The sequence below is a fragment of the Gopherus flavomarginatus genome, chromosome 6 (assembly GCF_025201925.1).
Source record: "Gopherus flavomarginatus isolate rGopFla2 chromosome 6, rGopFla2.mat.asm, whole genome shotgun sequence".
NCBI classification, from domain to species: Eukaryota; Metazoa; Chordata; order Testudines; family Testudinidae; genus Gopherus; species Gopherus flavomarginatus.
Genome location: NC_066622.1, coordinates 106,843,330 through 106,987,508, shown reverse-complemented (window position 1 = coordinate 106,987,508; position 144,179 = coordinate 106,843,330). Strand labels below are relative to the sequence as shown.

General features: G+C 43.5%; 2 protein-coding genes across 6 annotated transcripts in view; one reads left to right on the top strand and one right to left on the bottom strand.

The window, feature by feature from the left end:
- Window positions 1–34,141: 34,141 nt before the first annotated feature.
- TNKS2 (tankyrase 2) lies at window positions 34,142–91,068 on the bottom strand. Of its 5 annotated transcripts, none has more exons than XM_050959297.1 (27): window positions 90,701–91,068; window positions 81,600–81,824; window positions 80,652–80,747; window positions 80,287–80,323; window positions 79,470–79,545; window positions 77,922–78,016; window positions 73,254–73,320; window positions 69,265–69,451; window positions 68,392–68,513; window positions 64,620–64,711; window positions 64,456–64,534; window positions 61,217–61,388; window positions 60,414–60,511; window positions 59,773–59,915; window positions 57,188–57,353; window positions 56,582–56,801; window positions 52,135–52,244; window positions 51,284–51,472; window positions 50,184–50,436; window positions 49,157–49,239; window positions 48,334–48,454; window positions 45,373–45,470; window positions 44,035–44,109; window positions 42,208–42,313; window positions 37,376–37,562; window positions 35,138–35,294; window positions 34,142–34,812 (listed from the first exon to the last, which is right to left on the bottom strand). In XM_050959297.1, the coding sequence occupies exons 1-27, from the start codon at window positions 90,900–90,902 to the stop codon at window positions 34,750–34,752; spliced, it is 3,519 nt and encodes a 1,172-aa protein (XP_050815254.1). In that variant the 5' UTR covers window positions 90,903–91,068; the 3' UTR covers window positions 34,142–34,749. The 5 variants fall into 5 exon arrangements, with proteins under 5 accessions (XP_050815254.1, XP_050815253.1, XP_050815255.1 ...); XM_050959296.1 differs by having other exon boundaries at window positions 59,773–59,918; window positions 90,701–91,067; XM_050959298.1 differs by having other exon boundaries at window positions 59,773–59,918; window positions 60,414–60,493; window positions 90,701–91,067.
- Window positions 91,069–142,737: 51,669 nt separating this feature from the next.
- PPP1R3C (protein phosphatase 1 regulatory subunit 3C) overlaps window positions 142,738–144,179 on the top strand; it is a 4,698-nt gene continuing 3,256 nt past the window's right edge. The window contains exon 1 of the mRNA XM_050959665.1: window positions 142,738–142,878. Within this exon, the coding sequence (XP_050815622.1) occupies window positions 142,865–142,878 (14 nt within the window). The 5' untranslated portion in view covers window positions 142,738–142,864. The remainder of the gene's footprint in view (window positions 142,879–144,179) is intronic.

The following is a 144,179-nucleotide window of genomic DNA, read 5'->3' as shown; positions in this document are numbered from 1 at the left end:
TAGAGATTTGAGTCTCAGTTTTTAAATCAATGGGAGTTTTGTAGTTAACACAAAGGAACATTTAAATGGAGAGGAAAATGCTTTTCTCACATCAATAATGCATTATCCAGTCTTTACAACTGGAACTATTTAAGTAGTTTATTTTTATTGGATGGGCTTGATATTTTAGAGATAAACAAGTCAGTCATTTAGGTTCTGGTCCTCCAATCACATTGATGTGGGCAAATTCACGAGCCTCACTGATGTCCTTGTCTCTCCATATGGGGGCCTACTCAGCATGAAGCAGTTTCAGGATCATAGTTCTAAATTCTGCTTTGACTCACTCTCTGCACTTATAAGCAGTTCAGTACATGCCCCATGCCACAAGCTTCTTTGAGACTTCTTTATACACTTGATCATTTCTGGCACTCTTTCTGATTTGCTCACCTCACACCAGAGATTTACCAGAATTCATCTGTGTTCTTCTGGTCTGGTAGCAGCATGTTTGGTGTGGGGCTCCTGTGTACTATGGGCCATAGCTAACATGAGAGACTACTAGATGTATTTCCAGGTATGCAGTCTGCATGGAAAGGAGAAACACTAAGCAGCTGCATTTGAACTATATTTGGACCGGGGTTACTTCTGTTCCCTGGGAATCAAGTGGGAAGTTTTGGGGTCAAAGGACAAACACAGGGCCAGGCAATTTTGGGATTACATTGGTGGAATCTCCAGATGTGAGTCTGGGTACTCAGGCTTGAGCTGCATCCACACTGCAAAATGACAGGGTTTGGACCCAAATCCCATTAAGAGTCAGGCTCAGATGCCATCTCCCTGAGGTGGGTCCTAGGACTTAGGTCTGAGGGTTTGCTGAGCCAGGTCAGAAAGGAGTGTGCATAGATAACAGGGAAGTTTGGTCTCAAACCTGAGCCTGCAGCCAGGTTTACAAAGCAGTACAGACAAACACATAGGGAAAGACACAGTGTCTTTGTGGACAGCATAATGAAAGCCTCTGCCCATTGTGCAGCAGTGGTCATTAAGAATACAGAATGGGATAGAAATTATTGAAAATATTATAATGCTTTCACATAAATGAATAATACTGTATGCTCTTATCTGGAATACTGCATTCAATGTGGAGCATGTTATCTGAAAAGAGACATAGCACAAATAGAAAGGATTCCAAGATGGGATACAAGAATAGTTAGATGCATAGAGCGAGACAGTTATGAAATCAAACTGTAAAAATGGAATTGTTCAGTTTAGAGGAGAAACTATTAAGAGGCACATGACAGAATGATATAATAAATGGAACAGAGAAGGTAAAGTTATGAGAGGGTAAAAAGGAGCACCTAATACAATAATAAGGGGATGGCAGATGAAATTGAAAAGCAAACAGTTTAAAACTAATGAAAGGAAATACTTGAAATAAATAGCATGTGGAACTCATTGCCACAAAATACTTAAGGCCAAAAGTTTAGCAGGATTAAAAAAGAATTGGGTGTTATTTGGATAATGAGAACATTCAGTTACTGTATATGGGGTAATTTATTGTGTCTTGATATAAATCCTCATACTTTCAGGCCATAATCAATGACAAGTGGACAGGGCTCAGTAAACAACTTTCCTTAATGGGCAGGTTAATCCATAATTGCCCCCTGTGTAGTTTCTTGCACTTTCCCCCAAAGCATCTGATACTGGCTACTGTCAATCAGCATATTGGACTATGTGGACCATTGGTTTGATCTGGTATGGAGATTCTTATGTTGAAAGTAGTAAGGGAAAAAATCCTTGTGTGTTCTTGAAACAGTACTCCTGAGTGCAGCAGTTTGACCATCCCACAAAATAGAAGATAAATTAGAATACAACATTAAATATAGCTGAGCAACACAACAGTAAACTGTATTTGGCATGCAATGCTATAAGTTGTAAACATCTCTAATGTTTTCACTGGTGATCTAAACCAGAATTTGAACACTGATTTCCAGCTGCTAAGCCTAGTGAAATATAGTTGCTCTGAAGCCTCCATTAAAATCAGGATGGGGGGAGGGAGATATATGAAGGGAGTGTACTATATAGAATATTCATTCCTTAACGAATTTCCACAGGAGCTAACTGTGGATCCAGATAAAAGATGGTTCAACAGAATGGCTGAATCTCCACCGAATAGGTTTCAAAGATAAAAGATTTAGGCTCCTTAATATTCTGTTGAATACAGTCCTCAATTTGTGCACTTCCTTCCCAAGTCAGACAGCACAGAAATTAAAGAATTTACTTACTGAAAACATGTACCAAAATGTGTAGCTACTTCTTTTTACAAGTCTACTTAAATAACATTTTCTAACAGGCCTATTTTTTCTCTGCCAAACAGACAGTTTTTGCAGGCCAAAAAAAGGCAGAGGCAGCTTTAAAGAGGAGGTATTTTTGGTTCCAAGGAGTGATTTACATTTGCACACAATGAACTTTTAAAATTTTCCAGAAATGAAAGTGTGTAAATCACTCTAGATAAGGACATGAGGAGGGATTGCAAGATTTCCTTAACATTCCTTTTGTCGCAGGATAAAAAAGACTTGAAATAGAAACAGAAGTGATTCTAAAAGGTTCAAATGCTTCTGAAAAGTAGAGGTTACTTACCTTGAATAGCAACAGTTCTTTGAGATGTGTCCCCCTGTGGCTGCTCCATGTCAGTTTGTGCACACCTGTGCACTCTGGATCAGAGAGTTTTCATCAGCAGTGACTTTGGGTCTGCAACTGTGCCCTAGGCACCCTCAAGCTCTGCTACAAGGGCATACGGGGGGGCGGACTCACCACCAACACTCCAGTTCCTTCTCAACTATGAAAGTCCAGTAAGAGACTCCAAGGCAGAGGGGAAGGTGGTTAGGTTGTGGATCACCTACAGGGAAACACATCTCAAAGAACTCCAGTTACCGTACAAGGTGAGTGACTGCTCCTTCTTTGAGTAGTGTTGCTAGGGTGCTCCCCAACAGGAGACTCCTGAGCAGTACCTCCATGATGGAGGAGGGTACTGATGAGGTGGATTCAGCTCTGGAAGAATTCACAAGAGCATAGTGCTGGTAGAACGAGTGTAACGAAGACCTGATGGCTGCTCTGCAGATATCTGGGATAGGTATGTTTCTCAGCAGGGCAAAAGAGGTAGCTTGACCCCTGGTGGAGTAAGCAATAACTCTCAGAGACGGAAACCCCCTGAGGCTTTGTAACAGGTTAAGATGCATCCAGCAGCCCATTTGGACCATCTTTGAGTGGGAATTGCCTGTCCTTTAGTTCATTCTGCAATTGAGATAAAAAAATCTGGGTGAAGCCCTAAAGGACCTAGTCCTGTCTAGGTAAAATGCAAGAGCTCTTCTTATATGCAGTGTATAAAGGCTCATTTCTTCTTTTGAAGAACCCTCTAACATACAAAAATGAACTGTAGAAATTAAATTATCTATTTAATTGTGGGTAGGCAATGGGTTATTTTTGCTACACAGTTTAAGAAGCCACAGTTACAATCATTTTGTCAGATACAGAATTTTATTACATTGTTGTGTGCATACAAATATTTTAAATAATTTACTAGCTAAATTTATGAGTAATTTGCTGGACACTGGCACCCTGAATATCCTTGGGGGCTACAAAGTTTATTGCAGTGTCACATACAAAAGAAACTCACATTCCTAAGGCCACTATATGTTGTTAATAATAACTTGGCAAAATTGGTTTCACTGGACTTTCCCCATCTCCCATCTCTATTACATCTTCCTCCTTCAGAGTTTGAGAAACTTGCCCAAAGTTTCATATCTAACATTGTCTTTTGCTTAAACTAGGCTCACTTCATTCCAATACATTTTAAGATATGTATCTGGATGGAAACAAAGCATTGAAAGGGCATCATGTTTTGATATCTTAATAGAGAAGGACAGAAGATGATGCTTTAAGAAATTAGAACTTTTATGTCAGTGCAAGATTCTATTGCTAGGGACAAGATTCTGTGGAAGTCAACTGGGGGAAAAAAAACTTGATATGGCTAAACTACAGAAAGTTTCCCCAAGAAACTTCAGTGGCCATGAAATGTAAAACAATGTAAATGACTGCTGGAAGCTGTTGCTAGGCAACTAGTGCTCCACATAAATGGTGAAGAAGTTCCAGACCAGCTTGTAGTTTGACAGTTGGAAACAGAGCTGGCTGGTCACATGACAACGTTTGGGCTGCAGACCCCAAATCTTTGATCAGTAGTTTCTTTTGTTTTTGTGTACAAAGACCACAATGGGAATTATTCTTTCCTAGCTCCTGCCCTGGGTACTTAGGCATTTAAATTGCCTAACATCAGAAAAAGGGGGAGGGAAGTGTTGGGGAGGGATGCCTGGGCAAGATGCCACTCTTTATTTGCTGAACAATCTAAAAATGTAGTTCCTATTAAGTGTCTCAGAAACTAAATGTTCACTGAATTGCCATGATGCTTCCTGTGTGTCGTCTTCACTCTGTTCACTGTCAAGTCTGCCTGGGAGATTTGTTTAAGGTTGCCAGAAGAGACCAAATTCTGACTTCATCTACCACATTGTTCATATTCACTGGCACTAAAATATTGTGGATCCATTCTTAGTGAAAAGAACCGGTGTAATGAAGTCTAATGAGCAATCCCTAGACTGCTTGGAAGCGCTCTGCCTGAGAGGGTCACCTAAGCGTTAAGCCTGAATACTCCCTTCAACCTACATTGAAGAGTTTGAATGAAAAACTCACATTAAAATAATGTCACTGACTCCTTAATTGTCAATTACAACTAACAGAAGAGTAGAGCTATGCATTATTATGAAAGAGCAAAAGCCATAGATCAGCCAAATCTCCTCCACATGAAATTGCAGCAATTTAAATCAATACATTTTATACAGTATGTGCCCACTGTTATGTGTAGATTGCTTCAATACATTACAGGTCCTGCCCTATATGTGAACTACTCATGACTTTTATATAAAATAGAAAATAATGATATCTATAAAAACAAGCTCTTTCCAGGACCCTATTCTGCAACTCCCACTGAAACATTTCAGCTGTTCACTCTCTCTCATTTTGAAACTGAAATCTGTTGGTGCAGAGGGTAAACCTGTACTTAACATATGGAGTTGTGCTCAGTTTCTGACCTCCACCTTTAGGTCTCAGTTCCATCATTGTGAAATCCTTATGTATAACCTTAAAGTTCTAGCAGTTGGGCTCCCATTCAGCAAAACGCTTAAGCATGTGTTTAAGTCCCATTGGCTTAAAGTTAAAATTAAATATGCATTTAAATTAAAATTAAATATGCATTTAAATAATTGGTTGAACTGGGGCCTTAATCAGGACAGCAAAGTTCTTTAATTTTCACAGATCTCTGTGAGAAACTGGTTTGAGGAAAGCGAAATCAGATCCATATTTCTCATAAACAGATCTATGTTTAGCTTGTATTGGCTTGAATGAGTTTTTTCTCCTGCAGTATGACTCTATTTGTCCTGATGGAATCCTCAGTAATTTCCTCATCAGACCTAACCTAGCTCAGTGCCTAAACTTCTTACCAGTACTTACCTAGGGAGAAGATTCTAAAGCAGAGGTAGGCAACCTATGGCACAGGGGCCGAAGTGGCACACGAGCTGATTTTCAGTGGCACTCACACTGCCCAGGCCCAGGTCACTGGCTTGGGGGGCTTTGCATTTTAATTTAACTTTAAATTAAGCTTCTTAAACATTTAAAAACCCTTATTTACTTTACATACAACAATAGTTTAGTTATATATTATAGACTTATAGAAAGAGACCTTCTGAAAACATTAGAATGTATTACCGGCACGCGAAACCTTAAATTAGAGTGAATAAAAGAAGACTCGGCACAGCACTTCTGAAAGGTTGCTGACCCCTGATCAACAGTAATATGGTTCAACTGGTGGTCAGTGTCTTCTTGTATGCACATCTAAGCTGAACATCATTCTACAGCTTGGAAAGTGTGTCTGCATGTGGGATACTGAGAGACTAAGGAAGGCTGTGGAGAACAGAGGTTAGTTGTCAGGATTTTGAAAACAGATATAAACTGTGGTTTTAATTGTTTTCCAGCAGCACGGGGGGAGATGAGAGTTCGTTTTGAATTTTAGTCTCATCATTATCTTTACATATCCATTTGCACACTTACTCCTTGGGACAAGTGAGGAGCCAGAGTTTTGTCAAATGATCTCTATTCAGATAGATCCCTATTGACTATATCCCTATACAATACTACATATGTAAATTATTTCACATCTGATTAGTGGTAATTAATGTTTTCTGCATGGGTCCAAGATCCAACTGTTTGAGTGGGTATCCTCAAAAATTTTAACTTTTTTTCATATATCTGCATTGTGGAACAGAGTGCCAGAATCAAGCCCTTAACAAACAGAACAATAAGACAGGGGCACAGGACAGCAACAATTTAAATGAAAGCAAGTTGGATAACTGAACCTTAAGTCTTTAGTGACTTCTCATTAAATAACCGTAAAATAATATTGCCCTACCTTGCACCATGAGCCTTTTACTGAAATTCACAGTAAAATCAAACAATACAACAGACACTTCAGCAGCAGACTTTCCAATTTTCACTACCACCTTAAACAACTTACTCTGCTAATAATTTGGATTTAAGGATTTCATGCCCAATCTATAAACATAATTACATTTGGGAAGCTTTTAAACAGAAGGCATTATAGAGTTGAGATTAATTCTCCCAGTGTTTCATTAAGGGAGGGGATCTATCAAGTACAATCATGTAGAAAATATTATACAGCTTTAGAAATAATTGAGGCTTGTAGGGCTTAACATGGTTTGGTATGTGCCTTGCTTTGTTAGATTTGTACAGTCTCTGTTACCCTCAGTGTAAGGAAAATATTTTGTTCTATTTATTTCAAGTATTCAGAAGGTTAATGATGCATGTGCCTTGGAAGGGGGAAAAGGGCGTGAGAGGGAAGGCTGCACCATCCTTAACTCAGCCCACATTCCAGATTTCTGAATAGAAGAAATGGCCTGATCGCTATGGTGTGATTTTTACTCATCAAAATGCAGCCTTCCCACAGAACAGGTCCCTCCCTCCTTCTCCTGGAATACCACGTGCCTCGCAGTCACATTACATTCCACTTGACTCAAACACAGTCTTGAATGATTACAAAGAGAAACACTGAAAATTCTCATGGTCTTAGAAAATTAAGAAAATGCACAAATACAGCAAAAATAACTTCAGCTTCATAACAACAAGGACAAGGTTACACCCTGTAATCTGGAAGCATTCTTTATTAACCCTTATAATCTGAAACTGTATATAGTTTATGCTTGATATTAATGTGTACCTTATGAAGGAGACTTTGCCTGATGTTGGCTTGCTGTACTTATCTTGCTGTTAGAAAGACAGTATTGGCTTCACTTTAGCAGACGTATATTTCAATTGGCTGTAGTGAAAAACATATGTAACACTGCAAGGCTATTAAATTCATACAATGCGCCTTTTTGAGTGGCATAATTCATGTACATAATATTTTTATTATATACAAACCATAATGAACATTTAAATGTTACTTTTAGAATTTTGTTAGATCACCGATACATGTCCTATGATTAAATCTCAGATGAAATTGAGAACCTTTTAAAATAAAACTCTTCAGGATTAAACCTGATCTTAATTTCAGATTTCTATTTTGGCTATATTTTCTATTTAACATTTCTCAAATCAGAAGACATTTCATGAAATAATTATGAACACAGAATTAAATAACTTTTGTAATATATAAATATAAACACACACAGATTATATTGAATTTATCAAAGGAAACAAGTAAAAGAATATTTGGGTCTATAAAAAAGATCCAAATCTTAAAGTGCAACATTTTACTTAAGATTTATGCAGAATAGTTGATAATTTCCTAGAAAACTCTTAAAGGGTTTGATCCTGCAAATCATACTCATATAAATATTCCTTATTCATAGGAGTATCACAGTGAACTCAGTAGGTTTACTTACATTAGTAAGGATTGGGCCACCAAAGTGTCTGAAGAATATGAGGTCTGAATTACAGAGATCCACAGAATCATGCACAGTTAGGCTTTTCTAGTAGCATTTACTGTGTATGACATTCAGCTTTGGAACTACAATTATATTAAATATATCAAAATCAAACCTCAGCTAATCTAGAGAAACTTTGGAAAGGGAGAGCCAATGCAGGAGTTTTTCAAAGCTTTTTTTTTTATTTTTTTTTTAAGAATTATAAAATTATAGTACGCTTCTCAAAAGACCCACTTTGAACAGCATAATGTTTTGCAATGAAGCAGGCAAGATCTAAAAGAAATGTACGTAGTCTGCAATCAGTGTGCATATTTTATATTTTTCTTTTCAGAGCAAAACCTTTCAAAATTAGACACTTAACATTACTATTCTGTTGACAGGAAAGGATTAAAAAGAAGGCAATACAGTGGAATATCATTTCATGTTAGTGGAGACAAGATGTTAAGGATATACAAGTAATCTTTTGTCTCTACCCAAGGACAAACAGTATTAAATTTATATGCATGCTTCTGTCCTGACAGCAAAGGACTTCCACACAACTCTTACTGAGGGTTAATAGCTCTTTGAGATTCTACTCTCTAATGTACCTTGGCATGAAATGGTCTCTCCTGATTCATCTCCCCTTTTAATAGTAGCTCCAAGACTACAAGCACTTTTTTTTTTAGGTTCTTTTATCCCCAGCTGAAGCAATCTGCATTTTCATTGGATCTGAGACCACATAGCGTGAACATTTTTTTCCTTTCCAGTTCTATTCTCCAGCAGCCCTCGGCAGACAGTTAGGCAATCTGAAGAACCTATTGAATATAGGGCACGATGTCATGCCACCCATAGAGGGGCCAATGAGGACTCTCCTTTGGACCATCACAAGGAGAAATGTACATATTGGACTGTATTTTAACAGCTTCTAGGAGCATTGTAAACCTCTGTGAGTTCACTGTAAATAGTAAGGGAACCTTAAGGGCTTTATTCCGTTGGTTTTTTGTTATTTTTTAAATTTATCTTTGCTAAGTCTTCATGGTGCAGGAGTCACACAGTAACATTAAATATCAGCAAACATCTCTCTCTGCACTTCAGAAGATTTGTTTGGTTCCCATCGATATAAGATAAAAGCCCAAATCCTCGTGTCTGTCTTTGGAGTGGACAGTGCAACTCAGGAGGGCCTGGCTGTGAAGGGAGCCCTAAGGCCCAGGCCAGCTATGTGCCATGCTGGTCTGCAGGAGCAGTCCAAGGCTGACGGCACTTACACTAGCTGCCCACATTCTGAAGGTATGTCTACACTGCAATTAAACACCCATGTGTAATAACCTTAGTCCCAGATTTGGACCTTAGCGTCCAAAATATGGGGGTTAGCATGAAAACCTCCAAGCTTAGTTACCAGCTTGGACCTGGTACCTGCTGCCACCACCCAAAAAATTAGAGTGTTTTGGGGCACTCTGGTCCCTCTGAAAAACCTTCCCTGGGGACCCCAAGACCCAAATCCCTTGAGTCTCACAACAAAGGGAAATAATCCTTTTTCCCTTCCCCCCTCCAGGTGCTCCTGGAGAGATACACAGACACAAGCTCTGTGAATTCAAACAGAGTGAATCTCCCTCTCTGTTCCCAATCCTGGAAACAAAAAGTACTTTCCTATTCCCCCCAGAGGGAATGCAAAAATCAGGCTAGCGATCCAACACACAAATCTCCCCTTGATTTCTTCCTCCCACCAATTCCCTGGTGAGTACAGACTCAATTTCCCTGAAGTAAAGAAAAACTCCAACAGGTCTTAAAAGAAAGCTTTATATAAAAAGAAAGAAAAATAAGTACAAATGTTCTCTCTGTATTGAGATAATACAACACAGGGTCAATTGCTTAAAAGAATATTGAATAAACAGCCTTATTCCAAAAGAATACAAATCAAAGCACTCCAGCACTTATATTCATGCAAATACCAAAGAAAAGAAACCATAGAACTTACTATCTGATCTCTTTGTCCTTACACTTAGAAACAGAAGACTAGAAAGTAGAAAAGACGGTTACTTACCTTTGTAACTGTTGTTCTTCGAGATGTGTTGCTCATATCCATTCCAGTTAGGTGTGCGCGCGCCGCGTGCACGTTCGTCGGGAAAACTTTTACCCTAGCAACCCAGTCGGGTCGGCTGGGCGCCCCCTGGAGTGGCGCCGCCATGGCGCCCAATATATATCCCAGCCGACCCGGCCACCCTTCAGTTCCTTCTTGCCGGCTACTCCGACAGTGGGGAAGGAGGGTGGGTTTGGAATGGATATGAGCAACACATCTCGAAGAACAACAGTTACAAAGGTAAGTAACCGTCTTTTCTTCTTCGAGTGATTGCTCATATGCATTCCAGTTAGGTGATTCCCAAGCCTTACCTAGGCGGTGGGGTCGGAGCGAGATGTGGCGGTATTTAAAACTGCTACGCCAAAGGCCGCATCATCTCTAGATTGTCTGACTAACGCATAGTGATCGGTGAAAGTGTGTACCGATGACCAGGTCGCCGCACGACATATCTCCTGAATAGGCACGTGCGCCAGGAAGGCCGCTGATGTCGCCTGGGCTCTTGTGGAGTGTGCTGTGAGGTGGCCAGATGGGACACGAGCCAAGTCGTAGCATGTGCGGATGCAAGCAGTCACCCAGGAGGAGATCCTCTGAGAGGATATAGGTTGTCCCCTCATGCGTTCTGCAATCGCTACGAAAAGCTGAGGGGACTTCCGAAACCCCTTGGTTCTCTCGATGTAGAAGGCAAGCGCTCTACGTACATCCAAGGAGTGTAGATGTTGCTCCCGCCGAGAAGAGTGTGGTTTCGGAAAGAAGACGGGAAGGAAGATGTCCTGGTTGGTATGAAAGGTGGACACCACCTTAGGGAGGAACGCCGGGTGGGGTCGTAGATGTACCTTGTCCTTATGGAAGACGGTGTAAGGTGGGTCCACTGTGAGAGCTTTCAGCTCTGAGACCCGTCTGGCCGATGTAATGGCCACCAGGAAAGCTGTCTTCCATGATAGGTGTGTGAGCGAGCATGTCGCCAGTGGCTCGAATGGTGGGAGCATGAGCCTGTTCAGGACTAAGTTAAGGTCCCACGTAGGGGCAGGGCGGCGTACAGGCGGGTATAGTCGCTCCAGTCCTTTAAGAAATCTGGCGACTAGCGGATGAGAAAATATGGAGCGGCCACCTTCACCTGGCCGGAAGGCTGAAATGGCCGCTAAGTGCACCTTTAAGGAGGAAGTTGCCAGGTCCTGCTGTTTAAGGTACCATAGGTAGTCGAGGATTGTGGAAACTGGGGACTGCGTGGGGTTCACCCCTTGGGAAGCGCACCAGCAAGAGAAGCGTTTCCATTTGGCCCTGTACGTAGAGCGAGTGGAGGGCTTCCTGCTGTTAAGAAGTATATGTTGGACCGGCGTAGAGCAGCTGAGCTCTGCCGAGCTCAGCCATGTAGGAGCCACGCCGTGAGATGAAGGGCTCGCAGGTCCGGGTGGTGAAGCGTGCCATGATCCTGGGTAATTAGGTCTGGATGGAGAGGAAGGTGAATTGGGGGGTCCACAGATAGGTTCATCAAGGTGGTGAACCAGTGTTGTCTGGGCCACGCAGGTGCGATCAGTATCAGGTGAGCCTTGTCTCTGCGCAACTTCAAGAGGACCTTGTGCACCAGGGGGAACGGAGGGAAGGCATACAGGAGATGGCGGGTCCACGGCAGGAGAAATGCATCCGTGATCGACCCCAGGGAGAGACCTTGAAAGGAGCAAAACTCCTGGCACTTCCTGTTGGACCTGGTTGCAAAGAGGTCTATGCGGGGAAACCCCCACCTCTGGAAGATGGAATGGATGACGTCTGGTCTGATCGACCATTCGTGGCAGAGAAAGGATCGGCTGAGGTTGTCCGCCAGCGTGTTCTCGACCCCTGGGAGAAAGGATGCCACTGGGTCTATCGAGTGGGCTATACAGAAGTCCCAGAGTCGAATGGCCTCTTGGCACAGTGGAGATGACCGGGTTCCCCCCTGTTTGTTGATATAATACATGGCCGTTGTGTTGTCCGTGAGTACGGAAACACAACGGCCTTGGAGGTGACGGAGAAATGCCTGGCAGGCAAGGCGGACTGCCCTTAGCTCCCGGACATTTATGTGGAGTGACAGCTCGAGGGTCGACCACAGGCCCTGGGTGCGCAGGTTTCCTAAGTGAGCTCCCCAACCCAGGGATGACGCATCGGTTGTTAGAGTCACCGATGGCTGTTGCGGATGGAATGGCATCCCCGCGCATACCAACGATGGGGTCAGCCACCAGTCGAGGGAGCGGAGAGGATCGGGGGGCACCGTCACTAACACATCCGGGTGGTCTCTGCTTGGTCGGTATACTGAGTGAAGCCACGTTTGGAGGGGCCTCATTCTGAGTCTGGCATGCTTTGTCACGTACGTGCAAGCGGCCATGTGACCGAGGAGTGTGAGGCATGTCCGAGCCGAGGTGAGAGGGGATGCTTGCAAGCTCCGGATGATCGCCCCGATCGCCTGGAAACGAGGTTGAGGTAAGAAGGCCCTGGCCTGAATAGAATCCAGGGTCGCACCTATGAAGTCCAACCTCTGTGTTGGAACTAGGTTGGACTTCTCGATGTTGACCAGCAGTCCCAGTCGGGAAAAGAGGTCCGTGGCAGCCTCTACATGTCGTCGTACCTGCGACTGGGAGGAACCTTTCAGGAGCCAGTCGTCTAGGTACGGGAAGACGTGGATTTTCCGCCGACGGAGGTAGGCGGCCACGACGGCCATGCACTTGGTGAACACCCTCGGGGCTGTCGAGAGACCGAATGGTAGAACCGTGAACTGGAAGTGTTGATGTGTGACCGTGAAGCGGAGGTACTTCCTGTGCGGTGGGAAGATGGCAATATGGAAGTACGCATCTTTCATGTCGAGGGCGGCGTACCAGTCTCCAGGATCCAGGGATGGGATAATGGTTCCCAGGGAGATCATACGGAACTTCAACTTGAGCATCCACTTGTTGAGGCCCCGAAGGTCTAGGATGGGTCTGAGACCTCCCTTGGATTTGGGGATCAGGAAATAACGGGAGTAGAATCCCTTGCCTCTCTCGGCTAGAGGTACTTCCTCTATGGCCCCCGCCGCCAGGAGGGAGCGAACCTCCTGTAGAAGGGTTTGCTCGTGAGAGGGGTCCCTGAAGAGGGACTGGGAAGGGGGGCGGGAAGGGGGTGAAGAAGCAAATTGTAGATGGTATCCATGCTTCACTGTGCGTAGCACCCAACGGTCTGACGTTAATTGGGACCACGCTGGGAGGAAGCGGGAGAGGCGGTTGTAGAAAGTAGGGAAAGGATCCTGAATTGAGACTGATAAGCCGTCCCCGGGCGCACCTTCAAAAGCCGGACTTGGGGCCCGGTTGCGACTTGGAAGGCCCTTGGTTCTGGCCTCCCTGGGAGCTGGGTTGGCGTCTGCGTCCCCCGCGTCCACGCCGTCTATTGAGGTCTTGCCTCTGACGGGGTGGGAAGTATGGGCGCCGTGTTTGGGGCCTGAAGGGTCTGCGCTGGGTGGATGGGGTATGCATCCCTAATGAGCGAATAATGACCCTATTGTCTTTTAGGTTTTGCAATTTTGAGTCCGTCTTCTCAGAGAACAAGCCTTTCCCGTCAAAGGGTAGGTCTTGGATCGTGTATTGCAGCTCCGGAGGTAGTGTGGACGCTTGAAGCCAAGAGATGCGCCGCATTGTTACTCCGGACGCAATGGTTCTGGCTGCCGAATCAGCTGCATCGAGGGAGGCCTGGAGGGTAGTCCTGGCCACCTTCTTACCTTCCTCCAGGAATGCATTGAATTCTGGGCGTGAGTCGTGGGGGAGCAGTTCCGCGAACTTGCCCACCTCCACCCATATGTTGTGGTTATAACGCCCTAAAAGGGCCTGCTGGTTGGCCACACGGAGTTGCAAGGCCCCTGCTGAGTAGACCTTGCGACCCATGAGGTCCATGCGCTTGGCCTCTTTGGACTTGGGGGCCGGTGCCTGTTGTCCATGACGCTCCCTGTCATTGACCGACTGGGCCACGAGGGATGAGGGGGGAGGGTGTACATAGAGGTATTCGTACCCCCGAGAGGGTACCATGTACTTCCTCTCCACTCCCTTAGCTGTCGGAGGGATGGAGGCCGGTGACTGCCACAGGTTTTCGGTGGTAGATTGAATAGTCCGTATAAACGGCAGAGCTACCCGGGTAGGGGCATCTGCCGATAGTATGCTCACCACCGGGTCCTGAACCTCCGAGACTTCCTCCACGGGGAGGTTGATATTAAGTGCTACCCTACGGAGGAGGTCCTGGTGGGCCCTGAGATCTATTGGTGGAGGTCCCGATGTTGAAGTCCCCGCCACTGCCTCGTCTGGCGAGGAGGAGGAGGAGACACCGGGGATGATGTCCTCCTGTGCGGTGTCTCGCTGTTCCTCTGTTTCCAGCTCGTGACAGCCCGGTGAGTCTGGACGTGGCTGTTTGTCCGACTCAATCGCGGGAGGTCGGGAAACAGTGGCCTCTGGCACCCGATGCTCTGCGGTAGCGGGACGCGGCTGAGGTAGGGGGGCACCCTGGGTCTGTTGGTAAGCCCATGGTGTCCAGAAGCCCCACTGTTGGGCACTCGTGTCCTGTGTATGTGGGTCTTGAAACTCGCCCAGCGGTACTTCAGGTTCGTAATAACTACCCGCATGGGAGGATGCCGACGTGGCTCTTGATGGCCACGGTGGTGCTGCAAAGGTCGGTGCCGCGGTGCCGACCGACCTCACACCTCTGGATACTGGCGACCGGTGCTGGTATTGGTGGGGAGAGCGAGACCGGGACCTGCGACCGGCTCGGTGCCGGGAGGTCGACCGGGATCGCGAGCGCCGTTGTCTGGATCTGCTCCTGTAGGCGCGGTGCTCCCTGCGGTGCCGTGAGCTGGATCGGTGCCGGGAGTACTCAGTTGACGCACGTGACGTCGACCGGTGCCGGGAGCCTGACCGGTGCCGGGAGCCGGAGCGGTGCCTGGAGCCGGAGCGGTGCCGGGAGCGTGAGCGGTACCGAGGTGATCGGTGCCGAGAGCTCGACCGGTGCCTGGGTGATCGCCGACGAGGTGATCGGTGCCGGGAGCCCGATCGGTACCGGGATCGGGATCGAGATCGGGACCGACGCCGTGAGTCTGAACGTCGTCTTGAAGCTGAGCGTCTGCCGGATCGCGACCTAGAGCGGTGCCGGTCTGTTACACTGACCGAAGCTGGTCTGGTCAGGGTTGGCTTGCCCATAGAACACAGGACCCGCACCGGCGGTGCCGGGGGTAAGGGCATGGGTGCCTCCGTAATGGCGATCAGCTCCCTCGCCGCGGCAAATGTCTCCGGGGTAGTAGGTGTAGAGAGCTCTACCACTGCGTGTACCGGGGAGCTACCAGGTGCCGGACTCGACGGACCTCTCGGGGCCGGAGTCGACGGTACCGGTTTGGGCGGTGCCGCGGCTGGTATCGGTGCCGGGCCATCCGCTGTCTTCGCAGGGTCTGGCTGCGGGGCGGCTGATGGCGAGACGATTTGTGCCTTCGCCGCCTTTGGTCTCGGGGAGGTGGAGCGGCTTTGGCTCGGCTTCGGTGCCGCCTTCTTGGAGGAGGTACTCGGTGCCGCGGTGCCCTTGCTCACCGGCTTGCTTGCGCTCTGAGCCGAGGGCGAAGGTGTCAAGGCCGCTTCCATTAGGAGCTGTCTTAATCTAATGTCCCGCTCCTTTTTGGTCCTTGGCTTAAAGGACTTGCAGATTGAGCACTTAGCAGTTAAGTGCGACTCCCCTAGGCATTTTAAGCAGGAGTCATGAGGGTCTCCCACAGGCATAGGTTTATGGCAAGCCGCACAGGGCTTGAAACCTGATGAGCCGGGCATGGGCTCCGGCTCCCCGTGTGGGGGGAGGGGAGGGGGGGGTACCCCGATCCCCTCGTTACCACTAAAAACTAAACTAAAGCACTAAACTACTAACTATTGACAACTATAAACTATCTATATACAATGAGTAACTATATACCACGAAAGCTAAATGAGCTGCTAGGGAGTGTGGAGTTCAGCGAAGCCGCGCTCCACAGTTCCAACGACCGACACGGGCGGTAAGAAGGAACTGAAGGGTGGCCGGGTCGGCTGGGATATATATTGGGCGCCATGGCGGCGCCACTCCAGGGGGCGCCCAGCCGACCCGACTGGGTTGCTAGGGTAAAAGTTTTCCCGACGAACGTGCACGCGGCGCGCGCACACCTAACTGGAATGCATATGAGCAATCACTCGAAGAAGAACTACTTCTCCAAAGCTCAGAGCAAGCAGGCAGCCCGAAAACAAAGACAAAAACACTCAGTTCCCTCCACCCAAAGTTGAAAAAATCCGGTTTCCTGATTGGTCCTCTGGTCAGGTGCTTCAGGTGAAAGAGACATTAACCCTTAGCTATCTGTTTATGACACCATGGCTGGCCTGAACCCAGGCTCCAGCCTGAAGCTGAACATCTACACTGCAATTTTACACCCCAGACCTACAAGCCCGAGTCAGGTGACACAGGCCAGTCATGGATGTTTAACTGCATTGTAGACATACTTTTAGGGCAGAGGTCCCCAAACTGTGGGGCGTGCTCCCCTAGGAGGGTGCAGAGAAACACTCAAGAGGTGCGACTGGGGCCCAGGTCAGCCCACATGGGGGGCAGGGAGGGAGTGCCACCCAGCTCCGCTCTAGCCTCGGCCCCAGCTATTGGCCCTGGCTGCTGGCCCCATGCCCATACCCAGCTATGGCCCCAGCCTTGACCCCTTTATCCCTGTCCATGTCCCTGCTCTTGGTGGGCATGAGGTAAAAAGTTTGGGGACCACTGCTTTAGGGGTTAAGACAACCAAAAATCACCAGGGCACAGAGAAACCCATGCCTCTATGCCAACCTTGAGCTGGGCTTAGGGAGCCAGAGAGGGTTTTTTTAAGAGTGGTTACATCAGCTCTACACCACCAGGGGATCCCCCCATCCTTGCTTTGCGCCACTGGTTCAATACAAAGCAGCCCTAAAGCAGGGGAGGATCTGGGCTAAAGAATGTTCGAGCTTCTTCTTGAAGTAGATGTTGGCATGACAGCTAAAATATTAACACATGGGAGTTACGGCTATAATATATATCCATTACATAAAAGCAGTCAGGTGGTTGTCGTCCTCATAAATATTGATTTGGAATTTGTTTGCAGGTTCAAGCACTGCTAGGGTTGCCAACCCTCCCAGATTGGCCAGGAGTCTACCAGAATAGCCTCAATCTCCCGGTGACTATTAAAAGCAGTCCGGTCGGCGACTCAGCAGGGCTAAGGCAGGCTCCTGGAAGTGGCTGGCATATCCAGCTCCTAGGCGCAGGGGCGGTCAGGGGGTCTCTGTGCACTGCCCCCGCACCCCACCCATTGGGGACCACGGCCAATGGGAGCTGCGGGGGGCAGTGCCTGCAGACAGGGGCAGCGCTGGAGCCACCTGGCCGCCCCTGAGCTTAGGGGCCTCTCTATAATAACAAGCCAAACAATTATTAGAAATCCTAACACCTCTGAACTCTGAAGATGTTCAAAATCTCTTCTACTTCAGACATTTCTAACACACCCCTCAGCACCCCATCTAATTTCTGAAATTGTGGCCCAAATCCAGACATTAGTTTTTCAATTAAGGTGTCTCAGTAGAATGAAAACCCCAACTCCTCTGTGCAATGAAAACCTCAAATCGAAAAGCCCAAAATACTGACAGTTATTTTAAAAGCACTTACAAATAGTATCTTGTGTGTATAGATTGCTATTCTTTCTAGTGGATTAATGCATGCACCCTTACCAATATTCCCCATTGATTTTCCCCCAATAACTCCATAAATTGAAAGCGTGAAACCTTGGCAAGCCCCTTTCTTTGCTGCAGCTACACACTCTTTATGATACATCTTTCTCTCTCTATGAGCTTGTAATTGCTCACTAAGTGATTTATGAAGAGTGAGATGTGTCACAATAAGTGTCACGGGACCACCGCTCTCTTTGTGCTAGCTGGATCACCTGCTTATTTGGAATGGAGCCTCCTCTTGGCTATGATGAGGCTATGAACAGGTAGGCCTTTGGGGAGACTACTCATGCAAAGCTTAACTCATTTTATACAGACCTTGTGTTTTTTGTTTTGTTTTTTTTGGAAAACTGCTTCTACCCCATCAGATGGATACAACTTTTGTATTTTTAAAACACTATTGCAGCAAACAGCCTTTGAGAGGTAACCATGCCTAAACAACTTATTAAGAATCTCTTACCTGCAGTAAAGCTTCTTCTAAGATATCAAGCCTTCATTGAGAACATGAAGAGATAACCTTGTTGCTGCAGCTATAGACCTCAGACTTCTGATGAAGAGGTTTCCTTTGCTTTTATATTGGAACTGAAAAGAGATTGGCTGAAAAGAGAGGGAAGGCTCCACTTAAGTTCCACTCCTAATGGAGGAGAGGCTACAAAAATGGGCCAGAGGGGACTGGAAGGAGAATGTGAGCAAATTTGCCACGTATGGATTACTAGGGGAGAATATCTAATCAATGTTTTTCAGTTCTAAGGCACTTAACTCTAAGAAAATGTTGTATATATCTTTATCGGTAGGTTTTTAACTTTGTTGTTTAACACTTTCCTTTTCACTCATGGTGGAACATCACTATTACCACAGGCTTGTTCTGTTCTATATGTAGGTATTGCAAACTCATTAGACTATCAATGTTGAAGTACATCACAGGATATGACTGCACTGCAAGCATGCAGAGTGACTGTAGCTTGTACAGTCACACCCAAGCTAGCTTTTGGGGAAGTGCTGTGTACTTGTTGAGGGTGGGGGGCATTTTTCTTTAGACTTCTTGAAGTGGTGAAATTAATCTCTTTGAAAACTGGTAGTTACTTGAAATATCATTTTTATGTGATGCAGAGAGATACTTTGCATTTAATCTGCTCCCTCCTCCATTTTTAGGGGAAAAAGTTAATTTAAACTGTCAGCAGCTGTCCCTTCCCAACTCTAGGAAGCATGGTTAATGCAGTTTTACATTAAACCTTTCTGGAGCATGCAGACTTTGAAGAGCATCCATCCCTGCATGAGGATAGAGTTTACAGAGTTTACTAACTATAACTAGTGTTCTCTATTTACATTAATATTTTAATTAGAAAATGTCAGGCTAAAAAATCAATATTTATACTTGAATATTAGGCGAGCTGGGATCTCTGTAAGAATGCAAGGAGTAACTGAGAACAGTCGGATGTACAGAGAGGGGGGGAATACAGAAATCATGTATTAAAATGAGCCATGAAGACACAATACTAATGTGGTAAGTCAGGGCAATATGCAAATAACTGCATGTCCCAGAAACTCTAATCCTATCAAGAATGCCTAGGATGTTAATTTGACCATTTTTCACAGCTCATAAATCTATCCACTGCAAAGCCAAGCTGCCAGATGCCATCAAGTAGCACTTCTTTCAGGCTAGCAGCTTCAGCATAGATGCCTGGATCATGCCTCAGTAAAGACTAATAAAGAGCTTTGTATGTGTGGACTTGAGAGCAGCTTCTCACATTTTGCTACAATAGAGCAAAACAGTGGGAAATGTGAATGACTGATTGTCAGAACTGGTGGTCTCTCTTGTGCTGTCTTTGCCATACTGAGCTATAGATTTCAAACTGTTAATATGCAGATGAATTTATCTTGCTTCCTAACAATTAATAGTATAAACTACTGGAGGATTAGTTTATTTAATCCTCAACTATAAATACAAATTTAGCATAGTTCTTTTTATGTTAAGCAGACAATTCTTTTATATTTAAAACTCAAATATATACCAAACTGTTTCTGTTATGGTGTGATTTAATTATTTTATTTCATTCAGTGTTTAGACTGGAAATTATCCTGTTTTAAAGCAGAGTAATTTACATTTTCCTCTGAAACATGCATCACTTCTACCATTCACAGTGTCATTTTAAACTCTGTGTCTAGCAGTCTAGGCTTTTGAGTTTGAACCAGAAAACATCCATTCTTGAGATCTGTGCCTTTAAAGCATGCTGTTACAGAGTGGCTTTTAAAGAACCCAATTAAAGAGGGTGAAGTGAAACAAAGGTTGTTCTCACCAGGCTTTCACCTTTGCATAACGGGGTTCAAATCTGACTTTGATCTACAGTGAAAGGAGTTTTTGAACAGTTCCTATTGGACATTTGTTCACACCACAAAACCACCACACAGAACTACCACCAAAGTGGTGGTAGTTCACAGGAAGAAACCAAGCCAAAGGGCAGTGTTTGATATTGAAATAGACCTGGCCCTAGAAGAATCATAGGAAAAAACGGTTACTCACCTTTCATAATTATTGTTCTTCGAGATGTGTTGCTCATGTCCATTCCATTGTAGGTGTGTGCTGGCGCTGGTACCTTCTGGAGTAGTGTGCATATGTGCTGGTATAAGGGGAGCCGCCAATCCCCTCCCTCCCTCAGTTTCTTCTTGTTAGAACTCCTTCTGAGGGGAAGGAGGGTGGGTAATGGAACAGACATGAGCAACACATCTTGAAGAACAACAGTTACAAAAAGTGAGTAACCTTTTTTTCTTCTTCAAGTGCTTGCTCATGTCCATTCCATTGTAGGTGACTCCCAAGCAGTACCTCTGGAGGCTGGTAGGAGTTCAAGGACGTGTCGATTGCAACACAGCTCTGCCAAATCCAGCATCAACCCTGGCTTGCTGGGTAATGGCTTAATGCGTTGTGAAGGTGTGTATTGATGACCACGTAACAGCTCTGCAGATGTCCTGGATGGGGACATAAGCCAGGAAAGCGGCCAATGACGCCTGAGCTCTTGTGGAGTGAGCAGTTACTATTGGTGGAGGCGTCATCTGCACCAATTCTTAGCAAGTACGGCTGCAGGTAGAGATCCACGATGAGATCCTTTGGGATGACACTGGGAGGTCCTTCATTCTGTCAGCCACCACAAAAGAGTTGAATCCATCTGTGGAAAGGCGTAGCACATTCCAGGTAGAAAGCAAGGGCATGCCTGATGTTTAGGGTGTGCAGATGTCTATCTGTGTTAGACGCGGCTTTGGACAGAACACTGGGAGGAAGATGTCTTGGTTGATATGGAACTGCAACACCTCCTTAGGCAGGATGGGGATGGAGCTGGATCTAATCCTTGTAGAACACCCTCCGATGTAAGAACTTTAATCTTGGAGACTTTCAAGAAGCTTGAAAGGAGGACCAGTGAGCCTGGAAAACAATAGATTGAGATCCCATTGGGGAACCAGATCCCAAATCAGAGGGGAAAGCCTCTTGAGGCCCTTGAGAAACCTGATTGTCAACTTATGTGAGAATACTGATCTTCCCTGGATGTGCAAATGAAAGGCTGATATTGCTGCCAAGTGCACCTTGATCAATGAAAAGGCAAGGCTTTGGAGCTTTAAATGCAGGAGGCAGTCCAAGATGGATTGTAAAGAGGCACTAAAGTGATTTTGTAAGGAGGCTCAGAAGCAATGCAGAAGCAGCACTTCCACTTTGTGAGGCAGGTAGCTCTAGTGGAGGAATTTCTGCTTTCCAGAAGAACCTGCTGGACCCGAGTGGAGCAAGCCTGTTCCTCGGAGCTCAGCCACACAGCATCCACCCCGTGAGGTAGAGAGAGAGGCAAGGTTCAGGTTCAGCAACCGTCCGTGATCCTGAGATAGCAAGGCCAGATGGCTGGGAAGAGTCCATGGGGCTGCCACTGCCAAGTCCATGAGAGTGCCAAACAATTGCTGGTGAGGCCAGGCTGGGGTGATCATAATGACTCATGCCTTGTCCTTCTTGATCTTGAAAAGGACACTGCTGATCAGCAGGATTGGCAGAAAGGCATATATGAGATCCTCTGATTGTGACAAAAGAAAGGTATCCGACAGTGAGCCGCTGTTGAGGTCTTGTAGCGAGCAGAATTGATGGCATTTTCTGTTCTGTCTGGTGGTGAACCGGTCCACTTGGGGAGCTCCCCACCTTTCGAAGAACATCCAGGCAACCTCCAAGTGGAAGGACCACTTGTGGTGATAGAAGAAGGACCTGCTGAGGCAATCCACCAGCATATTCCGAACTATAGGGAGGTGGGAGGCTTCTAGGTGGATAGCATACTAGATGCAGAAGCCCCAGACAGAAAGAGCTTCCTCACACAGGACTAACGACTGAGTTCCCCCGTCTGTTGATATAGAACATAGAGGCCATGTTGTCCGTCAGTACGTGCACTACCCAACCAGATAGATGGGGAAGGAACACCTCGCAGGCCAGGCGGATGGCCCTGAGCCCTTTGACATTTATGTGATGCGACAGCTCCTTCTGCGACCATAGTCCTTGAGTTTGAGGGCACTAAGGTCGAGGTCGGATGCAACTGACACCAGGGACACTGTGGGCCGTGGAGCTGCAAACGGAACCCCTTCCATCACCGGATTTGGATTGTACTACCATTGGAGGGAGGCGAGTACCCGGGGTGGGACCGTGAGGAGCCTGTCCAACGGGTGCCTTACTGGGGAATAGACTGATGACAACCATATTTGAAGGGGCCTCAGATGCAGCCTTGTGTGCTGGACTACATAGGTGTATGCAGCCATGTGCCCTAGGAGTCAGACAGACCTGAGCTGTGGTGACTTGGGCAATCAGATCTGACATTGCTCTGAATCTGGCTTGTGGTAATTACGCTCTGGCTTGGGTAGAGTCGAGGACTGCTCCGATGAACTCTGTCCTCTGAACAGTGACCAATGGTCATTTATCAATAGGCCCAGGGTGTGACAAGTGACTCACAGCACCTCGATACAGCACTGCACCTGCCCTTTGGAGCAACCCTTGATGAGCCAGTCATCCAGATAGGGATAGATCTGGACACACACACCCTGACGCAAGCTGCGACTACTGCCATGCACTTTGTAAACACTCTTGGCGCTGTCACTAGACTGAATGGGAGCACTGTAAACTAATAATGTGTCTGATAGACCAAAAACCATACAAATCTCTTGTGGCCAGGAAATATTAAGATGTGAAAGTAAGTATCTTTTAGGTTGAGGGCTGCATACCAGTCTCCAGGAAGGGGATGATGGAGGCCAGGGAGACCATATGGAACTTCAACTTCTGGAGATATTTGTTGAGGTCTCGCATGTCGAGGATGGGGTGTAGGCTCCCTTTGCAATGAGAAAGTAATGTCAGTAAAAATCTTTCCCTCTTGGTTCTACAGGAACTTCTTTCACGGCCCTCAGCTGCAGGAGGGCTTGTACCTCCTGGCAAGCAATTGCTTGTGAGAAGGATTCTTGAAGAGGGAAGGGGAAGAGAGGTGAGAAGGGGGGAACAGAACAAAATTGGAGGGTATACCCTGCTACCACCGTATTGAGGGCCCAGCAGTCCATAGTTATGGCGGTCCAAGCAGGAAGGTAAGACAACAAATGGGAAAATAAGAGGTGAGACAGATCATGGTTGTGGGTTGGGAGGGTCAAGTGTCCCTTCAGAATAACTGCCTGTTCTTAGGAGGGGTGCAGCTCTAGCCCAAATGAGCCCCTGCTGCTGACGGCTGACCTTGGCGGTGCCTATAACCCCTGTTCTTTTTGCGGTATGGTTCTGCTCTGGCCTGGTTCATGAACCTCTGAGCATGTTGAGGCTTAAATCACTTCCTAGCGTGGGCCAAGAGATTCAGCGAGCAAATATGGCCCTAGAATCTTTCAGGCCATGTAATCTGCTGTCCTTTTGTTCAGCAAACAGGGCCGAACCTTCGAGTGGGAGGTCCTGGATCAATTTTTGGTCTTCTGCTGAGAGGCCAGACAACTGCAGCCACGATGCCCATCTCATTGACACTGCCAGTGCCATGGCTCTGGCTGTGGAATCTGCTGCGTCTGAGGTGGCCTGGAGGGAGACTCTTGCAATCGCCCTACCCTCATCCAGCATGGCACTGAATTGCTTAACGTCCTGTGGGAGCAAGTCAGCAAACTTGGCTGTGGATTGTCATACATTAAAATGACAACTGCTGAGCAGGGCCTGGTGGTTTGCTATGCAAAGCTGTAGGCTGGCTGTAGAATAAATTTTCCTGCTGTACAGATTGAGTTGCTTAACATCTTCATTCTTGGGGGTTGAGCTGGATTGACCATGCCCGTCATGCTCACTGGTCACTGTGACTACCAGTGACCTGGTGGAGGAGTCTGTATACAGGTACTCGAACCCTTTTGCAGGGACGTAGTACTGACGCTCTGCCCTTTGGGACATAGTTGGCAAGGATGACGGGGTCTGCCACAGGGCCTTTACAATTTTGACCACCCCATCGTGGACTGGTAGGGCCACCTTTGCTGGCACTACTGCAGCCAGCATGTCAAACAGGAAGTCCTCTGGTTTGGACATTTCCTCGGCCTTTAATCCCAAATTTGCTGTGACCCATCTATGCAGCTCCTGGTGGGCTTTGACATCATCCTGGGGCACTGCCTGCGAGGGGCCTGCTACTGTCTCATCAGGCGATGAGGAGGCGGCAGCCAGCCCAGGGGGAAGGGTGGGTTGTGCATCCCCGCTGCCTGGGTAGCCACATGTCCTGGAGGGGGTGGTTCCTGGACCCCTTGGCTTGACCCAACCTCCGAGCCCAGGGCAGGGCTAGACACTAATGCTGAAGGTCCTTTCGACACCCCCAAGACTAATCAGAGAGTCTGAGGTCCGCCAGCTTGGGAACACGCCCGTGGGTTATACCCCTACCAGGTCCATGGCCATGGACCTTGTGGCCACGCACTTGCAGACTGACATGCTGGCTGCGCAGGTGGTGGTAGGTCTCTGGGGGCTGGCAACTCCTCGCTCTCGGAGGAATAATCTTCCTCTAGCGACCATGTCGGAGCCACCAGAGGGTAGGCTTCCCCACTGTATCTGGTGGCCTCACACCTGCCATTCTGGGAGCGGTACTGGGAACCCACATATCCGTCTATCAGCAGCGTTGTGCACAGATCCGCTAATAATCTAGGGAGTGATCCGACCTGCTTTGAGCATAGTGTGCCAGTTCCGATAACTGGGAGCATGGGGACCATCCCTCACGCTGTAGTGATTGGCGACGGGGCTCTGATGATGAGGTTCTGGTGACTGGTGTCACGGGTCTGGCAAGGCTCCGAGGAGCGGTGCTAGGACTTCTGAGTGCCAAGGGGGCTCTGGTGAGCAGCGCTTGGGCACTGAGGAGTGATCTACGGGGCTCAGAGGACTGATGATGTGCCTCTGTGGCTCAGTACCGTGGGTCTGGTGACTGGTGTCGGGATTCCCAAGGATCAGTGCCTGGACTTCAGCGATCCATGTTGGGAACTTGCCACCTGCTTGCAGGCGTGTGCTCTGGGATGCAGCTCCAAAGGTTGTTGGCATGGCTCTGGGGGGTGGGATGAAACCAGGGTATGTTGCCTCAGGGATGGCTTGTGCAGGGGTACCACTGAAGGCTTTCCTCTTGAAACAGGTGGGAGGGAGGGGTCAGTGGGCTGCTCTTCCAGAGTAGGTGGCACCCGAGGGAGAAAATCTCTCTTGCTGCTTGCAAGGCTTCCGGGATGGATTGTACCATGAGGTACCGCATGCCTCTAGCACTCTCAGGAGTGGGAGGCAGCTTGTGCGGCGGAGTAAGTTCCATCAGTGAAGCTGTCGCCTGGCTGGGTTCCAGGGACGGCGAGTCAGTCTGGATTCCACCTGAGCCTTGTCCTTGTGGGTGTCTGCGGAGTGCCCCCTTCCCACTTTTTTTTTTTAATGTCTTTTGGCTGGTACCTAAGATGAAAGGATAGCCTATAGGAGAAAGTACAGAGCTTCTTCCATTGCACTTCATACTTCAGCTGTATCCAACTGCTTTGCACAGGCAGCCCTAACTTGGGCATAAACCATGTCTGAAAATCTTACTAACAAGGTTTTTAAATCTACCATGTGAAAAATTTCTTCTTTATCTCTACGGCATCATCCAGCTATGCTGGAGGAAAATTAAAGAATTACTTAACCTGTGATGGAGGTTAAGGAAAATTAGTCCTTCCTTTCCTCGAGCCACCAAGTGAGGGACTTCAGAAAGTCTTAAAGAGAAAGCAACAGATTTTGAAGAAGAGAAAGGTTGATGGAATCAAGTCAAGAATACAAGATCAATGAATGATTCTAACATAATCCAGAGCCAGGTCTCCTCAGGGGGAATAGGAGAAGAATGATGCATTTTTCTTTGTGATAGATAGTTTCTTCCTCTGCCCAAAAGGTAATGGAAGTGATTTTGTCAGGCTATGATATCAAATTCTAGAGAACCACTCATCCTAGATATTATTCCAACACAATTTCTTCCAATTCTTTTAAATAAGTTATTTCCTACTTACTAGCAATTAGAGCCATAGAATGTATACCTAAAGTGGAGCAATGATAAATCTATTTTACATTCTTCCCAAACTCCAAATGCTCAGCTGGAAATTCTGGATTGAAAACATTGGAACAAAACTGGAAAGAGGATAAAATTCCCAGTAGAGATTCTGCCATCTATGTTAGCAGTAATTTCCAAGAGGGTCTTATTATGTATAGATGTCGGGGAAGCCTGCCTCCAGTGGTGTCACGGAAATTCTTCTTGTTTGCTTGCTCATGTCCATTCCATTCTAGGTGTGTGTGCTCACCATATGCAACAGTGCCAGAAGAGGTTCTTCAGTGGTTTCTGTAGGGGACTAGCTCTGGCGACCTCTAGAGTGGTCCGCATATGGACTGATATAAGGGGTGCTGCCAGCCCCCTCTCCCTCCCTCAGTTCCTTCTTACTGCCAGTAGGACGGTGCTGAAACTCTCCCCTTGCTCTAGCAAGCAGTTCCCATTCAGTGGTTCTTTGAACTTTTTCTTTATAAATAGTTGGATACAGCTAAAGTTTGAAGTGCAGTGGAAGAAGCTCCGTACTTTGTCCTTTCATCTTGGTTCACTCAGGAAAAGTGCCATCCCCGAAGTAAGGTGGCTGTGCCTAAGGTGGATGCTGTACTGCTTCCTTGAGTCATTATTCAGGGAGGCATTACTGCAGGCATCTTAGGCAAACTGGCAGAATCTCCTTTAGTACTAGGAATTGTGTAAAACTTCTGCACTTGACTGGAAAGACTTCCATATTTATTTGGCTATTTCCACTCTTATTTGAAGAAATATTTTAAGTAGTTTCACTTTCTTTCACATCACGACTGTCCTGCACTGGTGAAACCTCATCAGATTTGATATCAAGAGAAATCGTTCTGAGTAGCATTACCAATTCAAAGTGATCTGCTTAGATACTTGTTTCTTCCATGGTCTCAATTCAGGATCTGAGAGCTCTTCATCCTCAGAAGAGAAAGATTAAATCCATATTAGATCTTCAGAAATCACCTCTGGTAAGGGAGGTAAACAGGTATTTTTAAGTAACAATTTTCTTGAGCTTTTGTAGTTTTGATCTGCTGTCTTTGGTCTTTCCTTCTTATGAAGGAGAGATCTAGATGCCAAAGAGTGTGAAGGAAGTGGGCTCTCTCCCACTTCCTCTTCTGTTCGGTCCTGGACAAAGCAGTGGAAAACCTAAGCTTTGCCAAGGACACTCAATTCTGGGGATCCTTTCTGAGAGGATTAACAATCCTTTGGAGGGGCTCATACGTCATGGTAGGAGGGATGGACTGAGTTCAAGGAGGGCATTACTCTTTTGAAGGGAATAATTCCAGAGAGATGGGGAGTGAAGTTCATCTCCTCCTGGAATAGGGTTCAATCTCTTTCTCAGCAGAAAGTAGAAGGGGAGGATGGAGCATTGTAAAGATAAGAATGTCTCCTATGGCTAACATATACTCGTGGGATGGGATCTCAGAAGGTACCATTTTGTTAGAATGAACAGGAAAGCAAAAAGACCAAGGAACTGGTCCAAACACAGGTGGTTGTAACAGGCTCGCTGAGGTCAATAATTGTGGTGAAAGGGCCAGAAAGAAAGAGATGAAGGCTTAAATGGAGATGTCTTCCCCTGAAGTGGATCCAGGCACTACTACTGTAGGATCAGTGCTGTTTAACTCAGTCAGGTACCCCAGAGACAGCTACAACAATGGTGGAGAAACTGCTGTTTGAGGCCACTACAGTTCTTGAGGGGGAAGAGAGCAACCAGAGGTGAGAGGAACAGGATCAGCTACCCTATTGGAGCACCCTCCCTAAGTTAGTCAGGAGGAACAAAAAACAAAAAACACACTCGGGCAAGAAACTACCGGTGAAAGGCATTTAGTGTCCTACTTAAAGTGCCATCTTGACCCTGAGTGAGGGACAGCTGCCAGCTGCAGACCAAACCTGTTAGGGAACACTGAAACTAAATATTCCACTACAGCAAGCAAACACCAAGGATGGGGAAGAAAAACAACAAAACAGGTTTACAAACTAGAGCATATGATCTGTGAATTTGCCTGAGGCAGGCCCTTTCCTTGACTAACAGGTCTGGTCCGGTCTCATAACTAAGGCCCTACCCAATTCATGGTCCATTTTGGTCAATTTCATGGTTATAGGATTGTAAAAATAGTAAATTTCATGATTTCAGCTATTTACATGTGAAATTTCAGTGTCGTAATTGTAGGGATCCTGACCTAAAAAGGAGGGGGGTTTTTTTGGGGGGAGAGAGTGGGGTTTCAGAAGGTTATTGTAAGGAGGGTTGTGGTACTGCTACTCTTACTGCTGCTAGGAGCAGTGCTGCCTTCAGAACCAGGCAGCTGGAGAGCAGTGGCTGCTAGCCAGGAGCCCAGCACTGAAGGCAGACGCACCGCTAGCAGCAGCGCAAAAGTAAGGATGGCATGGTATTGCCACCCTAACTTCTGTGCTGCTGCTGGTGGGGCACTGCCTTCAGACATGGGCACCTGGCCAATAGTAACCGCTCTCTGGCCACCCAGCTCTGAAGGCAATGCCGAAGTACAGCTGGCAATACTGTGACTCTCCTGCAACTCCCTTTGGGTCAGGATCCCCAATTTGAGAAACTCTGGTCTCCTAATGAAATGTGTAGCATAGTAGTTCACAAGACCAGATTTCACAAGGGGAGACCAGATTTCATGGTCTGTGACACGTTTTTCATGGCTGTGAATTTGGTAGGGCCCTAACTCATAGCTGATAGAAGTAGAGACAACCCATTGTCTGAAGCGATAAACCTGCAGATGTTGGAGAACAGTATTTCAGCATTAGTAGTTGGGAGTTTTTCCCATAGAATGAGACAGTGCACTTGGTTGAGAAGTCTACTGGACTGTTCCAATTAACAGCTTAAAAAATACCCTAATTTTATAATACTAGAACACTTAAATGAAGGATTCCAATTCCCCTTTTTAATTTAGTTTTCTATATATAGCAACATATAGAGCCAAACAAGCTTGGGTTAAAAAAATACAGGACCACCCTGCTAAAGGTGATGAGCAAGTGAGCTCAAGGCAGCCCACTGCCTTGACCAAAACTCAGTAAGCTGGAGGTGTTGAACTTCACAAAACTCTGTACCATGAAATGAGACTAGTGAATTAGACATATTGAGCCACTGACTGTGCAATAAATAGTCTTGTCTTGACAGTCGTACAAGCAAGCTAGAGACACTGTGTTAATAGTGTCAAGGACGAGGACTGACATCAGCCCCAGCAGCTACTGGAACTATAAACGTAACCTCAAAAGAGCCTACGTCTGACACTGGCTCAACATCTCTAGCTTGCAGAGGGTCAGTGAGAATATCCAAGCAAGTTAGAGCTAGTGACCTGACAGAGAACTTATCCTTGATATCAACCCAGCAAGCAACTGCTGTTGTGCCAGTAATCTTCAGAAACCTGTGCCCTGACATCAGCCCCAGCTCAAGATTCTGAACGAGAGACTTCAAAGGGACTTGTGCCTTGAAATCAGCTCAACAGAGGCATTGAGCCAGTAACCAATTTGTTGCTCAGCAAGCTTTAGCTGCTGATCCAGGAACTTCAAAGAGGTCCATGTCTTGGCATTATCACAAAAAGGTACTTAGCTAGTAACCTCATGAAAGGTGTTTCCATCAGGCAGCAATATAAAGTTGTTGAGTTAGTAGCTACAGGGGGCAGTGACTTGACATCAGCACAACAATCTGGAGCTCCTGAGCAAGGAACCAAGCTAAGAACTCTATGGAAGCACCCCTCCTCTTGCAGAGGTCATTCCTTGCTCTTTCTGCCTCTTCATGATCTACAGAAATGAAAATTCTGGAGAATTTGAAGTGAGAGCAGCAGAATGGGCTGGTGCCTGTCCCCAAGCTTTCCTCCTACTTTGATTTACTTTAAAAACCACTGTTTTTTCATTTTTCTGGACAGGCAACACTAACCCTATTTGAAATTAGCTCTAATGTACCTAATATTAATGTTCTAATATTAATGATGGTTTGTATGGTTAATCGTAGTCAGGGCTATATACTGCAAAGAACATTTTCCTGAATTGTTCTGATTTAAACTAAGAATTAAACTTGAAATTATTTGTAAAGCTTTCAGAAAAACTTTGCTATATTATTTCATTAACTACAGGTAGGTTGCTATACATCTACCTACAGTAACTCCTCGATTAACATTGCAATTATGTTCCTGAAAAATGCAACTAAGTGAAATGATGTTAAGCGAATCCAATTTCCCCATAAGAATTAATGTAAATGGGGGGGGTTAGGTTCCAGGGAAATGTTTTTCACCAGATAAAAAACTACTTTATATAGCTACACACACAGTATACATTTTAAACAAACAATTTAATATTGTTCACAGATATGATGATTGTAAAGCTTGGTTGAGGTGGTGAAATTAGAGGGTGGAAGAGAGAGGGATATTTCCCAGGGAATGCCTTGCTGCTAAATGATGAACTGGCACTCAGCTGAGCCTTCAAGAGTTAACACATTGTTTTTAATGTAGCCTCTCATCAAGGCAGCACAAACAGGAGGGAGCAGGAGGGAGGGGAGACAGCATAGCAGACAGAGACAGATATACACCTTGTGTGTAGGGGAAAGAGATGCACACTGCCCCTTTAAGTAAGCTGACCCACTCTAAGTGCATTGTCTTTTTTAGTGGATCAGGAAGTTGAGACAGCAGCTGCTGCCCCAAGCGCTCTGTCTCTCTCCGTCCGTGTCCCCTCCCTGCTCTATATGGAGAAGGGATAAGTGGGATGCAGGAGCAGGGGGGAGGGGGACACCCTGACATTAGCCTCCCCCTTTCCTCCCTGCACAGCAAGGAGTTGTCTCTGGGAGCAGCTCCAAGGCAGAGGGCAGGAACAGCATATGGCAGTGGGGGGAGGGACAGCTGAACTGCCGATTGATAGCCTGCTGGGCGGCTGCGGTACAGGGAACTTAGGGGAGTGGGGAGCTGATAGGGGGTTGCCGGTCCACCCTGGTTACAAGCCCCCACCAGCTAGCTGCAACAGGCTGCTCTTCCTGCAAGCAGTGGACAAGGCAGGCGGCTGCCAAAAGATGTCAGAAGGGAGCATTGCACAACTTTAAATGAGCATGTTCCCATATTGATCAGCAACATAACAATGAAACAACGTTAACTGGGACGACGAAGTGAGGAGTTACTGTATTTAAAAAATAATGTTATATGTAAACAGAGTCACAGGTTAGAGTTGTTTTATATCGGGGTAGGCAACCTATGGCACGGGTGCCGAAGGCAGCAAGCGAGCACATTTTCAGTGGCACTCACACTGCCTGGGTCCTGGCCACCAGTCCGGGGGGCTCTGCATTTTAATTTAATTTTAAATGAAGCTTCTTAAACATTTCAAAAGCCTTATTTACTTTACATACAACAATAGTTTAGTTATATATTATAGACTTATAGAAAGAGACCTTCTAAAAACATTAAAATGTATTACTGGCATGCGAAACCTTCAATTAGAGTGAATAAATGAAGATTTGGCACACCACCTCTGAAAGGTTGCTGATCCCTGTTTTATATATTTATTAAATACCTAGACATATATTAGGTGCTTTTGAAAATCTCACCTTAGTTTTTCAAGAGCACAAGTCCCAGTGAAATTCAATGGAACTTGTGCTCTTATGCCGCTTTTGAAAATTCCACATTACAGTCTTAGTAAAGATTCACATTCCTGCCCTCTAGTGGCCATAACTGTTCACCACCACCTGATAAGAATAGCCATCTTTGTGTTTGGAAAGCACCTACCACATTAGTGTCTGCTACTGGAATAAAAATATATTTTCAGTGTTACACTAACTGATCCAAGCAATGCTCTCTGCCTTTACTCATTTAGATAAAATGTCCTCTGAAACACCTGTACAGAAAAGGATAGGCAATGGTTTTGAATTCCTGGATTTGAAGATTATTATAGGTTTTACAAAACTGCCTCAAACAATCAGGTAGATTATTCCTTTTCAACCTTGACCATTTTTTCGACCAGCCGATAGTGTTTTAAGCGCAGAACTCTAAAAGTAAAATCTTAGTTTAATTCTTCTCTCTTGTACCAAAAGATGTTGAGTAGAATTTTCTTTTTCAATACCAAGCTGCAAATTACTCCAATACTCCACTCTTTTCATCTGTTAAGAACTTATCCATATTCCGAACTAAATTATGTTCTACTGCAATCAGTTTATTGTAATGATAATCTGCATTCTTGTACTCAGAAAGGTTGATCAATTTACTTACATTATGCCTTTAATTACTACCATGCTACCAGAAAACCAGCGAATTTAAATTTATTTAGTGTTAAATGGGTATGGAATGTGGTACAGTACATGTAAGACACTTTAAGATGAGTAAAGCAGACCTAATTGCACAAGAGATAAAAATTTCACCTCAAAAGTCAAGACTATCAAACCATTACAATTTCCACCTTCAGAATGCAAGGTATATCATGCAAAAACTAAACCAGACAATAACAAACATTGTGGTGCCATTTAAATGCTATCTTACCACAATATTTTACAAGACATTAAGTAATCATTCATAGAGAATGAAATATTTTAGCAATGAAACTAAAATATCAATGTTTTAATCATATTTACCAGATTTTACATGACCACCAGTTCCAGCATTACACTAAACCAAAGGAGTGGGCAACATTCTGGGAAAAAATACCTTAAATAAAGCACCTTTTATTCACTGTCAATATTGCTTTCTGCAAGAGTTAGCTTTTATGATCTTATTTATTACTTAGATTCCTCACATAATTTTGTACTTTTCAGTACACTTACTCATGTACAGAATAATTACATCATCACCATATCAGCAAGACAATTTAGTAGTCTTGACTAATTATTACATTTAAAACCATGTTAGTCATATGACAGGCAAACAAATTAACTTATGGGGCAGAGTCCTAGATGTAAAAATATAACCAATTAAAATATGCTCTTATTCAGTTTAAAATTAAACCCATAGTATCAACTATATTTTGTCTGCATTATATTTACATTTTTAAATATGTAGGTAAAAATTGCAGATGGAGTAAAAATATAGAATGCAGATGAACTATGATGGGGTGAACACGAGGGCAGTGCATTCATTTATCTGTAAAGTTCCTTGATCAGGTGGTTTATCTCCTTTCCTCCCTTATCCCCCAAGAGATAGTCACGGGGCAACTGTAGCCAATAGCTGCGTAGCTCTTTCTGCTCATGCACAAGTGTTTTATCTATCAAACTAATGCAACAGACTAGGATCCTACAATCCTATCAATTTCATTCAGCACAAAGCACTGCAGCAGCAAACTTCAATTACTGCTGAAGCTACCAGCCCGAGCATAAACAAGGAGGAAGCATAAACAGAAAGAGACAGGAATGGCCGAAAGATGTCCACCCCATAATGTTTGTATTCTGTGAGCACCCACAAGTTACATGGACTAACCATGATGTGCCAGAAAATAAATCAATTTATTCACTCTCACTAGACATTATGCATTCAACTTCCTTGGGTTAATGTAAAGTGTTAGGGACTTAACTAGAAAGACCTCCTTGAAGTAAAGTTTCCGCCTACATTCAAGGAAAATCATTTATTAGCCATAATTCACAGGATCTACTAGCCTTGAAATAAGACTACTGATTAACTACAGATCTAGTCCAATACAAATTCTAGAAGACAATTTCATGACCATGAAATGTGAAATTCTGGTAAACAGGCAGCAAAATACTTCAATAATCAAAGGAGTGTCCTACTTTCATAGGCCATGAATCTCTGGAATGCATATTTTGTAAATAAAACCACAGGAGTATCTTTTGAATAACTGTTCAAGCATTGTATAATTCTAAACTGGTTAATTAAAATCAAATTTATTCTCCCCCTTCCCAAAAGACAAACCCTGGAATCAAAGTCTTCTCCTGTTTATCGTATATGATGAAACATAGATGAACAATGCAACATTTGGAAAAAAATACTTTTTACAAGGTTGCAGTTCTAAAACACTTACATTACAAAGCAATGTAAATAAATATCATGCTAGTACAAAAGCTCTTATTTACAGTTTTACAAATGAAATTGTATTCAGTGTGAATGCAGTGTTTTAAAGAACACAGTATAAGTAAAATGAATTCCTGTGTGGAATATTATAGTTTCTGCTAGATTTCAATGTAGTATTATATAAAAGCATAGTTCAAATTAATTTATGCTTATAATTTAGTACAGACAAACCCAGTTTACCTGGAATGGTATCTGTTAAAGTGCTGAAAAAGAGGAAGTTTTTGAAATTTTAGAAAACAGACTGTACATTATTAAAGCTTTATCAAGTCAAAATGTTAGATTTTTTCACATTTTCTACCACAATGCCTGTGGATAAAACATTTTCATCAATTCAGTGTAATTTAGAAGATGTTAGGTATTGGTATCTTCATGTTCAGATCTGTTGATTTCCAAAAGCAATCTGCTTCAAGCTTCCATGGTGCCTTCAGGTTTCATAATCTGGTAAGTAATCAAATATTCTGGATAAGCCTGAAAGGCAAATGATTCAGTAAGGTTAAATTTTCATAGCAAATTCAGAACACACATTTTACAGGATTGCTTGCCATCTGAGAAAAAGGTGAAACATGTATGTCATGGAGATGGGAGAGCAAAATATCTGCCAGAAGTTTTCAGTAAATAAGGACCTGCGATTCTCAACTTTAAAAGCTTAGGTTTTATTTATATGCACTGAAAGACAAACTCCAATAAATCCAGAGAAGAGGCTCAGTGTCAATGGCATACCAGTGAAAAATGGCATTTGGGCTTCTTAAAATTAAGTATATTTTGACAAGAAAACAAAAAAAAAACCCATTACCTGTTCTCCTCTGTATATGACGTACTCTGCTAAAGCTAGTCCATTTACACTAGGTCGACCAGTAACTGAATGATGTCCTGGAGGAGAATGAGCCATTTTCATTGCACTGAACTGCAGGAAAGACTTGCCCAATGTTACACGGCAAAACAGCAACTGCCTATAGTAAAGAAAAACTTTTACAACCAAAAATGTATGGAAAGTAGGGAAAACATTTCTTGGTCATTCAAAAGCTCTATTCACAGAGAGAACTGTAACTTTAAACCACTTCAGTCATTTTTCATATTCCACAAATTCTGAAGTTTTATAACGTTATGTTCTCCTTTTTCAGTCCTGGTTCCTTTCCCCAACCTCCAGAGATTTTTCTGACTACATACAATGCATGTTATATTAATTGTTTGTGGAAATAGAATGTTTAATAGTGAACTCAGAGACTGTCACCTCAGTTCTTTATTTTTTGGCAAAGTATATGTCACTCAGACAAACAGATGAAGTCTACATAAAAGTATGTAGTAGTTCCTAACACTAAAATTTGTGTATCTGTCTCAGAGAAGGAAGCCATATTCAAACTATTACCAGGGCCAACTACAACAGGTTTACTACAAACCCTAGCTCAAATTAGACCCACCACATAGCGGAATTTGTCAGTATATTAGATGTGGTTGCTTTTTTTTGTTATAAAAAGGGATACAAGGACACATATTTCCTTATGTATCGCCAATTGTTATCTAAATACTTGGATAAAAAAATGTAATTATGCTTTACCACTGAAGTTCATATACTTGGACATTTGCTTTCGGTCGCACAACCAGCAACGGTACAGACTATAAAAAGAGGAACCACCAGCGTTCCCACATACTTCTGGAAGGGATGGTCAGGAGACCTACAGCTAAGTTGGGAAGAGGGTGTGTGCAACAGAGAGGACCAAAGAATAGGAAGACTGAATTTCCTGTTTCCTCCCCAAAGGAAGGTGGCTCCTGTGGCAGCACAGCTCTTAATACACTCTAAACAAATGCATTTGCTGACCAGTTGACAAATGGGCCAGTCAAGGTGGCAGCTCATATAGCTCGAATGACATTTCTCTTTGTTCTGTCCAGGAAACAGCAACTGCCCAAGCGGAGTAAGTCCAGGAAAGGAGACTCAGCAGCTTTGTAGGTCAACTAAATACTGAAGCCAGTTTGTTGGGCTGTGCTCACTCAAGACACTTCTTGCCCCTTTTCAAACCTTTCACATAGATTAAGTAGTAAGTCCCTCTTATCTGATTTGTTGACAGGAATCCTGAGTCCTCCTCAAATCTAAACAGTGCCATACCTTTCTCTTCTTTGGCTGGGGCTTTCAAAGAAGCTTGGAGAGTCTTGCCTTGCTTCAAATGAAAAGGGGCACAAGTCTTAGGAAGGAAACTGAAGCAAGTCCCAACTACCACTTTGGAAACCAGTGGGACCATGGTAGGACAAGGCTGCAATTTCATCACCATTTCTGGTTGAAGTGACAGCCAACGGGACACTGTACAGTGAGAAAGCTTAAGTCTGCTGAGCTGAGAGGTTTCAAAAGGAAGTGCTAAGTTTCTAAAGCATGAGATTTAAGTTCCAAGGGAAAACAAGAGACACACATGAAGAATGCTTTTAGAAACCCAGAAACTCGTGGGAAGGGAAGTTCTACAAATCTACCCTGCGCTTCCTCAGAGCAGTAAGGATCAAGGTCTGAACCTACAAGGTGGGGTCAAACATTACTGAACTCATCTTGAAAGAAAATACAGTATGATCATAATCTCGACGCATCTAGCAGACACCTCCCCTGCCATGAACCACATAAATATGCAAGTACTGTGCTCTTCTAGAAGTCTCCTGGTTTGTGTACTGTCCAGCAGAAAAATAATTATTGATCAATTTTTACTGTATCTTTCATACTTTTAAAAATCTCTAGCAAATCCTCTCTTCATTTCCAGGCTACACAATTCTGGGTTTTGGGATCTGAAAGGAGGCGAGTCTTACAATGTCTTTAACTATCTCCATTGCCCCTCCCTGGCTCTTAAGTTTGCACTACAGCTTTAAAAAGTGGCAACCAAAACTCATATAGGAGTACTGTCTGTTTTAACTGTTAGTTCATAGGGAGACATCTCTACTGAGCTATAGTCTTTCTTCAAAGACTCTGCTGGGGACTTGACTGCCTCTAACACAGGCTGCACTTGAAAATTCAGATTTCTTGGTATGAATGATTCTAGTATAAAGTATTGTAACTTACCTGTGGCAAACATAACAAGATCTATCTTTGTGAACTGGGCATCCAGTCCCACCTCCAATTCCATATACATACTGATTGCTTTTGGAAGAGTTTTCAGCAAAATATATACCAGCTCCAAACATTCCACCTATGTATGCATGTCTCTCATCAAAACCTTTATGAATGATTGCATTCACAAACGGGGAACCTAGAAGTAAATTAATACGGAAAAACATTTAAATTAATCACCTACAGTTTTTAGGTAATCATTAATTATTAAATCATTTCAAGAGCCTATTGATTGTTATATCCTCCCTGCCAAAAAACCCTAAGATTTACCAGTAAAGTTACCTTTTGTTTAAACAGATACATTTTCAACAAGTCAGAGCAACTATGTGATTCAGTATCAGTCTGCCACAGCAAACACTTAATATCCACTGTATTACAGCAGTGTGCACTGTTACATTCACAAAATATTAAACATCTAGGGACAATTCCTGACCTGTCTTTACAGGGAAAGCTGCACAGGTACTGGACACCCTTTCTGTAGAGCTTAGGTCTACAAGTTTCCCTGGAGGATGGCAACCCAAGTGTGAACTATGGTGCAGCACTTTGGTGCACACTGCTATTCACACTAGGAGAGTGCACCAAAGTGTTGCAACATAACACTACCATATAGATACTATGGGCACAAACTAAAAGGATCCTAGTTCACATTAATGTAGACTACTCGGGGTACTTACAGTGCAGCACTTCGGTGTGCACTGCTTTTCACACCCCTGTAGTCCAGCCTGCATGGCAACGTAGAGAAGCTCACAAATTCTGTTTCTTTCCAACACTGAGGATGCACTAGAGCTTCAACCCTAAGGCTGTAGTAGCTGCATAGCAGCTCTGCTTGCATTCAACAACTGAGGGTAAGGAGAAGGATTCTTAAAAGTACATCTCTACCCTGATATAACATGAATTTGGATATAATGCAGTAGAGCAGTGATTGGAAGGGGCGGGGGCCGTGCTGCACTCTCCGGCGGATCAAAGCAAGTTCAATATAATGCGGTTTCACCTATAACATAGTAAGATTTTTTGGCTCCCAAGGACAGTGTTATATCAGGGTAGAGGTGTATAGAAACGGGGCTGGTAAGGACCTTGAGAAGTCATCCAGTCTAGCGTCTTGTGCTGAGGCAGGACCAAATTAACCTTGACCATCCCTGATAGGTGTTCGTCCAACTTGTTCTTAAAAAACACCAATAATAGGGATTCCTCAACCTCTCTTGGAAGCTTATTTCAGAACTTATCTGCCCTTATAGTTAGAAAGTTTTTCCTAATATCTAACCTAATCTCCCCTGCTGCAGATTAAGCCCAATACTTCTTGTCCTACCTTTAGTGGACATGGAGAACTGATCACCATACTCTTTGTAACAGCCCTTAACCTATCTGAAGACATCTCAGGTCCCTTCTCGACTTCTGTTCTCAAGACTAAACATACCAAAGTTTTTTAACCTTTCCTCACAGGTCAGGTTTTCTAAACCTTTTATCATTTCTGTTACTCTACTCTGGATTTATTTGGCCACAACTTTTCTGAAGTGTGGCACCCAGTACTCCATTTGAGGCCTTACTAGTGCCAAGTAGAGTGGGATAATTATGTTTCATGCCTTACATATAACACACCTTTTAATACATTCCAGACTGATATTAGCCCTTCTTGAGACTACATCATATCGTTGACTCTTATTTCATTTTGTGATTCATTATAACCTCCTGATGCTTTTCAGCAATACTACCACCTCACCAGTCATTCCCATTTTGTCGTTGTGCACTTGACTTTTCCTTGCTAAGTGAAGTATTTTCTACTTGTCTTTATTGAATTTCACCTTGTTGATTTCAGACAAAATCTCTAATTTGTCAAGGTAGTTTTGAATTCTAATCCTATCCTCCAAAGTGCTTGCAACCCCTCCTAACTTGGTATAATCCAAAAATTTCACAAGCATACCCTCTACCCAAACAAGTGATTGAAAATACTTAACAGTACTGGACACAACACTGGCCCTTGTGGGACGCCACTAGATACGGCTTCCCAGTTTGGCAACGAACCATCGATAACTACTCTGAGTACTGTCTTTCAGCCAGTTGTGCACCCACCTACTTGTAATTTCATCTAGACCACATTTGCTTAGTTTGCTTATGGATCGTCATGGGGAACTGTGTCAAAAACCTTACTAAAAATCAAGATATATCATGTTTACTGCTTCTCCCCATCCACTACGCCAGTAACTCTGTCAAGAAAAGAAATTAGATTGGTCTGGCATGCTTTTTTTCTTGACAAATTCATGCTCACTATTCCTTATCACCCTATTAGCCTCTAGTGCTTACAAACTGATTGTTTAATAATTTGTTCCAGTACCTTCCCAAGTATTGAGGTTAGACTGACAAGTCCGATTCCCCAAGTCCTCTTTGTCCCCCTTTTTAAAGATAGGTACTAGTACGTATGCCCTTCTCCAGTCCTCTGGAGTGCTCCATGAATTCTCAAAGATAATTGCTAAATCATTCCAAGACTACTTCAGCTAGTTCCTTAAGTACCCTAGGATGAATTTCATCAGGACCCGCTGACTTGAATACATCTAATTCAGAGGTTCAGGAACAATTTGAACTAAACTGTAAACCCTGTATATGATGGAAACCACTTCAAGTCAGGGACTGCGGCAGTGTTCCCTATGACCTGATTTATGTAAATATTTTTTAACCACTTCTGCCTCTGCAAAGCAATGTTTAGTTATTTGAGCTGGGTATTGATCATAAAATTTAATATTAAGTTACCCATTCAACCTGGAAGGTGCTCTGCATTGCAGCACCTATCTTTAAAGAGACCTGACATATCCGGTTTCACAAAGATGCTCCTTTTTACTAAAAAGGTTTTTTAAATTACATGTAAATATAAAGGTAGTTATAGGATTATTGGGACTGTTTTGTTCAGAGAGGAGATGAACAAGAGAGGACATGACAGAATTGAGACTTATGTAAAATAAAAATGTTATACTGAAAGTACATCAAAAACTCTTATTTACCTTCTGTGTAATAAAAGAACAAGGAGACGTGAAATAGAAATAGATAATGAAAAATAATAGCCTTTTTTTTAAATACACAAACTCATTATTAACTTGTGGAACCATCACAAGATATCACTGAGATTAAGAGGTTAGCAGGATTAAAAAACGGGAACATGTATGTAAACATCCATCATCACTTTAGATAGATACAGAATTTGTAAGAGATATAAGTGCTCATGCTTCAGCACATAATCCAACCACTATCTGACCAAGTTAGGAAGAACTTCCCCTACAGATGGGTTATACCATTAAAGGGTTGCCTGCACCCTCCTCTGGGCTGATACTGGCCATTTTCAGAGACAGAACAGCAAACCACTGGTCTGATCTGGTATGATAATTTCTCTGTTATTATTATGCCCATCCAAAGCCTGTATGAAAGAAACACTAAAGTTACACTGTTAAGCACTCAGCTGGGAAATGACATCATTGCATCAGCAGCAGCTGACCCCTTTCTATGGAAGCAAGACCATGATCTTTAATTACAAGATCACATATTATTTGTCATCTATGTCACATTTTTCTACATGGTTTAGATATACATGGTTGGAATCTTATATGTGTATGCCAGAATTCATTAAAAGATTTTATATGACAAATACACAAACTATTCTTACACAACACACTACCGATGAAGTATAACAGGAGTGACAGCAAAGGTTTGTTGGCATATATAAATCATAAGTCTGTCACCAAGGTAGTGTTGTAGTTTCTTTCTGATCCCAAGTTATAGTTAAGGCAGACTGTGCTACTAGTTGGGGAAAAAATTGCAAACTACATGGCTACAGACAGTTATTTTCTCTGAGGAATTTAATTATGTAAAAAAAATCTGTCAAAAATATGGAAGACCATTATGATTATAAAAATAGTGTAAGTTTACAAGAATGAAAATATCTAAGGTACCATACAAACATGTATATCTGTGGTTACAGAAGAAAATGTTAAATTGTATTAGAGAAAATTTGCAATCATGTAACTATCATAATGCATATCCACGAGGGGCAGAATTAAGGTTGGATATGCAATCTTAATTCACATTCTGAATTTTGATTAGTCTGAATTATTTTTTTTTCCAAATAAAAAAAATCCAAGATGCTTACAACGGACACCACCGGACCACCGTATCCCACCAAATTCTAAGCTCTGCAGTAAGGAGCTGTGCAGATTTTACTTATGCAGCTAACTTAGCCATTTAGTGAGTCACTGTGCATATGCAGGGGACAATTTTCAATAGGTTATAACTGTCGAATCAAAACTTAATTTCACTGAAGCTCAAGAAGACACTTTTGAACAAGGGCTAACATGCCAAATGTAAAATCCATCTTGGTCAGAGTTGGTAAAACAAATTGTAAGAAAGCTTCCTCACTCCTACCCCCTTCAAACTGAATCTGCTGACCTGTTTTTCTATTTTTGATCACACTAAATAACCCCCCCCTCCCCCAAATCCATACTTCTCTTTGGGCAAAGACAGAGCAGGAAAATTTAAGCAAAAAAAAGCAAAGGGTTCAAAATTATAAGGCAACTGAAAATGGGAATTAGAATAAATATAGCTATAGTTGTCATCTCTGTGATAACATGCAATATTGGTAACAGGCTTTATCAAAATTATGAAAAAAATGTAAAATCAGAGTTAAGTTTATTTCCAGTTGTTAATTATATAGCATATTTACCTAAATTTTTGGCACCAACAAAAATATTCCCACCAAGATTAACAGTACTGATAATGGAAGAAAATGTAAATTTCGAAGTTCTTACCATGAAACAGCATCCTTTCATTAGCATGGTTATGATTTTCTTCAGAAACTTCTTTCCTCCTGTGAGTGTATCTTTCCCAGAGTTTTTTGTTATACACTTTTTGAATCTGAAATAATTAAATCAGAATTCAAATCCTATTTTGAAGACAAGACCTTCTGATTTTTTGCTTTATCATTTGACAGACATTTTGATGCACAATGGGTATATCACAATAGATCCACTCCAAAACTGGGAACATTTAGTCAAATTTCTAGAGAAGAAATGAGATTATCTCCCTCAGAGTCTAAGGAATTCAATTCTTCTTCTAGCATGATATAGTGAATAAAAATCATCACCACCATAACCCTAAGTTAACCAAGCCATTCTGTTCTAAACCACTGTTCAGTGATCCCTCTAAAGTTTTTAGACTGACATTTATCAAGCTTAGTTACAACTTAAGACTTTTTTAGACTCCAACCCTGAATCCATCCAAATTTTGATAAAATAATTCTCTCTCTCCATTCAAAGAACTGCTAACCCCTTTTTTTAGATTTATTTACTGGCTTCCTCACTTTCCACATTAATTCAAGCTGCTTATCACCACCTTCAAGACCCTGCACCACCACTCCATCTCTGTTCTCAGTCTCATTCTAAATCCTGCCCCTCCAGTCCTGGTGGATAAAAATGGATCTTTTTTCAAAACAAATCTGATTTTTAAAATTTAAATTAAATACATTTCTCTTTTTAAAAATAGATTTAAAATTAAATTTTAAATAATTACAATCTATATTAAGGCCCTACCTTACTATAAATAATTACAACTATTTAAATAAATAAAAAAGTAATATGATGCATCAGTGAGCCCTCCTCAAATCTTAATGAGTTAAAGGACGATGCTTTTTAAATTATATATAGAATCAGGGGAACACATCTTTAAATTGAGTTCAACTGAAGTTTTCTAAATATATCATAATGCCCACGTTCTGCATTACATAGCTATATTCTTTTCAGTCATTACAAGGGCTGAATTACCCCTAGAAACTGCAGACAGGAAATGACTATCCCATATATGAGAGATGCTAGGCTGCAGGCAGGAGAGAAGCAGATCTACTAATTCTAAAATCCTGCAGGACAAGGGATCAGATTTTAAACACCTAAAAATGCAGATAGGCACGTTGTGGGGTCTTCGAAAACACTTACGCAGATTAGGTGCCTAATACCCACTGATTTCCACATCAATGATTTCAATAGGAGTCAGGCACCTAATTTTCAGTCACTTCTAAAAAAGATGCAAATAGGCACCTTGGAATTAACTGCCAAAATCCTCTTGAAAATCTGATGCATGGTGACTAGAAATAATCTGCCAATTCACTAACTACAGTGAGTACTTCCTTTGTTTAATAAACTTTATTTTTAGAAGCAAAACATGTTTTAATAAGCTTACTTTTTTATTTTATGTATCCAGCACATTTAAAGGTAGCTTTATTTAACTAAAAAATAGCATTTTTATGCATTAATAGATTTCCAGTTTCCATCCAAATGCAGCTTGACAGACGTCTCAAATATAAAATTATCTTCTAGTAAACAAGAAATGATCATTTTCTAACATAATAAAATATAAAAATTAAGAATCAGAACAAACGTACATTGAGCTACATAATTGCTTAAATAAGTGTGTAGACATAGTGTATTCTCCTGGTTAGCTAAAGGAAGCATCAAAATTAATGTAAAAAGTCTATATTTAGCAAACAAATCTGCATATTTTAATAGTCATACCAACCAATGAAAATGAACCGAAGGGTTGAGCGCATAGCTATCATTTAAGAACTACAAAACTGTGAATGGTACCTTCAGAAAATTGTATTTGTTGAACACTCCACCAGCATGCCCACCATCTCTGTGCTCTCGGACTGTACTCTGCATCTGAAGAATAAGAGTTTGAAGGCTGTACATTTTGGACAAATATTCTAATATTCTTTGTAATAATCAAAGCAGTTGATTCTATTCTTAAAAACAGAAGACACCTATTAGCTAAAAATTAGCACTGGATCCTCATCACAACAGGTTTTGTGATTTTTCTACAAAAGTTCAAAGATTCTGAATACTTTGTGGAACATGCAGTGCTAGTTCTTAATTTACACTCTTCAACTGATCACATCTACTTAGAATCACACGCTCTGCAATTATTCAAATACTGGGCAGAAAGTAGAAAAGAACTGATTAGAAATGGGGTCTGGTATATGTAGGGAAATGACTGTAGTGAAGATTTCCATGCTGCAGAAATAATTTAACTTCAGATGGAGACCTCTCAAGTATGTTACTAGAAGGAATGACATTAAGAGAGACAAAGAGTCTTGTCACTTACACTTTGGGCTGGAGTAGTAATTTCTAGCTCAAGATGACACAAATATGGTAGCTTTGATTGAGTGAATGCACTAAAAACAGACATGCAACCACAGCAGTAAGAGCAATGGAAGGGGCTAGCTGCCTGAGTACGTACCTAGTGCCTTGGATTGATACACAGCCTGCTGCAGAGGCTACACTTACATTTTTAATATGCCAGTTCAATTAAAGATAGTGATGTTATGTCTCCTCAAGCTGGAAATTATACCTCCAGCTTGAAGTGTAGACATACAGTAGAACCTCAGAGATATGAACACCAAAGTTACGGACTGACTGGTCAACTGAACACCATGTGAAACTGGAAGTAACCAATCAGGCAGCAGCAGAGACAAAAAAAATTAAAAATAAAAGCAAATACTGTAGTGTGCCTGTATTGCATCTTAAAGGTAGACACATCTGGGCTGCCTGTCCCCACCCCTAGCCCTAACTTCACCCCAACACACAGGGGGAACGTGGAATCTGGGCTGGAGTGTGAACTGCTGGAGTCGGAGCTGCATTTTGTTCAGAGTTATGAACATTTCAGAGTTATGGACAATCTCCATTCCCGAGGTGTCCATTACTCTGAGGTTCTATTGTATGCTAAGCTGTGGATATGTCAAGCATGGATTATAACAGTGGGACAGCACTGACAAAGGAAAAATGGAATAAGTGTCTTGATGCAAGCTTTAATCCATTACGTTTAGTAGTATTTAAGTCTTATATTAATAGTCTACCGGAACTCATGCATCTACCCATAAGTGACAATGCTAAAAAGAATTTGAGATGCTAGGCAGCAAAACATACCTCCTCTTCCACTGACTGAAATTCCTTATCATCAGGAGAGAGATCTATAAGAACTGTTCCACTACCAGAAGTATTCAAAGTGAGGTATGGGTTAAGACCTATAAATACAATGAACGCACATATTTCAGACGCAGAGAACAAAAATTATAAACACCGGCACAGTGCCATTTCCCAGGAATGAAAAGGTGGAAGATGTCATATAGAGACAAAGGTAAAGAAAAGGGGAACATTTGTGATTTTGAAGTTATATTAACTTTCAGTTTAAGTCTCACTTAAGTAGTTTAAAGTTTTAGTTTTTTACAACATATTTTGATTTGCTTTTGTAATTATGCTTCTCTGAAGATATCATGCAGGATACTCATTTCTTGGCCTCAGCTTCCTAGGTAAACACAGGCAGAATCTAATGGTAGTAGTGCTGGCCAGGGCCATAAGCCAACTTCCCTCATCCCCACAAGTGATTGATTGTGAACCACCTGAGACTCTGCCATCCCTGAAACATTTCAGTCAGTCAGTTCCTTCCTGAGTCCCAAGTAAAGGATCCCTAAAGTAATAGGCCTGTCACCTAACATTTTACAGAAAAATCATGCTTCAGAAGCAGAAAAACTTAAAGCACAGGTATCTGTGACCTAAACAGAGCCTATCCAAACTCAGGGGGGTGGGAGCGGGGGGGGGGGGGGAGAGAGAGAGAGAGAATGCGTGTCTTCTGCAAGACTTCTTTTCCCATCTACCAATAAGATTTCTCACATTGAGCATTAGAGCACCTGCTCAAATACATCAGGCAAATGTCACTCTTCTCTGAGTCACATCCTGAGCCATAAGGTTGATGTATTTCTGGTGGGGCTGCCACAGAATCCAGTTATCTATGGGGTCAGGATGAGACAACGTAGTTCAGTATGAAATCTAAAGACTGAAACAATGGTTGCAACCAGACTCTGTGCAGAAGGCAGCAAAACCTGATGGTGATGAGATCAGGGCTTCACGCACAGAAGAGAGCTGACTGTTGAAGCATAAGCTCTGACCTCTGCATAAGAATTCCTTGACTGTGCTGAGATCTACTTTGGGTTTCTTACAGTATTTACTACCTTCGTCTGCAAGTGTTTCTGGCTCAGATTATGCTGCAGAGCAGAAAGAGAACTTTAAGGCAGTTTCCAAACCTAGGAAGCCAAAGTCTGATGCTGGCTATCCTCAGGACCCTCTCTGTTGAAAGCTCCAAATACACCAACAAACAACTGCAGCTTGATATGGTGGCCAACACCAATTCTGATAATGCCAAGAATTCTGAATGAGTTGGCAACTAACTGGCAATCATTTATAGGATTTAAGAACTCTGGGCATCCCAGCAATGCTTTCTGTCAGGAGCCTATGATGTTTGAATAGTCAGCAAACACTTGACTAGGGGTTTCCCTCTGGAACTCTCTGCTGGGAGCCTATGCTCATTGATGTGTGGCTGGAACCTAGCAAATTATATAGAAGTGTCTGGAGGTAAGACACTCTGACTTAAGAAAAGCATCAAAATGAAGCTCCAAAAGAAAGTTCTAGTTAACCCTGAAACAATGGGTCCACTGTATCCAGGGAAGGGTGCAAATGCGCTAAAGCACCAGAACACTGAGGCAAAGCACAGAGACCAGAGGAAAGCTCCACAGCTTGAGTGTTAAATCAAATGAGACGAGGCAAAGCTTTGAAATATTCAGGTACGGAGTTGAACATCTAGAAATGACAATGCTAAGGCTTTTCAAGGCAAAAGAGCTGAAAATCTCTAAAGAACCTGCGCAAACTGCAAGACCAGGGCTCTAGGGACCACTCAATGTTCTTTGGTTAGAGTGTTTGACTGCAAATTCAAAGATAACAGATGAGACCCAAATGGAAAGCAAGGACACTGTATAAAATGATACTTGCAGCACTGTAAAACTACACTGGAAACAGGAACAGACTGGCAGCTGAAGAGATACTCCCACCCAGAACACCTTCACTAATGGCAATTAAGACGCAACTGACTGTTCAAGGGACAGCTACTGAAGCTCCAGGGAGATACCAGAACATGATGAAGTGGTTGTTTTGTGGCCCTGATTACTACTCCTGCTCTTAAGGGCCAAAAAACCTTTAGAGTGTGGGGAGTTCTGCCTGTTTTATACTAGAGTTCAGATTTGGGAGTGAGAATCCACAGATGGTGTCTAGAAAAAAAAAATCAAACCAATTCTAACTAATATTCCATTTCTATGAAATGTAGTGAGACAATAGTAGCCAACGTTTCAATATAACAGAATCAATACAGTGTGCTCTTTATGTTTTTCTTCAGCTGTAGTCCAACAAAACATGTTATTCCTATGATTGTGCTGTCATCAACAATGCTGCAAAATAAAGAGGTTTTTATCATAAAACTCAGTGCAAGTTGAAGTTGTTAAACAAAGCAGCTATGCTAATTTCAGCTCCCTTGGAAAGATACCAACTATTTTTTTTAAAAGAAAAATATTTAAAAACATCAATTATCCTTTTGGGAGAAAGGACACAGCCCGTGTCACTCAGTAAATAATAATTCACTTTTCAATCTGTATTGTGATAGCAACGTAAGAACCCCAGTCACTGACCAGAACCCCACTGTGTAGGTACAAACAGAACAAAGAAATAGTCCCTGTCCCAAAACACTTACAGTCAAAGTTCTCTAAATCTACAATCCAACTAATGAAAGTAAACGGGGACAATGACCATGATAAAGCAGTCAAATATTAAAGGCAACAGAATGCTGGTGTTCATGATAATTTATACCACTAGTGAATGCTTCTCACACAAGCTTCAAGTTGAAACATAGTGTATATTGCCAGTAAGCACAATTTTACATTTTGTTGTATAAAGAACTGCATTATCAGCTCTAATAAGAGACGATTTGGAACAAAACTGGTAAAGTTTATAAAAATTAACTCTATATTAAAGTAGTGCTACTTCAGTAATTTGATAAAAATATACCTTGCTGTCCAGAGATCAGTCTTTCAACTCCTTTAATGATTTTATGCCTATGTCCATAAGCATTAATCCCAATTTCCTTTAACTCTTTGTGGCCCATTTCAACCAATACATCCAGTGTTATCTAGAGCAAAGCACAATATAATTTGTTCAGATTGGTGTATACATTTTAATAAAAATTTCATGACAAATATTTCATTAGAAAGGATCAATAACCAGCTCAGAAATAAAATGTATGACAATTTAGTTAAGTTATAAAACAGAGTGGTGTACAGATATGCAGCCCCTGGAGACCTGTATATTATGCAGCACAAGAAAAATTAGGGAAGTTTTCAAACAAGCCGTAGTTATAAAGGAAGCCATAAAACAAGTATATTAAATTAAAATTAGATTAATGGTAACAAGAGTCACATTCTGAATGTTTTAACGTAACAGTTCATCCTTGGCTTTGTGTCTACTGTCTTCCTTAGCATGAAATTTTGCTTCTGAACATAAAACATGCTACAAGTCATAGCAGAATTGCTGTCATCTTCCCCATTTTTTTGTTCATCATTTTGCATGACCCTACCTAAAAAATAGGCCAGGGGTACTGCAAGAGTCATTTCCCTGACTGGGGAATTTCACTTTCAGGACATATTACCAAGCTAACAGAATAGTCTACACATAATTTCATGATATTCACTTCCTATTGATTTCATCACCTGTGCTAAGATAACAGAAACAGGAACATAATCTGTTGGTCTCAAATTGCAAGTCTTTCCTCCTACTTCAAAAAGGAACCCACTGGGAGAGTTTTCTAACCCAATATTTGTATACAGCTACTCACTTGCTCTCTCTCAAATACGTCAATCAGATGTTCAAGTCCAAGATTCCTTACAAACTGATTTATGCTAAAATCTACACCTGGAACTGAATATAAAGAAGAATATATTAGAGATAATATCTTAAACACAGTATAATCCATACCTACACTTCTGCAATAAGGGGAAATACAATAATTTTTAAGTATCAGAGGGGTAGCTGTGTTAGTCTGGATCTGTAAAAGCAGCAAAGAGTCCTGTGGCACCTTATAGACTAACAGATGTATTGGAGCATGAGCTTTCGTGGGTGAATACCCACTTCCTCGGATGCATGTGACCAAGTGGGTATTCACCCACGAAAGCTCATGCTCTAATACATCTGTTAGTCTATAAGGTGCCACAGGACTCTCTGCTGCTTTTAAAGAATTTTAAAGAGTTGGTAACATTAAGAAAAATATTTAACTTATGAATAAGACACAATTATATATTACTGTTTCTGGTGGCACCTACAACACACTAGGTTCTTAATAAAAAGAGAAATACATGGTCCTGGCCTCCAAAACAAGTAAGTGTTGAGCTACTAGTACTGCATATTTAAGCAATGAACAGAAGTTATTAAAGCAACCTTGTTCATAAATTATCAGTCTTGCAAATCTTTTAGAACCTGTGATACCATTTCATTGCGTATAAGACCATTCCAATAAGTATTTATTTGATTTCTATTTAAAACTTGATTTATCAGTAAGAGTCTATCTGGAAAAAATGCCTGAAGACCCCTGCCCAAGAGTTAAAATTTTTGTTCTTCTGGCTATCTGCTCCTTATCAAGCCACAGTTGGAAACAGAGATAACAGAAGGCGAAGGTGGTTAATGCATAAATTGAAAATTCTAGTAAGAGCTGAAGAGTACCCACAAAAAACTCTCACTAAATTAGCTAAAAATACTGAAAAAGAAAATTATTTTTCAACAAAATCATGCTTTATTTAACTTTATTTATATAAACTGCTCAAGAGTCATTACTTCACATCTACAATGAGAACAAAAATATGCCTCACCTTCCTTTTTCTCTAAAACAGTTACTCCCTCTGCACCATTTGTACCAACAACTGAAGGGAGTTCAGAAAAGCTACCAGATAAGTTGTCAAGGCTACTGGCAGCAGACAGATTGGATGGGCTGGATGGAACGGAAGACAGGGAATCAGCCGTAGGTCCCGTGGTTTGAGATACATTTATAACCTGAGGTTTATAACAAGATGGCAAGGCAGAAGGAGGCATAGCAGCTGTCAACAGCGCATTAACATCATCTGCCTAAACAGCAAAAGACAGTTTATTAAAATGGAGGAAGCCTTCCATGCAAAGTTATTTTCTGGAATAAAGGTAATTAAATACTTGAGAAAATTAAGCCCAAAGCCATAGCGAACAAATATGTAAGTATAATGCAAACATTTCAACCAATTAAAAAGTAATCTTTCATTTAAACAAGATTTAAACAAAACATAACTTAAACAATGTTTTTTAAAAAAACATGTTCTAAATTAAAAGTGCAATACATGAATGTTTTGATATTTGTAACATTTTTCCAGATAAACACAAGGTCAAACAAAACTCATTACTAATTTACTTTAGAAACAAGAAATCCCAATTTGAAGCAAGAGGATCCATTCAGCATTACTCTGAAAATGTGAAGCTTTTGATTGTATTATAATACTCTAAAACAAAACCTTAAAACAGCCTGATTAAGTTGTATAAAATTAGAAGGTTTAATAAAGTTAGACTAAATTTCACCTCTAATGAAGTTTTTTGAGGTCAAATATATTAGCCAGTAAAACAGGTAGATCAAGTACCCAAAGTAAAATTAAAAATAGATAAATGTCAATTCTGGAAGAAATCAATGTTTGTTTTCTTTCTCCATCAGGCAGTCAGAAATACTTTGCAGCAATCTTGTGCAAGAGAACAGAGAAAAGACGTATCCGGGTGTACTGGCTTGCATAACCAAACATGCATAAACACCCAAGAAACCAGAGTTTATAAATTGTGCACTAACTCCAAATTTGTTCTTTGAATAAACAAGTGTCTAAGAGCATCTTATATAAACCAGGCGAGCAACCACTAGCTGCAGCTAAGCACAAATTTCTCAAAAGATCCCATCACTTACGGTGACCAGGTCTAATGGTGTTTGTCCTTCCTGGTTTTTCAGAGTAGGATCAGCTCCATGTGCCAATAACAAGGCACAAAGCTGTGTCCTTCCTTTCTGGGCTGCTTCATGCAAAGGTGTGAAAGCCCATTTGTCCGTAGCATTCACACACGCATTATACTTTATAAGTAAAGCTGCTACATCTACGTGCTGGAAAATAAAATATCCTGTTACATTCCAAGATGGTAGTTTAATAATTCTGAGAGTTTCGGTATATCAACCAACCCCGGTATATCAACCATTCTGGATTTTCCTAGAATAGATCAAAAATAAACACTAACAAAACAGAAGAGACTATTCTGAACTATAATGCACCTGTGTATAATTAAGTCATTTTCTTCTGTAAAACAGAAATAGACCGAACCAGAATCCCAAATACAAACTCCTTTGAATTTAAGGAGAGCTTATTTCCTGCTCTGGGTTCACAGATGTCTGAAATCTCACAAGATCACCCACAGAACCGTAAGTGAAATCTTTACTAGTGAAATTCTCCTAGTATGCGCACGTGAAAACCAGTTTTACAGGACATCTTTTAGGCTGCTTGTTTTTACGATAGTTTTTGAATGACATTTCTCAACATAATTCCCAACAGTGATTTTACAAATTTAAAATCTTCACTTCTGCAATAGTCAGCTGAATTTGATCTGCAGTTATAATTTAAGTAATTCCAAATATGGTGATATTATAACACAATGACAAAAGCTTTTTAGAGATTGTCAGGCTACACAATTAATGCCAATAAAAGCATCAAAGCACAACTTTTTACAGAAGTTTCAATTTGTTCCAAAAGATAGTAAGTTAGAGATTCTTACCCCATAAGATGCAGCATTATGTAGAGGAATCAACCCTCCTTTATCCTGTGCATTCACATCAGCTCCATGCTGTAACAGGTACTCTGCAACCTCCAAATTGTTGTAACCAGCTAACAGGCAGTTAAGGAAGGAAGAGAAAAACTGTCACCAGAATACTACTTATGATTAAATTAAAAAAATTATTTTAAAATCACATCGGAGAGAAAAAAAGTCTGCAAATAAATAGCCAAACTGTGCTATGCTGTATGAAACCATTTACTACAGCTATGGAACAAATTAATCCCGTGTATTCAATTCCACAATAAATGTCACAATCAATTTGCAAAGAGAACTCCAGTGCTATATGTTTTTTTTTAATATTTCAAATGTTTAAGCAAGCACATACTCCAATTCAACATCTTTACTTGAAAATAAAGGTGTTATCTGCACCTAGACATTTGGCGTTGAGTATTTAAATTTTCCAAAATAAAAATTAATGGATTTCAAATCAGCAGTAATTTTGGAAAATCTAAATTCTCCATTTACCAAGAGTTATATTTCTAATGGAGTGAGCAATTAAATAGAAAACTTCAGTTAAGCATTATCATTCTGATGGACAAGAAAATTCTGCTTCCGTTCCTCTGATAAAAACGGCCCACTTTTATGCCACCCATCTCTGTTTCTGTTCTCCAGCAAGTTTTCCACCTTCCTTCACCTCTTCTACTGAATCCCACCGAGCTGTCAACCCCTTGCAATCTGTTCTGCTGGCCCCACATTAGCAAAGTCACTGTACTGACAGGGTATCAACTACATGTCGTCTCCTCTTGCTGGTGCCTGGTTTTAAGGAGAAATTGGGGAGGCAAGGCAAGCAGGAAGGGTACTTGTCAATAAGGACATTCCTCATTACAGATGAGAATCCCGATTTGGTGTCTCTCACTAAAAACTCTCTAGATTTGACAAGATCAGGTTAACAGTTCGGGTTACTACAGATAACACACCTGACACTAACCCAAAAAAGCAAGATAAAGAAAAGTTAAGCCACCTAACAGAATATACCTTCTATTCCTTTGCCAACAGACGGTTAAGCAGCATACTTTTTTACACTGTGCTTTTGTGTTGCATATAGTAAACAATTATCTAATAAAACTTGTACATTTACTTCCCAGTTTTTTTTAAAAAAGGGAATGTTTAAGTATTAGCTGTAACATCTCCATGCAAATCCACACAAGCCGTGCTTTTCTCTTCACCCCCTTGTCCCTTGGAATGGCAGCCTGTACCAGTCTTGGGCCAATGAACTTGTCACAGGAGATCCTCCTGAGGTAAGCCACGAGACCTTTATAGGACGCAGAGGCTAGCATAGTAAGAAAGCTTGGAGCTCAGCTCGCTAGGAGTTTGCCTGCCAGTTCTGCCTCATCCTGTAGAGTCTAGGGGTTGTGACATTAAGAAGAGGACAAATGGAGATTGCTGTGTAGGGGTTTGAGGGAGGGTAACAGAAACTATACTGTCAAATACAAGCATTCAAAAATAATGAGACTGGCTTAAATATAATACAATTTTGAAACAAATTACATTTTTGTTTACCTACTGATTTTTGTGCCTTTAGATGTAAGTCACCCACCCCTAAATTGGGTATGATCATTTCGGATTCAAAGGTCAATTTTAAAGGGACAAAAGTGCCAACCTCTCCTTTGCCTGCTTAGAGAAGACTCCACTTATCCAGCTGCCACTCGGTCCTTCTCCCCATCATTATCCTGCTTCTCCCTCCTGGTCTTCCCTGTCCCACTCACGTTCTTCCCCCATGCTACCTACGTCTCATGTCTTCCATTTGCTTCCTTAATATTTGCTCTCCCTATCTCCCCAGTTTACTGTTCCTCATATTCTCCTTCCTGCGTCTATTTCCTTATACTTCTCCCAACTTGCTCTTCTTGTCTTCTCCGCCTTCCCTCCCATATTCACCTGCTCCTCACAGTGCTCTCCTTTGCTTCTTTGGCAGAATAGAGAGCCACCATCTTCACTGAGGACAGCTAGATTTCACTCTCTTTGCAAAGAGCAGCCTAAATTTCTTCATGAATAGGCTGTACAGAAATGGTGACTATCTTAACTGATGGCAACCTATAGGCTCAATTCCACTGAAAATAATACAAAACACCTACCCAGCCAGTGTTAGTTCCAGTCACACCCCAGGGTAGAAATGTGGAAAAGGTTTCAAGGCATGTTGCTACCATGAGGAGAGGAGGAATTTTGAGTAAGGAGATAAATAGGGATGAGTGGCAGGGAGGAGAGACGGGCTGGGGGACTCAGGTGAAGGGTTGGGAGTTACAAGAGATGGGAGGGTAGGGACACTGGGAAAGGGGACATGGAGATGAATGGTAAGGAGACAGGAAGAGGAGCAAGGGCACCTGCCAGCCCCACATTCTTGCTTCCCAATGTGTGCACCATAATCTGGAAGGGCTATTTCTCCTTGGAGGTCTGTGTCTCTCTCCTTACCTGCACATGTGTGCCAGAAATGGGGAGACCACTGCCCATACGTGGGGGTCTGGCCTCCCCTCATGTGAGCTGGGATAAGGAGGTGGGCTTATCTTTCTGGTAGTGTCCGAGTCCCTTTGCCTACCACCCTTCATGTGATCTCGGGGCACCAGCCCCTCTTGGGTGTCAGAATTTCTCTCTACCTGCCTCATGTAAGCTGGGATCTGGCGGACCTCATCAGGATGGGGAGTATGGGGGAGCGGGAGGTGTCAAAGACTTCTCCCTGCAAGCATCTGGGTGAGAAGCTAAGAACAGGCATACCACAAGCATGCATCAACAACACACTGTATATCAAAGGCTCTCCAACACTGGGGGTCAGGGAAGGGAGAAATGGGAACATTCAAGGACATTAATGGAGCAGCTCATACATCTCAGAGTTATTGTTATACTTTATTCATCTCCATAAGATGTTCTTTCAGCTGAGATCATCACACTGAGAGGAATAGGCCACTTCACACCTCTCAGAGTCTGCTAGGCTTTCAGGATTATCCTGTCACAGAAGTACATTTCCTTTCTAATGAATCTAACCAAGGGCTTGTCTACACTACCAAGTTTAGTTGACAAAACTTGTGTCGACACCCAAAAGTCAACAAAACAAAAAATCGCCAAAGGGTGTTCACACTTGCTCCTTCTGTCGACAGATCATATCCACATTGGGGACACCATCATCGACAGGGTGAGCAATGCACTGTGGGTATACATCCCACAGTGCAGTGTTGTGGGAAGGAAGAGCTGATCGCTGCATATCTTGGGATTGTCTCCGAATTCTCCCACAGCCCCCTCAGCTGCCAAGAGCAGCATCATGAGTAGCTATGTGAGCTCTCCATGTTGAGGAATGAAAAAGCAGCACAGCAGTCTGTCCTTCTCCCTCTGCAGCAGCAGAACAGAAGCATTCCAGTTACTTGCTCTGTTTGTTCACCAAATGGAGCAGTACGCAGATATTTCCTGAAGCTTTGAAAGGGGAGGGGCGCATGCCTGCAAGATCAAAACACTGACCAGAGCAATCAGGGCAGGCATTGTGGGATACTGGCGAAAGCCAGTTCTGTCAACAAAACAAACAGCAATGTCTACAATGGCTCTTTGTCAACAATAAACGGAGGGGAAAAGACAAAAGTCTCTCAGGTGGGTGGAAGTTTTTTGTCGCCAAAACTGGGCGTTTTTCACGACAAAAATCCCATTGTAGTGTGTATGCTCTTGCTGTTTTGTTACCAAAAGGCAGTTTTTGGCAACAAAACATGGCAGTGCAGACAAAGCCCAAGTCACCTAAGGGCATGCCTACACTAAAAACTTAAGTCAACCTATGTTGGGTCAATTTATGGCCACCACATTAATTGTGGTAGCTCATGTCTACACTACACCTCACCAGTAGCGCTTCCACCGACCAAAGAGGGACAGTGTGAGGGGGCTGAAAGTCTAGGAGCCCAGCTTCTCCCCACCCCAAGGCTCTCAGCTCCCTGCTGTGAGCCTGGCTGCCCCCAATCCCCGCTTGGAGCAAGGCAGTTACCTCGGGCTCCTAGCTGGGGAGCTCTGCACCCAGAGCTCGGGCAGCTGCTGTGCTCAGTGCAGCCAGGCTCCCAGCAGGAAGCCAGGACCCTGAGGTCAGCTGGGCTCTAGCTGGAGCCCCCTCACCTGCCCCAGGGTGACAGCCCGAGCTGTGAGCAGCTTTCCTGTTAATTTCGTGGCTCCAGCATGGAGCCATGGAATTGCCAACAGTCAATGTAAGTCACCCACAGTGTCTACATGGACACTGCATCACTCTAACTACACTGACATAAGCTCATCACCTCTCATGGAGGTGGAGTTATGTCGGTGTAGTGGGGCACTTACATCGGTGGCAGCAAGGTTGCAGTGTGTACACTGATATAATTAGGGTGACCTAGGCTGCCATATGTTGACTTAAGTATGGACTAGGGCTAATCGTTTAGTATTTAATAGTGCTAACCTGCTAAATGTAGTGGTGTTGAATGTCTTCCTTGTGTGTCACGACAATTTACATTGTCCGGTGAACAAAGCTTCTTTACTCGGGCCAAACAACCCTTCTTGGCAGCATCTAACAAAGCTGCATCTCCTCTAAGTAGGTCTTGAATATCAGTATCACCATCTTTAACAAGATCCAAGGCAGTATTTCCATCTCTGTTCTTCTTTGTGGAGTCAGCACCATGCTGCAGCATATAAAAAGCCCAGAAGAAATTAAGAACTCATCTCACGTTAGCAATTGTCAAAAATGGAAATAATCAGAATAAGTATTTTTAACTCTTAGATAGCTTATATACTCCATTGGTAATTTATTTCCATTTACATTCCACTTGTGTAGAGAAAAGCTATCATGTATCCAAAAGAATAAGAGTCCACACATTGCGAGAGGAAGGATAGTGTACCCTTAAAATTTATTTCTTAATTTAAAAATTCAGCTGTTTAACAACTATTGACTGGAAACCTGACCTAAATAAAATCCAATTTCTTACAGAAGCCCTGCCCCGTACTTTGGATTAAACATGACATACTTATTTCCAACAATTAACCTCCTGTCTATCAATCTGTAGAGTACCTGTAATAGAAGTCTGCAGATCTCATATTTTCCTTTTGCAGCAGCTTCATGTAAGGGAGTGAACTTCCACAAATCAGCTACATTTACAACTGCACCATGTTTAACAAGCAGTTCTGCTACTTCATAGTGACCATAGGAACAAGCATTGTGCAAAGGGACGAGACCTCTGAAAACAAGATTAAGCAAGCTTCTCTGAATACATGCTACATTTTAGGGTTACATCATTCTGTCAAAAACAGATCTAACTTTATTACACCATGAATATTCTACATTCTAAAAACAATCAATTTTTTTAAACCTTTGAAGAGAAATCAAGCCATTAAAATATGAAAAATAGGTAGTTACCTATGTATTTAGAGATGCTGTAAGACTAATATTTAATTTTGCCATTGTGTGCAGGTATCCCTTGTGAATGCATGTTTGCCTTTCAATGGCTTTAAATCTTTAATAATCCAATGCTAAAAAATGCTCGTTACTTCTTTGTCAACTAAAGTGGCCTTAATTTTATCAATGAGCATAACTGTGAACAGATGAACATAAAGGCGGCCATACTACGTCAGACCAACAGTCCATCCAACTCAGTATCCTGTCTTCCGACAGTGGCCAATGCAAGGTGCTTCAGAGGGAACAAACAGAACAGATCAGGGATCAGCAACCTTTCAGAAGTGGTGTGCTGAGTCTTAATTTATTCACTCTAATTTAAGGTTTCGCGTGCCAGTAATACATTTTAACATTTTTAGAAGGTCTATTTCTAGAAGTCTATAATATATAACTAAACTATTGTTGTATGTAAAGTAAATAAGGCTTTTAAAATGTTTAAGAAGCTTCATTTAAAATTAAATTAAAATGCAGAGGCCCAGTGGCCAGGATCCAGGCAGTGAGTGCCACTGAAAATCAGCTCGTGTGCCATAGGTTGCCTACCCTTGGAACAGATAATCATCAAGTGATCCATCCTCTGTTGCCCATTCCCAGCTTCTGTCAAACAGAGCATAGGGACACTTCAGAGCGTGGTTTTGCATCCCTGCCCATCCTGGCTAATAGCCATTGATGTACCTATCCTCCATGAACTTTCTAGTTCTTTTCTGAATCTTGCTATAGTCTTGGCCTTCACAATATCCTCTGGCAAAGAGCTCCACAGGTTGATTTGTGTGTTGTGTAAAGAAATACTTCCTTTTGTTTGTTTTAAACCTGCTGCCTATTAATTTCATTTGCTGACCCCTAGTTCATGTGTTACGAGAAGAGTAAATAACACTTCCTTATTTACTTTCTCCACACCAGTCATGATTTTATAGACCTTTATCATATCATCCCCCCGTCGTCTCTTTTCCAAGCTGAAAAGTCCCCATATTATTATTCTGTCTCATATGGAAGCTGTTCCATAGCCCTAGTAATTTTTGTTGCCCTTTTCTGCACATTTCCGATTCCAGTTTTTTTTTTAGATGGGACACCAGATCAGCATGCAGTATTCAAGATGTGGGTGTACCATGGATTTATATAGAGGCAATATGATATTTTCTGTCTTATTATCTAACAATGCTGGGAATCATTAGGAAAGGGATAGCTTTTCTGACTGCCATCGCACACAGAGTGGATGTTTTCAGACAACTATCCACAATGACTCCAAGATGTTTCTTGAGCGGTAACAGCTAATTTAAACCCCATCATTTTATATGTATAGTTGGGATGATGTTTTCCAACATGCATTACTTTGCATCAACACTGAATTTCATCTGCCATTTTATTGCCCAGTCACCCAATATTGTGAGATCACTTTGTAAGTCTTTGCAGTCTGCCTGAGACTTAACTATCTTGAGCAGTTTTGTGTCATCTGCAAATTTTGTCACCTCCCTGTTTACCCCTTTTCCCAGATCATTTATGAATATCTTGAACGGTACTGGTCCCAGTACTGATCCCTGGGGGACACCACTATTTACCTCTCTCCATTCTGAAAACTGACCATTTAGTCCTACCCTTTGTTTCCTATCTTTTAAACAGTTACTGACCCAGGAGAGGACCTTCTCTTTTATTCCGTAACAGTTTATTTTGCTTAAGAGGCTTAGGTGAGGGCCGTGCCAAAGGCTTTCTGAAAATCTAAGTCACTGGCTCACCCCTGTCCACATGCCTGTTGACCTCCCTCAAAGAACTCTAGTAGATTGGTAAGGCATGATTTCCCTTTACAAAAACCATGCTGAGTCTTCCCAAACAAATCGCGTTCATCTACATGTCTGATAATTCTGTTCTTTACTAAAGCTTTACTATAGTGTGATACTTATGCTGATGTTTAAAATGCATATTCTGTACTATTTATACACACATCACTATTTCTCACTTGTGTGTTTTGACTGGCCTAAAGTACATGATTCTGGCCCTGTAGACTATATGGTGGGTATATTTTAAAGTCCACACTAGAGTGAGTGAGAATTTCTTATAGCATTATACAGGAAGGATTTTCCAAAGAAATATAAAGTATCTGAAGTAAGACGGAACACAAATCAGTCAGCAAAATTCAAGGACTCATAACTACCACAAAACACAGATAACATTTTTCAAGTACTTGTGTAATAAGTACTGGGAAGAGTACTCACCCTTTATCTTTTGCATGAACATCAGCACCATGCTGAAGAAGATACTCAACCACAGACACCCTGTTATATCCTGCTGCAAAGTGAAGTGGTGTGGACTGACGCCCTTCAATATCTCTGCAGTTCACACTCTGAATTGTACATAACTTCTGCGAAACAGACAAAATATACATTACTATACATATAACAAAAAACAAACATGTAGACACTGGTCAAAATACTGTTCTGCATATCTCATTTGAAAAATTACTTCTATTTACCAAAACCAGAAGATTTAATAATACTCATTATAATCTGTACATGGCATTTAATTTGTCAATGAGTTTTTACATAAAGGCTTTACTTTTCAGAGATCCTATATGTCTGACAGAGCGAAGAGAATCACCTGTTTCCCTCTCTTTAAATCTGTAACTATTGTCAGAACTATTTCTTTTCAGTGAAGAACTGAATAGGACTCCAGAAAAATGGTCAATATTACTCTTTAAATCTGACCAGCGGATTTTTGCACAGTATGAGGGGAATCAGGACCAGGATCATGAGTCTACAGCACTCAGACTGAGAAAGGCTCTCCCTCTTTTTAAGCAATGTAAATATAGTTTGACAAAATATGCATGCTAGTAAATATTAAAACTGCACAGTCTTACTTTTACAGTATCCACATCTCCTGCCTTTGCAGCTTCCAGCAACTGTCGATCTGCATCTGAATTACCTAATGGGATGCCTTCTACAAAAGAAAATAGGGCTATAAAGAAAGGAAAGTGTGTCATGGAGACTTGGCATTTGGTCTCCTGAGGGAAAGATGCTGTTTCTCAAGTCTTCCCCAGCACTTTTTCATTTTTAGAATTTATTTAACTAAAGGAACATTTAAGATCAGACTACTCTATAATACTTCAAGGGCTGCTCTTAAGTAAGTCGGGACATTCTAGTCGATGTATGTCTTTTCATATAATCCCCAAAATTTAACTTGTGGTTATACTCTCGAATTCACAGGTTTCCAAAATTGTGTTAATTTGCCCTTTGCGTTGTCCTCAGCTTTGGAATATTACAGAACCAGTCAAACTTCCCTATTCAGTCTTTGAATTTCAATTATCCCTAAAAAGCTTATATGTTTAGCTTATACATTTATTATTCATGCCTTTTTTTCACTGAAAAAAATCTCCAAGCTATGTATATACTCTCTTACCTCTGGTCACAAAGGTAAAACAAAAATAGCTAATACTGATCCTCACTTTTAGCCTAAGAGATTTCTTTTCAGTGTTTCTCCAAACTGATTGGAAGTGTCAGGTCTACTAAATATACTGAGAAGCAGTTAGCAGATGACACAAACATATTTAATATGTTTTTGCTTGAGCTCAGTGCTATTCCTTAATGGCTGATGATACAGCAAATGAAACAAAATATGACACCATTTTTTAAATGGACTTATTTCCTAAAACAAACATAGTACCTTGTAGTAATTGTTGCACATTTTCAGACCCCATTTGTAAAGCTGTAAAACCCTGCAGTGACACAATTGAGGGATCACATCCAGAGCTCAACAACAATCTGCATGTTTGCAGATGGCCAGAATGTGCAGCTCTATGCAGAGAAGTCTGACCAAGATTGTCCAATGCATTAACCTAAAGAGAACATAGGATTTAAGAACATCAAGGATCTTATTTTCACAAATGACCAGGTAGAAGTTCACAATGAGCAATTATGACAACAGATCTGACCCCTGGACCTGCGAAGGAGAATCCTGATTTTCACTTTAAAAAAAAGTTTGTAACTCATTTCCATGCAAAGGTACAGGGCTGGCCTTACCATGAGGCGAACTGAGGCGGCCACCTCAGGTGCCATACTAGGGTGTAGGGGGGTGTTGCAGGGCTCCAGCAGCAGGGCTCTGGGGACGATTTAAAGGGTCCAGGGTGGTATCGGCAGCTGGAGCCCTGGGCCCTTTAAATCACCGCCCGAGCCCCTGGCTGCTGCTGCTACCCCGGGGCAGTGCTCAGAGCTCCCACTGCCTCAACCCTCTGGGGCCCTTTAAATCACCACCAGAGCCCCGCTGCTGGAACTCTGGGGTAGCAGAGCCCCAGGACCTTTAAAGCTCCGCCAGAGACCGGGGTCCCCTCCAATGGTGATTTAAAGTGGCTGGGGCTCTGCTGTGGTAGCAGCAGCTGGAGCCCTTTAAATCACCCCCAGGGCTCCCAGCTGCTGCTACCACAGCACTAGCCCATTTAAATCCTGATTTAAAACGCCTGGGGATTTAAAGCCTCTGCCTCTTCCGGTAGAGGCCACGCCCCCTGCTAAGGGCTCTGGAGTACAGTAAGTCCTTTAAGTTACTTTCACCCTCTGCTGACATGGGTCAGCTGACTCTAGTTCCACTAACCCATGGCTTACGCTGCTGTACAGACATACCCTTAACTTCAACATGGAGTTTAAAGAGCCAGTACCAGGGAGGAGTCTGGAGCTCTGCTTCAACCAACATCATGAAAGGGAAGGAAAACAGGCTTCCCTTTCATATCAGCCAAAGTAGACCAGACAACCTCAAGATACAAAAGGCACACATTCCCTGAATGACTACCCTGTCCACCATAAAGGGGGACCCACTCTTCACCTGTTTGCCCTATAGCTAGAGGCCTCAATATGACACACCACTGCCGGGTAGGGAAGCCACCCAGAGAGTGCTCTGTGAAGTGCTAGGGAGGAATAAACATGGTGAGTTGAGAGTTATTAGGGAAGATGGCTTAGCAATTCCCACTCCACATGGCAAATAGTTCATTTAACTGACAATGGTAACGCTAAGAATTAAAAAAGGAACACAAAATCTAGTCTGCTCTTGAACACGGCATCTAGGCTAGAAGAGGATGCATTTTTCTCTGAAGTTCAGCACTTAACAACTCTTGGCAAGTACCACAGCTTCAAAACGAAAATCTTACTGCTTTATTAATACAAGTTCAGTAAGGCTGAAGCTATGTTAGACCACTAAAATATGACCTAGAATGCATTAGAAATGACCTGAAAAAGGAAATTGTGAAAATTCTTAACTTCAGTAATACATTCCTATTACTCTGCATATAGGGAAATATTCAGTACGTTACTGAAGTTTAAGGAATTTAACCGCATATTGGGCTGCATTATAGGAGCATTGCCAGCAGATCGAGGGAAGTGATTATTTCCCCCTATTTGGCACTGGGGGGGGGCACATCTGGAGTACTGCGTCCCATTTTGGGTCCCCCACTACAGAAAGGATGTGGACAAATTGGAGAGTACAGCAGAGGGCAACGAAAATGATTACGCGGCTGGGGCACATGAATTATGAGGAGACGCTGAGGGGACTGGGCTTATTTAGTCTGCAGAAGAGAAGAGTGAGGGGGATTTGATAGCAGCCTTCAACTACCTGAAGAGGGGTTCCAAAGAGGATGGAGCTAGGCTGTTCTCAGTGGTGGAAGATGATGGAACAAGGAGCAATGGTCTTAAGTTGCAGTGGGGAAGGTCTAGGTTGGATATTAGGAAAAACTATTTCACTAGGAGGGTGGTGAAGCACTGGAATGGCTTACCAAGGGAGGTGGTGGAATCTCCATCGTTAAGAGGTTTTTAAGGCCTAGCTTGACAAAGACCTAGCTGGGATGATTTAGTTGGAGTTGGTCCTGCTTTGAGCAGAGGTTGGACTGGATGACCTCCTGAGGTCTCTTCCAACCCTAATCTTCTAAGATTCTGTAAATTTTGAAAGTTGGTTCCACTTTTAAACTACTTTTACTGAGGAAACAAAAGCCAATTTCAAAGACATTTGTGACAAATAATTAACAATGACAATTAAAGCTACTGCTTGTGAGAGTTACAGCCAGAGCTTGGGGCGGGAGGAGCCTGGGTCTCATTTATGATCTTATATATTATCCCCACCCTCAGGTCACTGTTTAATAACTAAATAAGATGTAAAGAACAGCTTTGTCTACATCAGCTAATATTGGCCATTCTGATTTGAGAACCTCTGGATTTTTCTAATAACTAATTAAGAAATTCAGTAACTCGACCCTACAACAAGTAGCTTTCTATTCTTCTCTAGACTTCTCTCAATAGCCATGTCAGAAGTCCTACAGCAGTCAGCCTATAATCAAGTTCCAAAAATCAGAATCCTCGAGTCTTTATTTTAGCTGTCTTGTTCAATGTGATTACAGTAAGTGGCACACCCTATTTCCATACTTTCTCTATGTGAAAACTTGACCAAAATGCAGTGCATTATAGCAGCTGTGCAACATCTTGACTTGATCTTAATTTTATTGCCAGTGACACCATTTAAATTTTTCTCCATTTTATCTTTTCAAATTTAAGCCCCAGAGCTTCTACATACTATTCTTCTAACTAGTTTATTTGACACCTCCTCTTTTTGTTGTGTTTTTGTAAAACACCTTCACAATTCTATAGCTTGTAATTAAGCTTTTTTCCATAATTAGTGATAGTAGTAGTAGTAAAACTACAGGTTTTTGTGTCTTTTAAAACTGTACAAATGTATGACGTCTATATACGTAATTTTATACAACTGTGTGTATCATCTCTCTGTCTTGCATATGTAAACATGTAGACTTACAAAAACTAATTCTATGCACAATGCTGAATTTACAACAGCAGTCTTTCTGTCAACTTTGTGCTGCAATGTTACATCTTATAGATAATTCTAGCCAAAGAAATACAGGAAGTAATTCATACCTTAGCTTCATGCTTCACAACAACTTCAACAACATCATTATGAGCTTTTTCTGATGCCACATGGAGAGGTGTCAAGAAGCTTTATTAAAAAATAAATATTACAATTAAGTTGTATGCTATAAAATTATCCTGAACAATGAATAGCATCCATCAGTAGCACTCACTCTTTTGTCTTTTCATTGATGTTGGCTCCTTTTCTCAGAAGTAATTCACAGACTTGCTTTCTCTTGGGATACGGAGATGCAGCAGCACAGTGCTAAGTATTTCAAAATTGCAGCATTAATAATGCTCTTGTTATATACAGCATTTTATTAGTTGCTAATGAACAGCAAACTAAAGCAAGATCCTGTGTCAGGCATTGCTAGAACAGACCCATGCACAGTCTTATTAATTTCAATGGGACCTACATGTGGATTTGTACCACGATTTTCCAACACAGCATTTAAGTAAATTTCTAACATTAAGTTGCAGATTCTAAGGCCAGAAGGGACTATTTACTCTGACTTCCAGTATAATATTATAATGTTGGAGAAATTAATGAACACAGAACCAGTAAACTGAAAAATAGGTAGATAACATGTTCAATATTCCTCTGTTAGCTTAATACAACTGCAGTTAGACAAACTGGCAACAAGAAGATATAGGTGAGAAGAGAAAATATCTTAAGGGTAGAGTCCTCTCTCACCAGTGGAAAACACGTGATACTGTAAATCTACTGTTGATACATGAGTTCAGGAGAAACGCTTTTAAAGTGGGAGACATTATCCTGTAACAATGTCCTATTACAATGCCATGATTTCTGTCCAACTAAATGGCTGATGAAGACTGTCACTGTACATTGGGGATGTTGCTGCAAAAATAGAACAATTATTATTATACAATTGTCCTTTTATGCTTAGATTAGCTTGCAGAACAGTTCTACTGATTACTTCAACCACAGAGCAGACTTCAGTACTTTTAAGCGTATGTAGTGAGGGATTTAATAATTAATATATTAATAACTAGAGGCATAGGTTCTAGAAATGGCACAAATACATGAAAGGTATATGAGCACTTAAATTAAACTGATCTCAAAGTGCTTTAAAACAGGGAGGCTAGGCCCAGATTTTTAAAGTCATTCAGGTGTTACTGTGTTCAGAGTTGCAACACCTAATTGATCTATGAGCCTAATTCTCATCTTCAAAAGAGATTTAGGAGCCAAAAACCTACTGATAGCCAAAGAGATTTTGGCTCTTAAGTGACTAAATCCCTTTTGAGGGCAGCAAACAGTCTTACAGACTAACAGAAGTATTGGAGCATGAGCTTTCGTGGGTGAATATCCACTTCGTTACACGCATGTAGTGGCCACTACAGGCACCTGACGAAGTGGGTATTCGCCCATGAAAGCTCATGCTCCAATACTTCTGTTAGTCTACAAGGTGCTTTTACAGATCCAGACTAACACGGCTACCCCTCTGATACCTAAATCCCTTTTGAACATGAGACTTAGGTGCTGCAATGCTGAGCGCAGCAATGTCTAAATATCTGGGCCTTAGTCTCAATATTAATGGTAAAGCAAATATCTCCATTTTACAGATGAGGAAATAGGCAAAGAGTGATTAAGTGACTTGCTTAATGTCACATGGGCATCTGGACCAGAGGTAATAGAACAAAGATTTCTGGACTTTTCACCCTACATCTTACCTTTAGACCACCTGTCCAATTAACCACAAGCTGGTCTGTCTCCATCTTAACAGATCCAGAATAGAAAATTACAACTACCAAAGGGGGTTTAGGTGTGTGGTCTATAACTATCAACAAGCTATGTTTGTATGTCTGATTGATAACCCATAAAAAGGATACCAAGGTTGATACCAAGCCAAAGAAAAACAAACTAAAAATTCTAATATTAGTGTATGGGAGAAGATTCTCAGTATAGCTTACTTAACTGAGGCGGACAAAGTTTGGTATAACAGTACCTAGGACTTCGAGAATCTTGAGGTCTATGTTAATTACAGAGATGGATCAATAATTTTTATATATTGGATGAAACCCTGGCCCCAGTGAAGTCAATGAGTGTTTTGCCTTCAACTGAGCCAGGATTTTACCCATTTATTCAGTACAGTAAGAGTAGTTTTAGGTTTGGAGGTTGAACTTATAGAACTACTCAAATAGCTAGCAACAAAATGTATTTAATTATTATTTATATAACTATATTAGGAAATCTAGTTTCAGGCTCTTATATTTGCATAGTTTTACTAGACTAAATTCATCCCTGGAATAAGAAAAAGGCAAGGGAGTTACACTGGCTGACTCTGGACCAGGTAATCCAGTATTTCTGGAAAAAACTCTTTTCAGGAACTGTAACTAGGTCAATACCCAGGGCCCTACTAAATTTCAAATTTCTGGTCAGACCATTTTAAAAATCATGAATTTCTTGATTTCAGATATTAATATCTGAAATTTCATAAGGTTGTACTTGTAATGGTCCCCACAAAAAGGAGCTGTGTGGGGGTCAAAAGGCTACTGTGCGAGTCTGAGTTACTGCTACCCTTACTTCTTCTGGCAGCAGCACTGCCTTCAGAGCTGGGCGGCTAGAGCGTGATGGCTGCTGGCCAGGAGCCCCACTCTGAAGGCAGAGCCACTGCCAGCAGCAGTGCAGAAGTAAGGATGGCATGGGACCGTATTGCCACCCTTACTTCTAAGCTGCTGCGTGCAGAGCTAGGCCCTAGGTCAGCAGCCACACTCTCTGGCCGCCCACCTGTGAAGGCAGAAGTGCAGAAGTAAGGGTAGCATCGTATGGTATTGTCACCCTTACTTCTGCACTGCTGCTGGTGGGGCGCTATGTTCAGAGCTGGGTGCCAGGCCAACAGCCACCGCCCTCAAGCCACCCAGTGCTAAAGGCAGTGCAGAAGGGTGGCAATACCACGACCCCCCCTAAAATAAGCATGTGACACCCCACCCCCAACCCTTTTTAGGCCAGGACCCCTTTGAGAAACATTCATCTACCCCGTGAAATCTGTATAGTATAGGGTTAAAGCACACAAAAGACCAGATTTCATGGTCCATGATGCATTTTTCATGGCTGCGAATTTTGTACCATAGGCCATATAAAGGATATTACACAATACCATTTTCTGTTCTTTCTTCCTCTCTCTTTCCTTTTATTTTGTTTGCCATTTCCTCTCTATCTCCCTCAACATATAACAACTATCAGAATAAAGTAATCAAGAGCAAGAGAGTGGGAATCAAGCATGAGTTTGTAATGATCAAGCCACAAAAATCTGGCTTATTTTAACAATTACTAAAATTACTAGATGAAGGCGCCAAATACTTTTCATATGGATTGAAAACTGGCTGGATTCTAAGCAAAAAAAAATTAGGATAAATGGCTGTGTCAGGAATAGAGGCAGAGAGAAAGCTGCCTACTGCAGCAGTTGGCATTAGACTGGGCTTATCTTAATTCTTTCAATTCACTGATGAAACATGCATATGAAATTACACTGAAAAGTGAAACAAACACCTACAAGGATAGAACTACAAAAGCCATTAGAAGAGATTAGAAATAGGAGCAGACAGTAAGTGTGGTTCAACCTGAAAAAAATAAGCTAATATATGTAGAAGAAAACGTAGAAACTCAAGTATTCAGTGGATTGAGAAAGATGACACACAGTGGTAGAAACGACCTAGAGAAAATAGACAAATTGGGTACAACCTTTCACTGATATGGCAGCAGAGAACTATCCAGCAAGACTCGACAGGAATGTGAAAAGTTTAAATTACAAAGGATACTCTACATGTGTTATCTTAATAACTTATTATACACTAGAGTTGACTTGCCAGTCTTTATCAAAGTCAGGTTCTCAGAAATTGGAATTTGTCTGTTTTAAAACATTGCCCAACATATTTAGTTTAGCCATCACACATCTTAAATCACTAATAGATCTGAAATATTACCAGTGCTGTTTCATGAGTTTGAGGATGCTTGAAATTCACTGTTTCCAAAGAAAGATATTTTTTGATGCGAGCTACATCTGATTCTCTGGCCGCCTGCAGCAAGGAGTGACCTTTGAATTCATCTAGAAAAGAAAGATTATACTCTTAATAAGTCCGGAAAGTATTAAAGGGATTGTTTGCTTCCAGTAGGGAAATGCTCCTTTCAGTGCATGGGAGAGAACTTGGAAAGCCATTTCTAGTAATTTACTGTAAACAGGCTCATTATATGGATGTAGCCCAAAACTCCAGAAAATTACTACTTTGTCCATGCACAGGCTGAGCATGAGGATTCCTTAGCTATGCCAGACAGAACTCATGTCTTAATTCTCCACTTCAGAAGTTTAGAGAAAGTGACAATATTTAATCTCTATTCAGAGTTCTAAGTAATTATGATGGTTTTTTTGTTGTTGTTCAAATGATCTTTGCTGAAGAGAAAAATGGTGTTGCTGTGAATACATTTTTTGAAAGATCATAGAGAGAAGTGGGGAAGCAGCAGGAAGAAACAAGATTCCAGGAAAGAAAAAATCTACACAAGTCATTACAGCTACAAGACTGTTGAATAATAACTAAAATCAGTTTTTAAATCTAGGTTCAAAAGGTCCTGTTAGTTGTATATATTTGAGACTATTTCATGTTTTAGGATAATATAATCTTCAGGCAAGCATTACACAACTGTTTGCAAAATGTAAACACTTTCTCCCAAACTTGATATCAGTGTGATACTGTTTATGAAACTTAGGGCACATATTACAAAGAAAAACAACTGATCAAAATTAGAGATGAGCTACAAAATGACAACTATCCTATTCAGTTTCACATTCACTTTATACTCACATGCCAATCGTTCTTTTAATTGAGGTGTTGGGGCTAAATCAATGGTGCTTTTATTGTGACAGTTCAACAGTGTTGGATCAGCACCATAACTTAGCAAGAGAGAACACACTTCCACCCTGTTCTTAGAAGCTGCTTCATGCAGAGGAGTGAACTGCCATAGATCCATAGCATTCACACATGCTCCATGCTGGGAAAGTTACAAAAACAAAGCAGACTATTAGAGAAAAACTGCAATAATAAATTGCAACAAAGCAGACAGCAAGATAAATATATAACTACAGTTTATAACACACAGTTTCCAAGATATTTTTCCAGAAATATCTATTGTAAGTCCTTATACTGCCCCCATTACCCATACCATCAGAGTGCCTCATAATCTGTAAAGAATTTATCCTTACAACACACTTATGAGGTAGGGCACTATTACTATCCCCATTTTATAGATAGGGACGTGAGACAGAAAGAAACTAAAGGCCTAGTCTACTGTAGAAAATTAGGTCAGCACAATGACATCACTAAGGGGTGTGAAAAATCCAAACCTGAGTGGCACAGTTAGGAGGACCTAAGTCTTAGTGCAGACAGCACTTGGTAGACTGAAGAATTCCAAGCCTTGGGGAGGTGAATTACTTACGACAACAGAACCCCTCCAGTTGGCATAGGTAGCGTCTACACCAGGTGTCGGCAAACTTCAGCACGCGCCTCATTAAAGTAATTCGCTGGCGGACTGTGAGATGTGTTTAGATTGACTGTCTGCAGGCACGGTCCCCCACAGCTCCCAGTGGCTGGGAACGGCAAACCTATCTGAGTAGGAGCTGCAGGGGGCCGTGCTTGCGGATGGTCAACCTAAACACAATGTCTCGCGGCCTGCCAGCGGATAAGCCTGATGGGCCGCATGCCGAAGGTTGCCTACCCCTGCTCTACACTGAAGCGCTGCAGTGGCGGAACTGTGCCGCAGTAGCATTTTAAGTGTAGACAAGCCCTAAGTGATGTGCCCAAGGTCACAAAGAAAGCCAGTATCAGAGCAGAGAATTGAGTCTAGATCTCATGAACTCTAGGCTAGCTCTCTAGCCACTGGATCATCCTTCCTCTCACTGTGAACGCAACTATATTATCATCCTTCCATCATTATTCTCTACATAACTGAATGGTTCCTTAGCCTAAGTAAGAGCTACCATTTGCCAAGACGAAGTTGACAGTTTTTGACAAAATGATAAATCAGTCTGCGAACACAAGAAAATGTTTAGAAACTCAGTTGCTTCAAGGCAACTTCTATTTACTCTAAGAGTCACTTTTTTAAAAATTAACATTTTGTTACATAAAAAGTTTATTGCAACACTATATACAGTAGAACCTCAGTTACAAACGCCTTGAGAATGGAGGCTGTTTGTAACTGAAATATTTGTAACTTCGAATAAAACTTTATAGTTGTTCTTTCAAAAGTTTACAATTGAACACTGACTTCACAAAGCTTTGAAACTTTATTATGAAGAAGAAAAATGCTACTTTCCCTTTATTATTTTTAGTAGTTTACATTTAAAACAGTACTGTACTGTATTTGCTTTTTTTTAGTCTCTGCTGCTGCCTGATTGCATAGTTTCAGTTCTAAATTAGGTGTGTGGTTGACTGGTCAGTTCATAACTCTGGTGTTTGTAACTCTGAGGTTCTACTGTATTATGTAAGCATTACCACCACCATCTGGTATGACCCTAAGTACTGGTTTGGTTCTTTAAAGGTTTGTACACCCAGATATAAGCATCCATGTTAAGTCTCACAGTACAACAACACACTTGATACACCAAATGGTGTATGCCAGAAAAGGTGTGGAAACCTATATCTTTTCCTAGTGGTCTAGTTACGTTCTTAAAGGCGGCAAGAACGGTCTTCTATAATGTAAACACAGGTGCACAGCTGCTTAAGTGTATTTTGAACTACTGAATGCAGTTTAAATGTTTCAGTTTACAATTTAGCAGCAGACAATAAACCTAACAACAAGAGTAAGATAATCCAGTTAAACCACTTCAAGTTTTGTCAAGGCTGATTATTTCCTGGGGGAAAATGGTGTAGGACAGAGCACTGGTAAATACTATCTTAAACCTAATTTAAACTCAGAAAAATAACGTGCATCAGCGTCCAGCAAGTTTCAGCAAGCACAGAACAAATCTTTTCAAACTTTGATACATCCATTCAAAATTGAGGAATAGGCTCCATCTATCCACTACATCAAAGTTGGTCTTCTGATACAGAATGCAGCATGGTCAAATGGACTTGGATTGGTAGTCTGCAATTCTGCATGCTTCTGATTGCTTAATGTTTCAAGCCTACAACTCTGCATTAATGTCATTTTATATAATCAAATGTTTTCAATGTTTATATAACATTGAAAACTGAAATATGAATCATGACACGTATAGATTCCTTGAGAAAACAGCAAACCAAAATGCAGACATCTCAATGTTCAGTATTATAATTACATTACACCTACTGCAATTTTATTTCTCATTTGTACAACCCTACCTTATTAACCGCAACTTGAATATGTAGCTAAAACTAAGTGCAATTATGAAGCAGTTTTTAAAACAGAAAATGCCTTAAAGGGGGACTAATTAGTTTTTCCTGGGGTGGATACAACCACAATTTTACTGGTAAAAACCACCTCTGGTAAATACCAGCCACCCCTGATATTTTGAATCACTGATGCAATGAAAGTATATTGCAATGAAAGTAAATACACTTATCTCCTAGTCTGGATGGGGGGAGTGATTTGTGAGCAATGACACAGGGTCAGAGTGAAGGTGGTACTGTTCATTTTCCCATGAAGACTGATAATTAATGTAGAACCCCTGAAAAAGTTAAATATTTGCAATCTCAACTACAACTTGAATTTTTTCATGGACCCTTCATGCTCTGCTTTCTCCTGGAAGAGAGGGGGTTTGTGTATGCATGCGCAGCAGTGTCTTGCCAGCACTTCTAGAACGTTCTTCTCTCATTTTACTGAAGAAACTGGAACTGCCTATAAACATTCAATATAGGGTAAAAAAAGAGGATGGCAGGGAGGGAAAGTGTGTTTGTAAGGATAACATTTCCATGCAAGCAGACAATACACACAGGGCAGTAAGGATTCTGTAGTTAGGCCCCAACTCTGCACCACTGAAATGGAGACCAAAAGGATGTTTTTAATAACCTTGCAAACTAATCTGTGGCTGAAGTGAGGGAAAAAGTTCAAAATGTCAGAACTGTTGCAGATATTGAGCCATCTCTGAACATTGTAGTTCACTAAATTTTTATATTCTCTAGATACAATAAAATTTGTAAAGATTGCTAATTGTTTAAATGTTACAGTCTGGAGTATATACAGAATATATATACACAAGTAGTTAAGATTAATCTTTTTTCCTATGCAATTTTTCTTTTTTTCTTCCCTTTATCTCCGTCTGATTGATAGTTACTTTAACAAATCTAGTTTTCGGCTCTGAGGGAATATTTTTGAGACTCAGACTATTATAAACGATAAATATTTACATTAAGTCAAATATTTTTGCAAGTGAACTGACAATGTAATTTCATTTATTAGTAATACTTGTGTCTGAGACGGATGAACTTCACTCTTTTCAAGACCCAATTCTGCAAATTTTTGCGTGCACACTGTTGCGTCAATGCAGCGCCCCAGTGGCTTTAATGGGACTTCACAGATATGCACTGTTGTGCCTGCATGCAAACAGTTGCATGATTGGTGTCTCAATTTGTACAGGGCTGGAACAAGGCTTACAAATCATCTCTTTAGATGACAATTTTTTAAAAAGCTTTGCTAAATCTTAGTTTACATCTAGAATGCTGGAACTACATTAATCTTACAAGCCATTATGACACCTCCGTAACTTGAAAGCGAAATTATTTTAAATACAAGAAGGTAAGTGACACTCACAAACCAGGAAAAATTCACAATAGAAGAATCGACCCAGTTTGAAAGAGGAATGAAAATAAATACCAACCTTTACTAGAAGTTCTGTTACTTCATAATGACCATAGGAACAGGCATTGTGAAGTGGCACCAAATCTCTAAACAGTCGGGGGGAGGGAGAACATGATTATATATGCTTGGATTAGAAGTATGTAAACTCAGTAGATTACAAATAAAAATATGTAGCATTCAAACAATTCTAAAAATTTAAAAACCCAGCTATCCCACTGAAAAGAGATGGGGAAAACAGATACGAGAAAATAACCTCCAAAATTATTGAAATAAATGTCTGCTTAACATAAGCACAATAAATTGCACAATGAATTCTATAATTACATGGAAATTGCATTGTATTTGTTGTAAGTGACTTGGTTCCAGAGATTTTATTAAATTAAACAGTAATTACACTAAGTGGAAAGCACGGTGTTGGGAGAAGTTATTTCAGGGAAGACAGTAATTCTTCCTTTAGTCCTAAAAAGTTTTGTTGTGCAATCTCTTTTCTTTAGCATTCTAAAGAAGTCTGATTGGCTTAGTGGTTAATATCACTGAGCAAGATTCTGTACTATACATCTAAGAAACATGGCACAGACCCAGGGCCGGTGCAACCATTTAGGCAGACTAGGCAGTTGCCTAGGGCGCCAAAAAGCGCCCTCAAATTTTTTTTTAAGTGGTTGAGCAGCCGTTGCTGCTGGGACAGAGAGGGAGTCTGAGCTGCCGCAGTCATGCCTGCACGACCGCCCGCAGGCACCACTTATCACTGTTTGGAATGTTCAGTGTCCCCCTTAGAAATACTAACAAGCTTATTCAGCGAAGTTTTGATGTACTTGATGCATGCTATTAGATCGTCAATTAGGCATCAACGAGATAATTTAAGAGTAAATGTCTTTTTGTTTGAAGTACCACTGAACACTAATCTGTCCATTGCCCCCTCCCTCTTGTGTTACTGCTTGAAGCAGAATCCTGGGTAACAGTAATGGGGATGGATAAACCTTTTAAAATGTTTCCCCTTTATAATGCCACATTTTTAAAACAATTTTAAAATTAGATCTCATAATTTCAAGGCATCGATTTCCCCGTTTAGACAATTAAATTGCAATTGTCGGCATGAACATCATTTTAAAGCTGGGTTTTGAAAATCTAATTTAACTTCAAAAATTAATGACCAAAAGATAGGCACGTGAAGTAAGGTAAAAGTAATTAACCGAGGGTCTAGCATTCACTCCCAACACCACAAAAGAGCTGAGGGATTTCCAAAGAACTCCGACACCACTACAGTGTATCATTCAAACGTGAGAACATAGTTACTACAGATAATAAATAATAAGTTACCTGGGTTGGAAATAGATCTTTGTGGAAGGGAAAGCAGGAAACTTGTCTTTTTAATTACAGAATTATTTTGCTTCTGGATCCATTAAAATCATAACCGATTTTTTGGGGGAGGGGATGTGGGGAAGAAACTCTTTTCTCTACTAGGTTTATAGGCAGCTAAAAAGAAAAGTTAACCGGCTTTGCACAGAACTGAAACCTAACGGTTTCTCCTCCCTCCTTCTCTACTCTGACCCCTCTGGGCTATTCCAAGTTAATTGTCATCTAATTGCCCAGCAAAGAAAGAGATAGTGGCAGCAATTAGGCATAGCCCCCACCAGTTCAGGAGTCACTAACACAGTACAAAGATATGCTGCATGCTTTCCGTGCACCCAGGCCTAATGAGGGACTGGGGGCAAGAGGAGCAGGGCTGAGCCCCTAGGGAGTGAGCCGCAGAGAGCCAGTGCCCAGGAGGCTGAGAGGGCAAGGGGCTGCAGGGGCGTCCCCACTGCTATTTAAAATGCAGATCCCGCAGCGGTACCTCTCCATGGGACAGAGCCGGTTCCTCACAGAAGCTTCTGTCCAACAGCTCTTCCTTCTGCAGCTGCTCTTTGTGCTCCAGCTCCAACCATGGCAGCTGAACCCCCTGTCCTGACTGCAGCCAACCCCTCATCCCCTGCCCTGCCGCCAGTCAGCCCCACACCCCTTGCCCTGCCCACAGCCAGCCTCAAACCCCCTGCCCTGTCTCTAGCCAGCCCCACACCCCTGTATCCAGCCAGCCCCTCACCCCCTGCCCGCAGCCAGCCCCGCACCCCCTTCCCTGCCTCAACCAGCCCTGCACCAGCCCTGCCCTGCCCACAGCCAGCCCCTGCTGCACCCCCTGCCCTGCCTGCAGCCAGCCCCACACCCTCTGCCCTGCACGCAGCCAGTCCCGCACCCCCTGTCTCCAGCCAACCCCACACCCCATCTCCAACCAACTTCGCATCCTCTGCCCTGCCCAGAGCCAGCCAGCCCCACACCCTGTCAGGTTATTCAATTATTTTCATTAAATATGGAGGCTAAATAATGAAATTAATAAATTTTCAAGCCGAATATGTATTAATTCTAATGAACAATGCCACATTATGCAGTATTCATTTTTGAAAGTTTATAATAAGCAATGCTCTGGGGGGAGGGGTGGGGGCAGAGGGTGCAAGGTGGAAGTTTCGCCTAGGGCGCAAAATATCCTTGCACCGGCCCTGCACAGACCTCGCCTCCACAGGGAGGGAAAACTAAGGTGTTTAAGCCACCTCTGCTCCCTCCTGATCCTATGCTGTTCTGGTGGCTGGCTAGTGTAATTTAGACAGCCAGAGAGACTCAATCTCATTGCAAGGGTAGCAAGGGAGGACTGACAAAGGTTTCAAGTTTACAAGGGCCTTGCAACCCTTTGATCAGGCATCTGCTCCATGCACCCTGAAGTGATACGTTGAGAATAAAGACTTAGTAAGATTATATTTTCTGTAATTTCAGCCTATTTATTCACAATTTAAAAAAAAAGGTTTCTAGAGATTAAATATTTTCTGTAAATTTGCATGAACTTACCACGTTTCAATTAGCATTTCTATACCAAGCAATAACAAAAGTCCCTTATATGCTAAGTGAATGCTTACAAATATATTCCTCTAGTGGGAATTCTGTGCTACTGCGTCTGGGCAGAATTCATGGCCCCCGCAGATTTCTTTGCTTCCATGCAGAAAAATGACTTTCTGACAGAGAAGCAAGGGGAAGCTGCAAGAGCAGTCACGCACCACTCCCTAGCGGCACAGGTACAATGTTTCAGGCACCTCAGTACAGAGGTAAATCACTGCGGGGCTGGGGATCAGCTGCTAGTCCTGGCTGGGCTGGAGGCACGAGAAGACAGGACTTCCTCTTCCCCTGCAAGAAGTAGCTGGGGCTGTGTCAGACTCACCCCCAGAAACCTTCCCCATCTGTAGGAAGCTCAGCATCCCCCCCTGCTTCTGCCCCCATCACTCCTCAGCTGTGCCGCTCCCTCATCAACCCAACTCCTGTGCATCTGGACCTCCCATACCCAGACACCCCTGCCAAGCCTTACCTGGTACATCCAGAAACCCCCCCTTGCCCTCCATACCTGAACCCCACCCCACTGAACCTCAATCCCTGCATCTGAAGTCCCCTGCACCCAGACCCCCTGCCTCTGGACCCCCATCCCTGCACCCACACCATCCCCCAACTGAGCTCTCTGCACTCAAACTCCCACCCTGATATCCCCTCTGTATCATCCTGAGCCCCCACATCCAGACCCCCACGCCACTGAACAACAACTAGCTGCACTCACACCCCCACCCCATTAAGCCCCACTCCACCAGCACCCAGACCCCCTTGATAAGATCCCCACACCTAGACCCCTTCACTGAACCCCAACAACCTTCACCTGGAAGCCCCTGCAGAGTCCCATTGCCCTTGCACCTGGAACCCCCCTCCCAAGCCTTTGTGTATCCAGATCCCACCCTCCATCGACCTCCACTGAGCTGCCTGCACATAGATGGTCCCATACAGAATCCTCTCACCCCACACCTGGATCCCCCCACACTTGGATCCTGCCTGGTTGAGCCAACTTGCCGCACATCTGGTGCACCTGGCTCTGAGGGGCATGGCCCTAGGGTATTTCTGGGGCAAGTCCAGGCCTTGTGCTTTGTCAGGGTTTGGTGCAACCTCACCGCTCAGTCCATGTTCTGGGGGTGGGGAGGCTGCAGGGTGATTTTCCACCTTTGTGCAGCCAGCGGCCTGTGCTCCCCACTGCCATGCTGGAGCCCCTACATTTACTTACTGACAAATAAAACTTGCAGAATTTTAAAATATTGTGTGTATAATTTCTTAGTTTTTGGTGCACAATGCCCTCAGGAGTAATATATTATCCAAATTCACTGTTTGGGAAACAAAAACGATGTTTATTCTTTTGATTATAACCTTTTAAAATGAGAAATCATGGGAATCCAATCAGAAAACTATTCTTAAAGTGAAAGGAGGTCTTCAAAAGAAAATGAAAGCTGAACCAACCACAGATGTGTACTGAATTTTGATAGGTATGGTACAAAAGCATTTTTTAAAAATCTTTTAAAGTCTTTTGGACATATACAGGTTGGCAGTTCATCTATTAGAATGAAAATGTTTTATGGATGATTTAGTATTAGTTTTATTGCTTTGCAGGTTTCTCATAAGGTTGTGACCAAAAATTAGAAGGTCACAATTATAAAGTTAGAGATGGTACATCTGCTTCAACTTTGAGTTTTCTGGCATTTAATCCAGGTCAAGTTTTTTTTTAACATTAGAATTCTTTATTACATGTAAAAGTGCATTATTGACACATCCTAAACACAAGTGAAAGAAAACTCACCCTTTATCCTTGGCATGTACATCAGCTCCATGCTGTAGTAACAGCTGCACAATCTTAACCCGGTTATACCCAGCTGCTAAGTGTAATGGAGTTGACTGGAAAGATAGAATGAATTTAGAATGAATCAAAATTATAAGTTCAATTATTAACTAATCAAGCATTGTGAAATGTGAAAGGAATACAACTAATAAAGTTATCTGAGTCCTCAAAATATTTGTACCATCAGTAGAGAGAGAATGTTTGAAGAGTTATTTAATCAATATTTGTGCACAGGACATTTCTTCCTTACCTGCTCACTTTTTTTTTCCTGTGATCTAGTTACCATCAATACATATTGCAAGGTTTTTCTCACCACTAATACATTTACACAAACGACAACCACTGTGACAGATTTTTGGGCTCTGCACTCAGCTCCCACTTCCTCCCAGTTTAGTCCTTCCACAGATATGCCAAAGCCCTCCCACTGAGGCTCCCGCTGTGACTTAGCTGTTATCAGCATATACTGTCAGATTACCAAGTAACAAGTTAAGTTTAGAAATCAGCCACAATGATGGCTAACTGTGCTGGAGAGAAGAGTGTGACTACATGCAGAACAAACAAAAAAAACTTCCTTATCCTCCACCTGAACTCCCAAGGCAGATGACTGCTCTATGATCTGTCCAGTCAGGAGGCATGAGAGTTTTTAGAGAGGAGTACCCAGCAAAAGGCCTGAAGCAATAAGATCGCTGTGCAAATCCTATCTTCTTCATTCAGGAAGTGGATAGGTTCATCAACTTGAGGAGTCTGCACAGCTGGACGAGAGTCATGCTCCACGAGGAGGGAGAAGTAGTAGTACGGATGCTCAGACACTTAAAAGTTTTGGAGTGCTTCAGATATCCAACTGCAGTGTATAACATGTAAGAAACTGTCTTGGGGAAAACTTAGAAACTTAAGGGAATGAGCCCATGCAAATATCTAATGAGACAGGGCCATAGATAGTGACTTGAACCTTCAGGAAAGCTATGGGAACAAACTGAAGAAATTTCAAAAAATTTTGGATGAGAATTTTGGTGTTTTTAGCCAAGGTACCCTTACTCTGCCAGCAATAAGTCCATACCCTGTAAATGTAGCGTTAACTCTACTGTAAAAAGAGGTAATGTCAGAGCCAGTTCCAAGTCTTGGGGACACAGGATGGAGGTAGTGCAAAAGAAGAGCGTGGATACAACTCTTCAACTCACTTGGCAACTATTAAGATCAAAGAAGGAAGGCTTTTGTTGTAACTTTGACAACAGCACAGCTGCAAAAGAAGTCAGTCAGCATAAGAAAGTTGTTCTGCCACTACTCTTTGATGCAGATCATCAATGCAAAAAGTAGTGGAAATAGTTCTTTTTAAGCAAAGAAGAAAAATATCTGACAGTTGCCACATAGGTACATTCTGTCTTCACACACAATTTTTTAAGTACAAGTTGAATCTGACATACCAAAAATCTGACTCAAATGGCAGTTTTAAATATAAACGTTAACATTTCAAAACAAAATGTCTTTAAATGTGGCTTTGAGCTAAAATACCTTTCTGCCATCACTTGCATGACAGTTGACATTTAATGGTGTAAGGAGAGCCATCATCTTTTCTTCATTACCACCCCTAGAAAAAAAAAATAAATAGTTTAAACACACACAGGACATTTTAGCCAATTGATACTGAATAGAAAAACAACTTTAGTTGCCTTCAGTATTTACAGTGCGGCACAAATAGCAGAACCAACGAAACAGCTATCTGGAATGTTTCAAATTTACTAAAAACAACTTCAACAAAGGATTTCAAATTATACAATATAAACATTGACATATTACAAGCCAGTAGCTACTGCGTATCACATCTTGTCTAACATTAATTGGCTATTTTCATCAACACTGCTTAAGAAAGAACCCTAAGGTTCTTCATTGTAAGTAGAACCTATGACCGGGTATACCAGATCCTCTGAGGCCCCCTGCTGGAGGCTCCTCCAGGCTGCCTAGAGTGGCTGTGTGGGACATAGCAATCAGGGCCCACCAGCCTAAGTATAAGAACAGCTCCATGGGGCAGAGGGCGTTTAGCTCCTTTCTAGAGCTGTAGGAGTGTGGTGGTTGATGGAGTGACAGAACCCTAGATAGGGCAGTGCTGTCAGAAGCTGGGGAGAGTGAGTTAACTGCTGGGACTCCATTAGGACAAGGTCCTGAGATAAGGGTGCCATAATTGTTTTATTAATTTAACCCAAAAATGACTGTCCAAGGCCTTGTATGTACTCAGAAAGCAATCTTAAAGTTAATTTGTATGTGTTATTAAAAAGTGAGTTATTCTGAAAATATTGCCATATGCAAATTGTTTTCTACATTTAATACATACCTGGCACTTTCTAAGAGTTCATCCTTCTTGTAATCACCTGAAAGTGAAGAGAAAACAATTTCCTTACATAAACATAAATATACAATTCATGGATAAAAGTTTTCATAATCTAAAATTTTCCACTTATCCTCTTCTTTCAGTATTTAGAGAGCACAAAGTCTCCAGCTATTTCCCCTCTTTAAAACAATTAGTACTTTGTGCTCTTGAAATTCTGATAGGTTCTGTCATTTATACTTGGGGACTGACCACAAATAAATAGAAATTAAACTAATATTTAAGAAAAATCCAGAACAGCATATTACTTTTGAAATAGGAGCAATGGTAGCCATGATCTATCAGTTGCAGATTAAAAAAACAGCACTTACCTGTCAGCACTGCTTTTGCAGATGGGTCTGCTAAATCCAAAGCTGTCCTTCCATCTGTATTTCGGATGGCTGGTTCAGCACCATGCTGTAGCAGTACTATAAAGTAGCACATGTGAAACAACTCTGATAGAAACTAGGCTTTTGAAATATGGCTTGTCATCCCACCAAGACCCATCAACAGAATGGCCAAGTTGGGGAGACTCTTAATTCCCTGGCCCAAACTTTACATATGTTGAGGCCACCTAGGTCATAACTAATATCCCTGACATGTCAGACATGCTCTTATGCCAAGGTAAACTTATCAAATCCACCTCTGGCAAATTGGACAAGACAACCGGAAGATGATGGCTCAGACACATATTTCACTACTTGACCACTTTATTAACTGTTTAATACTCTTCACAGCTCTCATAACTACCTAGTTAAAACATAAATTCAATTTAATCTGTTGGTTTGGGTGAAGACTGATGCCTCTGACTAATTTAGTGGGGGTACAGGGAACAAAAGACCACAACAAAGTCATTATGTTAAAAAATGTTTCTATTGCTTCCATGTGTTATGAGGAGCAGCACAGGGCAGGATGAGTCTAAGACAGAGTGTGGGAAGAGAGAAAGACCACTTAGTAGTCAAAATACTACTTATAAAATAAATCAAATTCACGACTACTTTTCCCCTCCCCCACCATGTAGTTCTCTCCACCTAAGAGAGAACCATATAAGGTAGCAGGGGGATTTTTGCATTTCTGTAACTTATAGGTATGAGTCAACAGATTTTTATATGTCAAGTTTCAGCTCACAGTAAATTTTTCATTTTTGTGAGTGTGCACCTGACAAATTAGAATTTAGTGACGGGCAGTGCTTGATTTAAAAAAAATAAATTAAGAATTGGGCATTGCAGGGTTTTAATTCACACAGAAGTCAGTTGAGGGGGAAAATCTGATAAAGTTACCTATGCACACATCAGTCTTGCCCTTAATGGCAGCTTCATGAAGAGGAGTATAGTTCCAATTATCCCGAGCATTAGGATCTGCACCATGATGCAAAAGAAGACTGACAACTTCAGCGTGACCGAAAGAGCAGGCATTATGAAGAGGAATGAGGCCACCATCATCTCGTGCATGGACATTGGCACCACTTTGAAGCAAATATTCAACTACTTCCTTCCGACCAAAACCTAAAACAAAAATATGACTCTGTATAAACCACTAAGCATTAAAAGAATCAGGCCAAGATTAAAATTAGAAAAACAAGACACTTAAAGAGGGAAACTACTACAGAAGAAACCACAACTGAGTTCTCTGCTACAGCAATACTTTTATTGAAACCAATGTATTAAAAACCCTACATGTAATGCTAAAAAGTATACTGATACTATACCCAAGTATATAGTGTAACTACAGATGTCTTGGTTAGAAATGCTAGGATAAACCGTTGTGACCTGAAAATATCAGATAACATTAGTCCAGGACATTGACAAGCATAGGGAGGAAAGATGGTTGAGTGCCTAAGGTGCCCACGGCACTTAGGAAAACTAGGTTCAATTCTCTGTTCTGCTACAGACTTCCTCTGTGAGCTTGGGAAAGTCACTAAGAGCTTGTCTACACACACACACAACTACACTTGTATCACTACAAGCCCCACAGTGTAGACTCTCACACTCCAGTCCCTGCTTCCCCCACCAGCAAAAACCCCTCTGTAAGGCTCTCATTTTTGGTAGAGCCCAGGTTAAAGACCATGATCTCCATGCAGCAAGTTAGCTAAGCTGCTACCTCTGAGAGGTGCAAGCAGCATCAGGAGGCAGCAGAATGATTTCCTTTGTGTGCAGCACAGACAGTCCGGGTGCCCTGATTTTCCAGTGATTCATGCTTTTCTGGTGTTTCAATTTACATACACACTATGGAGTTGCATAGTAGACCTTGCTTCACTTGGCCAACGAGTAATAAGAACATTCATAGTCCCAGAGATAATCAGAAATATATAAAGAATTTATATTTCATTAGAGTTGGGCCTTTGACTGGTCATGTAGTAACTAGTCAATTGATCCGTCAAACATTGCCAAATGATGTAAAAAATGGTCACATATTTTAAAGCACTAATTTAATGGAACAGTAACAACAGTAACAAAAAAGAATAAAAATGTCTGGTCTTCAGTAGGCATAGCCTTACACCAGTGGTCTCCAATCTTTTTATGCACAAGATCACTTTTCAAATTTAAATGCAACCCAGGATCTACCCTGTCCCTTCCCTGAGGCCCCGCCCTCCTCACTCCATTCTCTACCTCCTGCGTTGCTGGCTCTCCCCCACCCTCACTCACTTTCACCAGGCTGGGGCAGGAGGGGGTTGGGGTTCAGGAGGTGTGCAGGCTCCTGCCGAGCGGCATTTACCTTGGGCAGCGGGGCTAAGGCAGACTCCCTACCACGCCGCTCCTGGAAGCGGCCAACATGCCCCTGCAGCCCCTGGGAGCCAGGGAGGCATGTGGCTCTGCATGCTGCCCCTCTCTGCAAGCACTGCCTCTGCAGCTCCCATTGGCTGTATTCTCCATTCCTGGCCAATGGGAGCTGCGGTGGCAGTGCTTACAGGCAGAAGCAGCGCGCGGAGATGCCTGCCCTGCCCCTCCTCCCCCAGGGCGGTTCAGGGGCGTGCTGGCCGCTTCCAGGAGTGGCGCAGGGCCAGAGCAGGCAGGGAGCCTCCCTTAGCCCCGCTGCACCATCGGACTTTTAGTGGCCAGAGATTGCAATCGACTGGCAGAGGCTCCAGGATTGACCAGTCGATCACGACCTACAGGTTGGTGACCTTAGATGCATACTTATGCCTAATTACAAAAAAGTTACTTTATTGAGTTATGTTAACTCAAGAAAAAATGCAAAAACACAATCAAATGAAGTTAAAAAAATTAGAGAATAATTACTACTTTTTAGCAATTAGATGTGCATGTTAGTCCAGCCTGAAAGGTTACAAAAGAAATATGAAATTAGCAATAAAACTATAAAGGAGTCATTTTTAAATGCACTTATGCTAGGCAAGTAGCAGGCCAACTCCTCGAACATCCTCCTTTCATCATCTGCTTCATCTATATCTGTCATCAAACACAGCAGTATTGCCTTCTTTGTCTGATAAATACTGAGTCAATTCTTCATCTGCCATTTTCCTCTCTAATCTTAAACTGTGATACATGCTCACTAGGTCTTCAGTCTATTTCTGGTTTTTAAAAGGATTACTTCTTAAACCTATACTAAAAGGATTTTTGCCACTGAAGCTAGAGTGCAAGGAGGACACAACCCTTTCCACTATGATGACGGAGCTAACTGTTTTGATTCAACTGCTGGGATTGTACTCCACATTGTTTTAGGACTGAACTGGATACTTCTTGCTTTATAATTTGCTACCTTCATCTGAACTGTTTATATAGCCTTTGCAACAACCACTATGAGATGACAAGATTAATCAAACTCATCATCAGAAAAGTCTTGGCCCAGCAAGTATGGCTCAAGAAGGTAGGCAGCATTAAGGGTAGGAATGATCACTTGATTTTTTTTGCGATATTTTGTATATTTGTTTTCTCTTGAGCTTTTATAAGTAGACTGTATTCAGTATTCTCACAGCTGGTGCACTGTCTACACTGGCACTTTACAGTGGTGAAACCTGCTGCACTCAAGGGGACTGTGCCTCTTTGCTCCTTGTGTCGGGGGAGGAGGTTTAATAACTTAACAATCCTATACCTCTTCCACTCCTTTTATCAGTTAACTTCTGTATGTTTGTCTAGTAAATTTAGATTGCAAGATATTTGGGGCAGGGACCATGTCTTTTGTCTTGTTTAATGTGCTTTGCAAACCACCATGTACTCCAACCCCTTAGTATACAAATAAAGATCTTCATACAATATTTTTCTTCAAGATTCCAGATAATCAAATATAATATATGAAGACATACCTATCTCACAGAAAGGTCATCAAGTCCAGCCTCCTGCCTTCACTAGCAGGACCAAGTACTGATTTTGCCCCCATCCCTAAGTGGCCCCCTCAAGGATTGAACTCATAATCCTGGGTTTAACAGGCCAAAGCTCAAATCACTGAGCTATCCCTCCTGCCCAAGCTCATCTTTCCATTAGTTCACCTCACCTCTTTCCCCAACCATTAGCATGTAATAAAATGAATGATCAAGATATTTAGTAGGTTTGCTAACAGATGGCCCTATGATCAAAAAGGTAGGCCCAGGCTGCTGCCTACATTAGAGCATTCCTGCTGAAATATCTGACCATGTTTGACTGTGGTCAAACAACAGGTGGTCAACTGACTGGCTTGTCAATCCTTAAGAGCATAACCCAATCATTAAAGCAGGATCTACACATAGCTTTTTTAGTGGTATAACTATTTTGGTTAGGGGTATTTTTTTAACTGAATAGTTGTGATCAGGTACAACTTCCAGCATGGATGTAGTTATGCCTGTATAACAGCATCTTATAACAGTAGTTTATTTCTCTTCCTGTACAGGGGGGCAGCGTGGTGTACCACTTTTCACTATACCAATGTAGTTAATAAAGTACAACTTTTGTGTTTAGTCAAGACTTAACCGCCTGGAATTAGGAAGAAATATGGTACTAGAGTACATGGACTATTGCTCTGATTTGATATGAAAATTCTTATGAGCTTCCAAGTGTACTGCACTGCCTCTGAGCACATCATCAGTAGCAGGATTTAAACCTGGGATCTCTGAATCTAAAACCATGAGCCTCTCTATTTCCTGAGTTAAAAGATCCAGTTAGCTTAAAGTCTGTGAAGCAAAAATGTCCTTGTAGTCCAGTCACTAGTGGGGGGAACAGATGGCCACACTGCAATACGGGATACGCAACTATGTTAAAAATCGTGATAATGGAAGGATGAGTTTTCTATAAGGAAACTTAAGACCTCAACAACAGCAGCTTCCTTCAAAAAAAATATGTATGTTGGATAGAGGCTAGATTTTCATAGTAGAGTACCCATTATTAAGTTTCATAGGAAAAAAATGTTGAAAACTAGATTGTGTATAAACAAACAAAAATGTGTTATGAATATGCTGGCGCTTAGCCTACTTTTAACATGTACTTACACTTTCTTGGTTTGGAAGCAAACTGGGTTCTGTATTCTAATTCACTGATCAAATTTTGCTGCAGCAAAAACTTGGGTTTTGGGTTGTTTTCTGCTTTTAAAGATATAGAAAATAGGTCTCTTGAAGAGCCAATGTCTCATTTCTCTAGTCAGTGTTTTTTCAGAGCAGGGAAAAATAACCAGCCACAAGCTTTTATTTCTTACCATCTCTTTTTTTTTTTTTTTTGGGGGGGGGTGAAGGGGGAGAGAGAGAGAGAGAGACACACACAGAAAGACAGACAACATATTCAAGTCTGTAAAGGTCAACATTACATAAGAAAGATCCTGATTGAAGGCAAGTAGATTTCTTACTTAAAGTTTTCATTATCTCCCCATTCATTGCTCAAAACAATCTGAATGTCCCCCACTTATAAAAATAAGTGTAGTTTAATTCTGAAATTGTACATTGGGGACAAATAGCCTATAAAGTAATTTATCATAGTGACTTTGCACAGCTACAATTTGAGAAAGTTCACCATTTCTATATTCAGAGATCCCTAATACAATGATATATATCTGATCAAAAATGAAGTGTGAACAGATTTTTAAATAAACACTTAGGTGAGGCTTTACATTCCAATTAAGTTACTGGAAAGCAAAAAATGTAGCCAATTTAACAAAGTCCTGCAAAATTCTACTTACCTGCTCATATAGGGCAAGTAATATTTTGAAGTAAAATATCAATATTTGTCCATCACAGAGCGGACAAGCAAATTATGCATAGGCTGGCAAGTGACAATTATGCAAGCCTGGTTTAATGTCATCTTGTACTAACACAAGCCTATATTTACATAAAGCAGTTTTGTAATGTTGTTAGTCCAATGCTCCCTACATCTTAAATATTTCTCTAATTGAAAATGCACCAGCACTGCAAATCTTGTCCATTTATATTAAGTTTTTACAGCTGTCTCTTTTCAAGAAGCTAGGATGACTTAGGGCACTTGCTCATGCATATCCTATCACAGAACGAAACCTTACAGGATGTGATTGATGCCTATGAAGGTCTTTGGGGCACTTCAGAATCACCTTTATCTGTAAAGAGGTACAAGTTTGTGTTTCTGGAGAAACCAAAAACTCTAGTGAGCAGAGTAGACTGATTTTTAAATGAGGATTTAAAGCAAGTGGAAAACCTCAAATTAAATCAACTTTCCCATTTGTACTTTCTTTATTTTCTAAAGAGAGGTGCATTCTCATTGGTTGATATAACCATTAAAGCAAGGGTTCTTAAACTGGGGGTCACAAAGAAATGGGATGGGTTTGGGGTGAAGCTGTCAGCCTCCACCCCAAACTCCACCTTACCTCCAGCATTTATGATGTAAAATATATTTTAAAGTGTTTTTAATTTATAAGGGGGGTGGGATCGCACTCAGAGGCTTGCTATGTGAAAGGGGTCACCAGAACCACTGCATTAAAGCATGCTGATTTCAACAAAATAGAGCTTTTATACCAGATTAAGTACATCTTTCTGCTGCCTAGGAGGGGTACACATCTACATATTTATTCAAGCAATTATACAGCTACTGATGACAGCTGAGGATCTTCCTCTGTCTACTTCAGTGATAGGTCTTATTTAGACTTTTACTTGACTTACTTCCTGGACTTTCCTCAGGATTTGAAACGGATTTATATCCGTATTCTCTGGCATCTCACTAATTCTAACAGTAATTATCTATAGTCACTAGGAGAGGCTTGAGTCCTCTCTTGGCATTGGGTTAATTTCCCTGCTAGGCAATAAATACATACAAATAACTAGGAGCCGTAGTCACAGACCAGGACCCCACTGCTCTAGCTGCTGTACACACACAGAGACACACAATCCCTGCTCCAAAGAGTTTATAAACTAAATATATCTGTTCCTCATGTCTTCTGTTTAAAAACAAATAAACAAAAAACTTGAATGTTTTAGGAAGGGCATTCTGGCTATTACAAATCCCTTGAATCTGTGGATTTTCTGGTTGTCATGCTCCATGACAAAAAGGGTTACCTGCCTGATCGTCCTAGGCCCAGTCTACACCTAGAACTTAGGCTGACGTTGGAACATTGCTCAGGGGAGAGAAAAATTCACACCCCTGAGACATACCACCTCCTCCTAGACAAGTGGATTAGCCACAGTGACAGAAAAACTCTTTCATCAACTTAATGAGTCTCTACACTAGGGTCTTAGCTGTGCTTCTATAGCATAGACATAGCCTTACACAGTTAGGCCCTAACTTTTGCTAATTCGACTTGATTACATGCCTGCTTTGTTGTGCAGTGACACTCTTGACTTAAGCTTCAATACAACTTAACTGCCATAGGTTCATCTTATGTGTGCAATGGAGTTAAGAAACATCAAAATTAATCTCCACCAAGATCCCCAGATCCATTGTTTCCAGACAGCAGCACATGAGAACAGCCTGTTCTCTCAACTCTTTCCAGTTAGTAAAGTCAAGTCTAAAAGTAAGTCCTTTAGACCAGGAGGAAGAATGGAAATTCTTTATTTAAGGAATGGGAGAGAAGTAGACCTTGTCTAACAGGCTGCACTTTTTAAAGTCTAAGCCAAAGTGACAATACAAGTTAAAAAGGAACACAAGTTCCCTGGTATTGTGGTATCTCTGTTGCAAAGATGTCAGTACACTTCATAATCAGTACACTTCTCCAGAACTGAACTAAACCAAACAAAAAAGGTTGCCTAGCATATGCATTAATACAAAGGTGTGCACACCTACCCTCATTAACAAGAGGCTCTGCTGTGCAAAACTACAGCAGAGCCTTTGTTCCCACTTCCTGGTAGGTTACGTCTATCTTCAGTACTCTGGTAATCCTCCAGAGACAGAAGACCGAAAGAGCAGCCCTTCTTATTCACATCCGGAATAATGGAACAAAAAACCCAAAACACGAATTTGCTACCAATCACGTTATTCTTTTTCACTTACTACGGTTACATTCACAGTGGAAAAGTTCCATCCAATGGAAGACTATAAGTAGATCTTCTCAAGAGAGACTAACAGGTAGGTCTCTCTACCAGAAAGATCCTGCGGTCTTGGGAGGGAAGACATCAATAACTGCCTTGTAATCCTCCTTTTTCAGGAACCAAAGGGAGGAATATGGAATCCTCCCAAAATCTCTGCTACCTAGTGGCATACACCACCTATCTGTTTCTATTGTGAATTTAATAACTCTGTGATTTATTTTAAGGCTATTCAGAGCCTTGAAAGTTCTACTGGACAAAATTAAGCAGGGTTATTCTTATCTAGGCACTTAAATTTTACACAATCTGAAGAGAAACGTGTGTGTGTCTCCGTCCCTTCAGTAATTAGATTATCTTCTATTTCCCAAGCCTGTAGTAGAAATAGCTTGACTGGCTAACAAAGGAATTTGAGTTTAAGAATCAACTGTAGGTGTGCTGTGCGTAAAGATCTTATTGAAAGAAATGAGTTTGGTACTTAGGTTTTGAAAGCATTAGGAGTTCCATAATCTATTAAAGTTGTCTCATGTGTTCATAGCTTCCCTTTAATGGTAAACTATTTCACAATTTCAGTGGAATACAGCTATCCTGCAAGAGGCTTTCAGGTAACTAGGGCCAACACCATGAAGGCCTTTGAATATGAAAAGACACACAGCAGGACTCTATTCAGAGTGGAGCAGCAAGGCTACATGTTCATAATGACCTATGTTTGGCAAATAATGGCCTGCTGATTTTGTACCATTTATCCCTAGAAATGAGTTGCAATAGGCAAGCCTAAAGCATCCACATAAGTGTTTGGCCAGCTACAGCCAGGTCTGTGCCTGAAGCGATAGAACACAATCTCCTGACCAGCTGCAATGACTGATTAGATTCAGTTTGTTAGGATGCAGTAATGTTCATTTACAAGTGACAACAAACAAAAAAAGTGCATAAAGTTTGGGACTTACAAAAGGGACCTGTCAGACAATGTAAGAAATTCTAATACAGGGCAGTTTTAAAATCAACATGAGATAAGCTGTTGAATTCTTAACTCTCAGTCTAAATACTTAAAGGGTAGCTGTGTTGTATCTGCAATTTCCCCATGTTAAGTATCGTCACACCTTGTCAACTGTCTGGAATGGGCTCTCTTGATTGTCACTACAGAAGTTTTTTTTTCCTCCTGCTGATAATAGCTAATTTTAATTAATTAGCCTCTTAGAGTTGGTATGGTAACTTCTACCTTTTCAGGGTGTGTGTGTTTGTTTTCTTACTATATGTTCCATTCTATGCACCTGATGAAGTGGGCTGTAGCCCAAGAAAGCTTATGCTCAAATAAATATTAGTCTCTAAGGTGCCACAAATACTTCTGTTCTTATTGTAGTACATAGGATATCTCTAACATTTCTGTACAGCAGAAAGCATTAGTACTCCAATTTAACATGAGGGAAACCAACGCAGCTTCTGAGATTCAAAGGACTTGTCAAACAGGAAGTTTGGGAAACGCTGCCAAGACCTGAACTCAGATCACCGGGGTCCTAGTCCAGCACCTTAGCGAGAAGGTCATACCACCCAGTCAGCAGCCACCGTCTTCCGTTCAATTGGCCAGGTCCCATTCTCTGTGGCGACTGGGACTAACTCTCACCGTCACCAATGGGTGTTTGGAGCCCAGTAAGCTCGGCGGATCGCCAAGTTGGCGTATGTACAACTGACCGGGGGTGGGTAAACGCCCCCAACGCTCGTCACTGAAGCACAGACACAGCCCCTCTCGTGGAGACACGCTGTGCAGAGCCAGGAGCCCGCAGCGCTAGCAGCTAGCGCAGCCCCGACACAAGAAGCGATCACAGGCTCCGACAGGGCCAGGCTGCCGGGTTCGCGCGTTGGGCAGTCCCCAGGCACCCCTGCACTCGGGGCCCGGTGCGTGGCACAGCCAGGGGCGGGTCGCTCCCACATAGGCCCGGGCGGGAGGCGCCGGCCCCGCCAGAGCAGACGTGCGCGCGCTACCTGCGGCGAAGTGCAGGGGGCTGGACTTCCTGCCCGCCGTGTCCCTGCCGTTCACGTTCTCGGGCCGCACCAGCCGCTTAACCCGCTCCACGTCCCCGTTCCTGCAGGCCTCGAACAGCTCCCGGGCCGGCTCCGCCGCAGGCCCACAGCCCGGCGCCTCCGCCATGGGGGCCGCCCCGCCCGCGCCTCGCCGCCCGGCCATGGCGCTCCCCTGCCCAGCAGCAGCGTTCCGGGTGCCTGTCACGGGCCGCTCCTCGCCATGGCCCTGACTCCCGACACGCCTCGCCACAGGAAGAAGCGAGCCCGAGTCAGCCCCGGCCAGACTCCCTCTCTCTCACAACTCCAGCAGCCGGAACCAGAGACGCTGCGCATGCGCGCGTTCAATTGGGGAGGGGCTGGGTATGCGGCACACAGAGCATGCGCAGAAAGGACAACCGCCACGAGACTAAACACAGAGCGTGAGCGCTGCTGTTTGCGCATGCGCGAGGCGAGACTCACACAGCCTGAGCGCACTGCGCTGAGACTCGGAGTCGGCAGTGATATAGGCAGGGGGCGGGGCCAATTCTGTGTGAGAGCCCAGTGGTGAGGCCGGGGAGCCTGTCGGCGCACTGGTGCAGCGGCGCCTCGGGGCGGGTGGTGGGGGCCTTTGCTTCGCTCTGTGCCGTGGCTGAGGACACGGCAGTCTGCCCGCGGTGCCATATGGCCGCGTACCTGCTGCTCCAAGGCAGACTGGAGCTTCCCCGACCCCCGTGGGGATCAGGGGTTGCGTGCTCTAAGGCAGCCTAGAGCACTCCTGTTGGCCTAATAAAACCATCTCCAGGCGAGGGGGTAGCTGTGTGTCTGGGCAGAGCTCTACCCCGCCCATAGCACGTCCATACTGTGCTTTGGTCGGTATAACTTATCTCACTCAAGGGGTACCTTATTCACACCCCTGAGGGACAGAAGTGGTTGTGTACAAGCCCTGAGATGTGTAAAGTGTGGGTCAGGAGTCTAGTTGCATTTTGCTGCCTAAATCACTACGTCATCTTTCCTTTTAAATCTCACAGGGCCCCTAGTGATTCTGTACACAGAGCGCCATGGCATATGTTAGATGAGGTCAAGGGCAGCCCAGGGGTATATATATATATTTAGGTGGATGCTGCCCATAGTTTTCTGGTAGGTCCAAAGAGACCATATGCATAAAAGTAGTCACAATACAAACTGACTTTTAAATCACTTGGCAAAATGAGCTTTAATCAGAGAGAACTGGATGTGTGTGCAGTCAGGTAAGAAGTGAAGTCAAACTCGGGCTTGGGGCTTGTATACTACCATCTTTCTCTAAGGCAGTGATTCTCAAACTTTTGTACTGGTGACCCCTTTCACATAGCAAGCCTCTGAGTGCAAACCTTCTAAATTAACATTTTTTATGTATTTAACATTATAAATGCTGGAGGCAAAGTGGGGTTTGAGGTGGAGGCTGACAGCTCGTGACCCCCCCCCCACATAATAACCTCATGACCCCCTGAGGGGTCCCGACCCACAGTTTGAGAACTCCTTAAGGGCATGGCTACACTTGCAGATGTAGAGCGCTAGGAGTTAAACAAGCCCTTGGAGACCGCAGCAGGGAAAGTGCTGCCCTGTGTTTACACTGTCAGTTGAAAGTGCAGTGGCTTGGCCACATGAGCAGCTCTTGCAACGCCACAGAGAGAAGTGCATTGTGGTACTATCCCAGTGTGCAAGTGGCTGCAGCATGCTTTTCAAATGGGGAGTGGGAGTGTGAAAGGGAGGATGTTGTGTGTATGTGGGGGGAGAGACAGTGTATTTGGGGAAGAGTGTGTCAGCAGGCTGTCTTGCAAGTTCAGACAGCAGCAGGGGGAAGCCCGACATCTGCCTTCCTCGCACTGCCTTGCACGCGCGCGCGCGCACACACACACACACACACACACACTCACTCTCTCTCTCTCTCTCTCTCTCTCTCTCTCTGCAGCAGAAGCATTCTACAGTAATGGTAACACATCAGCCACACTGACACCCCAGCATTTCAGCCAGGGTGCAGCAAGTTCTTTGCGTCTCATGGAAGTGGATTTCCAGGAGTGCCCCAGCTGCACAGTCCAGGCACACGAAGTGTCTTGCCAGTGAGGACACCTCAGGAGTTAGGGTGCCTGGGGCTGATTTAATGTGCTCCAACTTGCAAGTATAGCCAAGGCCTACGGCAGCAACTGAGGCTAGACTTGTCTCCACTGCTTGCTTGGAGTTTATAGCTTGGTAAAACTAAAGTGCCTTCACTATTTACTCTTGAATAGCTCACGTGCGTTAGTGACAAGCCCTCTGTGAGCAGGTCAGTCCACCAGTCTATCACTCACTGAGGTCCTTCTAAACAACTGTGAGCTGCTCATATTCCCACCTTCAGGAATGAGGCTTTGCTTTCCTGAAGAATAAGCTTTATTAAACCAAACTCTGACCTTTGTTGAAATTTAAAAGGAGCTTCAGGCCAGATTTTCACATGCACAGTCTGCAGTCCCCCATTCTCCCGGAATTTGTGGGCAAAAAAGCATCAGAAGAGTAATTTAAAAAATCAGGTCTGTTTTTGGAGGACCTATATCTTTTGTCAAATTACCCTGATTTGACATCAGATATTATATGCCTATGTTTGAGGTGGCCTACCAGTTTTCATGGTAATCTTCCTAGGCATGTGGATTTCACAGCATTTTATAAAGGTGGCTCTTAAATAGAAAGTTTGCTGCAGTCTTACTTGAGGCAGGCGGTCTCACAACAATTTTTTTGGTGGCCTCACAGTGCAGCCACTAACTCTTGGTGGTGGCCACTCTGACTGTCTTTCCTAAAGCACTTAATTAATTTTAGGAAAAACAAATAAATATGCCCATATACATGTCCAAATCATTGTAATTTATTTATGTAGGGTTTTTTTGTTGTTGTTTTTTTCAGACTCAATAATAAAAATAATGTACAGTTTTCTCTATTCTTTACTGGACCTAAACAGAATAGAAACATAAATAAGGTGCTTTGCATAGTTTGCTTTTTTGGTTGCTTTTTTTTTTTTTAAGACTTGCTAGCTAGTAAGTCTGCTACTATGAAAAGTTATATTTGTATATTTGTTAATATCACTTTTCACAGCAGACTCATTCATCCCCGGCAAGCTGGGGGACAAACCCTGGATGTGGAGGTTGGTACGGCAGCAGGAGGGTCAGGGCTAATGGGTGACTGGATGGGGGGGTGGAAGAGGCAGTGCGGGTCAGGGTGATGCAGGTGGAGTGAGTCCTGGGCTGTAGCCTGGAGTCCTGCTGCATGGCTGGGGGCTGGAGGAGGCAGCAGGGGCCAGGGGCAATGTGGGATGGGGAGCGAGCCCAGAGCCAGAAGCCTGGCGGCTGGCGGACAGAGCCTGTCGCTGCATGGCTAGAGCCTGCTGCTCATCACCCCAGGGCCCATAGCCCAAGCCCACAGCCCAAGCCCAAGGGTGCTGGAACAATTTGTATAGTGGGGTTGCTGAGAGTCATTGAACCAAACTTTAAACCCTGGATATAATGGAAACCACTTCAAGCCAAGGGATGTGGCAGCACCGCTAGTTCCAGCACCTATGCACAAGCCCCACCGCCCCCAGGAAGGTGAGGAACTCATACTGGTCACCTGCTCCTACAGTGTTTGTGGTTCCAGAAGGGGGCAGGGACCAACCCCTGCTGGCGATCCCGGGGAAGGGGCGTCTACTTTGCCCCCTCTCCAATCACCACCAAGGAGGCTGTGACCGCAAGAAAAGCCCCTGGTGGCCGCATTTGAGAAACGCTGAATAGGGCAGCTAAGAGCTCTATTTAATTTAGGCACCTATGTGGCCTGATTTTTAAAAATGCAAAGCACCTAGCAGTTTCCACTGAAGTCTAGAGAGAGAGATTTCAGTGTGGGATATTTATCTCCCCCACAAAGCCATAAGATGACATTTAAAACCAGAGATATATTTCTCAGAAGCATACAGTTTATACTGTACTGTATTTCTTTTCCTGACGGAAGGGATTCTGAAACATTAATGAAATAAATTAGAAATCTGGTAGGGTTTTAAAATACATTATGCCTTTGAGGATCTAAAGTAAAACCATTTCAACAAGCCCGCATCATTATACTAAATAAAACCCACTTTGTCTGGCTTCATGCTCCAGGAGGGCTCTGTGGCAGCTAGAACATGGAGCTTACCTATGGCTCACAGGACTTTGTGGACTTGCAGGGCCTGAATTGGAGAGGGGGGGAAAAAAGGGTTAACATTCTTTTGTGCTAAGAGGTTGATTCTTAAAAGTGCTAAGCATTCCGGCAAGGTGCTGAACATCATCAGCTCCCTCTGAGGTCAGTGAGAATTGAAGGTGGATCAGTCCCTTAATATCTCCCTCAATCTTGCTGTTGGGGGCATTATACCACATCAGAATACCTTCAGTTTATTTATTACTAGTACTTTATGTGAAGGTCCCCTTTAAAGTTCAGTAATTTTCCCCAGTATATTGTACACCAGCTGAAATTTAGAAAAAATAGAGCCACATTTCTGGTCACCATTTATTAGTTACATCACAAACTATAAAATAGCAACTAATACACATACGGCGACCAGATGTCCCGATTTTATAGGGACAGTCCTGATTTTGGGGTCTTTTTCTTCTATAGGATCCTATTATCCCCCACCCCTGTCCCGATTTTTTACACTTGCTGTCTCGTCACCCTAAATACACACTGTAGCATATTAGTAAGTAAAGTTAGTGGCCTGAGATGGCCTCAGAAAATACAGTGACATCTTTAAAGTGTCTATAGATTTTTTTCTAAAAATATTTTTGGTTTGTCACTAGAGGGCAGAAAAATACAAGATGAAAACTGCATGTGCAAGCCTGATTTATAAAAGGGAAACCAATGCATTTATTATTTCCTTGTGAAAATAAAAGTTGTGCATGTGGGAATTCATGTGCAGGGACATCTTCCATGCCAATCTGCATGGTAGTCAATTAGCTTTAGAACAGGAGTACTTTAGCTTTAGGGTTTTCAGCTATTATCCCTTTTAATTCCCAATGAATTTCCTGAATCTTTCCGATTGGTCCACCTAATGACTTGTAGTGCTGGTAGAAGCAGTGACTAATGTTGCCATTAAAAGTCTCAAAGTATCAACCAGTATTTTTCATTTCAAATGAATAATTACTAAAATGCACTTGCTTTAAACTTTTCCATGGTAAGACTTAGAAGAACAAATTCTATTAACTGGCAAAAAGAACGAGGAGTACTTGTGGCACCTTAGAGACTAACAAATTCATTTGAGCTAAAAGCAACACCCATTTTTTCACATCCTGTGTATATATATCTTCCTACTGTATTTTCCACTACATGCATCCAATGAAGTGGGTTTTAGCCCATGAAAGCCTGTGCTCAAATAAAAGCAGCAAAGAATCCTGTGGCACCTTATAGACTAACAGACGTTTTGGAGCATGAGCTTTCGTGGGTGAATACCCACTTCCTCAGATGCATGTGGTGGAAATATCCAGGGGCAGGTATATATATGCTAGCAAGCAAGCTAGAGATAACGAGGTCAGTTCAATCAGGGAGGATGAGGCCCTGTTCTAGCAGTTGAGGTGTGAAAACCAAGAGAAGAGAAACTGGTTCTGTAGTTGGCAAGCCATTCACAGTCTTTGTTCAATCCTGAGCTGATGGTGTCAAATTTGCAGATTTGCAGATTTGACACCATCAGCTCAGGATTGAACAAAGACTGTGAATGGCTTGCCAACTACAGAACCAGTTTCTCTTCTCTTGGTTTTCACACCTCAACTGCTAGAACAGGGCCTCATCCTCCCTGATTGAACTGACCTCGTTATCTCTAGCTTGCTTGCTAGCATATATATACCTGCCCCTGGATATTTCCACCACATGCATCTGAGGAAGTGAGTATTCACTCACGAAAGCTCATGCTCCAAAACGTCTGTTAGTCTATAAGGTGCCACAGGATTCTTTGCTGCTTTTACAGATCCAGACTAACACGGCTACCCCTCTGATACTGTGCTCAAATAAATTTGTTAGTCTCTAAGGTGCCACGAGTACTCCTTTTCTTTTTGCTGATACAGACTAACACGGCTACCACTCTGAAATCTGTTAAGTGGTACTCAAGATCTGGACATTGTGAAATGTGCTTTCCAGTCAAAAATTCAAAGTTAACATTTTTGACTACTGTGCTGGAGCTGAGCATAGAGAATCTAGCCCATAAAATAAACAAAAGTAAGGAAAACTAAGGTGGTAGATTTTTAGTTAATAACTATTTATTATAAAATAGAATCATTGACAGTCTGAGTTATTTTTCCCCGTAAGTTGTAAGAGAGGATGACTATCAAAAAGAGATAAGAGCAGTACAGATTTTGTGTTACCATGAGTGTACAAAAATAGATATTTTTAAACCTTCAAGGTTTTTTTAATCATATCATTTGATCCATCAAAAAAGGATAATCTCACACAGACAGCCAGTTGTTCCATTTTTCTTAATTCCTACCAACCATTTTTATCTAGTTGGTATTTGTTCTTTATTTGCTATCTTTGTGTGACCAGCAGATGGGGGTATAGTGGAACATCATTAGAACAAGAGACTGTGGAGTAATGAAGAAATGATAGAATCTTTAGAGCTCAGAGACCTGACAGACAGAGTTAAGCACTGTCTACACTACGGGATTATTCTGATTTTATATAAACCGGTTTTGTAAAACAGATTGTATAAAGTAGAGTGCACGTGGCCACACTAAGCACATTAATTTGGTGGCGTGCGTCCATGTACCGAGGCTAGCGTCGATTTCTGGAGCATTGCACTGTGGGTAGCTATCCCATAGTCCCCGCAATCGCCCTGGCCCATTGGAATTCTGGGTTGAGATCTCAATGCATGATGGTGCAAAAACAGTGTCATGGCAACGGCAGACAATCATTTCGCACCCTTTTTCCCCTGGATTGCCCTGGCAGACGCCATAGCATGGCAACCATAGAGCCTATTTTGCCTTTTGTCATTGTCACCGTATGTGTACTGGACGCTGCTGACATAGGCGGTACTGCAGTGCTACACAGCAGCATTCATTTGCCTTTGCAAGGTAGCAGAGATGATTACCATCCCTACTGCACCGTCTGTCATTGTAAATTGGCGATGAGATGATGGTTATCAATCATTTTGTACTGTTTGCAATTGGAAATTGGTGATGATGGTTATCAATCATTTTGTACCATTTGCAATTGGAAATTGGCAATGATGATTATCAATCATTTTGTACCGTCCGCTGCTGTCATGGGTGCTCCTTGTTGGCCTCGCTGAGGTCAGTCGGGGTTGCATGGACAAAAATGGGAATGACTCCGTGGGTCATTTCCTTCTTTATGTTTTGTCTAAAAATAGAGTCAGTCTTGCCTAGAGTAGGGAGCAAGTCTACTGGAGAGCCAGAGCACAGCCGCTCTGGGTCAGAGCCCCAGAGATCCCGCAGAAATGATGAGCTGCATGCCATTCTAGAGGGTACCCCTGCAACAACCCCACCTGTTGCTTTCCTCCTCCCCAACCCTCCTGGGCTACTGTTGCAATGTCCCCCCATTTGTGTGATGTAGTAATAATGCAGGAATAAGAAACATTGACTTTTTAGCGAGATAAAATGAGGGGGAGGCAGCCTTCAGCTGCTATGATAGTCCAGGCAGGACATTAAAGGATGCGGGGGAGAGGAGCGCAGCCTTCCGCTGCTATGATAGTCCAGGCAGTACAGAATCTTTTCTTTAGACACGAAAGGGGTGGTGGTGGCTGATGGAGCTCAGGCTCCAGCTGCTATGATGAGGACGGTTACCAAGCATTTTGTACTGTCTGCCAGGAATGACAGATAGTCATTCCCATTTTTACCCAGGCGCCCCTGGCTGACCTCACCGAGGACAGCCAGGAGCACTTACGGGATGATGATGGTTTTCCCCCATTTTGTACCATCTGCCATCAGGAAAGAAAGGGGAGGGCATGCTGCTGTTCAGCGCCGCAGCACCGCGTCTACCAGCAGCATGCAGTAGACATATGGTGGCATTGAAAAATGGCAAAAAACTATTTTTTTACCTTTTCTTTCCATGGAGGGGGCGGTAAATTGATGAGATACACCCTGAACCACCCCGGACAATGTTTTTGACCCTACAGGCATTGGGAGCTCAGCCAAGAATGCAAATGCTTTTCAGAGACTGCGGGGACTGTGGGATAGCTGGAGTCCTCAGTACCCCCTCCCTCCCTCCCTCTATGAACGTCCATTTGATTCTTCCGCTTTCCGTTACGCTTGTCACACAGCACTGTGCTGAGTCCCTGTTGTGGCCTCTGTCTATCATAGTCTGGAGATTTTTTTCAACTGCTTTGACATTTCATCTTCTGTAACGGAGCTCTGATAGAACAGATTTGTCTCCCCATACAGCGATCAGATCCAGTATCTCCCATACAGTCCATGATGGAGCTCTTTTTGGATTTGGGAATGCATCGCCACTCGTGCTGATCAGAGCTCCACGCTGGGCAAACAGGAAATGAAATTCAAAAGTTTGCGGGGCTTTTCCTGTCTACCTGGCCAGTGCATTTGAGTTCAGATTGCTTTCCAGAGCGGTCACAATGGTGCACTGTGGGATACCGCCCGGAGGCCAATACTGTCGATTTGTGGCCACACTAACTCTAATCTGACATGGCAATACCGATTTCAGCGCTACTCCTCTCGTTGGGGAGGAGTACAGAAATCGGTTTAAAGAGCCCTTTATATCGATATAAAGGGCCTTGTTGTGTGGACAAGGTTTAACGCTGCTAAATTCGGTTTAAACACGTCGTGTAGACCAGGCCTGAGAGTGAGCACAAGAGAGTTTGAATCAGTTGTATATGAAGGTGATCATTCCAGAAGGGATATAGTTGTGAAATGTAGTGAAGCTATGGTGACAGGAAAGCCAATCCTTAGAATATTGATAGCTATGTATGCGGTGACCATGAAAACCATTAAGTGACTTAACTCTCAGGTATACAGATGAGAGATCACATCATACATCTAGACAAAGGTGGGAGGAGCTGGTGGCCATGATACCAATGACATAGAGAGGCAAAAGACTGGTCATGAAAGCTCATTTGAGCTAACTAAAAAAAAGCTTTAGGTCCAGGGCCTCTGTGATAGCTTTCTCTGAAATTATTCCAGTTCCACATACAGGGCCAAATAGAAGCTTTAGGGATTTGAAACATGGGGGTAAAGAGAAAGATATTTTTTAGGCACTGCAGAACTTTCTGGAGAAGGGAGAGCTACTGGTACAGAAAATTGGCAAGAGTTTGGAGAATTATCCAAACTATTACTGGCAGAAAGCCAAGAGTTGCAGAGGATTGCTTAAAAATCAAGCAAAGAAATCTGCTAGAAATGTAGTGATATAACAGAATTCTGTACCCAGTACTGAATACAATGGGAGGAGGGACAGATTGAGATCAAAGACCTACATTGCTGAAGAGTAAAAGGGTGCCAGTGCCCGAGTTATAGAAAAAGCGTTAAATAAAAATAAGCCCAAGCCAAAAATAAAGGGCCAGTGTCTTGGCTGAGAACTGCTTGGCACAGAGGTCATTTACAGCTCCTGGATTCTTTGGCCCATGCCACAGGACAGTTTAGAACAGCCCGTGTGACTGAAAATAGCTAGAGCACAGCAGTGCTCTGTCCCTGCCCCTTCGTGTCCTTGCATATCCCCTAAACTGGAGCCAGGACAGGGAAGAAAGGTGGCATTGAAGCTATGCCCGGTTCAGGCCAGTGATGCAGGCTCTATGCTGAGTACCAGCAAAACTCTTAGCTGGTCAGATTTCATCACTTTTGTGCCTTCAGCAACACAAAGGGATCAGAATGAAAAAAAAAAGGAACCTGGCTGCAAAATTGTAGATATTGATAAACCGGGGCAAGAAGTCCGAAAGGAAAACCAGGCAAACTAGAATGCCTACAGCGGAAGAGAAGCTTGACATAAGAAGCATTTCTGAAACACATAGGAATGAAAAAAAAATCAGTTAGGTACCTGGCTTATAAATTATACAGACCAGATCACAGAGATGTAAGGGTAGTGCTATGCTTAAAGGATTCCATGGAATCTAGTGAGAGAAAAAGTCTGAGAAGAGATGGCTATAGAGAGAATCTGAATGGATTCATATCAAGTTATATGAGTACAAATATTTTAGAAGAATTTTACTATTAACCTCCTGAGCAGGAAAGGGACACTGAGTACTCAATGTCAAGGAAGAGCAGAGAGGCAACTATTCTCTCATAAAAAGAGTAGTAATACGTAACTTCATTTACCCATGCATAAACTGGCTAAGTGTCAATTTGAGACAAAGTTTAGAAAGGCAATTTCTCAATAATTTAAATGATGGCTTCTTGGAACAGCTAGTTCTATATCACACAAAGAGGGAGATGGTTCTTGATTTAATGCTAAGTAACACTCAAGAGTTGGCTAAAGAAGTAACTATAGTGTTGGTACCAAGTAATAGTGACCCAATATAATGAAGTTCAACATCCTTGGGAAGGGGATCAGACCCAAAATTAGTACTGGACACTAAACTTTAGAAAGGCTGATCTTGATAAAAAGGGAAAAAAGAAGAATAAAGGATGCTAGTCAAAAAAAGCCCTAAAATCAAAAGCAAAAACATGCTAAAATCCTTACACTCAACATGTTGGAGGCTATATTTAAGCACACATAAGTAGAGCTGTGCAAATAAATGATTTTTCAGTTTACTGGCAGTTCTGAAATATATATAAAAAAGGTTTGGCTTGAACAAAATGTTTTGTTTGACCTGAAACTAAATGTTTTCATTTGGGCCATTTTTAACCATTAGTAACAAAAGCAAAGGAAATACAGGGCTAGATTAATAAATTGAAGGGGAAAGTTGTGGCCCCTTACAACCAGTAGCCCAGTGGTTAGGACGCTTATCTGGCATGTGTAAAACACAGATTTGAATACTTGCTTTGGAGCAGATACTTGAATCCAGGTCTTTCCCAGCCCCCAGGCGAGTGCCCTATGCACCAGGCTATTGGCTATTCTGGGGCAATGTCTCTTAGCATACATCTATACTGGAACTGGGAGTGTGCTTCCCAGACACAGGCTAAAAGTAGCTCTGTGGCCATGATGGCTCAAGCTAGTCATCTGAGTACAAGCCCATCTGACCTTGGGAGGACGGGGCCAAACTGCTATTTTTAGCATGTTAGCTTGAGCAGAGCTATCTCGCCTCTGGCCTTGTCTACACTAGCAAGTTTTGTCGCCAAAAACTTTTGGCGACAAAACAGCAAGAGTGTACACACTACGATGGGACTTTTGTCATGAAAAATGACCAGTTTTGGCAACAAAAAACTTCCATCCCTACAAGAGACTTTTGTCTTCCCTCCCCCCAACCCATTATTTCTGATAAGAGCCAGGGTAGACATTCCTGATTGTTTTGTTGACAGAACTGGCTTCCCCCAGTATCCCACAATGCCTGCCCTGATTGCTCTGCTCAGTGTTTTGATCTCTGCTGCTTTGCCGGCATGCTCCCCTCCCCTCCGGGAAGTATCTGTGTGCTGCTCCATGTGGGGAACAAACAAAGAGCAAATCATTGGAATGCTCCTGTTCTGGCCAGCACTAGGAACACAGCAGGAGGCAGACTGCTGCGGCAGGGGGAGGGGGACAGACTGCTGTGCTGCTTTGCCATTCCTCAGCATGGAGAGCTCACAGAGCTACTCATGATGCTGCTCTCAGCAGCTGAGGGGGCTGTGGGAGAATTCGGAGAGAATCCCAAGATATGCAGCGATCAGCTCTTCCTTCCCACAACACTGCACTGTGGGATGTATACCCACGGTACATTGCTCACCTGTCGATGACGGTGTCCCCAATGTGGACATGATCTGTCAACAGAGGGAGCAAGAGGGAGCAACACCCTTTGGCGATTTTTGTTTTGTCGACTTCTGGGTGCTGGCAAAAGTGGCCGAACTGAGGGCTGCTGTGAATCTCTGAGGTGAGCAAGTCTGCCAGAAAGCACAGAATTCACCAAGACAGAGGAGGAACTTCGTCACAGTAAGCATACCCCAAAACAAAAAGAAAGCAAGAAGCAAGGTTCAAGAGATTACTGGAATCAAACAGGAATCCTTCAGAACATGGACATCCAGCATCTCTGAAGCCAATAGAAATCGATAAAGATAGCAAACAAAGAGTCAGAATAAATGGTCAATTTTCAACATGGAAAAAGGTTACCAGTGGGGTTAATATGCTAGTGTTGTTAAGTGTTAGTATTGTTTAATATATTTATGAGTTATTTGGAAAAGGGGATGAGCAGGTGTCCAATTTGCAGATGACTCAAAATTATTTAGGTTGTTCAAATAGGCTAGAAAATAATACTGAAAATATTATAGTGCCATTGCATAAACAAAGGGTGCACACTCATATGGAATACAGTTCTGCTCTCATATAGCAGAGATAGGAGTCCAGAGACAAATGACAAAAAATGATTAAACCCCCATAAAAACTTCAGTACCAGGAAAGATTGAAAAGATCACGTCTGTTTAGAGAGTAGATTAGGTCTGTTTAGGAGTGCTCCTGGATTCCTCACTGACACCTAGCTCTCACATAGGGCCACGTCCAGACTAGGAATTAAAATCGATTTTAGATACGCAACTTCAGCTACGAGAATAACGTAGCTGAAGTCGAATTTCTAAAATCGAGGTACTCACCAGTCTGGACGGGGCGGCATCGATGTCCGCGGCTCTCCGCGTCGATTCCGGAACTCCGTTCGGATTGATGGAGTTCCGGAATCGATGTAAGCGCGCTCGGGGATCGATACACCGCGTCCAGACTAGACGCGATATATCGATCCCCGAGCAATCGATTTTAACCCGCCGATGCCGCGGGTTAGTCTGGACGAGGGCTAGCAGTGTCTGTGATGAAAGCTTTCTACATCTCCGGTTGGCTAGGAAACTCCTTCCCGTCCCAGCAGAAAATGACCTGGCCTCAGTTATAATGAAAGAATGAGCCACACATGACAGATGTTATTCATGTTACTTAATTCTCTTCTGGAAGGTGCTCAGGTACTACAGTGATGAGGTTGGTATAACACCTGTATTAAAAAATAGAGCCAAATAAAGGGTGAGGCATGATGCATAGACTAATGAATGGTATGAAGACAGTAAATCAGATGTCCAAATTACAATTTCTTACAATACCAGAACAAAGTGAAATAGAAATGCAACACATTTAAAACAGATAAATGATGTAACAATTTGTAATTTTTTTATAAATCTTATGTGTGCCTCGCTTTTTCTTATATGTTGCATGGCTACGCAGTGGGGGAAAAGGATTAAGTTTGTTCTCAGGGAAGGCTCAGAGACATATATGTGTGTGTCACCTCTCTGTCTGGATGGAATTAACAGAGTCATTAAGGAACTGGATGAAACAGCCCTGGATCAACCAGGGGTCCAAAGAGACTGGAAGCTCCAGTGACTCATAGAGCCACATTCCCAGCAGGGAAGCAAAGCTGAGACCCCAGCTCAAGAACAAAAAGTGGGGTGGGGGTTAAGTGTTGGCTTCTGTAGCAAGGTGAGAGCACTCTCACCTGGAAATTGATTAAGGAGATCAGTCTGAGAGAGAAAATGGAGTTTACTACAGCTTGGCTGGGGGCTCTGGGCTGACCAGAATGAACTATGCTTTAACCTTTATTTCTCTGTGTAACCTAAGGACTTCCTGTACTATGTTCCAGTTGACTAATAAACCCTACTGTTTTGAAAATGCTGTTTAAGTGTCAGAGTAAATACTTGGTTACATGCATTAATCCCTGAGGAGTGTACAAGTCTCTGCCAAAAGTCTGTCTCAGTTGGACTTGCTGAACAGAGATCACAGTGTGAAGCAGGAGAGCTGATGGCCCCAGAGGTTCACTCTCAGGAAGCAGGGAGGCCATGTGTCCTTCCCTGAAGGAAGAGTAAGACCCCTTGGGGGTCTGGCACATTGAAGAAGTTCCTGGAAGAGACTGTTCCAAAGCTGGAGGTGGAGCACTGATCCTGTGGATCCGTGACAAATGAAATTATTTTAAAAAATAAAAAGCAAATCATGATATGGATACCGAAGAGCGACCTGATAATAGTCTTCAAATATGGTAAGGGCTGTTATCAAGAGGATGCTGATCAATTGTTCTCCATTTCCACTGGAAGTAGGACAGGAAGTAATCAGATTAATCTGCAGCAAGGGAGATTTTGGTGAGATTAGGAAAAACTATCTAACTATCAGGATAGTTAAGTACTGGTATAGGTTACGAAAGGAGGTTGTGGAATTCCTGTCATTAGAGGTTTTTTAAGAATAGGTTGGATAAACAACTGTTCAGGTCTTCTTTGAACTGACTACCAAACCTTTATGGTAGTATGTGTACCTGCTTTAACCCTCATCTTGATAGGCCCTTTTGCTGATCCCTCCTGTAAAGGAATCCCATAGATCTGTTATCATATCTGCTGGGCATTAAGCCAGCTCCTCCATTTAAATTTCACACATTGAGATTTCCCTTTTCAAAGGCTTGTGACATAATCTGGCCAGGAAAGCCCTAGGAATGTATAAGATCTGAATGGAGGGGCCCAGCAAAATCAGTGCCAGAATTATTGCATCTTATACAGTGGGATGGATCAAAGGTAGGAGTACTTGCTTGTCAGAGAGTTATCATAGAGGGGGAGGCCTGGATAGCTTATTAAAAGACACAGAGAGGGAAGGAACTAACTGGAGGTCATGGGTATGAGGCGGAGCTGGAAACAGATGTGAGGCAGGATGGGAAAACTGGTTCAGTCAATTCTAATCAGAATATACAGTCTATATAGTCTTAGATAGCCAACATATTCGTTTTACAAACTCCATTTAATTTCTTAAGAAAATGCTTGTGATTTCACTAGTGTATAAGCCATAGACCTAGCCTTGTCTCCATAGGAAAATTAAAAGAAGCCCAAATAGTACACAGAAAAAGGGGGCACAATTTCAAATACAATGAACTATAATTCTTTTAGAATCTGACAAGAGTTTAAAAAAAAGGGGGGTGGGGGGTCAGGTAAACCATGGAAGGAGAGGATTTTTTTCTGCAAACCCCAAGAGTTAAAACTGAGAGCCATTTTGTCACTCTCTGCTGGATTATACCAACAGATTATATAACTGACAATACCACACTGATATCTACAAGTACAAGTCCAACGAGAGAGAGAGATTGACACCTTCCCCACAAGCTCTATAACACCAGCAGGGCCGGCTGTAGGCACCAGCAAACCAAGCACGTGCTTGGGGCTGCATTCCGGCCATGTTTTTCTTTTTTTTGCTACCGGCAGCAAAAGCTTAGAGTGAGCCCTGGCAGCAGCAGCGTGTTGTGCATGGGGGGTGCCCCGGGGCCACTGTGGTTCGTGCCATGGGGGAGCAGCACCTGCACCTTGTGGCTGGGCCGGGCAGGCTCTGAGAGGGGGACACTCAGGCTGGGGGCCACCCTGCGGGACACAAGGAGCCACCTGCAGGTGCCGCAGGGCGGCGCCCCTCAGCGCCACAGCTGGGGCTGGGCGAAGTGGCCTGAGCCACCCAGGGACTGTGGCAGGACGGCCAGAAGCAGCAGTAGGGCCATAGAGGGCAGGGCGCTGCCTTGCAGGGCCCGCGTCCCGCTCTCCGGGGCTCCACTTCCTCTGGGGCTACCCTGCCCTGGCTCCTCAGCCCCCTGCTGGGGCGCTTCCTCGGCTCCTCAGCCCCCTACTAGGGCAGTCTCCTGGCTTTGCCCTCCCGGGTCCCGGCCGGACCTGGAGGCAGGAGCCCAGGCTGGAGGGACCCTGGGCTGAGGTGCAGCCCGGTAGCCCTGCTGCTTACCTTGACCCTGCCGGTGCCGGACTGCCTGAAGGTGAGGGGGGAGTGGGCAGAGTCAGCACTGGTGCAGGGGGAGTGCAGGGCTGGGGCGGCAGGGGATGTGGGGCGGGGAGGGCACTGGTGTGTGGGGAGAGAGCCCAGGGCTGGGGGGCAGCCAAAATTTTTTTTGCTTGGGGCGGCAAAAAACCTAGTGCCGGCCCTGAACACCAGAACATCTTTTATCCTGATTGACTCTGTGCACTCTAGTGCTAGTTACTATAGTTCATGAATAATTTTACTGGTCATACTTTCCACATTGTCTGAGGGAGAATTCAGTGGAGTTGCTGCTTCCTGCACCACCCAGGTGCAAGGGCTTTTTGGGTACATTAGAATACTCTCTCTAACATGTAGTAGGAGGCAAGCGGCATGTGGCACATAGTTTGTGATCAAGAAGTAGGGTGACAGATGTCCCGATTTTATAGGGACAGTCCACATATTTGGGGCTTTGTTTTATACAGGTTCTCATTATCCCATACCCTCTGTCCTGATTTTTCACACTTGCTATCTGGTCACCCTATCAAGAAGTTCTAATCAGCAGACAAGTGCATGACAATTGTTGCAGACATTCACATTTATTCCAAGGTAAATTCCATTACTAGAAAAAATGATGTGGAAAAGCATGTTAACATTACTACTAATGAAACTAATTTTATATATTTATTTTTGTAATAAATGACTGAATTTACCTTGGAACAACTGGGAAAGCCCCTAGCTTCATTCATTAATTCAACAGCACAGAACACTTCATGATCAAACTAGAGTAGCACACAGACAAGATGGGGACTTCCTTTTCCTTTAGTAATTTCTCATTTTAACTATGTTCAGTAATAATTGTAGGGCTGTCAAGCAATTAAAAAATTAATCGTGATTAATCTCACTGTTAACAATAATAGAATACCATTTATTTAAATATTTTGGTTTTCTACATTTTCAGATATATTGATTTCAATTACAACACAATACAAAATTTACAATGCTTACTTTATATTTTTGATTACAAGTATTTGCACTGTAAAAAAACAAAATAAATTGGGTTTTCAGTTCACCTCATACAAGTACTGTAGTGCAATCTCTTTATCATGAAAGTTGAACTTACAAATGTAGAATTATGTACAAAACAATTGCATTCAAAAATAAAACAGTGTACAATTTTAGAGCCTGCAAATCCACTCAGTTCTTCTTCTTGTTCAGACAATCACTCAGACAATGTCATCTGAAAGTGACAGGCGTTCTCATGGAACTGTTGTAGCCGGCATCACAAGATATGTACATTCCAGATGTGCTGAAGATTCATATGTCCCTTCATATTTAAACCACCATTCCAAGGCACATGCGTCCATGCTGATGATGGGTTCTGCTTAATAACAATCCAAAGCAGTGCAGACCAACGCATGTTCCTTTTTATTATCTGAGTCAGATGCCACCAACAGAAAGTTGAGTTTCTGTTTTGGTGGTATGGGTTCTGTACTTTCCACATTGGAGTGTTGCTCTTTTAAGCCTTCTGAAAACAAGCTCCACACTTCATCCTGCTGAGATTTTGGAAGGCACTTCAGATTCTTAAACTTTGGGTCCAGAGCTATAGCTATCTTTAGAAATCTCACATTGATACCTTCTTTGCGTTTTGTGAAATCTGCAGTGAAAGTGTTCTTAAAATGACCAAGTGCTGGGTCATCACCTGAGAATGCTATAACACGAAATATACGGCAGAATGAAAACAGATCAGGGGACATACAATTCTCCCCCAAGGAGTTCAGTCACAAATTTAATTAACGCATTATTTTTTTAATGAGCATCATCAGCATGGAAGCATGTCATCTGGAATGGTGGCCGAAGCATTAAGGAGCATACAAATGTTAAGCATATATGGCACGTAAATACCTTGCAATGCCAGCTACAAAAGTGCCATACAAATGCCTGTTCTCACTTGGTGACACTGTAAATAAGAACAGCGCAGCATTATCTCCTGGAAATGTAGACAAACTTGTTTGTCTTGGTGATTGGCTGAACATGAAGTAGGACTGAGTGGACTTGTTGGCTCTAAAGTTTTACATTGTTTTGTTTTTGAGTGCAGTTATGTAAAAAAAAAATCTACATTTGTAAGTTGCACTTTCATGACAAAAAGATTGCACTACAGTATTTGTATGAAGTGAATTGAAAATACTATTTCCTTTATCAATTTTACAGTGCAAATATTTGTATAAAAAATAACATACACTTTGATTTCAATACAACACAGAATACAATATATATGAAAATGTAGAAAAACATCCAAAATATTTAATAATTTTCAATTGGTATTCTATTGTTTAACAGTGCAATTAAAACTATGATTAATCACAATTAATTTTTTATCACAATTCATTTTTTGTAGTTAATCACATGAGTTAACTGATTAATCGACAGCCCTAAATTTTATACAAATTGGCATTTTACACACTTTACAATTTAATGAAGTGATTCTAAAGAATTCCATTGACTTCATCAGCTGTTGTATTGAGCAAACATCAAGCTTTGTTTAGCAGAGGTATTTCTCCCCATGCAATTTTTATTTTTATCTGGGAAGCAATGATCACAGAAGAGTATGCAGAAAAACATCAGAAGCTCCTAAGAATTTCCAGTTTATGTAAAATTGTCAAAATAGCTCTGAGCAAGAGAAACTTGGAACTGAAGTAAAATTGTTCTATATTCTCCTAATGCTCAGCAGCTACTCAAGCATTACAGCGGGGCAGCAGCCAGTCTCAGGGTACGTCTACACTACGGGATTATTCCGATTTTACATAAACCAGTTTTGTAAAACAGATTGTATAAAGTCGAGTGCATGCGACTACACTAATCACATTAATTCGGTGGTGTGCGTCCATGTACCAAGGCTAGCGTTGATTTCTGGAGCATTGCACTGTGGGTAGCTATCCCGTAGCTATCCCATAGTTCTCGCAGTCTCCCCCACTCACTGGAATTCTGGGTTGAGATCCCAATGCATGATGGTGCAAAAATAGTGTTGCAGGTGATTCTAGGTAAATGTCGTCACTCATTCCTTCCTCCGTGAAAGCAACGGCAGACAATCATTTCACGCTCTTTTTCCCTGGATTGCCCTGGCAGATGCCATAGCATGGCAGCCATGGAGCCCGTTTTGCCTTTTGTCACTGTCACCGTATGTGTACTGGATGCCGCTGACAGAGGCAGTACTGCAGTGCTACACAGCAGCATTCATTTGCCATTGCAAGGTAGCAGAGATGGTTACCAGTTGTTCTGTACCGTCTGCTGAGCCACTGTAAATTGGCGATGAGATGATGGTTATCAGTCGTTCTATTTCATCTGCTGCTGTCATGGGTGCTCCTGGCTGAGGTCGGTTGGGAGTGCAAACACAAAAATGGGAATGACCCCCCCGGTCATTCCCTCCTTTATGGTTTATATAAAAATAGAGTTAGTCTTGTCTAGAATATGGGGCAAGTGTGCTAGAGAACCACTGTACCAGACAGCACAGCCTCTCCATGTCAGATCCCGCAGAAATGATGAGCTGCATGCCATTCTAGAGGGTGCCCCTGCAACAACCCCACCCGTTGCTTCCCTCCTCCCCCAACCCTCCTGGGCTACCATTGCAGTGTCCCCCACATTTGTGTGATGAGGTAATAAAGAATGCAGGAATAAGAAACACTGACTGGTTAGTGAGATAAAATGAGGGGGAGGCAGCCTCCAGCTGCTATGGTAGTCCAGGCAGGACATTAAAGGATGCAGGGGAGAGGAGCGCAGCATCCCGCTACTATGATAGTCCAGGCAGTACAGACTCTTTTCTTTAGACATGAAAGGAGGGGGCTGATGGAGCTCAGCCCCCAGTTGCTATGGTGAAGACAGTTACCAGCCATTCTGTACCATCTACTGGGAATGACTGGGAGTCATTCCTATTTTTACCCAGGTGCCCCTGGCCGACCTCACCTGAGGCCAGCCAGGAGCACTCACAGGCGGCGGCGGCGGTGGCGGCGGCAGCAGCTGCTGCTGCTGCTGCTGCTGCTGCTGGATAGCAGTCATATTGTACCATCTGCCACAGAGGGAAGAGGGTGCTGCTGTTCATTGCCCCAGCACCGTGTCTAGCAGCAGCATGCAGTAGACGTAGGGTGACATATAAAAAAGTCAAGAAACGATTTTTTTCCCTTTTCTTTCACGGGGGAGGGAGGTGGGGTAAATTGACGAGCTATACCCTGAACCACCCCAGACAATGTGTTTGAACCTACAGGCATTGGGAGCTCAGCCAATAATGCAAATGCTTTTCGGAGACTGCGGGGACTGTGGGATAGCTGGAGTCCTCAGTATCCCCTCCCTCCCTCCATGAGCATCCATTTGATTCTTTGGCTTTCCATTATGCTTGTCACGCAGCACTATGCTGAGTCCCTGCTGTGGCCTCTGTCTGGAGATTTTTTTCAAATGCTTTGGCATTTCATCTTCTGGAACGGAGCTCTGAAAGAACAGATTTGCCTCCCCATACAGCGATCAGATCCAGTATCTCCCGTACGGTCCATGCTGGAGCTCTTTTTGGATTTGGGACGGCATTGCCACCCGTGCTGATCAGAGCTCCACGCTGGGCAAACAGGAAATGAAATTCAAAAGTTCACGGGGCTTTTCCTGTCTACCTGGCCAGTGCATCCGAGTTCAGATTGCTTTCCAGAGCGGTCACAATGGTGCACTGTGGGATACCGCCCGGAGGCCAATACCGTCGATTTGCGGCAACACTAACCCTAATCCGATATGGCAATACCGATTTCAGCGCTACTCCTCTCGTTGGGGAGGAGTACAGAAATCGGTTTAAAGAGCCCTTTATATTGATATAAAGGGCCTCGTTGTGTGGACGGGTGCAGTGTTAAATCAGTTTAATGTTGCTAAAATCGGTATAAACGCGTAGTGTAGACCAGGCCTCATAAGCTAGGAGTCAGAGTCACCTCCTTTGGCACAGATGGAGCAAATTGCAGCTCTCAGCACCTGTGAGAGCAATGACATTAACCCCAGGAGAGGGCAAGTGGCAATACCCAAGTGCCCAGCAAAGGAGAGCCGCTTTATTTTATGGCACAGTCTATCTGGAAGATGTGCTGAATCAGTGAATTTCCAGCTGACCTAGCCCTCACCAGCAAAGCACTTCAGCACATGAGTAGTCACAGTGAAGACAATGGAGCTACTTGTGTGCTTAAAGGACAGGCAGGTGCTTAAGTGCTCTGCTGGATCAGGCCCTTAGCTGGCTGTGGCAGCCAGCTGTGGGTCCCTAAGGATCTGGGGGTTACACTTGGATTGGCTGCTGTGCTCCTTTTTAAGGCAGATTTGCTGCTATCAAAGATAGTTTTGCCTTGGCAGAAATCATGGAGGAGTAAAGAAACAAATGCCATTACAGATTCCCTTTAACTAATAATCACTCAGTACTATTTTATTTATTTATATTTCAGTCTAAAATGTACTTGAATGATAACACATCAAAGGCATATTTAAACTTCTGTATAGAGGAACTGCTTATTCCTCTATGGAAGCAAGATTTTACACTTCAAAACAGTAAGAAAAGAAACATAAAAGTGGATCCCACCAGCTCATACAAAATATTGGTGCTATTCATAGGGCTGACAACGGCAATAGGAAAATACGTCATTAAGGCTGTGTAGTCACACTGCAGAGTTGACTTGTTTTCTAAACGTCAGTTATCCCCTTTTGAGTTAACCTCATGCTCAAAGAAATTTGTTAGTCTCTAAGATGCTATAAGGACTTTTTTTTTTTTTTTTTGGCTGATACAGGCTAACACGAGTACCACTTAAACCTAGCTCAAGGGAAAGCAGCCACACTGATAAGTAACACTTGAGCCTCAGTTGTAGGTACTAGCTTGAGCATCAGCAGTGCTTGAGCTTTAACCCATAATCCCTGACAGGCCAGTTATCTCAAGTTTAAAGCACCACCTCACTCGAGGTATAGATTTTTGTGTGTGAACAGGAGTTAGGTTGGGTCAGGGCCGGTGCAACCATTTAGGCAGACTAGGCGGTTGCCTAGGGCGCCAAGATTTGGGGGCGCCAAAAAGCGGCGCCCCCCAATTTTTTTTAAATGGTTGAGCAGCCGCTGCTGCTGGGACAGAGAGGGAGTCTGAGCTGCCGGCGGCAGTGGCCGCCGGCAGCCCAGGGTGTCCCCTGGGTCAGGGCGCCGCTGCGGCAGCCGGCAGCCTAGGGGGTCCCCTGGGTCAGAGCGCCGCCATGGCAGCCGGCAGCCCAGGGCACCCCCGGGTCAGTGCGCCGCCGCGGCAGCCGGCAGCCCAGGGTCCCCCCTGGGTCAGGGTGCCGCCGCGGCAGCCGGCAGCCTAGGGGGTCCCCTGGGTCAGGGTGCCGCTGCGGCAGCCGGCAGCCTAGGGGGTCCCCTGGGTCAGGGTGCCGCTGCGGCAGCCGGCAGCCTAGGGGGTCCCCTGGGTCAGAGCGCCGCCATGGCAGCCGGCAGCCCAGGGCACCCCCGGGTCAGTGCGCCGCCGCGGCAGCCGGAAGCCCAGGGCCCCCCCTGGGTCAGGGTGCTGCCGCGGCAGCCGAGGTTTGGGCTGCCCGTGGCACGCTGACCCAGGGGAATCCCTGGGCTGCAGGCAGAGGCTCAGAATCCCTCTCCCTCCCAGAGCAGGGGCTCCAGCCAGGGCCGGCTTTAGGAAGTGCGGGGCCCAATTCGAACAATTTCAACGGGGTCCCGGCAGGGATGACTAAAAAAAACAAAACAAAACAAAACAAAGCATGTGGGGCTTGTACTCACCGGGTGGTGCTCCGAGTCTTCGGCGGCACTGAAGACACAGAGTGAGCAAAGTACCCGCTGTCAAAGTGCCACTGAAGACCCAGAGTGCCGCCGGGTGAGTAAAAATTAAAAAGGCACCTTTAGCCAGGGAAGGGATTCTCGCTGGGTGCGGGGCCCGATTCGGGGCAATTGGTGGAATAGGCCAAAAGCCGGCCCTGGCTCCAGCCTATGCCATTTTTCTCGTTGCCGGCGGGGGCACCGGTGGCTGGGCAGAGCTGCGCAGCTCTGCTTAGGGCACGTGGCAGGAGCCGTGCAAGGGCAGCATGACACCAAGGCTTCTGGAGGAAAGCGAGGGCTGCCCCCTGGCTCAGCCTCCACGTCAGCCCCAGCGAGGGGCATGGAGAAGAAAAGAGCCTCAGCGGTGGTCTGGTGGAGTGGAGGAAGAAAGAGGACCCCGATGCTCATGCGTTGGGCAAGGTAAGCAAGTGCTTCCCCACAGCTTGGCCTCAGGTGCCTGTGCTCCTGGCCCCTTGGTCCTTGGCTGGTCCCTGCTGCTGCTCCCCTTGTGCCTGGATGGCTGGAGAGAACAGCAGCCTGCAGAGCTGAGCTGCCCCATTGCCCCCAGGCACCCCCCTGACCCCATCCCCCCCGCTGCCCTGAACCCCAGCTCCGAGCCCAGTCCCTCTGAGCTGGAAACCCCCTCACCCCATCCCCCCCACAGCCCTGACCCCCAGCTCCGAGCCCAGTCCCTCTGAGCTGGAAACCCCCTCACCCCATCCCCCCCACAGCCCTGACCCCCAGCTCCGAGCCCAGTCTCTCTGAGCTGGAAACCCCCTGACCCCATCCTCCCCACAGCCCTGACCCCCAGCTGACAGATAGTGTCCCTAACACAGTTATTGCTCTTCGCATCCTCTTGACTCTCCCAGTTTCCGTGGCCAGTGGTGAGCGAAGCTTCTCGAAGCTCAAGTTGATAAAAACATACATGTGAACATCAATGTTGCAACAAAGACTTGTTGGGCTATCTACCTTGTCACTAGAACATGACATTGCTCACAGCATTGACTTGGAGGAACTTGTTTCTAAATTTGCTAAACTTAAAGCGCGGAAACATAAATTCTAAATTATAACATCAGCAAAGAATCCTGTGGCACCTTATAGACTAACAGATGTTTTGGAGCATGAGCTTTCGTGGGTGAATACGTGCTCCAAAACGTCTGTTAGTCTATAAGGTGCCACAGGATTCTTTGCTGCTTTTACAGATCCAGACTAACACGGCTACCCTCTGATACTTGAAATTATAACATGTTACTCTGTGACCATGTATTGTGTATAATGTATGTGATTTTTTTTGGAGGAGGGGGGCGTAAGATGGAAGTTTCGCCTAGGGTGCAAAATATCCTTGCACCGGCCCTGGGTTGTGTTAACACTTGAGTTATACCATGAGCTAACACAGCAATGAAGACAAGCCCTAAGACCCACATGGATATTTTACTTCCTGAATAAGAAAGTTTTATTTAGTGTAGAAATAGGTTTTTAGAGAAACCAGCAATGAATCCCAATATGCTTTTGTTTGTTATTTGAAATTGTCTGATGCCTTTTAGTTACCTTGCCAACATACTTTGTTTAGATACTTTCAGGATCGCTTCAAAGATAGTTTTATTACTGGTTATTTTTCCTTAGGCAGAATGGCACAGTGGTTCAAATTCTTTCCTCATTTAAATTTATGCTTCTGGAACTAACTGACCCCAGTACTAGCATAAATGCTTAGGCAACTTCATACTTCCCAGACAGAATGCCCATGCTTCCATTCTGTAGTAGCCTGATAGTAACTTATATACAGCTATATAGGAGGGGATTTATGTAAAGAATCCAGGAACATGGTTACTTGTGAATATTGGCAAACTGTTTTTTTCCCCCACTGGTGCCAAGAAATCTGTTCATATCTTAAAACACAATCCATGCCAGTTGGAAACCTAGCCTTCTACCCACAAGTCAGTGAGAAAAAAACTAATGTTGACTAACGAGAAGATAGCACTAACACATTGTACACATTGTGTCATCATGTGCTACCATTTCCAACAGCTTAGAACAGCAGGAGACCTTGATGCTCAGAGAACATGATGTCTAAATTTTGATAACAGCTGACATTAGAAATGCAACCAAGAAATTACCTCAGATTACTACATGCAGATTCTATTTTGTGCTGTGACTTTTTTTTTTTTTTGCAAGGGACTTGAGCAAATACTTAATATAAGCACTTGAACTCTTAGCAACTCTAAATAAAAAAGCTGTGAGTGTCTGACAACTTTCATGGAGTTGCAATGATAAAGGGAATATTTTGTTGGATGTATGGCTGCAAGCCACACTAGGCCTGCTTCTTAGAGAGAATTGTGTGCTATGCTCATGGGAAAGAACGTGTTTTTAAAAAATGCCAGCTGAAAGATACCCTGGAAAATGTGGGTAATGGTGTGAATGACTAGGCTGGATCAAGGTCAAGGATCTCATCACTTCCGCAGTATCTTGAATTATACTTGCTTTAAATCTTGCTTCTTTTGAGCGGTCCCTGAAAATTCATGGCCTCTGGAACTACAGCTCTACAGTTAACTAATGCTGGCTACGTATGGAAATATACTTGAATGAGGTAATTTGTACATTTTGCTACTTGCCCTACTGTTATAAATGCATTAATCAAGTGAACCATCCTTCCTTTCATTCAGCCGTATCTATGAGATTTAGTCCAAGAAATCTGTCTACTGCCAGGAAAATAGATCTATCCTTTCACATCTGTGTGCCTGATAGACACTTTTGTGCCTGCTAATGCTGATCCTTCTTTAAGAACACACCACATACAGACCTAATTTCTTGACTTAGCAGAATTTGGAGTTGGATTTATCAGAGTTGGATCTTTTAAGGTCAAGAAAAAGACTGAAATGTTGATGGTTTTCAGGTGCCAAACTTAGAAAGGCTTGTGTTACTGTGAAACTGCGGTAAAGTTAACCAGCAAGTGTGGTACATTTTAACGAGGAATATATTGTTTGCTGAGGGAAGTTCCAGCATCTTGTGGGGAGTTTTAGAGCAACAAGGAAAAATCAGTTAGCAATAAGACACAGCTGTGGGAAGTGGTCTAGGTTTATAGCTTAAACTGAATCATCACGTCTCTCATGGTATAACTCAAGTGTTACCCCAACCTAACTCCTGTTCACACGTCTCTCCCTGCTTCTGTTCCTAGGATGTTTTATGTAAAAGGACCTCTGATTCTCTGGTATTATCTCTGGTATAGGCCCCTAAAGTAAGATCACTTCTATGAAAGAAGCATTCCATCGACCAGCACCCCAGCATGGTTTAGAGATTACTGTGTTATTAGTGATATTTTTAAGACATGATCTAAACCACAATCCCTTCTTCCTGGAGGTTGTTCCTGAGGTAGGTAGGTCTTGAGAATGAAAAGGTGATTGATAGCAGAGAGCAGGGGAATGCCCACTGGTCTGTATTCCTTTGGTCAAATATGGCCCAAGCACCTTAGTGTCAGCTTTTTCTAAATGATTTAGCAATGCATGTTTAAAACACAATTCAATCTTGTACTGTGTGTTTCCAAATCATGCTAATTCCTTGACCTTCCCAGGGCTATAGTCTGACTCAAGATCATGTTTAAAAATGTGATTCAGTTTCATCCTCACTGCAAGATAATACAGACGTGAAGTGGGTTTCTGATTAGGCTAGATTTTATAGTGCTAGCGGGGCCTTACAGATGGATTCAGTTAAACACATATGTATAATAGCTGTACTGCAGAAAAAAGTGCAAGTCTGACAAAGCTGAAAATCTTGCAGTGTGGAAACCAGATACACTTTGGGCCAGATTCTCAGCTGGTATAAATCAACATGGTTCTACTGAGGTCACCGGAGCTATGCCAGATGAGGAACAAGGTCTTATATTTTATTATGTAGTTATTTAGCACTACTCAGTAGATGTGCCTGGTGCTCTACAGGTGAATAAAATGACATGGCCCATGCCCAAGGAGATCACGAACTAATTTCTAACACTGAGAACACAAGAAAGTAAAAATAGGCACTAGAAGAAGTGTGAGCCAGGCAAAAGAGAGCAAGTAATAAAAAGGGAAGCGAGCACTTGGAGAAGTGGAAGTTTTGCATACAAATTGTTTTGGAGCACAGTGCCTTGACTCTTGCTTGCTCCTGGATGGCAGGGGATCGGGGACTACTGCAGAGACTTTCTAGTGAAATGAATAGAGTATATGGGCTTTGAAGGGGATGTCTTGTCCAGCCTTCTTGTGCTGGAATAATGGGCGAACACGTGACTGAAGCTCAGAGGATACTCATTTCTCCTCACCTCTTGGAGGATTCCCCAGGTCTCTAAGCTGCGTAGTTCTGTCAGTTTTCTCCTGCTACGTTATAGTTGGCATGACCCTAAAGACAAGCACTGCAGTCTTGTAGTTGTTCCAGTCAGGCTCACATAGAATGAGACAAAAAGTTCAACCTCAGGTTGAAGAATTTTTTTAGCATCATAATTTCCTTCTTGATTCCTTTGCCCTTAATGAGACAGCAAACATTTAGCTACTGGTGCATTCTAATGCAACTTTAGCAGAAGCATGTGGGATATTCAGAGGATGATTATGAATTAATTATGAATATTAGTATAATGGAGAGAAACCAAATGAATCTTTGTGCAGCACATAATGGAAACACTGTTTATATAGTGCTGACTGCTAATACATCTAGAATTCATTCATTTTCCTATGCAGTATCACTATGACTAGTCTGAGATAAGCTGTTCTTTTTCTTACTTGGGAATAAGAATGGAAGTCCCTTTCACTTCCAGCATACTCAGTACCATCCTCTTCATCTAATTCACACTCTAACTCAAAACACGTAACTCCAGTCTCATGTTTTCTCTGCAAACAAACACTCCTCATACACTTAAGCAGGGCATGTAGGTTTACTGTAAATATCAATCAGTGTTACCAAGATCAAAAAGGACAGTTACCTGTTCCGTAACTGGCTTTCTTCGAGATGTGTTGCTCAGGTGTATTCCACAGTAGGTATGTGTGCTTGCCACGTGTACTGGTACTGGAAGTTTTTCCCTTAGCAGTACTGTAGGTGTGTACTGTTGGGGGACGCCTCTCTCTGGGGTGGCTGGGAGCCAGGCCGCCTCACTACACAAGTCCGGTGAGTCAGCGAATTAGCCTGGTGGGGGCAGGAAACAGTCAAGGGCTCAGGCCAGAACCTCCACCAGGCCAGAATCTTTGACTCACTTGAGGGGAGGAGGAGTAAAACCCGATCCCTGGGTTGGAAGTCGCGAGTCCGTGCATCCCGGTTTTAGATCTGGACCTGAGCTTCTTGGGCGGCCTTCAAATTCTCCCACACCAGGGCCCCAGCCTGCGTAAGGCGCTCCTGGAGCTGGAGTACGTATTTTAAGAGGCCCTGGGGCTTGCTCCCATGTGTCCCTCATTAGGTCCAACAGGCCCCGCGGGCAACGATCATATAGCAGTTCAAAAGGGGAAAACTTTGTAGAGGACTGGGGGACCTCCTGAACCGCCAGGAGCAGAGGTGGAAGTAACTGGTCCCATCGATGGAGATCTTCTTGGGGGAACTTGCATAACATGTCCTTGAGGGTCCGGTTAAACCATTCGACCAACCTGTTGGTCTGGGGATGGTATATTGACGTACGTAGTTGCTTGATCCCCCAAAGCTCACACACCTGCCACAACAGTCGAGAAGTAAAGTTGGTGCCTTGGTCCGTGAGAATCTCCCAGGGCAGGCCCATGTGAATGAAGACCTTCACGAGCTCACCTGCTATGGCCTGGGCTGTGATGTTTCGAAGGGGTATTGCCTCTGGGAAATGGGTAGCATAAACCACCATGACCAATATATACTGAAACCCAGCGATGCTTTTTGGGAGAGGCCCCACCAGGTGGGTGTCAGCCTGGGGGCCTAAGTTTTAGTGGATCAGTGTCTGGCCGCAGCCTGAACAATGAGGGCCACCGTTGGGTTACCCTCGACAACCACTGGCACCGTGATCTTGGTGGCTTGTGGATGTCGGGCATGGGCTTCTCCTGTGCAGACCTGGCCGAAGTTGCAATCCATCGCTGTGTAGTCCCGTTGTAAATGGCCATATCCCCGCAGGAAAAACAGGGCCCAAGGTCCGACCATCCTGGACGTGGTCATGTTCCCACCACTCCCCAGGGAGGGCTCCGGTTGATCCCTCGAGGAACTGGGGAAGATGCTAGGGCTTGTTGCACTGGGGCCTCAGCCAGACGGGTTCAGGGCCCTGGACCCCATGAGGGGATCTGTGAGTCAGTCCGGGTGGGCCCCCCCCCTTCTCTCTGCATTAGGGCGTTCCAACCCTGGTGGGGCTGCTTGGATAGTCGGACCCACGGGTGTTTCAGTGGCTAGAAAATCCTCCACCAGGGTGATGGGGGCAGCTAGCGTTGCAGACCGCTGGTGGAGGACCCAGGCCGTTCCTTGCGGCAGGAGTATGTGGATGAATTGCTCCAGCATGATTTTTTCGGTGAGCTCTTCTGGGGTTCGCCTCTTGGGCTGCAGCCACTGCTTGCATGCCTCCCTTAGCTCCTGAGCTACCAGCCGGGGAGGGGCCCCGGAACCGCTGCCAGAAGGTTTCCAGACTCACATCCAGGGCTTCCAAAATTGCCGCCTTTACCTGACTATAGTCCTGTGCCGCGTCTGTGGACAGGCCCCGATAGACAATTTGGGCGGTCCTGGTCAGGTATGGGGCCAGGAGGGTAGCCCATTGGACTGGGGCCCAGCCAGCAACTACCGCCCCCTGTTCAAACGTCACCAGAAAGGCCTCTGGGTCGTCGTTTGGGTTCATCTTTGTCAACCGAATGGGCAGGGCACTGCTGGGTTGTCCCGGGGAGCCCACAGGCTGGGGCTCCATGGGACGGGGCAGCAGTGTTGCCAACTGCTGCAAGCATTGTTGCTGGTGGTCCCAGTTCTGGTGTCCCAGTTCCAGAATCAGCTGCTGCTGTTGTGTCCCGAGTTGCTGCACCAATTGCTGCTGCTGCTGGAGCTGGGCAGTGGCCTGCTGCTGCTGCTGTTGAAGCTGGGCCACCTGCTGCTGCTGTTGACTCTCTGCCAAAAATTTAATAAGCTTGTTCATGTCCATGGCTGCCTTGGATAAGTCTCCTCAGATCTCTCTTCACAGGGATCGGGGTCCTGGACAAGAATCCCCACTTCTGGTACCACGTGTAGGCGTGTGCTGTTGGGGTCACCCCTCTCTGGGTTGGTTGGGAGCCAGGCCACCTCACTACACAAGTCTAGTGAGTTGGCGAATTAGCCTGGTGGGGCAGGAAACAGTCAAGGGCTCAGGCCCTCAGGAAGAGGCTGAGCACAGAGTTCAGTACTAAGCCCAGGCTCTCAGTCAGGGCAGGGCAGCAAACAACCAGTTCAGGGCTCACACCTTCAGGCAGGGGCTGAGCAGAGAGTTCAGTACTAAACCCACCCTGGGTCAGGGCGGGGCAGCAAACAGTTCAAGAGCAAAGCCCAGGCTCCTGGTACTGAGCGTTGGGGCAAGGGGGAGACTGCTACCCGTGAGTGGAGTGGCAGGGGGACGCAGGCCCGCACACTCCATTGTGTCCCAGCTCGGGGCCCTGACAGCGGCAGGTGACCTGCTTCTGTGTCAGTGGGGATCCTGGCCGCAACACACTGACATCAGCTCTGGGTGTGCCACAGCCAGACTAAAGTTGGCTGCCCCCGGGCTACTTCTGACCTCCCCCTTTAGCAGTACCTGTGTCTGGTCGGCGTCCTCCACAGCATCGAGCACCATGGGCTCCTCAGGGTACTCCGCAAGCTGTAAGCTGAGCAGCTCCTCTGGGTCCCTTCTCACCGGTAGGCTTACTGGCTTCTCCGGCCTCAATGGGTCTGGCCAGTCCTCGAGGCAGTCACAAGCGGCAAGGGTCTCCCCAACGGGAGCTAGGGCACCAGCATCTGGCCTCTCTGGAGGCCAGGCAGCTTCTGAGCTCTAGGGTTGGATTTTTATACTTCCTGTCCTGCGCCTTGACCTCTGGGGGGTGGGCGCAGGCTCCAGTGGCTCTGCCCACTTTGGCATCCGGGGAGGCTCGTCCCTCTCTGGGGTGGCTGGGAGCCAGACCGCCTCACTACAAGTACCCATACTGAGGGAGCACCACTGTGACCCCTGGAGTGGTGCCTCTATATCGTGCTATAAGGGGAACTGCGCGCTCCCCCCACCCTCGGTTCCTTCTTGCCAGACAACTCCGACACAGGGGAAGGAGGGCAGGATGTGGAATACACCTGAGCAACACATCTTGAAGAACACCAGTTACGGAACAGGTAACTGTCCTTTCTTCTTTGAGTGATTCATAGAATATTAGGGTTGGAAGGGACCTCAGGAGGTCATCTAGTCCAACCCCCTGCTCAAAGCAGGACCAATCCCCAGACAGATTTTTACCCCAGTTCCCTAAATGGCCCCCTCAAGGATTGAACTCACAACCCTGGGTTTAGCAGGCCAATACTCAAACCACTGAGCTATCCCTCCCCTCATTGCTCATGTGTATTCCATAGTAGGTGACTCCAAGCTATATCTGATGGAGGTGGGTAGGAGTTTAAGGGTTTCCGGGACGCAGTACTGCCCTACCAAATCCAGCATCATCATGTGTTTGGGAGACAATCGCATAATGCAAAGAAAAGGTGTGGACAGAGGACCATGTGGTAGCCCTACATATGTCCTGAATAGGGACTTGAGCTACATAGGCGACCGATGAGCCCTGAGCTCTCGTAGAATGCACCTTAATGATAGGTGGCGGGGGAACCTGTGCCAGGTCATAACATGTGCGTATACTCGAGGTAATCCAGTGGGAAAGGAGCTGGGTGGAAATTGGTTGTCCCCTCATCCGCTCAGCCATCGCAACGAACAGCTGTGAGGATTTCCGGAATGGCCTGGTTCAGTCCAGGTAAAAAGCCAGCGCCCTACGCGCTTCTAGTGTGTGTAGGTGGCACGCCTCATTGGAGAAGTGGGGCTTAGGACAGAGTTATGGTAGGAAAATGTCCTGATCCATATGGAAAGTGGAAACCACCTTCAGGAGAAAAGCGGGAGGTGGGTGAAGCTAGACCTTATCCTTGTGGAAGACTGTATGTGGGGTTCCGAGGTCAAGGCCCTAAGCTCCGAGACACATCGGGCTGATGTGATAGCAACAAGTAGTGCTACCTTCCATGACAGGTGAGACCAGGAACACGGGCCAAGGGCTCAAAGGGAGGACCCGTGAGGTGAGATAACACTAGATTCAGATCCCATTGTAGCACAGGGGGGCCTAGCATATGGGAATGAACGATCCAGGCCCTTTCGAAAGCGGGAGGTCATATTGTGGGAAAAGACCGAGTGGCCCTGTACCGGTGGGTGGAAGGCCAATATAGCCACCAAATGCACCCTGACAGAGGTGGGAGCTAGCCCTTGGGTCCTAAGGGACAGGAGGTAATCGAGAATGAGATGGAGCGATGCGGACGAATGGGAGGTTCCCCACTCCCTCGCCCACCTAGAGAACCTGGACCATTTGGCCAGGTACATCCGTTGCGTAGACGGCTTTCTACTTTCCAATAGAACATCTCCCCTCCTCCTCATCTAACCACAGAGCAACCATGCTGTCAGGTGAAGTGCGGTCAGGTTGGGTGGAGGAGGCATCCCCCTTTTTGAGAGAGGCGATCTGGGCGACGCGGCAGCCTCCACAGGGGAGCCACTAGGAGTTGCAGGAGAGTGCTGTACCAGTGTTCATGGGCCCAATCCGGGGCTATGAAGATGACCTGCGTCCTGTCTGCTTTTACTTTTTACAGGACTTTGCCTATTAGGGAAAGGTGGGAAGGCATAGAAAAGTTGTCCCGACCACTGAAGGAGGAAAGCGTCCGAGATAGCCCCCCTTCCCGCCCCTCCCCTGGAGCAGAACTGGGGGCAGCGTCGATTCTGGTCTGTTGCAAAGAGGTCGACCCGGGGAACTCCCCACTCCTGGAAGAGCTGTAGGACGACCTCCCAGTGGAGTGAGCATTCATATTGGTGGGAAAAAACCCAGCTGAGGTGATCAGCTCGCACATTGCAGATGCCGGGTAGGTGGAAGGCTTGCAGGGAGATATTATGGGCTATACAGAATTCCCACAGGCTCAGGGCTTCCAGGCATAGGGCCAAGGAACGCATTCCTCCCTGTCTGTTGATGTAGTACATCGCAGATGTATTGTCCATGAGGACTCTGACCATCTTCCCGCGAAGGTGCCACTGAAAGCTACGCACACCAACCGTATTGCCCTGAGCTCCCTGACGTTTATGTGTAGGGATAATTCCGAGGCCGATCATCTCCCTTGTGTTTGAACATTCCCTATATGGGCCCTCCAGCCCAGGTCCGAGGCATCCAACACCAGGTCTAGTGAGGGGGAGATTTCTCAGAAGGGGACCCCTTGCAGCATGTTGCGCGGGAAGGACCACCATTGAAGGGCAGCAACTACCTGGGACGGTATCGTGACATCCTTGTCCAGCCCATCCCAGGCCTGGGAATACTGGGAGGCCAGCCAGAGCTGGAGGGGCCTCATTCTGAGCCTGACATAGTGAACCACGTATGTATATGCCGCCATGTGCCCGAGGATCTGAAAGCACACCCTCGCTGTCGTCACGGGGAAGGCCATGACCGAGGCAATGAGACCTTTGAGGGTCTCGAACTTGTCCCAGGGAAGAGAGGCTGTGGCCTCTAATGAGTCTAGTAGCACCCCTATGAATTCTATGTGCTGAACCGGAACTAACGTACACTTGGTCTCATTCACCACTAGGCCGAGATCTGCGCATATGGACAGGAGAAGTCCCACCTGGGCCTGCACTTGGGTCGGGAGGCACCCTTGAGAAGCCAATCATCCAGGTATGGGAAGATCTGCACCCATCTCCTCAGGAGGTAGGCTGCTACCACCGCTATGCATTTGGTGAAAACCCTGGGGGCCATGGAAAGGCCAAATGGGAGGATCGTGAACAGGTAATGGTCCCTCCTACCAGGAATTGGAGGAAGTGCCTGTGTCCCTTGAATATATGGATATGGAAATATGAGTCCTGGAGGTCCAGGGCCCCAAACCAACCCCCCGGGTCCAGGGAGGGAACGATAAAGGCCAGGGATACCAGCCAGAACCTGTAGTGGACCATAAAACTGTTGAGCTCCCATATGGGTCTGAGCCCCCCTTTCACCTTCAGGATCAGGAAATACCGGGAGTAGAAACCCTTGCCCTGGAATTCTACCGGTACCCTTTCCACTGCCCCCAGGCAGAAGAGGCGTGCCACCACCTGGTCTAGGAGGCGGGCATGTTCCGGGTGCCTGAGGCTCACCCGAGGCAGGAGGTGGTGGGGGTGTGTGTGAGGTGAACAGCAACATGTAGCCCTTGGAGATAGTGTTGAGGACCCACTGATCCAATGTTATACGGGACTACTCCACACTGAAGGCAGAAAACGGTTGCAGACCACAAACTTTATTAACTGAGGGGCTTTCCTGGCAACAGGCCTGGTGCCCCCCCACAGAGTCAAAAACCACCTCTTTCCCTGCCTTTTGCCCTTCGAGGGGCCTGGCTGTGGGCCAAGCGGGCCTGATGTTGGGACCTACGCCTCCGTTCCCTCGGTTTCTTGGGTTGGGGCTCGTATCTGCTCCTAGCAGGGAAAGCCGAAGCCTGTGGCCTGGGCTTGTCCTGCGCCGGAGGGATGTACAGGCCCAAGGTTTGCAGGGTGGTGCGGGAGTCTTTCATCCCATGCAGGAGGACATCAGTTTGGTCTGTGAACAACACTTTCGCATCGAAGGGAAGGTCCTGCATCAAGGACTGGGGCTCTGCAGACAGTCTGGACAGGAGAAGCCATGATGCCCTGAGCATGGATATGGCAGTGACCATCGAGCGGGCTGCCATGTTGGCCGTGTCCGACGCTGCCTGGAGGGCTGCTTTAGCTGCTGCCACTTCTTCCTCTACCAGAGCCCTGAACTCCTTTTTGTCCCGCTCCAGGAGGAGAAATTCAAACTTTGGTAGGGACCCCCATAGATTGAAGTCATAGTGGCTCAGTAGGGCTTGATGGTTGGCCACTCTGAGCTGGAAACTTGCCGAGGAATAAACCTTCCTGCCAAACATATCCAGTCTCCTGGCATCCTTGTCTTTGGGGGTGATTCACTGATTCCACCACCAGGGAGTTAGGTGCCCGGTGGGAATTGTTGTCAGATGCTACCGGTGTGTTGCTGTGCTCTGTTCAATGTTGATATCAATCGGCTGCGTGCATGTGTTCCCTCTATGTGCTGCCCCAGCTCTGCACAGATAGCTGACACAGCAGATCCCGAGAGAACCCCCAATGACCACAGACTCTAGTAAGGTACAAAGGCACGTTGGCCAGGTTTATTGTCGAAGAGAAACACAGTCTCCAGCTCCTGGGCAAACGAAGTCCAAGGTGCTGCTAGCCAGTGCATATGTGCTCCCTGACAATGGACTCAGCTCAGTCAGTGGCGGGACTTTCCACTGCCCCCTAGGCTGGACAAAGACACTACTCCAGGGAGGCATTCTTATACACAGGTACGAACAAGTTACACATCAATTCTGCCGTATTGAGGTGCAACCCCTCTACGTAGCAAGGTACAACCCTTCTACATAGTAAGGTGCTGCCTCTCACCTTATACATGTTGGTTCGAACAAAACAACTCTATCCATCATATTACCCTTTTGGCCCTGTCATTGGGATAGGTCAGCCTGTTCCTTGTTATCTGTGTGGAGTGTACAAGTATGCGAATGTACTGATATCTGGTGTCCAGTACCTTTTAGGTATGTCTCTTTTCGCAGCATCAGCTCTTTCCTTGCCAGCTTCTGTGAGCAGGGCCTGCCTCTGGCTCACAGCTTAACTTTGCTTTATGCTAGCAAAGTCTTGACCATTACTTTAGTTCATGCCTCATACTAAGCCTCTGATAAGTGTTTACGTTTCAGGGCCTCATCTTACTACATTCCCCCACTTTTTGTCTTTTTGAAGGGAAGATGTTTATCCATCGTCCTGGAAAAGCATAATGCATGGACTAAAGATTACCTAATGGGCTAAACACTGTTATGTGGTTACTTTATTTTACCATCCATACACTCATGCTCCATATGTTGGTTTAGTCTGCACGTTCCCTCGTACGACTGAGAGACAGATTTTATTATCCAATTATTTTTAGTCCCTTATGGTGGGCCTGGGAATGTTAGGCCCGGGATCATGGCTGAGGAATGTAGTATTATGATTGAACCTTAGAGGCACTCCCAAATAATTAAAATATATGAATTATATGGCTATGCCATATATATTTGTAGTGTGCATGGGCATATATGTATAGTATGTAGGTGTACATATGACACCACCTTATATCCAAGCATAACCATGTTTTTCCAGTCTGCTGATGTACTCTGGTCCTTTTACTTTGATGACACAGATAGAAACACACTTCTATTAGGGCAATTCCAGTGACCACCTGTCTCACCATTAGTAGTAGGCTGAGTGTTTTGAAATACTGGGATAGGGATTGTGACAGTGTGTCCGACAAGTGCTATGTATATGAGAAGTAAAACAGAAATTTGGAGTAGTGACACTACCACTGAGGCCTTTATATATAAATATATTGTAATTAGTTACTACACAGTACTGTCCATTCATGTTATAGATTACCCTTAGTGCTGGTTGTCATCGTCGGGTAAGCTTTACCGGGCAGGAAACAGAAGTGGGTAGCTACTCTGTTCCATTGGTTGAATTGCTCTGTGATACACCAGCAGTTGATGTAGATCCAGTTGTTTCTTATGGATGCTGTCTTCCAGATAACCTACTGAATGGACAGTAACCAATTTATCAAATATTGCTGTGTCAGGATTTAATATTGGTACCCAGACACTGAACAAAATTGTTTTGAATAACATGTGCCTCAGTTAGGATGCAGTGTCACTGACCCAAATTATGACTGGTACTAACAGGCAATTTGTTTATCCAGTTTACAGTTACTATGTAACTTTTTGTTTGTTTACCACTTTGTTTTTTCCTTGCCTTCAGGTTGTTTGCTGCCATTTGTTTGTTGATTTTTACCTGTGTGTTGGTTAAACGGTTTAGCGAGGCTATGCACATTGTACATGTTGTACAGCAATAATACAATACAGCAATAATACAGCAGTACAATGATAATACAGTAGGACAGCAATAATACAGTTGTTTTTACATAGTAACTAAATTGAAAGTAAATGATGGTTTATCCTGGTCCAGCTAGTGTTTTTTAGCTGATTGTTAACTTAATTGTCCATATATGATAGATAGAGGTGTATTTGACCAGTCTCTTATTTATAAAGCACTTCATTTTTCTTTTCTTGATGCTTGGGGGTTTCTTCACTGTATACCAATATTATCTGGTGTCTTCAGGGTGTGATATTTTCTGGCATCTTTGGTCTGTGGGATGCAACTTAACTTTTGTTAGTTAACATGGTAAAGTTTTTTTGTTTGTTTGTTTTCAGAAACTCAACCTTAATACACAGTTTAAACTTTGTTTACAATGTAATAAGAACAATGTAATAGGGACCAAGCCTTTTATAACACAAGCTATACTTGTGCAGTTGTTGTATAGACTTTCATTTGAGGTGCATTACTAATATTTCATAGTAAATATAGTGCTTAACGGCTAAAATAAATGGTTACAATCTTCCATGAGAAGATGTATTGCTTTCCCTTGCTGAACACTTTGTTTTTAGTAACATAATTTTAACAAGCTTTTTAGAGTAAATTTGCTTGTGATATCAATTTTACTCTTGTTAACTGTTTAGAAGCACAAACTTTAACAACCATTGCTTCCCATTAACATAACAAAAGAAAAGCATATAAAATTAAACCAAATTAAACCAAATTAAATTTTAAATACAGATACATGCAAATACTTTGAGGGTACTTGAGGGTATACTTTCATGATACTTTGTTATGTTTGGGAGCCAAAGGTGGAAACCTGTTGAAAATGTGGAAACCTGTTGAAATTGTTTGGTTAACTTTATGCATAAATTGTTATTTTAAAAAATGTTGTTTATGACATACTTATAATTATATTTAAAAGTGCAAACAAGTTTATAAAAAGCCCAAACAAGAAATTGACATTTTGTTAATATTATCTTTACCTTAATGTTGAGGTTTCCCCTTACATTTTTTCTTTGAATAACAATTTAAAAAAAAAATGAAAAAACAAAATAAAACTGTGGTTGATTCAAGAGAATTGTTTTTGTTTGCAATTGCATTATTTGTTGAGGCAGAAATATATGTACGCATATTTGTAACTGAAACCTTTTTGAACTTTGCACAAAAATTGGTGCTAATAATACTATGATTATACCCCAGCCATGATCTTAAAATAGTGTGGTACCATATATACACATATATTTTTTAAAAAGAGTATATATATATATATAAAGTGTTGTCAGATGCTACCGGTGTGGTGCTCTGCTCTGTTCAATGTTGATATCAATCGGCTGCGTGCATGTGTTCCCTCTATGTGCTGCCCCAGCTTTGCACAGATAGCTGACACAGCAGACCCCAAGAGAACCCCCAATGACCACAGACTCTAGTAAGGTACAAAGGCACATCGGCCAGGTTTATTGTCGAAGAGAAACGCAGTCTCCAGCTCCTGGGCAAATGAAGTCCAAGGTGCTGCTAGCCAGTGCATATGTGCTCCCTGACAATGGACTCAGCTCAGTCAGTGGCGGGACTTTCCACTGCCCCCTAGGCTGGACAAAGACACTACTCCAGGGAGGCATTCTTATACACAGGTACGAACAAGTTACACATCACTTCTGCCGTTTTGAGGTGCAACCCCTCTACGTAGCAAGGTACAACCCTTCTACATAGTAAGGTGCCGCCTCTCACTTTGTACATGTTGGTTCGAACAAAACAACTCTATCCATCATATTACCCTTTTGGCCCTGTCATTGGGATGGGTCAGCCTGTTCCTTGTTATCTGTGTGGAGTGTACAAGTATGCGAATGTGCTAATATCTGGTGTCCAGTACCTTTTAGGTTTGTTTCTTTTTGCAGCATCAGCCCTTTCCTTGCCAACTTCTGTGAGCAGGGCCTGCCTCTGGCTCACAGCTTAACTTTGCTTTATGTTAGCAAAGTCTTGACCATTACTTTAGTTCAGGCCTCATGCCTCATACTGGGCCTCTGATAAGGGTTTATGTTTCAGGGCCTCATCTTACTACATTAATACAGGTATTCATGGTCCTTAGCCGGCACGAAGTATTTCCTCTCCACTTTCTTGGAGATGGGGGCCAAGGAAGCTGCGGTTTGCCACAGGGTAGTTGAGACATTGGCTACGCCCTGGCAGAGAGGCAAGGCCACCTGGCCCAGTGCCAAGCACGAGAGCACATTAAAAAGAGAGTCAGGCAGCTCTTCCATCTCCTCAGCCCGGAGCTGGCGACTGGACGCCACCCACTTAAGGAGCTCCTAGTGAGCCTTGAAGTCCTCCTGTGGGACTGGCGGCGGTGCCGTTATGGTCTCCTCCGGTGCCGGTGAGGGGACCGGCATGGTGCCTAGGGCATCAGGGGGTACCTGTGGGTCGATGCCCAGGGCAGAATCCGGGTGCAGTGCCCTTGGCTCAAGACTCATTGACTTTTCCCTCTGCTGAGGAGGGAAGGCCGAAGGAGCCTGGGACGGTCTGGCCACTGAGCGAGATCTCGCCTGGGCAGGCATCTGAGGCCATGGTGCCCATTGACACCATCGGCCCTGCCATGGTGTGCTATGCCACTGACTGACTTGGGGTCCGGGCAGTGCAGTTTGTTCTCGCTGAGCTGCATGACTTGGAGACGGGCGGCTGGGTGCTGATGCTGAAGCCACCGTTGACTGTATGGTACCATAGGACTGGCGAGAGTGACAGTGCCTGTGACGGTGCCTTCTGCGTGACAGGGATCTCGACAATAAGGATTGGTACCCATCTGAGTACTGCTCCTGAACTTGCCCCGGTGGCCGGAGCTACAATGCACCACTGCTGGTGGACCGCAAGGGGAGTCCCACATGCGATGTCTGGTAGAGTGGGAACTCGAGTCGGAGCATCGACATCGGTGGCATCGGGATCGACTACGGTAGCTGCGACATGAGGAAGAGCGTCGGCGGTGCCTGTGCCGGTGCTTGTGTCCCCAGTCGTGAGGTGTGGAGGAGCCCCAAGGTTCCTGTGCAGGTGGTGAGCCGGTCAGCCTGAGTGGAGTAGAGGGCTGCATGAGCTGCGGGAAGACCGCATCGAGTGAGGCAGCAAGCGGTCCTCGGAGCAGGGACTGTGCCACGTCAAGGAGGTCTGTTGTGCTCCCAGTGGTGGCTTTCCTTGAGATCGGGGGCCCTTGTTTCTTGGAGGGGGAGTGGTGCTGGCTAGCGGAGGGGACTTTGCTCTACACTGAGGACGCGCTGAGTCCGTTCAGCGTGCCAGTGCCAGGGCCAGGGCTGATTCCATTAGGTGATTGCGAAGTCTAATGTCCATCTCCTTCTTAGTCCACGGCTTGAATGATCTACAGATCCTGCAGCGCTCACTTACATGAGTTTCGCCCAAGCAGCGGAGACACTGAGTATGTGGGTCGCTTCTTGGCATAGAACTGCGACAGGAGTCGCACAACTTAAAGCCTGGGGCATGGGAAATACCCTGAGCCCAGTCAACTAACTTGAGAAACTGTTCAACTATTGGAACAACTGTATTACTAAGGCTAACTAGAGAAGCTGCAGCAAGGCTGGAGCATGAAGTTTCGACTACCTTCACTGGTGGCAAGAAGGAATCGAGGGTGGGGGGAGTGCGCGGCTCCCCTTATAGCGCGAGATAGAGGTGCCACTCCAGGGGTTGCAGCAGTGCTCCCCCCTGGTACGGGTACTGCTAAGGGAAAAACTTCTGGCAGCAGTGCACATGGCGAGCATGCACACGTACTGTGGAATACACCTGAGCAATCAGTTGAAGAAGAATGAGGGTTTTCTGTCAAGGTGAGAGTCAGATTAATTTGGTGAATGTACTGTGTTTCTTTACATGTTGGAGGTGCGCAGTCTGTCAGATTGGTTACTGTGATATGTGGATAGTAAGGAGTGGTAAAGATGGTTCTCTTAGGGTATGTCTACACTGGAAACTTTAAATCGGTGCCACGGGAACACTCCTGCGGCAGTGCTTTGAAGTGCGAGTGTGATAGCACGTGAGCGATGGGAGAGAGTTCTCCCAGTGCTCCTGGTAATCCACCTCCACAAGGGATTGGCTCCGAGGACTGGGAGTGTGGCTCCCTTGGAGCCTGTCTACACTAGCCCTTCAAAGCACTCAGACTTGCTGTGCTTAGGGGGGTGATTTTTCACACCTTTGAGCCAGCAAGTTAGAGCGCTATAAAATGTAAGTGTAGACATCTCTTTGCTTTTAAGGGTCTATGTGGGTGAGTTTGACACTTACACAATCGTAACTAGTTTGAATACAGTTTTTGCTGGTGTGGTATTAGGGCAGCATGGCTAAAGGGCAGCTGCCATTTTCTCTTTCAAACTCCTTTTTAAATTGAGCTCTTCTAACAGTGTGAAGGTGAAATTGCCAGCTTGGATGCACGCTTCTCCCTAATAAAGTGATTTGGATGTAGAGCATAATAAAAAGCCTTGGTGGTTTTAGCTGAGGTTAATAAAGTAGTGGGCTTTATGAGTAAATTGAGGTTTAAGGATGGCCTTAGAAGAGAAGGTGAAGGCCTGCTCAGGGAAGGGCATCCAGTCACAGGACTTCATAGAAGAAGGCATAGAGATGAGAAATGAAGGGGATGGCAGTCATGTAGCTCGAGCAAACCAAAGGGGACAGTAGAAAGAGATGAAAGCAGTGAGGTAGGCGGGAGCTAGGATGTGCAGAAGACACAAGGCCTTCCAGAAAAGAACAGGGCTCTTAACATGTAGTGTGGAAGGCAAAGGGAGGCCCCTGAAGGGAAGCTGCATATCACAGGAGTAGCAGGCAAAATAAGTTATTTGTGCAGCAGCATTTTGCAGGATTGGAAGTCGGTGGAGGAGGTAAGGCAGACATGGGGGCAGATACTAAGGCAAAAGTCTAGAAGGTCAGGCAGAGGATGTTTGCATTAGTCAATACCATAGTGTTGCTTTTATTAAATATGAGGGGAAAACTCTGTCTGACAATGATCTCTCTACTTTTTGGGAAGTGATACCCAAGGATAACTGAGAAGCCAAACCATTACAAATGTGTTACTCAGGCAATAGCCCTAGCAGCAACAACTTTTTTATGCTCAGAGGCCCTCCCTAGCTCCCTCTCTGCCACTTGGTAAAACAAGAATGCTTCTGTTATAGGACTAGGACTTAATAGAAGTGTCATTCTTACTAGCAAATCTGAAAGCTATGCGGATTGCTACATAGCAATCATGACCCTAGAGAATCGGGGGTGGGGTGTGGGAACACATACGCAGGAAACTAAAGTGTAAACATATCAAGGTCTAGCAAACCCCTATTTTAAGGTTCAAACTATTAGAAACTAGACTAAATCTGGAGGAAAAGGGGTTCATTCATCTTAGAGCTATCCCATAGGGGAGCTTTCTTCGCAATGTAGCAAATCCAGGAAAAAAACTTGGACAGAGAATTCCACTCTACCTACTTCCGAGCTCAGATCCTTCCTCTATGATTCACAAAACAAAAAGAACCTTGTAAGAGAACCTAAAATATAGAAATGGACTGTGTGTGTTTGGTGATGGAATAAGAAAAGGAGCATTATTCAGACTCTAAGAAGGCCTCTTAAAACTCTGCCTGGGTGAGCAGTCACATTGCATGGAATACTGAGATCAGTGCAGACTTGAATGACTTGGGCTGTGATCAGAAATATTCACTCAGTAAACGTAGCTCTCAGCAGTACTGAAGCAGGAGCCTTGTGCAAATGCTATATCATCTTGACAAAACTGAACCATTCCTGCAAGGCTGTCAGGAACTGTTCCCATATCAATAAAGACATCAACCTTTTGGCAGACAAATGGCAACGAATTAGAACCCTTTGGTGGGAGTGGCCATTAAACCAACATTACTTTGCAGGCAAATAATCGTTTGTATACATACTTAGTCTTACCAAAATTACACAAAAGGAGAACCATGACTGTTTCTCTGAAGGCAAGCTATAGCCAGATTTTTTCCTCCCTGTTGTTACTGGTGCAGAGTAAGAAGCTAGATAATAGAAATGGATTGTGCAAATATGGCAATACAGTCGTATTTGATCGTATGAATTGTTTGCCTCAGGGACAACTATGTGGACTACATAGCCTCATGGTTCGACTTTTGTGAACATTTAGTGGGAGGATCCAACCCCTCACCCCTCAAAACCAAACCCTTCTGGCATCCAAAGAAATTGAAACGCTACAGTCCTTCCAATGCCTCTGAGGGGCATATCTGCTTCTCAGCAAACTGACCAGTATATGCAAGCCCATGCATATCTTGTCTTCTGTGCTTTTGTGAATATTCCTTTATAGCACAGGCTAATGTAACAGTGAATACGTACATTCTTGTTCTTTCTTATCTTACTCTATTTTTCTTTCCTCTCCATCATCCAAATAGCATCTATATATAAGCTACATTGATGGTTTATTTTTGTAACTGTATTTTTCTTTCTGCCCCAGCCAGTGATTGTACTACATAGAACCAGACTAGTGACACAACATTTTTAAAAAAGGCATGTCTTGCATAAAAGTTGTTTAAGAGACTCTTGCTCAAAATACTCTGGATTTAATATATGGTAATCACATTGCATAAACTTTGAGTGCATAGCATATACTTTCCAATTTTTTCATATGACCTTTATTTTTACTTCTCTGTCACAGACTTTTAAGGAAAAACGTTGAAAAATAAGCACTAAAAACTGAGCACTTATCTTGCACTTTATGTTTCCAAAGCATTGTACAAACATTGGCAGATCTACCACACACCAGTTTGATTAAATATTCTTTAATCAAGTTCTTGCTTACACAATTTAAATTACATTCTACGTAGTGTTAAGGCCCTCATCTTGTGCGACTTGCAGTCAATGCAACTTTTGCCATGGACTTCAGTGGAAGCAGGACTGGACCCCTAGTTTGTCACTGCTTAGAGTCTAGCATTCTATATCTCAGGTGGTTCAGGCGTACTGTTCTCACACGGGTTATTACAGGACAGGAACTATTTTGGGGGAGTTCTATGGCCTCTGTTATACAAGTCAGACTGGATGATCACAATGGCCCCTTCTGTCCTTAGAATCTATGAATAGGAAGCATTATAATTGTTGCAGAAGCAGCAGTGATCTGTATGTTATGTATAACCTGTATGCTCAAAAGGTCTGTTACACTCCCCCCACCCTTTGTCTCCTCTCCCTCTTTGAATACCTGTGAAGTGGCTTTCCCCTACCCCTCCTTTCTGGAATACTTGTTGGATGAATGGGCTGATTAAACAGCTGGAAGATCAGAAGAGCTCCCAGACAGACAAGGTGTCTGGGACTCTAATTAGGCAGAACTCACACACCCAATGCATGGACACTGCATGGACGCTGGCTGAGGTGGAGTGTGACCAACCAAATGCAGCCAGGTCATCTCTAGTCGCAGGCCACGAGGAGCAGGTCCTTAAAAGGGGGAAGGGGCCATGTGCTCAGCTGTGCACTCACCAGCGTGTACCTCCCATGAAAGCCCTTCGCCCAGACCGCCCGGCCAGTGGTTTGCTGCGTTGCATTCCATCCTGCCTCAGAAAGACTTACCTTCATCACACCATTCATTGCTGTGCTGTGGGACACTTACCTTAAAGGATCCTGACATCTCCAGTGCCATGCCTATCCTGGGAGTGTGAGTATGTGAGTGTGAATGTGATCCCTCCCATCCCCCTCTTCTGAGCTTAGCTATCAGTATAATAAACGTGCTGCTTTCTGCCAAACTCTGGTGGGTCATTAGTCCTCCCTAAGCTTACTAGCTGGCCCAATTTCAGGTAACAATAGTCACAGTTCTGGAATCATAGTAGTCCACTGATATTATAATTGGGAATCAGTGGCTTGGTATTTCCAGGTTCTCTTAAGGAATGAGAGTATTCAGTTGTTGCAGTCTTATTGGGCTGATTCCCACACAGAAGTTAGAGTGGAGCAAGAAATTGTTTTTGTGATTTTGAATTTTTTCCCATGTTAGGATTTCAATGATTTCTGCAAAACAATAAGCCGAAAAAAATTCAGATCCAGTAAAAGTGTTTTTGAAATGTTTAATTTTGATTTTGACCTTTTAATTTTTTAAATACTAAATATGAATTAAACCAAAATTTCAAAAAAAGTAAAAAAAAAACCCAAAATTAAAAATCCCAAAACTATTTGTTTAAAAAGTGTTGAAATGAGATGTTTTGACAATTTTGAAACTTTAAGAAAAAAAAAAGTCTAAATCACAAGATTCATCAAACCAAGCCTTTTCCATACACAGTTTAAAAAAACGAGCATTTTACAATGAAAATATTTCAGCAGAAAACTCCTGACTAGCTCTAACAAAAATGCTTTCAGATTCTACAGTAACTAAGGCCTATGCTGTGAGCAGTTGTTCTGGGACTACTGCTGTAGAATATTGTAGCATATTTTGTAAAACTTCCATAAGAACAAATTGACCGTTCACTGAGTATGTGGTAATAATTCATTGACAAGTCCCTTTGGTTATCTTTGACAGAAAAGATCCTCTTGCTCCAAAAGGGTCTAGAGGAAGCTAGGCCTGATTTTGGGATGCGGGGTAGTGGAGTGTGCTTTGGGAAGTTTGGAAAGATGATTAACAGAATGTAGTTATCAGCTTATGTGGGGCGGTAGCAGAGGCAAAGAAATCCCCCAAAGCCACATTAAAAACCTAACATAACCATCAGAGATTTTATATGTTCACTTGTGTGATAGGGTTTTGTAGGGTTCACTTGTGTGATCCAGATTTTACCAAAACAGTCTAGTTTTTGACTTCTGTGTCTGGGTGTTAGGGTTGCCAGGTGCCTGGTTTTCGACCAGAAAGTCCAGTTGAAAAGGGGACCTGGCAACCATATGTCACCCGAACCAAAAGTTCAGTTGCTATGGGGCAAGGGGAGGCACCAGGCCCTGCTCAGCCAGGACCGCCTCCTACCTGGAGGCTGGTTCCTTGAGATGATCTAGCGAGCGATGGAGGGAGGAGAGAGCAATGGGGGCAGGGCCTTGAGGGAAGAGGCGGAGCAGGGACAGCACCTTGGAAGAGGCAGGGCGGGAGGTGTTTCCAGATTACTAGCAATTAGAAAGGTGGCAACCCTATAACGTGTGCACTGAGAGGACAGTGAAGAGAGTGCACTTTCAGTTGGGACTAAATACTTTTATTGAATGTACGGGTTCAGCCATAACTCACTGAGGTTAAACGTCTAAAGGACTAGAAGCTCAGTTAGGAGCCCTAGAAGCTCGAGGTTTATCTGAATTATTATTTGTAATGCAGTAGCACCTGGAGGACCCAGTATTCCAAATTTTTTGACCTAAATACATTCCAAGGGATTAAAAGCAACTGAAATTAGGAGCCCAATCCAACTGTTAGTAAAGTCAAAAATAGTTTTCCAATGATTGCCAGGGATGTTGGATTGGGCCCTAAGAAACCACCAGCCACCTGTGATAGAAGAGAATGGATACGATACAGCAGAATCACCGTTTTCCAGCAGCCTTGGGGGTTTAAGCCCTAATTTGCCATGCTATATCTGTCACATTAACATGCTAGTGGTTCATTTACATATACTAAGTGATGCTGCATGCCTCAATAGTATGCTTGGCAACAGGCAAGTGGATAGAGTTTCCTGGGTGACTCCAATGGTTTTCCTTTTGAGAAATAATTCCTTTCCATTTTGGACCTACATTTGGACTTTTCCTGTTAATTAATAGCTATTACTCCAACATGCACTCTATTAATCTCCCATTGTACAACCAGCAGCAGTGCTTTCAGTGAATGGGAAGCAAATTGGGCATTTACAATTTTTCTCAAACACTCCCCCTGCCCCCAGCTAAAAGGTGGTTGTGGCATGAATATGTTCTGAGAAAATGCAGGCCTTATCTTCACTCAAATGGCTCTGATTAGCTGTCCGAGGCCTCTCAACGCATCTCCCTTCCCTCGTTCTAGAGCTATGGGGCAGAGCAGCATGCCCTGCAGCAACAATCTAAAAGCAATAAAGCCAAATAATGAACCCTGAAAGCTGTCAATTACTTTAGGCTAGTAACACAGGTTAAAGAAAGGAGCTCTTTCATACTACCCCTGCAGCAAAATTACTGGAGACGGAAACAGACAAACCAACCATTAAGCGTCTGTTAGCTGACGTCAAAAATGCAAACATTTATAATCTGCTTCAAATGCTGCTGTTTAAAAACAGAGTTGGTTAGTTCTGAAAGGCTGGAGACAGCAAGAGCTGTGGTGTTACCTGCCTCAAAAGGATTCTTTGTGGAGTTAGAATGATATAATTTTGTCTTTGTCCAGAGGAGCCCAAAGTTGATTTGGAGACTTGTGACAGAGCATGCTTTGTAAACTCACTGAAAAGTTAACCCATGTGCTGCAGGCTTATGGCGAATTAGGCTGGAAACTGTAAGAAAATCTATCATGTACTGCAGGTCAACCTCAGCATAATATATATATTGTGTGTGTTTTAAGGGGCAGAGAAAGTGAAATCTGGTCCGTTTATTTGAAAAGGTGCTCATTAGTTTCAACACCTGACAGTTTGGGGACAGAAGGGTAGGGGTTTACAGTCACATTTGTCTATTTCTATAGAACTGTTTTTCTCTCCCATCTTGTGTGGAAGACCCACACAACCAAATGGATAACTAATTGCCTATGTACAAAGTACTGTCATGTACAAAAATTAAAAAAAAAATTCTCACTAGTCTTTCAGTTACAGTGATCTTAGATAAAAAAATTCAAACAGAAATTTTGAAGTTGATGATGTCTCTTCAAAGTGAAAGATGCCAAATGGAAATCACAGGAAACTAGAGTTCTCTATTTATAAACCAGAACATGAACACTGGCAGTGCTATCTGCCTGGCTACTTTACACCACCCTATTAGTTTGCCTTACTGCAACCTGAAGGGTCTTCTTGTTGGGGTGAAAGAATAACTCAGATTCCATACAGAATCACTGTACTGAGACTGCCAATGGGCAGCAACAGATATTTGTCCACTAGGTACTGATCTGAGATACAAATTTATTTCCAGTGGAAATGCATGATAGTTGTTAAGTGCCAACATAATTCCTGATCCTGTTTAACCTCATTCAGAGAATCCTGTGGATTGGTTAATGCTATCATGAAAGAGGTTAGGGTTGAAGGATCTTCAGGCTCTTACTCAAAAGAAGGAGAGATACTTTGCACCCAAAGGTTCCCAACTTCATGTGAATTCTGCGTTGTTCTCCAGTACTTTCAGTGGCAATTTGGAGAAGTATCATCTGTACTTGAGCAGGAGCTGGGCAGCTGCCTCAGTCATAAGGAAGAATAAGTGAGAGAGAGAGAGAGAGAGCAAAAAAGGGAAGGGGTTGGAAAGTAATAGACTTGGGAGAAGGTCTCCTTGAATACCTATGACTCTGGTGAAAAACAGACTCCATTCCGAAAAGCCTCATTTGTATCATAGATTAGTGCTTCAGAATATCCTTGCCTGTATGACAGGTACCTTCAAATACTGGCAAAAACAAGCAGTCTCCAAGGACCTTAGCTCAGAAATCCAAATCTTATTGCCACATGAATTTTCTAATGTACAAAAACACAATATTGATCATTGTGTGCAACATCTCAACAGAAAGTCAAGTAAATCATAATAATTCCAAACACAGCAGGGCTTTTCCCCGCCCTCCTTTAATTTAGCTTCTCTCTACTTTTAGATGGCTTGTGTCCAAAACAGAGAATCCATCTTTACACCTCCCATCCACATACTGTCATACTTTTATGCATTACTATTTAACAAGCTCTTATACACTCCCTGTTAATGCCTTTCATTCTGCTAGATCACAAACAAAATACAATCAACTAATGTGGTTGGACCAAAAGGCTTATAAAATCTACTGATTCATCATCTTAGGCCCACTTGGTTTTATGTAAGAACTAGGTCCACATGCTACCTATCTGTGGATAAATCTATGAAAGAGTAAAACATACACCCCAACTACCCCATAGGGTTACCAACCCCCCAGGATTGTCCTGGAGTTTCCAGGAATTAAAGATTAATCTTTAATTAAATATTATATCATATGATGAAACCTCCAGGAATAGATCCAACCAAAATTGGCAACCTTAACTGCACCTCTACCCCGATATAACATGGTCCTTGGGAGCCAAAAAATCTCACCACCTTATGGGTGAGACCGTGTTATATTGGGTTTGAGCCAGTACGGCGTACCAGCAAGAGCCGGTAAGCAGTGCTGGATTGGACCGGCTTCCCCAGCAGTGATTTAAAGGGCCCAGGGCTCCCTGCAGTGGCTGGAGCACCAGGCCCTTTAAATCACTGCCGGAGCTCTGGCATCGGGGCTTGGGCGGAGATTTAAAGGGCCTGGGGCTCCCCACAGCGGCTGGAGCCTCTAGCCCTTTAAATCACCGCCTGAGCCCGGCTGCCGGAGCCCTGGCAGGGACTTAAAGGGCCCAGTGCTCCAGCTGCTGTGGGGAGCCCTGGGCCATTTAAATCTCCACCAGATTTAAAGGGCCTGGGGCTCCTTGCAGCGGCCAGAGCCTCGGGCCCTTTAAATCACTGCCCAAGCCCAGATGCCAGACCCCCTGGCAGCTGGGCTCGGGCAGTGATTTTAAGAGCCTGGGGCTCCACACAAATTTGGATATAACGCGGTGAAGCAGCAGGGCTTGGGTGGCACTTTAAAGGGCCCGGGGCTCCCCGCTGCTTTACCGCGTTATATCTGAATTCGTGTTATATCAGGTCGTGTTCTATCGGGGTAGAGGTGTACCACCATTTCCAGGTCACAGATTTCAAGTCACATCTTCTGGTGCGGTGAGAGTCAACATCTTGTGGAGAGACCGAGACTGAGCCAGCAGTGAAATCAATGGACAGCTGGACCGCCTACACTGACTTGTGAAAACCACGGCCTAGCCCACAAGAAGCAGTAACTCCCATACGAATTGCCTTTGGGAAATCTGCACTCTGCAGATGGCAGCATGCTGCAGCCAGTTACGGCTTCCTGGCTATTGCGCACTTGCTGTAGACCCTTGCATGGCACTTGATGATTACCTGTTCTGTTTATTCCCTCTGGGGCACTTGGCACTGGCCTCTGTTGGAAGACAGGATACTGGGCTAGATGGACCTTTGGTCTGACCCAGGCTGGCCATTCTATGTAATCCTGCTGACCTTGGCATAAATCAGTGGTGCCGGCAAGAAGAGCACGTATTAGTAGTGTGACTCCCCTCCTCCCAATGTGTACATAATGGAGAATTTTTTTGCTCCATTTCCCCCCTTTTCCTAGCATAAAGAAAGGAAGCATCTGACTCCTATGTAAAAAAGGTAACTCAAGCACTTTTATAGGTCCTACAGCACACAGACAGAACATAGAACTGTGTGTGAAAATAAAAACTAATTAAATTAAATGTGCAGAAGTACTTTTTCTAACTGGCAAAGAGATGGAGAGAGTCTTACATTGTGTATGGGGATACATATGTTCAGCTACATATAGATTTGTCTCCTGCAACAAATCATGGGCAAGAGCTAGTGCAAAAGTTTATTTTTCACAGTTTAGGCTGGGTATTATTTTTGTTCTAAGTAGGTAAGATCATTCCAGCAGTGACTTAAAAAAATAGCCATGATTAAACAATATCTATTTCGTTTTGAAAACCCATATTACAAATGCAGCATGCTTCCCTTCACTGCTGCTTGGAAACACAGGCCATCTGAAGAATCCATTTTAACCCCCTTACTTGAAAGCCTTTCAGTTTGAAAATCCATTCCACTGAGGCTGTAACCCTGCTGCTGTCTCTTTCTTTGCTCCCCGAATTACAATGAGATGCTAAAACACAGTTTAGACTTAGAATATTGGCAAACAGGCTTCTCCAAGTTTGTTAGTTCCCAGCTATTCACAATAAGGCTCCCCTTGAGCAGAGAAACTGCAGGTGTCTGACTGTCACTAATCAAGGAGTACTCTGCTCAGCTTCTGCACTGAAGCAATCAGTTGCACCTTCCTTCTCACAGCTAAATAAAAAGATTTAAGAGTGAGCTGAAAGTGGTGTGGGAGAAGGGGCAAAGAACTTTAATAATAAGTTATTTCAAATATAACAGTTCAGGAAACAGAGATTTAATGAAGTTCTTCACTCAGCAAGGGGCACGAAGGGAAAAAGAAAAGAGGAACATTTTAGTTCTATAATTATGTGGCCACTTCAATGATGATTCAAGTTTATACTTTAATGCAACCTCAATGAACAAACATCAAAATGGGAATCTCTCAGCACTGTGCCAAAACAAGGGGCAAGGGATATTTGTAACCATATCATTAAGTGCTTCTCATGTGAAAAATTTGTCAGTTTGTCTCTGTATTTTATAATTAAGCCCCCCATCCAATCTTATTCTATTAGCATTGAATGAATGAATAGACTTGATATTTGCCTGGTTTGTTGCTTGGAGAGCAGCTGTTTTCGCCTCTCTGTAAGTTAAATATATTTTAGAAACCAAAGAAGAGTAAACCTAATTGAGAAGCTGGTTTTTACATGATGGGAGAAAACAGCTGCTGGGATAAAAGAGATAAATACAGTGACCCAGGTTTTCTGACACACCTTCTCCCTCCAGTGATACAAAGGCCCCAATCCTGCACTCATGTCTGAGGCCAGTGAGACATCTCATGCGAATAAAATTATTTGTGTGCAATCCTGCAAGGCACTCATGTGGGCAGACTCTTCCATTGGTTTTAATGGGGCTCTGTGCATGTCTGCCTATTCAGATGTCATTGCAGGACTAGGGCTTTGCTTACCAGAGCCTCCATTCCACCCCCAGGCAAAGTTAGAATACTTGTTGAAGTCTTGTAAAGTCAGCAATAGTTATAAATTATACTATTATACTCTGGACTATACTGTTTTATATAACTGATCAAAATATCTTGTTTCCAAATGGTTGACTTTAGTGAATTTTTTCCTGCCAAGATGAAACTAAATTTAAAATACATTTTTCTCATTCAAATTATTAGAATGGAAAGTTACTTTCTTTCTGCAGTTTCCAGTGCTAGTGCTGATTTGAAGGTGACGGATCAGGGATGCAGAGACATCACCTTATCATGACTAACACCGTAAAAATATATTAGTCTCTATCACTAAAACCAGCTGATCCTGAACTCATAGTTTCATGCTTTATTTCTCCTGCGTTAGAAGGCAGTCTCCAGCCAACAAGTCTACCGAGTCAAATGCAGTAACATGAGTATGTAACTACCCTGATTGCTTGGCAGGAGCTAGCTGCTAAGGGATTGGCTGCTCAAAGGCTTTCACGTGAAAAGAGCTGTGTGTAGGAGCAGGCAGCAGACTACGTTCTCTGGTAGTCTGCAAAGAGGAGCTACTGCAGAGGGGCGTTGCTAAGAAAGGGAGGAGATTGTGCAAAGGTTTAATCAAGCTAGAAGCACTTAATTAACGTTTCTTCTCCATGCTCTTCTCTTCTGGCTTAATTTGCTCTATTGAATGAATTGTACAAGGTAAGCCTTCTGTAAGAGTTATCATTGCTGATAGGGACTCATGCTCGTGCTAAAAAGTGCATTGCTGGAGTTTCTGTGGAGCATGGCACACCCCTCTCACAAGCACAGAAGCATTATATGGGTGTTTGCTAGTGCAGATTAACATAGTATTTAAATTGACTTTTGAGTCTATGAACTACCTCAGCTAGTGCATGCATCTGTGTGTGAAATCAGCCATTTTCTAAGAATTTAGAATTTTTTGCTTTTTGGGAGGGATCTGAGACATTAAAATTTATATCATTACTCTTGTCAAGTTTTGTATTACTTAAAATGTTAACATGCATCTGTAATACTAACATTTAATGTCTCCAGAATGGTCTTAAATTCTGACTTTCTGATGTTGTCAGTTTCCTAGTTCTCATGCCTGTTTGTTAATGCCATGTGTATGTGCTCTAAAATTCAAAGAAGTACAAGGAGTTTCTCTCAAAATAGCCATAAGTGAAAGTTATTTTTGAAACTTCAATGTGTATGTTGTTTTGGTTCTGTTTACATAGCTGAATTTATATTGCTTTGGCTTCAGGGGCTAATAGGGCTCTTTTAATTCCCCCCTGCACTTGCCTTAACAGGCAGAATTAAGAGACTCAGTCTGCATAAAAGCCCCCCTTCGCCCCCCCCACCCCAAATATTTTGGCCCTGTTCTGCAGTACCAATGAGAGCACTTAGAAGTAGAAAGCTTTCTTAAAATGATGAAGCAAATATTTGCTTCCTGTGACTCAACAGAATTTCATCTTCATTCAAACTACACCAGTCTTCAAAGATGTATATTACATTTGAAAATCTAATCCACGAATATAGAATATACACAAATGTTTGAACTAGCCATGTCTCTTTATACTGTAATTATGAGTAATCTTTCATCAGTAGAAAGATGACTTATAAAAATTGAATAGAAGCTATGTAGCTTTTATGCAGACCTGTAAGTAGACTTACACATGGATTTAGAGATGCTTTTAGGAAAGTATACCTTTTATTAAGGGCTACTATACTAGATTACTACAATGAAATGAGATGAGGTGAAACATGCTCTTATTGCATAAATTAATCAGCTAAAATCATGATATGGTATGCCTCTAACACCTGCAGCTGGGTGAATTACTCTTGGAGAACAACTTTATCTAGTATTTTGACCATTCGTGTCTGAATTATTCACAAACTGGCTTTACAAATTATTCAGTTTTGTTCAACAAACACTGTGAACATAACAATTATTGCCTATTTGGCACTATGTTAAGATGAGTCCATATAGTGTTATCTCTGCTCCC

Coding starts and splice junctions, on each gene's coding strand:
- TNKS2 (XM_050959296.1), bottom strand. CDS start 90,902: ATGGCCGGGCGGCGAGGCGCGGGCGGGGCGGCCCCCATGGCGGAGGCG. Junction 69,452..73,253: donor TAACAGAACTTCTAGTAAAG/GTTGGTATTTAT, acceptor TAACTTTCCCAG/CATGGAGCATGTGTGAATGC. Junction 59,919..60,413: donor GAGATGTGGATACTGTAAAA/GTAAGACTGTGC, acceptor TCTGTTTCGCAG/AAGTTATGTACAATTCAGAG.